The 144,179-nt window shown below is 45.1% G+C and overlaps 1 long non-coding RNA gene, 1 other non-coding gene and 1 pseudogene across 2 annotated transcripts; 1 reads left to right on the top strand and 2 right to left on the bottom strand.

Moving 5' to 3' along the window:
• Positions 1-23,504: 23,504 nt before the first annotated feature.
• Positions 23,505-23,578, bottom strand: trnan-guu (transfer RNA asparagine (anticodon GUU)). Its single transcript has one exon. It is a non-coding gene; the product is annotated as a tRNA-Asn (tRNA).
• Positions 23,579-67,057: 43,479 nt separating this feature from the next.
• LOC134345910 (zinc-binding protein A33-like) lies at positions 67,058-89,206 on the bottom strand (annotated as a pseudogene).
• A 627-nt stretch (positions 89,207-89,833) lies between these two features.
• LOC134345909 (uncharacterized) lies at positions 89,834-134,377 on the top strand. The gene is made up of 4 exons (XR_010017789.1): positions 89,834-90,945; positions 95,302-95,878; positions 128,553-128,700; positions 132,966-134,377. It is a non-coding gene; the product is annotated as an uncharacterized LOC134345909 (long non-coding RNA).
• The last annotated feature ends 9,802 nt before the right edge of the window (positions 134,378-144,179 follow it).

Here is a 144,179-nt window from a genome sequence, read left to right as displayed (position 1 = left end):
TCGACTGCACCTCTTCCTAGAGATGCTGCCTGGCCTGCTGCGTTCACCAGCAACTTTTATATGTGTAGCAAGGACAGAATATTGGTTGACTGTCTGCTACCCGTTGGTGACTGTAGTGTTCCGCAGCGGGATGTGTATGGACTAATTCCTTTCACGTTCTATATCACGGATTTGGACGATGGATTGGTTCGCGTTGTGGACTGATTTTCAGAGAATACGAGGACAGGTTGAGGGAAAGGTTATCCTGATGGAGTAGTGAGTAGGCAGAAGGACTTGCAGAGATTGCACAAGCAGACAAAGAGGTAGCAGATGGAATATTATGTAAGGAGATGTATGGTCATGTACTTTGGTGGAACGAACAAGGTGCACATTGTTTTATAAACGAATATTGGAGGTGCAAGGGGACTTGGGAGTCAATGTGCAGGTATCGCTAAAGTTCACATTACAGGTTGCTTCGCTTGTAACGAAGACAAATGCAATGTTTGCATTTAAGTGGAGAAGACTGGAAGCTGAAAGCAGGGATTTAATGGTCATGGTAAAAGTGTTTGCTCAGACTGCCCTGAGTATTGGCGGCATTTGGACCTCTTATCTAAGAAGAGATATGGTGATATTGACAAGAATCCAGAGGCGTTTCACGAAAATGATTTTTGAAATGAAATGGTAAACGTTCGAGGAGAATTTGATGGCTCTGTGCCTTTAGTCGCTGTTGATTAGGAAAATGAAGGGAGATGGGAGGTCTCAATGAATTGTATCGAATATTGATAGGCGTAGATAGAGTGGATCTGGAGAGCAGCTGTCACTTAAAGTGCGAGTTGACGTCCATAGGACAACGGCTCATAACTGAAGGATGCCGATTTAGGAAAGAGGTTTCTTTAATCGGGTGTCGGTGATTCCGTAGAACCCCTTAAAACAGATGGATGTGGAGGTCAAGTTATTGAATTTATTCAAAGCGGATATTAATAGTTCTTTGTCAGAGCTTCGAAGGTTACTGGAAGAAGGCAGGCAATGAGGCTCAGAGAAATAATAAAGCAGGGTTAAATGGCTTAGAAGCCTCTTTGGTCGAAGTGACCTAATTCGGTCACGATGTCTTATCATCTTATCATGTGTGCTCTTTAAATATAGTGGATATGTCAGTGAATCTGCTGGAGTTAAATGTAATCACTATGATTAAGAGACCTTAGGGAAATAAATAAATACTGTTCACGTAAATTGTACAAAAAAAGCTATATCTGAAAACAAATGAACAATGGACTAAAATAAATGAACAGCGGACGTCTGCGCCGAGGCGCAAAGTGCTGTTATTACATCGCGTGTGACTACATAGTCAGAATTGCAAAGAGTGTTGATCTTTAGAATGAACACCTGATTGGAGAAACACTAGAAAATGTGCCAAAAAGGCATTCGAATTCATAACTCCGCTGCGACTCGTTGTCTCTCAATCGACACTTGACACATCATGGCGTCTGTTTAAAGGCTACAGTTCTTGCATGGAGCAGAATCGAACAATTTACTAATAAGCTTTCTAGAGCATCACCTGATACTTTAAGTTGGCTACGAGTACAGTCTCTCAGAAAGGAACGGCTTTCTGAGCGTATGACGAAGGACTCATATATCACCTCCCACCAAGAAGTCCTCACTGGCAAAGCAGCTGAAAACCCGCGGAATTCCCTACCACACTCTGCATAATCACGAATCTGATCCGGACAACGCACCACACCCACCAATACAGTTTAAATATTGTAAAACCTCCGACAAGATTACAGATCTAGCAGTTCTCTATGTATAACTACATCCCTGTATCCCTGTGTTTATTTACTCCGCTGCCTCTGTCTCCCCGTAACCCTTTATCCTTGTATTACTGAGTCTCTGGAACCCCGTGACTCTGTCCCTCTATGTCCCTATGTACTTGTTGCAGTTTATCCCGGCATCCCTGTATCCCGGTAAAGTTATATCGCTGCAATCCAGTATCCCTGTATCCCTGTATTTCTTTACTGCTCTGCCTCTGTCCTCCTGTAACCCTTTATCCTCGTATTTCTGTGTCTCCCGATCCCCGTACCTCTGTATTCCTGTGCCTGTGTATTCCGGCATCCTTGTATTCCTGTATACCTGTGTCTGCGTATCCCGGCATTACTGTGTTCCTAAATCCCTATGCCTCTCTAATTCTATCCCTGTATCACTGTCCGTCTTTATTTCTGTGTCTCTGATCCTCGGTATCTCTGTAAATCTCAATCTTTTTTATCGTTGTACCTGCATCCCTGTATCTCAGTGTTTCTTTATCTCTGCATCACTGTATCCCTCTGTCTCTACATTCCTGTACCCCTGTATCCTTGTGTCTGTACATCTCTCTGTCCCTGTTTCTCTGTATCTATATCTTAGTCTCGTTATCTTTCCGTCTCCCTCTATCTCAGTATCTCTATATCGGTGGCAAAGAAAGCAAATTTAATGTTAGCATTCATTTCGAGAGGGCATATAAGGCATTGACTTTGGTTACACTGTAGTGCGAGTATTACAAGCATTCCTATTGCCCTTATTCGAGAGATAGGCTTGCATTAGAGTTTCCAGAGGAGGTGCAAGAAACATATTGCACAGGCTATATTTGTTTCTGTTTCCGATACATGGAACAGTCCTTGTTTTAGACAATTTCAGAATCCCTCTCTCAACATTAGTTACTTTTTGGAGCTGATTGCACTCACACAGAATATGAAAATGTTATTATTTTTGCTACAAGTTTCTGCACTATTTTCATATTCACGTGGTTATTTTCTTTTTTGCCATCTCCATCTCCATTTCAGTGGGCAGGTTAGCAACCATTATAATTCCACTGCCTTCCAAAGCTGTTCAACTACATCTCCTCACACACTGATCGTTGAGATCTCTATTCAATTCTTCAAGTTTCTGCATCATATCAACTCTGGCAATGAGTGTCCCCACACCTTTGAGATATTGCTGTCTTTCACCTTAATTATTGTTGACGTGGTCCTCAGCTGCGTCTCCTGTGCATCCCGCAGTTGTACAAGGCCTTGGTGAGAACACACCTGGAGTATTGTGTGCAGTTGTGGTCCCCTAATCTGAGGAAAGACATCCTTGCCATAGACGGAGTACAAAGAAGGTTCACCAGATTGATTCCTGGGATGGCAGGACTTTCATATGAAGAAAGACTGGATGAACTGGGCTTGTACTCGTTGGAATTTAGAACATTGTGGGGGGGGGGGTCTGATTGAAGCGTATAAAATCCTAAAGGGATTGAACAGGCTAGATGCAGGAAGATTGTTCCCGATGTTGGGGAAGTCCAGAACGAGGGGTCACAGTTTGAGGATAAAGGGGAAGCCTTTTAGGACCGAGATTAGGAAAAACCTCTTCACACAGAGAGTGGTGAATCTGTGGAATTCTCTGCCACAGTAAACAGTTGAGGCAAGTTCATTGGCTATATTTAAGAGGGAGTTAGATATGGCCCTTGTGGCTAAAGGGATCGGGGGTATGGAGGGAAGGTTGGTACAGGGTTCTGAGTTGGATGATCAGCCATGATCATAATAAATGGCGGTGCAGGCCTGAAGGGCCGCATGGCGTATTCCTGCACCTATTTTTTATGTTTCTATGTTTCTATGTTTTCAAGTTGGTAACGACTAATCCTTCCTCAGAAAGAAACGTCGTTCTCAGCGTATGCCTTACATCACAACACCGACCAAACAGGTCGCACACTCAAAATTGCTCAAAACCCGCGCAATACCCGACAGCACTCTGTATAATCAAGAATCGGATCCCGCCAACATACCATACCTATTGCGGATTTCCGACACGATTACAAATTTAACATTCCTCTCTGCCAGATCTAAAATATAGAGAGACTTTGAGGAAAGAGAAGCAGAACAAATTGTGTAAAGATAGTAAGGCAGAAGGGCTGAAATGTATGTACCTCAATGCAAGAAGCATCAGGAACAAAGGTGATGAACTGTGAGCTTGGATACATACATGGAATTATGATGTACTGGCCATTACAGAGACGTGGCTGGCACCAGGCCAGGAATGGGTTCTCAATATTCCTGGATTTCAGAGCTATGAAAGGGATAGAGAGGTGGGGGGGAAAGGGGGGGATTGGTGGCATTACTGGTCAGGGATGCTAGTACAGCTACAGAAAGGGCAGAATCCTCTTTTGAGTCAGTATGGGTGGAAGTCAGGAACAGGAAGCTAGCAGTTATTCTATTGGGGGTATTCTATAGGCCCCCTGGTAGCAGCAGAGATACAGATTGGGAGGCAAATTTTGGAAAGGTGCAAAAATAACAGGGTTGTTATCATGGGTGACTTTAACTTCCCTACTATTGATTGGCACCTGATTAGTTCCAAGGGTTTAGATGGGGCAGAGTTTGTTAAGCGTGTCCAGGATGGATTCCTGTCACAGTATGTGGACAGGCCGACCAGGGAGAATGCCATACTAGATCTAGGTAATGAACCGGGTCAGGTCACAGATTTCTCAATGAGTGAGCGTCTGAGGGGACAGTGACCACCGCTCAATGGCCTTTAGCATTATCATGGAAAAGCATAGAATCAGACAGGACAGGAATTTTTTTTTAATTGGGGAAGGGCAAATTATGAGGCTATAAGGCTAGAACTTGCGGACGTGAATTTGGATGATGTTTTTGCAGGGTAATGTACTATGAACATGTGGTCGATGTTTAGAGATCTGTTGCAGGATGTTAGGGATAAACTTGTCCCGGTGAGGGAGATAAAGAATGGTAGGGTGAAGGAACCATGGGTGACAAGTGAGGTGGAAAATCTAGTCAGGTGGAAGAAGGCAGCATACATGAGGTTTAGGAAGCAAGGATCAGATTTGTCTATTGAGGAATATAGGGAAGCAAGAAAGAAGCTTAAGAAGAGGCTGAGAAGAGCAAGAAGGGGGCATGAGAAGGCCTTGGCGAGAAGGATAAAGGAACCCCCCAAGGCATTCTTCAATTATGTGAAGAACAAAACAATGACAGGAGTGAAGGTAGGACCGATTAGAGATAAAGGTGGGAAGATGTGCCTGGAGGCTGTGGAAGTGAGCGAAGTCCTCAATGAATACTTCTCTTCGGTATTCACCAATGAGACGGAACTTGATGATGGTGAGTGTGTCGGCTCGCCCACGCAGCAAGCGAACCGGCTTCAACAGTCGCCGGCGAACCCGCAGCCAGCGGCAACCGAGAGGAATCTGAGTGCGGGGCAGAACTCAACCCGGAGTGTGACGTCGCTTCCGCCCCGCAAAGAGCGGGGGTTGCTGGGAGCGGGTACTTAAGAGCGCCGATTCAAACAGCCAACGGTTCAATCGGACCCTGCTCGAGTCAGTGTCTTGCTTTCACTCGTAGCGTATCAGCGCTGCTATATTGGTGACCCCGACGGTCCAAACGGGATTTGGACCAAAGATGTTCGACTCTTCATCTGTTCACGCAGTTTCGCTAAAACTGCCAACTTTCTGGACGCTGCGACCACGCGAGTGGTTTGACCAAGCACAAGCCCAGTTCCAGATTCGGCAGATATCTTCGGATTCCACTGTTTACTATTATGTGGTGAGCTCCCTTGACCAGGAGACAGCTGCACAGGTTGGGGATTTCATACAGTCACCCCCCGAGGAAAGCAAATATGCAGCATTCAAAGCGCTGCTCATAGAGACCTTTGGCCTATCCCGCCGTGAACGGGCCGCGGGGTGACAGCATATGGACGGCCTGGGCGACCGCGCACCATCAGCCCTGATGAACGACATGCTAGCACTGGTAGACGGCCATAAGCCTTGCTTGCTGTTTGAACAGATCTTCTTGGAGCAAATGCCAGAAGATATCCGCCTCCTGCTAGCAGATGAAGACTTCAGAGACCCACGCGGCGTGGCTACCTGCGCGGACTTGCTTTGGCGCGCCAAACAAAATGGCGGAACGACCGTCGGAATTACTGCTGCGGCACGGCCGAAAGCCCAGCCCTCCCACACCCCAGCAGCGGAGCACCGAACACCCACACCAAGGGACGGCACCGCTTCTGAGTCTTGGTGTTTTTATCATCAAAGGTGGGTTCCGGGGCCCGCCGCTGCCGAACGCCATGCTCGTTCCAGGGAATACGCCAGGACCAGCTGTCGCTGATGGCTGCGGCGGCTGGTCACCGTGATAGCCTCTTCTACGTTTGGGATAAGCTCTCCGGGCGAAGATTCCTGGTGGACACTGGTGCGGAAATCAGTGTCCTACCCGCCTCGAGCCACGACACCAGAACTATAAGAACAGGACCGGAACTTTCAGCAGCCAACAGCAGCACCATCCGCACCGAAGGCACAAGAACCTTGCAGTTCGGTTCCAGCGGCTTTACATGGACATTTACGCTGGCCGCAGTATCACAGCCATTGCTGGGTGCGGACTTCCTCCGCGCGCACTGCGTGATCGTGGAGTTGAAGGAACGAAGATTGGTCGATGCGAAGACGTTCCAGACTTTCTCCCCCGGTGAGTCCAGGTTCCCGGAAACGCACCTGGACTCCGTCACTCATTAGGAAAACGAGTTCGCTAGAGTGTTATCGGAGTTCACATCTATCATCACGTCGCAGTTTTCCTCAACAAACCCCAAGCACGGCGTGATGCACCACATCCCCACACAGAGCTCTCCCCTTCATGCCCGGGCCCGCAAGCTTCCGCCCGACAAGCTCCGCCTCGCGAAGGAGAAATTCAAGAAGATGAAGGAGATGGGGATTGTGCGGCGTTCCGACAGCCCGTGGGCCTCCACAATCCATACTCTGCCGAAGTCTGCGGGAGGGTAGAGACCGTGCGGCGACTATCGGACGCTGAACGACGCCACCACGTCTGATCGCTATCCGGTACTGCACATCGAGGACTTCACGGCCAACCTGCACGGGGCGCACATCTTTTCGAAGATTGACCTGGTCCGAGTGTACCATCAGATCCCAGTCCAAACGGAGGATGTACCCAAGACGGCCCTCAGTACCCCCTTTGGCCTGTTCGAGTTCCTCAGGATGCCGTTCGGGCTAAAAACAAAACGCGCAGCAGACCTTCCAGCGCCTGATGGACGCAGTCCTGCGAGATCTGGACTTTCTGTTCATCTACCTGGATGACATACTTTCCGCCAGCCGTTCCCGCCAGGAACAGCTAGCACATTCACGCCTGCTCTACCGCCGCCTAAGTGACTACGGCCTGGCTATCAACCCGGCCAAGTGCCAGTTCGGCCTGTCCGCCATCGCCTTCTTGGGACACCGGATCGACCGCCATGGAGCAGTGCCCCTGCCGGCAAAAGTTGCGGCCATCCGCCAATTCACCAGGCCCAGCACTATTAAAGGCTTGCAGGAATTTGTTGGGATGGTTAACTTTTACCAGCGTTTCCTGCCCTCGGCGGCCCGGATCATGCGGCCCCTTTTTCGCTTGATGTCCGGCAAAGGCAAAGAGGTCACCTGGGCAGAGGAGGCGCAGGCGGCTTTCGAACAAGCCAAGAACGTGCTAGCAAACGCCACGCTGCTGGTCCACCCCCGGATCGACGTCCCCACTGCCCTCACTGTGGATGCCTCCGACGCGGTAGTTGGCGGCGTGCTCGAGCAGCTCATCGAAGGTCAGTGGAAGCCGCTCGGCTTCTTCAGCCGGCACCTACGACCCCCGGAACTTAAGTACAGCGCTTTCGACAGGGAGCTGCTGGCCCTGTACCTTGCCATCCGGCACTTCAGGTACTTCCTGGAGCGGAGAGAGTTCACGGTCTTCACAGACCACAAGCCCCTCACTTTGCGTTGCCAAAGTGTCGGACCCGTGGTCGGCCGCCAAAAACGCCATCTGTCGTACATCTCGGAGTTTACCACCACGATCAAGCACATCTCCAGGAAGAACAACGTGGTGGCAGACACGCTGTCACGAACCTCCGTCCAATCAGTGCACTCTCTGTCTCCGGGGATGGATTATCCGGCGTTAGCTAAGACGCAACGGCTGGACGGAGAGATGCCGGCGTACCGAACCGCAGTCTCAGGACTCCGCCTTGAAGACATACCCACTGGGGCCGAAGGTAATGAGCTCCTTTGCGATGTGTCCACCGAGCAACCTCAGCCCATTGTCCCGACCGCTTGGAGGAGCCGCGTTTTTGACACCTTGCACGGTTTAGCCCACCCTTCCATCCGGGCGACCATCCGGCCGATCGCAGACTAGTTTTTGTGGCACGGACTATGCGAGCAGGTCGGTCACTGGGCCAGGACATGCACGCACTGTCAAACATCCAACACCCAGAGGCACATGTGGGCCCCACTGCAACCCTTCCAGCCGACACATAGGAGGCTCGAACATGTCCATGTGGACATCGACAGCCCGCTGCTGGTTTCGAGAGGAGCGAGATACCTGTTCACCATGGTAGACAGGTTCCCGAGGTGGACGAAAGCTATCTCACACGCTGACACGGCCACGGAGACATGCGCCAGAGCCCTGATTACCACCTGGGTGGCACGGTTCGGACTCCCAGCCCACGTCATTTCAGACAGGGGTGGGCAGTTCACATCGGCTTTGTGGTCTGCACTGGCACAACTCCTCGGAACCCAGTTCCACCAAACGACTGCTTACCACCCGCAGTCCAACGGCCTGGTGGAACGTTTCCCACAGGCACTTGGAGCCAGCCCTGATGGAACGCCTCCGAGGGCCAGATTGGGGGACGAACTCCCCTGGGTGCTGCTTGGTATCCGCACGGCGCCCACGGAGGACCTGGCCGCATCATCTGCCGAACTGGTTTACGGTGCCCCGCTCATAGTTCCCGGTGAGTTTGTGCCAGCATCCCGTGGCCAGGAGGACACACCTACGGTGGTCCTAACTAAACTCTGGGAGTGGCTTGGAACACTTGCTCCAGTCCCGACGTCCCATCACGGAACAACACCCTCTTTCGTGCCCAGGGACCTACAACAGAGCAAGTATGTTTTCGTTCACGGAGGCATGCACAGACCGCCCCCTGCAGTGACCACACGAAGGACCCTACAAGGTGGTGCGCCATAATGGAGCGACCTGCGTTCTCGACATCGGCGGTCGGGACAAGACTTTTTCCATTGACCATCTCAAACCGCTGGATCTGAACCTTAAACGCCCAGTTGCCGTACCACACCCACAACGTCGAGTCCGGCCACAGAAAAGAACTGAGAGTGTGCAGGCTGCGGACTCTGTACCTCCTGTCGCCGGTTCTCGGGGGGGGGGGTGTCGGGGCGGGGGGGGGGGGTGATATAGCAGGTCGCCCACGCAGCAAGCGCACCGGCTCCAGCAGTCGCCGGCAAACCCGCAGCCAGCGGCAACCGGGAGGAATCTGAGTGCGGGGCAGATCTCAGCCCGGAAGCCAACGTGGCTTCAGCCCCTCAGAGAGCGGGGGTTGCTGGGAACGGGTACTAAAGCGCGCGCCGATTCAAATAGTAAACGGTTGGTCAGTGTCTTGTTTTCACTCGTAGCGTATCAGCGCGACTACATGAGGACAATATGAGTGAGGTTGATGTTCTGGACATGTTGATATTCAGGGAGAGGAGGTGTTGGAGTTGTTAAAATACATTAGGACGGGTAAGTCCCCGGGACCTGACGGAATATTCCCCAGGCTGCTCCATGAGGCGAGAGAAGAGATTGCTGAGCCTCTGGCTAGGATCTTTATGTCCTCGTTGTCCACGGGAATGGTACCGGAGGATTGGAGGGAGGCGAATGTTGTCCCCTTGTTCAAAAAAGGTAGTAGGGATACTCCGGGTAATTATAGACCAGTGACCCTGACGTCTGTGCTGGTAAAGCTGTTGGAATAGATTCTTAGAGATAGGATCTATGGGCATTTAGAGAATCATGGTCTGATCAGGGACAGTCAGCATGGCTCTGTGAAAGGCAGATCATGTCTAACAAGCCTGATAGAGTTATTTGAGGAGGTGACCAGGCATATAGATGAGGGTAGTGTAGTGGATGTGATCTATATGGATTTTAGTAAGGCACTTGACAAGGTTCCACATGGTAAGCGTATTCAAAAAGTCAGAAGGCATGGGATCCAGGGAAGTTTGGCCAGGTGGATTCAGAATTTGCTTGCCTGCAGAAGGCAGAGGGTCATGGTGTAGGGAGTACATTCGGATTGGAGAATTGTGACTACTGGTGTCCAACAAGGATCTGTTCTGGGACCTCTAATTTTTGTGATTTTTATTAACGACCTGGATGTGGGGGTAGAAGGGTGGGTTGGAAAGTTTGCAGACGACACAAAGGTTGGTGGTGTTGTGAATAGTGTAGAGGATTGTCGAAGATTGCAGAGAGACATTGATAGGATGCAGAAGTGGTCTGAGAAGTGGCAGATGGAGTTCAACCCGGAGAAGTGTGAGGTGGTACACTTTTGAAGGACAAACTCCAAGGCAGAGTACAGAGTAAATGGTAGGATACTTGGCAGTGTGGTGGAGCAGAAGGATCGGGGGATACATTTTCACAGATTCCCGAAAGTTGTCTCACAGTTGGATAGTGTAGTTAAGAAAGCTTATGTCGTGTTAGCTTTCATAAGTCGAGGGATAGAGTTTAAGAGTCGTGATGTAATGATGCAGCTCTATAAAACTCTGATTCGGCCATATTTGGAGTACTGTGACCATTTTTGGTCGCCTCACTATAGGAAGGATGTGGAAGCATTGGAAAGGGTACAGAGGAGATTTACCAGGATGTTGCCTGGTTAAGACAGTATGCATTATGATCAGAGATTAAGGGAGCTAGGGCTTTACTCTTTGGAGAGAAGGAGGATGAGAGGAGACATGATAGTGGTGTACAAGATAATAAGAGGAATAGATAGCGTGGATAGCCAGCGCCTCTTCCCCAGGGCACCACTGCTCAATACAAGAGGACATGGCTTTAAGGTAAGGGGTGGGAAGTTCAAGGGGGATATTAGAGGAAGGTTTTTTTTTTACTCAGAGAGTGGTTAATGCGTGGAATACACTGCCTGAGTCAGTGGTGGATGCAGATACACCTGTGAAGTTTAAGAGACTACTAGACAGGTATATGGAGGAATTTAAGGTGGGGGCTTATATGGGAGGCAGGCCTTGAGGGTCGGCACAACATTAGATTAGATTAGATTAGATTATGAAGACACGCAGTCCTCTTTTATTGTCATTTATTACTACTTGCATTAAGAAATGATACAATATTTCCTCCGCTGTGATATCACAAAACACAGGACAGACCAATACTAAAAAAACTGACAAAACCACATAATTATAACAACAACAGTGCAACAATACCATAACTTGATGAAGAAGTCCATGAGCACAGTAAAAAGTTCAAAGTCTCTCAAATGACCCACATCTCACGCAGACGGGAGAAGGAAGAAAAACTTTCCCTGCCATGCCCGACCGCAATCCATCTCTGAGTCATCTGAAAACTTCAAGCCTCCGAATCAACTCTCCGACACCGAGTACTGAGCGCGATCTCTGCCCGAACGATTCGACTTCAATCTCGGTCGCCAACAGCAGGCAAAACGGGGGATTTGAGACCTTCCCTCCGGAAGATTCCCGACCCCGCAGTAACGACAGTAACGAAGGAGCGTTTGAGAAATTTCTCCAGATGTTCCTCTGTGCTTTCACGTCCGTCTCCATCAAATCAGAATTGTCCACGGCCCCTATTTAACGAATACGTTATCATTTTTCACCGGAGAGCTGCGCACGCACGGCGCGCTGCTCTCTCTCCTCCCAACATTGTGGGCCAAAGGGCCTGAAATGTGTTGTACTATTCTGTCTTCTATGTTCTATGTTCCACAACTGTATCCCTGTATCCTTGTTTCTCTCTGACCCGTATCCCTGTATCCCTGTCTCTCTCTATATTGCTATTTCTCTGTGACTTCGTATCTTACTATCCCTATGTGGCTGTGTTTGTCTATTCGACTATGTCTGTATCACTGTGCTTCTGTATCCTTCTCCCTTTAAATCCCTGTTTTACATCACTGTATCCTGTATCGCTTTATCCTTCTGTATCTGTTTCCCTTTTGTCTGTATCCCTAGGTCTCTGTATCCCCATATCCCTTTATCCCTATAACAGAGGGCTCTGGATTCGTATGCCTCAATTCCTGTGTCTTTGGGTCGCTGTGACTCTGCATCCCTGTGTTTCTGTATCTCTGCATCCCTGTTTGACTTTGCCCCGTCTCTGAATTTCTCTCTCTTCGTACCCTTGTATTCTCTCTTGTCCTTCTGTTGCTGCATCCCTGAATCTTTGTATTCATTTATCAATGTATCCCTGTATCCTTGTATCTCTGTATCCTTCCATCTCTTCATCACGGGTCCCCGTTTCTCTCTTTCCCGGTATGTCTATATAACGGTTTGTCTATCTCACCGTCTCTCGGTCTGCCTTTCCGACTGTCTACCTAAGTATCTCTATATCGGTGGTAATGAAAGCAAATGCAATGTTAGCATTCATTTCGAGAGGGTGTATAAGGCATTGACTTTGGTTAGACTGTAGTTCGAGTATTGTAAGTAATTTCATGGCCCTTATCTGAGAGATGCAGTATCCAGATGATGTTCAAGCAATTTTTCCGGAATTATTCCGTATGTGGAGCGTTTAATTGCTCTGCGCTGGTATATGCTGGACTTTAGAGGGATCGTGGGGAATGAGAGATCTCCCAGAAACATATTAGATTGCAAAAGAGCTACACTGAGATAATCTGGATATCCTGATTTCTTCAGTGTGGGAATCGATATCCAGAAGACAAAGCGTCAGAATATAGGGATGTCTATTTCGAACAGAAACTTCTATAACAAGATGATGATGAATATGTGGAGTTCCTTATAATGGATATTTGTTAAGGCTATGTCATTGTTTATATCTAAAGAGGGCCTTGATAGATTTAGTTATTTCTCCACAGGTGAAGTGTCGCCTCACCTGGAAGGACTGTCTGGGGCCCTGAACGGTAGTGAGGGAGGAAGTTTAAGGGCATGTGTAGCACTTGTTCCGCTTACAACGATAAGTGCTAAGAGGGAGATCGGTGGGGAGGGATGGGGGGGACGAATTGACAAGGGAGTCGCGTAGGGAGCGATCACTGCGGAAAGCAGATGGAAGCGGGAGGGAAAGATGTGCTTAGTGGTGGGATCCCGTTGGAGGTGGCGGAAGTTACGGAGAATTATATGTTGAACCCGGAGGCTGGTGGGGTGGTAGGTGAAGACAAGAGGAACCCTATTCCTAGTGGCGTGGCGGGAGGATGGGGTGAGAGCAGAATTGCGTGAAATGGGAGAGATGCATTTGAGAGCAGAGTTGATGGTGGAGGAAGAGAAGCCACTTTCTTTAAAAAAAAAAGGAGGACATCTCCCTCGTCCTGGAATGAAAAGTCACATCCTGAGAGCAGATGCGATGGAGACGGAGGAATTGCATTTTTGCAAGAGATAGGGTGAGAAGAGGAATAGTCCAGATAGCTGCGAGAGTCTGTCGACTTATAGTAGACATCGGTAGATAAGCTGTCTCCAGAGACAGAGACAGAAAGATCTAGAAGGGGAGGGATATTTCGAAAATGTGCCAGGTAAACTTGAGGGCAGGGTAGAAGTTGGAGGCAAAGTTAATGAAGTCAATGTGCTCAGCATGCGTGCAGGAAGCAGCGCCAATGCAGTCGTCGATGTAGCGAAGGAAAAGTGGGGGACAGTTTGGAGCATGGATTGTTCCACAAAGCCAACAAAGAGGCAGGCATAGCTGGGACCCATGCAGGTGCCCATGGCTACATCTTTAGTTTGGAGGAAGTGGGAGGAGCCAAAGGAGAAATTATTAAGAGTAAGGACTAATTCCGCTAGACGGAGCAGAATGGTGGTAGAGGGGAACTGGTTAGGTCTAGAATCCAAAAAGTAGCGGAGAGCTTTGAGACCTTACTGGAGGGGGATAAAAGTATATAGGGACTGGACATCCATGATGAAAATAAAGCAGTGATGGCCAAGGAACTTAAAATCATCGAAAAATTTCAAAGCATGAGAAGTGTCAGGAATATAGGTAGGAAGGGATTGAACAAGGGGGGATAAAACAGTGGCGAGGTATGCAGAAATGAGTTCGGTGGGGCAGGCCATGCACCTGTTCTGCAGTAGTCCCCACTAATCCAAAATACCCGGCATGCTGTATCCATCACTATTCTGAATCTACCAGATTTCTTTCCCACCTACACTCATCCATTAGCCACAGCATATAATACCACAATAAAATCTATTTTTTTTAAGAATCAACACTTCACTAGATGCCTCATCTCCCACATTCCCCGCTTTCACATCTCTCCATGGTCTTCCTCCATCTGAATCCACGGAAGTGTCTGTTTTACCCTAACATCCACCAGATGCAGAAAATTCAAATCTCGTAGCTTCAGCAGAGAAAACGTTATTCACTATTTTCACTTTCTGAACTTCTTGAGACTTTTGTAAAACTGGGCAACCTAAATGAGCAGATTTCTGTACACGTGCACCGTTGTAGCATCTTGCCTCAGCACCAACGTCACAATCCCCATATTCATGTTTACATCTGTAATTTGCACATTGCAATTCCCCCTGCAAGAAGAAGGAACATATCCCACCTTTGACATTTAAAACAATGCAACGGTGGAGGGCCGTACTGTCTGACCGAATAACAAATGCAACCTAAATGGACTTTTGACGGTTGCAATTCATCAAAAAAGCATAACAGAAGAGGCAAATACTTTCCCTTCTCTCAAAGTCTGTAATCACTTAGCCAAAGCTATCTTACCCCCTCTCAGGTCATCCAACTATCCTCCACACACACACACACACACACACACACACACACACACACACACACACACTCTAGCAGTGAAATGCTCCCCATGCCACTGGCTGCAACACAAGCCCAAAGCATGACGATCCACCCCCGTGCTTAACAGTTGTAGAGGTGTTCTTTTCATGAAATTATTCATTCTTTTTTCTCCATACATACCTTTGCTCATTGCGGCCAAAGCGTTGTATTTTACCTTGACCAGTCAACAAAAGTTCTATCTAAAATGCATCAGGCTTGGTTAGATGTTCCTTTGCAAACTTCTGACGCTAACCTTTGTGGTGAGGAGGCAGGAAAGGTTTTTTTCTGACCGACTCTTCCATGAGGGTCATATTTGTTCAGGTGTTGCTGCACAGTAGAACAGTGCACCTACCAATCCAGAATCTGATACATCTTCCTGAAGGTCTTTTACAGTTAGACGTGGGTTTTGATTTGCCTTTCTAGCGATCCCACGAGCAGTTCTCTCGGAACGTTTTCTTGGTGTTCCAGACCTCAACTTGACCTCCACCGTTCCTGTTAACTGCCATTTCTTAATTACATTACGAACTGAGGAAACAGCTACATGAAAACGCTTTGATATCTTCTTATAGTCTTCTTCGGCTTTGTCGGTATCATTTATTTTAATTTTCAGAGGGCGAGGCAGCTGCTTAGAGGAGCCCATGGCTGCTGATTGTTGGGACAAGGTTGGAGGAGTCAGGGTATTTATAAAGCTTTGAAATTAAATCACCTGGCCTTTCCCAACGATGACTGTGAACAAGCTATAGCCCTAACTAAGAACTAAGTTCTGAGTTGGATGATCAGCCATGATCATAATAAATGGCGGTGCAGGCTCGAAGGGCCGAATGGCCTACTCCTGCACCTATTTTTCTAAAAGTAAAAGTGGCAGGCCAACAAATCCAGGGCAAGCATTAAAAAGGGCCACTTTTCAACATAATTGTATAAGGGCTAAGAGAGTTGTAAAAGAGCGCCTGAAGGCTTTATGTGTCAATGCAAGGAGCATTCGTAATAAGGTGGATGAATTGAAAGTGCAGATTGTTATTAATGATTATGATATAGTTGAGATCACAGAGACATGGCTCCAGGGTGACCAGGGATGGGAACTCAACGTTCAGGGATATTCAATATTCAGGAGGGACAGACATGAAGGAAGGGCAGGTGGGGTGGCGTTGCTGGTTAAAGAAGAGATTAACGCAAGAGAAAGGAAGGACATAAGCCAGGAAGATGTGGAATCGATATGGGTAGAGCTGCGTAACACTAAGGGGCAGAAGACGCTGGTGGGAGTTGTGTACAGGCCACCTAACAGTAGTAGTGAGGTCGGAGATGGTATTAAACAGGAAATTAGAAATGTGTGCAATAAAGGAACAGCAGTTATAATGGGTGACTTCAATCTACATGTAGATTGGGTGAACCAAATTGGTAAAGGTGCTGAGGAAGAGGATTTCTTGGAACGCATGCGGGATGGTTTTTTGAACCAACATGTCGAGGAACCAACTAGAGAACAGGCTATTCTGGACTGGGTTTTGAGCAATGAGGAAGGGTTAATTAGCGATCTTGTCGTGAGAGGCCCCTTGGGTAAGAGTGACCATAATATGGTGGAATTCTTCATTAGGATGGAGAGTGACATAGTTAATTCAGAAACAAAGGTTCTGAACTTAAAGAGGGGTAACTTTGAAGATATGAGACGGGAATTAGCTAAGATAGACTAGCAAATGACACTTAAAGGATTGACGGTGGATATGCAATGGCAAGCATTTAAAGGTTGCATGGATGAACTACAACAATTGTTCATCCCAGTTTGGCAAAAGAATAAATCAAGGAAGGTAGTGCACCTGTGGCTGACAAGAGAAATTAGGGATAGTATCAATTCCAAAGAAGAAGCATACAAATTAGCCAGAGAAAGTGGCTCACCTGAGGACTGGGAGAAATTCAGAGTTCAGCAGAGGAGGACAAAGGGCTTAATTAGGAAAGGGAAAAAAGATTATGAGAGAAAACTGGCATGGAACATAAAAACGGACTGTAAAAGCTTTTATAGATATGTAAAAAGGAAAAAACTGGTAAAGACAAATGTAGGTTCCTTGCAGACAGAAACAGGTGAATTGATTATGGGGAGCAAGGACATGGCACACCAATTGAATAATTACTTTGGTTCTGTCTTCACTAAGGAGGACATAAATTATATTCCAGAAATAGTAGGGGACAGATGGTCCAGTGAGATGGAGGAACTGAACGAAATACATGTTAGTAGGGAAGTGGTGTTAGGTAAATTGAAGGGATTGAAGGCAGATAAATCCCCAGGGCCAGATGGTCTGCATCCTAGAGTGCTTAAGGAAGTAGCCCAAGAAATAGTGGATGCATTAGTGATAATTTTTCAAAACTCGTTAGATTCTGGACTAGTTCCTGAGGATTGGAGGGTGGCTAATGTAACTCCACTTTTTAAAAAAGGAGGGAGAGAGAAACCGGGGAATTATAGACCGGTTAGCCTAACGTCGGTGGTGGGGAAACTGCTGAAGTCAGTTCTCAAGGATGTGATAACAGCACATTTGGAAAGCGGTGAAATGATCGGACAAAGTCAGCATGGATTTGTGAAAGGAAAATCATGTCTGACGAATCTCATAGAATTTTTTGAGGATGTAACCAATAGAGTGGATAGGGGAGAACCAGTGGATGTTGTATATTTGGATTTTCAAAAGGCTTTTGACAAGGTCCCACACAGGAGATTAGTGTGCAAACTTAAAGCACACGGTATTGGGGGTAAGGTATTGGTGTGGGTGGAGAATTGGTTAGCAGACAGGAAGCAAAGAGTGGGAATAAATGGGACCTTTTCAGAATGGCAGGCGGTGACTAGTGGGGTACCGCAAGGCTCAGTGCTGGGACCCCAGTTGTTTACAATATATATTAATGACTTGGATGAGGGAATTAAATGCAGCATCTCCAAGTTTGCGGATGACACGAAGCTGGGTGGCAGTGTTAGCTGTGAGACGGATGCTAAGAGGATGCAGTGTGACTTGGATAGGTTGGGTGAGTGGGCAAATTCATGGCAGATGCAATTTAATGTGGATAAATGTGAAGTTATCCACTTTGGTGGCAAAAATAGGAAAACAGATTATTATCTGAATGGTGGCCGATTAGGAAAAGGGGAGGTGCAACGAGACCTGGGTGTCATTATACACCAGTCATTGAAAGTGGGCATGCAGGTACAGCAGGCGGTGAAAAAGGCGAATGGTATGCTGGCATTTATAGCGAGAGGATTCGAGTACAGGAGCAGGGAGGTACTACTGCAGTTGTACAAGGCCTTGGTGAGACCACACCTGGAGTATTGTGTGCAGTTTTGGTCCCCTAATCTGAGGAAAGACATCTTTGCCATAGAGGGAGTACAAAGAAGGTTCACCAGATTGATTCCTGGGATGGCAGGACTTTCATATGAAGAAAGACTGGATGAACTGGGCTTGTACTCGTTGGAATTTAGAAGATTGAGGGGGGATCTGATTGAAACATATAAGATCCTAAAGGGATTGGACAGGCTAGATGCAGGAAGATCGTTCCCGATGTTGGGGAAGTCCAGAACGAGGGGCCACAGTTTGAGGATAGAGGGGAAGCCTTTTAGGACCGAGATTAGGAAAGACTTCTTCACACAGAGAGTGGTGAATCTGTGGAATTCTCTGCCACAGGAAACAGTTGAGGCCAGTTCATTGGCTATATTTAAGAGGGAGTTAGATATGGCCCTTGTGGCTATGGGGGTCAGGGGGTACGGAGGGAAGGCTGGTACAGGGTTCTGAGTTGGATGATCAGCCATGATCATAATAAATGGCGGTGCAGGATCGAAGGGCCGAATGGCCTACTCCTGCACCTATTTTCTATGTTTCTATGTTTCTAACAAGCTAATTAAGTTCTGAGACCTTGGTAAAAGTTATTTGAGAGCTCAAATCTCTAGTGGTGCCCAAACTTTTGCATGGTGCTCCTTTCATTTTATTCACTCTAAAATTGTACGAAACAAAAATAATTAAAAAAATCTTGCTTAAAATGTTGAAAGGTACGTTTCATTTTTAACTTCATGACTTTTGGAGTTCAGTTCATCTTCTAATCATTAAACTACTCATAGTCAGAGAAATTTTGACCAGGAGTGCCCAAACTTTTGCATGTCACTGTATTTCCCGCCAAATCGATTCCATACTTAACTCCCCATCTGCCCCATATGAATTTCACATCATCGGCACCCCTCAGTCACACCTTAGATGTTGCAAACCGCCAGCCAGCCACTGTTACTGTCACCCCAACACTCTGCAGGTGTCTCCTGTGCTACCCCACCCCCCATTATGCGTCCAAACCACAACCGTGACCAGTCGCCTTCTAGGACCCAGTTCCGACGGCCGGGCAGAGGTTTCCCCTGGATTTCTCCGCTCCACCACCTCAATTTACCGCTTTGGGCCAGGAGCCTTTCCATTCTCGGCTGCTTTAAGGTCGCTGCTGCAGCTGGGTGAGGGAATGGGACAGCGCATGTCTTCAGCTGGACACTGTCAATCAGGCCTAAGGGCGGGGCCTTTCAGGCATGCGTTCGACTGTCGATACAGTGCGAACCTCAGCCGGACCTTCCCCCAATTAACTTTATGAGGGTCTGAGCGGAGGTTCTGGGGACTGACTGCAGGAGGACGGGGTGGCTTCAAATCCGGAGTTAAACATATGTCCACTTGGATCGCTCTCTGCAAAGTGCTTCAGGTGTCTCTTTGCCTGTCTTCTGCACACAGTCACGCAGACGTACTAAGGGAGACGGCACGATTGCATTGAACGTGCGGGAGTTGATATCTTAAAGGAACAGCCGCGGTTTAATATATTCGGAGTGACGGAGTGTAGCTCCGAAGGGCGCTTAGATACAGACTCGCTGAGGGAAGGTCTCGGGAAATAGTTTGAACCGAACGTCTCTTTCTCTTGGGAAACTCTCACGTTCTGAGCACATTGCAGACTTGATCCATAGTCTCAATGACCAAGAACTGATCACTTCAATATCGTTTTTTTTAGTCATTTTACATTTGAAGCAGGAAACGGTCTCCCCATCGAGGAACTGAAGCCCGGTCTCCCACGTGGCGGGCGGGGATACTAACCACTAAACTAACGAAGAATATGCAAAGATATGGAATCTGTCACACTGATTTCAGGGTACAGGAGAGCTCACAGAGTCAAGCTGACGTTTGTTTGTTGAGTGTGGATCGGGCGCTTTTTATTCAACCCCTTCCTACTGTTTGACTGGAGGGGTCTCGGGATCCTTTAGCGATTCAGTCCCTTACTGTGTTCAATGATTGAGCAAAGGAAGGGATCCCATCAGTGTGGGGTTTGAAAGGACAATTTTAAGCAGAATTTGTTTGATGCGCGAGGCAGGACCCCATCAGTAGCTCTTCGACTCGCTCGGGGTCTGCTCTAACTCAATCTGATTCCTGGACTATACTCACCGTGTGTTGTATAGCTCCGACTTGTTGGAAGATGGCGACATAAATTTACCGGAATAGGACCTGCAGCATAGTGAGGAATGATCCGAAAGAAAGCATCTCCTTGACTGGTCGAGTCACATGGAAGCATGGGAAACGCTTAACTACTCGAATCTCTTACAACATCATGGAGCGATGGTGGTAAATACGATGTTCCTACATAGGTATATCGATATGTATGTGTGGAGCGATATGGAGAGAGGGACAAAGAGAACATCGCAGATGATAGCGAGCCAATCAACACACACAAAATGCTCGAGGCACTCAGCAGGTCAGGCAGCATCTATGGAAAAGAGTACAGTCGGCGTTTCGGGCAGAGTAGCTTCATTAGGACTGGAGAAAAATCAGAGTTAGAAGGTGAGAGGAGTGGAGGAAGAAACAGAAGGTGGTACGTGAAACGGGCGGGTGGGGGGGCGGGGGGCAGGGGTGAAGTAAAGATCTGGAACGTTGATTGCGAGGAGGAGATATTACCAGAAGTTCAAGAAATTGATGTTCATGCCATCAGGTTGGAGGCTACCCAGACGAAGAAAATGTGTTGCTCTTCCACCCTGAGTGTGGCCTCATCGCGACAGTAGAGGAGGCTATGGTCTGCCATGTCAAAAATAGAATGAGAAGTTGAATTAAAATGGGTAGCCACTTAGAGCCTTATGCCTTATGCCCAAGGCCTGAGTCGACGTAGTAGTAGCAGCCACTGGGAGATATTGCTTTTTCTGGTGGACGTAGTGCAGGTGTTCATCGAAGCGGTCTCCCATTCTGTGTCAGGTCCCACCAATATGCAGCAGGCCACAACGGTAGATGATCCCAAAAGACTCACAGGTAAAGTGTCGACTTACCTGGAAGAACTGCTTGGGACCCACAAAGGTACTGAGGGAGGATGTGTAGGGGCAGGTGTAGCACTTGTTTCACTTGCAAGGATAAGTGTCATGCGACAGATCAGTGGGGAGGGACGAACACATACAGGATTCATGTAGAGAGCGATCCCTGCAGAACGCAGAAAGTAGAGGGGGGAGGGAAAGGTGTGTCTGGTGGTGGGATCCCGCCGGATATGGCAAATTACAGAGAATCCTGTGCTGGAGTCGGAGGCTGGGGGGAGGTAGATGAGGACAAGAGAAAGCTTCTGCCTGGTGGAGGGAGCGAGGATGGAGTGGAGGCATACGTACTCAAAATGGAAGAGATTCTATTGAGGGCAGCTTTGATGGTGGAGGAAGGGAAGCCCTTTCTTTGAAAAAAAATACAATATCTCCTTTGTTCTTTAACGAAACGCCTCACCCTGAGAGCAGATGCGGCGGGGACGGAGAAGTTGAGAGAAGGGATGACATTTTTACAAGTAATGGGATGAGGAGAGGTTCAGTCCAGGTAGCAGTCAGAGTCTCTGTGTTCAAAATAGATATCAGTAGACAAGCTGTCTTCAGAGACAGAGACCGAGAGATCGAGAAATGGGTGGGAGGTATTCTATATGGGCAGATACATTTTCGGGCTGGGTGGAAGTTGGTGGCAAAGCTGATGAAGTGGATGAGCTCCGCATGGGTGCAGAAAACAGCAGAAATGTTGTCGGTTATGTAGCGTAGGAAAAGTTAGGGAGCGATGCTGATGTAGGCTAGAAGATAGATTGTTCCACATAGCCGACAAACAGACAGGCATAGCTGGGACTCATGTCAGTGCCTATGACTACACCTTTTGTTTGAAGGAAATGGGAGGAGTCGAAGGATAAATTATTAAGTAGAGACAAGTTCCGCCAGATAGAAGTTGATGGTGGTATAGAAGATCTGGTTGGGTCTGGTATCCAGATGGAAGCGGAGAGCTTTGAGGCCTTCCTGGTAGGGGGTGCACGTCCATAGTGAGAATAATATGACAGGGTCCCTATGTGGGATGAAACCAATTAGACTGCAACTGAATGATCGAGGACTCAAAATTAAACTAAATCAAAACCATAACATTAGACCCGGCAATTCCGTTAGTTCCAAGGATGTATCCCAAGGAAACGTACGTTTAATGGTCAAGGAGAAGTGGATCTTACATTCTCCTGACAAAAAGATATCATGTTCTTTCTTTTAATTCCTCTATCCTGCTGAATGTATAGGACAGCACATACTACAGCTCATGGATAAATTCAACTCCCCTGTTATGTCTTTTCAATGGTGCGCGAGTAGAATAAAATGGACCCCTGACCTCGCAATCTGCCCCGTTACGATGCTGCACCTAATTATTTACCCGCACTGTGCCTTCCCTCATGCTGTTACAGTTTATTCCGCATTCTGTTATTGCTTTAAATTGTGCTCTCTCAATACACCGTGTGAAAGAGAAGCTTTACACTCTATCTCGTGTCACATACTCCGTGGGCATCTTGTGACTGTCTTATGACCATGATGTAATTGAGTATCTTGTGAGCATGACGTAATGGTCTTGTGATGGTGGGATGATGTCATTTTCCCGCCGGTATCACGTGATGACATGTTCTCAACAGATATATAAAGGGGAACCCTGTTGTGACGCAGTTTCAGTTTAGTTCGTCAGGTACTCGGTTATGCTGCGTATTCGTCTCATGACGCAGTTTAGTTTTAAAATGGAGTTTTACTTTCTATTTTAAGGTGCAAAGATTGCTGCTGGCAGTTTCGCCAATCGCTGCCACTTTTGGGTGTTGCACCTAGGATTTTTCCTTTACAGTAGCATTGGAGAGTGAGGACTTTACTAAAGTACGAGAACCGGAAGGATCGAATAAATTTGGAGTCGTTCGGCGGTTTAATAAAGGATCGACCTTATTGAATATTCGTTCTGAAATGGTGAGCTGTATCTGAGATACCTCCTGCATGAGCAGGGAAGTTTGTGCATTGTTCACTCGCAAGGGAAATGTCAGTTCCGTTTTATTTCCTTCGTCATGAAGCCTTTGGAGAATCAGCAGTAACGACACGTCTTCTAAGAAATCCCTCTCCAGAGAAGTCGCTCCTTATTGACTGTGTAAGTCACTTGGACTTTCGAATTTCCCATTTTAAGACTGTGTTCGAATTTAGCACTTTAAGAATTGTTTTCGAATTTACCCTTTTAAGAACTGTTCCAGAGTTGCCGTATAGTAGTTAACTTCCGGTTAAGTTAGTCGTTTGAATACCTTTCGCCATTGTTGAACAGCGTTTTATAAATGTTTATGTTTGTTTATAAAACTTGACTCAATTCTATATTCATTGTTGCTGATGCCGTAACACACGGTACGTGACAAAAGCAATTTTAATTCCAATGAAGGTGATGCGCCAGTAGCAGGGAACGCCGGTGTCCCGACATCACACCGTTTCCCAACTGGCAACGTAACGCACCGCAAAAGCTGCTGGATCACCAGCGTCCCTGGGTGGGCTCGAACCACCAACATTTCGGTTAACAGCCGAACGCGCTCAGCGATTGCGCCACAGAGACAAGCAGGCAAAATCTAAATGGTCCATTCCAACTTTGGAAGATGGGGACTGGTAATCGATAGTATGTCGCGGCTTTTCACAATCGGCATAACTGGTTTGCAGCAGAGGGTAACGAACGACACAAAACAGAAAACGTTGGAACCACATACTTGTCAGAATTAGAAGCGAAAATTCCAATAGATTGCCAGTGCATCGCCAAAAAAAAAAATCGACCACGAGTACCCACTCCTGATGGAAGGATATTTTACATGGGACGTCATCACTGTGTCCCGGGACGGTTGAGGACAGCACCGATCCCGGGGTCAGAGAAACAGGACCGTTCCTGAACTAAAACCTGAAACTGCCGGAAATACTCCGCAGATTAGGCAGCGTCTGTGGAGGGAGAAACAGAGTTTACGTTTCAGCTCGATGGCCTTTCACAGCTCCGAGCTCGCAGTTAGACGGAAGGCGTCTCTCGGAGCCTTTGCAGGGTGGCCTGAGCTGGGTGAAGACAACGATATGACTCGCCCTCCCCTTTCTGACTCATTGAACTGTCAACCTCAATTCGAGCGCAACAACAGCTTTGTTTAACATTTAAAATGTTGCAGGGGCAGATGAAGCAAATATTTCTTGAAACATTGTTCTCTATCACCGCGTGTTACGCCGAATAACTCTGAGATACAGAGCTGCTGAGGGGAGATTCACAAAGCTAAACAGAAAGTCCCTTCCTCTCCGCAGATTCTTCCTTTACGGGGTCACTGCAGATCGACTGTTCCACATCCCCAAAGAACCGATAACTTCTAACCCTAACTCGGATTTAACCCCTTTAAACCTTTTCAATTTACTTCGAAAATTCGAGTTGCAATTACATTTAATACGGAAGTAGCAAAAACATTTTTCTGTCGAGGAAATTAACCCACGTTCTCCCCGTGACAGACGGGGATACTAACCACTGAACTAACGAAAATCCAATGCGAAAGAGCGATCTGACACTGGGATGTCCGAGCACACGATACTTCGAAGAGCCAACGATGTTTGTTCGTTGACTGTGGCACCGGCGCTTTTAACACATACACTTCTTCGTGTGCGACAGGAGAGGCCTCGGAATCGCTCCAATTAAGCCGTTCATTGTGTAAACTCCTAATCCGGCCTGATCGTGTGCTGAGGGGGAAAAGCATTCATCAACAGGATTTAACTGATGCAAGGGAATATTTCGTAGATTTTCCACTTTGCCCACACTGGAAAGTCTGGCTCTATTTCTACTCCCTAGATATAGGCAGGCACTGACGTCCGCAGTGTCAGTACTGAGGATTAAAAAGGGAGGTGCAGGGGCGTTTGCAGGACAGCTTTGAATCTGTGGACAGAACTGAATTCAGGATTCATCTTCGAGTCTCAGCGGGTACGCCACAGTTGTCACTGACTTCATTAAAACCTGTTTGGATGAGTGTGTGCCTACGAAACCATATTGTACACACCGGAATCAAAGGCAGTGGATAAACCAGAAATGCCCATCTTCGACCGTTACACACATGTAATGTAAACACTCTTGTCATTTCTCCTTCCCTTATTCAACTGAAGGCTGGTGGATTTCCTTGTATCTCTGCATAATGTGAAAGGTCGCGTTTTTAAAACGCACTGATAAGTGATAAATTTAGCAGAAGATCGTTTCGAGCCATCGACCTCGGGGTTATGAGCCTATCACGGTTCCTCTGCGCCTTTCTGCAACACAGAGTCATTGGAACTGCTGTGCAATGAATGTTGTGCTCATATGTTACGGGCTTATACCGTATTTCAATGACGGAAATGAAAGTTAAGCGTAGAGTAATTTCTTTTTCGGCTTTCGGCCCATTTATCAAAGTTCAGTGTAAATGCCGGGGATTGCACCCGGGACTTCATACATGCAAAGCATGCGCTCCCCCAGTGAGCTATATCCCCAATGTCAAACTAATGATGAAATCTTCCATCTGACCCGAGAATATCACAGAAGGAGAAATCGGCTACGTGCCCCATCGAGTCTGCTCCGCCGTTTGATCATGGCTGATCCATTTTCCCCTCCTCAGCCCCAGTTCCCAGACTTCTCCCATTCCCTATGATGCCGTGTCCAACCAAGAACATATCAAGCTCTGCATTAAATATTACTGCCCTCCGCAGATGTCTGTGGTGATACATTCCACAAATTAACCTGCGTCAGCATCTCTGTTTTAAATGGACGCCCATCTACCCGAGACTATGACCCACCGCAGGAAATACCTTTTCCACATCTACTGTGCCTAAGCCTTTCAACTTTCGAAAGGTTTCAATGATATCCCTCCTCCTTCTTCCAAATTCCAGTGTGTACAGACCCAGAAAAGTTCCTCATACGATAACCCTTTCATTTCCGGAGCCATCCTTGCAAACCTCCTCTCCATCCTCTCCAATGCCAGCACATCTTTTCTAAGATGAAGAGCCCAAGACTGTTCACAATACTTTCCCTTCAGGAAACCATACTTACTTTGCCCAGACTTTCTTCTGTGTCACCAAGTACTTCATAACCTCGTCTTAGTAGCAAATCGCAAAGACTCGACGTTGAAAGATAGAAAACTGAAGTCGGAGTTGGCGATTCGGCCTTTCGAGACGGTTCCAACATTCACTGCAGTGGACAGGATCTGAAAGTGCACAGAGACAATCTAATGGATTTCCAGTTCATCACTTTAACCACTCGGCCACGATTACCATGTTCTCCACATGCGAAAGGGACTGAAGGGATCCAGAGACTGAGAAACAGATTTGCTCCTGGACCAAGCTTAAATTGCTCGATATACTCAGCAGGTACGTCAGCATCTGAGAAGGGAGAAGCGGAGTTCGTATTTTGCTCAGTGACCTTTCACCCTGAAATCCATGCAGACATTTTGACGTAGAATAACTCAATTATAGCAGCACAGGTTTCATTCACAGTGTGACCTCAAACCCCAAGATCCCCATGTTGTCCTCAGCAGCAGCACAATGCTGCCTGCCGTTTTTCTGCTGTCCTGGAGAAAGCAGAGCCGGGATTCCTTCCTGAGGCTCTGATCTACGTGTGCTGAGGGAACTCCCACTGGGCTCACAATTACGGAACTCCAGGGCATTGGCCCGGCGCCCTGGTACTGATCGATATAGAAAGTCTGCAAGGTAGCAGGGCGGGTGTCCGGACATGTTTCATTCTTGTTCTCCTTTCTGATCCATCCGACTACCTGACTCGGCCGCTTCCGAGGGCAGTCAACAGATAACAATTTTTGTGTGGAATAGACTCACAACCAGTGGAAAACGGGTGAGGACGGCGGATTGTATTGTTCCAGCATTCAAGAATCCGACAAAAGACTGATGTAAACAATAAATAGTGGGGAATAGGAACTCAGAGAGCATGTTCAAAGTCCAAAGTAATGTCATTATCAATGTACACATACATACATATATATATATATCACCATGTACTGCTCTGGGCTTCATGTACTTGCTGAACTTCAAAGTAGATCTGATCAATACAGCATTATCAATGAACGAAAAGCCAGCAACAAACAGAATAAGAAAATTAATACATTAATAATACCTAACTAAATAGAGACAGAAAAAAATGACAATTATGTATTTGACTGTATATGTGTGGACTGGGCCTGTAAGCCCCGGCATTGCCTAGCGGAAGCCGTGCGCCTGGATGGTCGTTGGGGATCTCCGTGGGTGTTCAGAGATTAAGGGAGCCGAAGGGCCTGTACTGTGCTGTACTATTCTGTGTTCTATGTTCTGGGTTCTATGTGGGTGGTCGGTCTGGACTATAAACATGCATATTGCGCGTCGTTGTATTTTACTGATATTCTTTATGCGCTTGTTGACTTGTATGTGTGAGGACTGGGCTTCAAGCCTCGGTGTCGCGGGGGGAAGGGGGAGAGTTGATCTTCGAGACAATTTTATTCCTTGAATGTGTTCTTTTGGTCTATTGGTAATCTGTTTTACCACCTGATGCACTCGAATAGCACCGAGTACTCGTGCACATATTATGGCGAGAACATGATTATACCAGGATTTGCGCGGAGAAGCTTCACCCGGACATTGCTTTGGCGCTCGGGATCAGGATTTTCACTCTGGATAAAATTTGCTCTCAGGCTGATGTTTTTCATTCTAGCCCATCCCCTTATCTCAATCCTTCCGTCTCCACCCCATCTGCTCTCAGAATGTAGCTCTTTCATTCAAAAAACAAAGGAGATGTCCTCCTTTTTCAAAGAAGCTCCTTCTTCCACCATTACCAACGCTGCCCTTAAATGCATCTCTGCCATTTAATGCACATCTGCTCTTACCAGATACTCCCGCCCCATACCATGGATAGTTTTCCTCTTGTCCCCACATACCACCCCACCAGCCTCCGCGTCCAGCACATAATTCTCTGTAACTTCTGCCATATCCAATTGTATCTCACCACCAAGCACATTTTTCTCCCAACTACTAACATTTGTCCCACTCCACAGGTACTCTTCCCAGTACTTAACCTTGCAAGTGGGACATGTAATTACTTTATTACTTCATTACATTATTACTTTAATGTCACCAAACAATTGATACAAGAACGTACAATAATCACATTTGATTCTACGCTTCGCGCTCCCTGGAATACAAACCGATAGTAAATATGATAAAAATTTATATTATATATCGTAAATAGAAAATAGAAAAGGGAAAGTAAGGTAGTGCAAAAAAAGCGAGAGGCAGGTCCGGATTTTTGGAGGCTACGGCCCAGATCCGGGTCAGGATCCATTCAGCAGTCTTATCACAGCTGGAAAGAAGCTGTTCCCAAATCTGGCCGTACAAGTCTTCAAGCTCCTGAGCCTTCTCCCGGAGGGAAGAGGAACGAAAAGTGTGTTGGCTGGGTGGGTCGTGTCCTTGATTATCCTGGCAGCACTGCTCCGACAGCGTGCGGTGTAAAGTGAGTCCACAGACGGAAGATTGGTTGGCGTGATGTGCTGCGCTGTGTTCACGATCTTCTGCAGCTTCTATCGGTCTTGGACAGGACAATTTCCATACCAGGTTGTGATGCACCCTAGAAGAATGCTTTCTAAGAAGCACCTATAAAATTATTGAGGGTTTTAGAGGACAGGCCAAATTTCTTTAGCTTTCTCGGGAAGTAGAGGCGCTGGTGGACCTTCTTGGCAGTGGACTCTGCTTGGTTAGAGCAAGTCAGGTCATTTGTGATATTGACCCCGAGGAACTGCGCACCACTGATCTAGATGGGGTTGTGCGGTCCGCTACTCCTGAATTCAACAACCAGTTCCTTCGTCTTGCTGACAGTGAGGGATAGGTTATTGTCTTCGCACCATGCCACCAGGTTCTTAACTTCTTCTCTGTACTCAAACTCATCATTTTCCGAGATACGGCCTACAATTGTGGTGTCATCAGCTAACGTATATATTGAGTATACCCCTCCTCAGAACACGTTAGTACTGATTTTATCGGACGTAATGAGTTCATGAAATCAGGAATGATCCAAGTCAAGCCATAGCAGTGTCTTAGCAGATAGAATTCACATTACGAGAACTGGTATGAACTGTTGTGAGAAAATATATGTGAAAGTATAGTGCACTAATCAACGTAAATGAGCATCTTCACAACTCAGTGGTTCTGTGGAATCGGACAGGAGGAGTGTTGGGCGTTTAATGCATGTCCAGTCACATACGCTGGTAGTGCCGGACGGACTCGGAGATGGGTTGGAAGGTCGTTGCCGATTGAAGAAAATACTACAGACTATGAAAATGGAATCAAAAATCACGGTGATGGAAATGGACAAAAAGAAAAAGCCCTGTTAACTACTCCGCAAACAGCATTATCTTTACACAGCTACCGCCTGATCAATTTAATATTCAGTATATTCTGTTTATGTCAGTGTTAGGTGTTCATCTGTGGGTGTCATCCTTCAGCAAAGATGGAAAGGCGTTAGGGAGTGAACGAAAAAGATCTACTGGAATAATTATCAAGTGTGATATTTTAGTAATCGGACAGCTTGTTGAAACCGAGCTTTCTGCCTCGGAATCGAACGAGTTGCAAGGGGTTCTGGTGAATATTAAAATTTTCAAATGAAATCGAAGCTGATGAAATCATACGCGAACACTACACTTGAAGATTGCGGTGAATTGAAAGTCTTTGATGAAGCAGCTGCAGATGTTTGTGACCAAGGGACAGTTGTGAGGCATTCTTACAGAGATGTCCTGGCCCAGCAAGGCATTCTTACAGAGATGTCCTGTCATAACTGCTATCCATTGTGAGGGAAACGACTGCCATCAATAGTATGTCTTCCATAAGGCTCAGCGAAAGTAGTTCCGTCTGAGGAAGACTGGGCTGCGAGAGAGGATCACATTGGCCAATAGAATGACAATAGGAAATTCCGGGTCGGATTTAGTGAAGATGAAGGATGCTAACAGTTCGGCAGGTGACTGAAGATGGGATCAAAGATCATTTCACAAATATCGTACTCCTGCTATGGCCAAATCGACTCTTTGTAGAGGTGATCATTTTCCACTCCTCCACGTGTTCATAAATTCAATTGAAGAATGAGAAAAAAATATCCTCAGTCTATTCCCAGTTTCCCAATAGATTCTCAGTTTATAGCAGGAGAATTTCAGCACTATTTGATGTCCTTTATTAATGTTTATGTAGCATATTAAAGGACTGAACGGTGCAAATACTTACCTACTGTTTCACCATTTTCTCTTCGTGTCAAAACTTGGAGATGCTGCATTTAATTCCCTCATCCAAGTCATTAATATATATTGTAAACAACTGGGGTCCCAGCACTGAGCCTTGCGGTACCCCACTAGTCACCGCCTGCCATTCTGAAAAGGTCCCGTTTATTCCCACTCTTTGCTTCCTGTCTGCTAACCAATTCTCCACCCACACCAATACCTTACCCCCAATACCGTGTGCTTTAAGTTTGCACACTAATCTCCTGTGTGGGACCTTTTCAAAAGCCTTTTGAAAATCCAAATATACCACATCCACTGGTTCTCCCCTATCCACTCTACTAGTTACATCCTCAAAAAATTCCATGAGATTCGTCAGACATGATTTTCCTTTCACAAATCCATGCTGACTTTGTCCGATCATTTCACCGCTTTCCAAATGTGCTGTTATCACATCCTTGATAACTGACTCCAGCAGTTTCCCCACCACCGACGTTAAGCTAACCGGTCTATAATTCCCCGGTTTCTCTCTCCCTCCTTTTTTAAAAAGTGGGGTTACATTAGTCACCCTCCAATCCTCAGGAACTAGTCCAGAATCTAATGAGTTTTGAAAAATTATCATTAATGCATCCACTATTTCTTGGGCTACTTCCTTAAGCACTCTAGAATGCAGACCATCTAGCCCTGGGGATTTATCTGCCTTCATCCCCTTCCATTTACCTAACACCACTTCCCTACTAACATGTATTTCACTCAGTTCCTCCATCTCACTGGACCCTCTGTCCCTTACTATTTCTGGAAGATTATTTATGTCCTCCTTAGTGAAGACAGAACCAAAGTAATTTTTCAATTGGTCTGCCATGTCCTTGCTCCCCATAATCAATTCACCTGTTTCTGTCTGCAGGGGACCTACATTTGTCTTTACCAGTCTTTTCCTTTTTACATATCTATAAAAGCTTTAACAGTCCGTTTTTATGTTCTCTGCCAGTTTTCTCTCATAATCTTTTTTCCCCTTCCTAATTAAGCCCTTTGTCCTCCTCTGCTGAACTCTGAATTTCTCCCAGTCCTCAGGTGAGCCACTTTCTCTGGCTAATTTGTATGCTACTTCTTTGGAATTGATACTATCCCTAATTTCTCTTGTCAGCCACGGGTGCACTACCTTCCTTGATTTATTCTTTTGCCAAACTGGGATGAACAATTGTTGTAGTTCATCCATGCAACCTTTAAATTCTTGCCATTGCATATCCACCGTCAATCCTTTAAGTGTCATTTGCCAGTCTATCTTAGCTAATTCACGTCTCATACCTTCAAAGTTACCCCTCTTTAAGTTCAGAACCTTTGTTTCTGAATTAACTATCTCACTCTCCATATTAATGAAGAATTCCACCATATTATGGTCACTCTTACCCAAGGGGCCTCTCACGACAAGATTGCTAATTAACCCTTCCTCATTGCTCAATACCCAGTCCAGAATAGCCTGCTCTCTAGTTGGCTCCTCGACTTGTTGGTTCAAAAAACCATCCCGCATACATTCCAAGAAATCCTCTTCCTCAGCACCTTTAACAATTTGGTTCACCCAGTCTACATGTAGATTGAAGTCACCCATTATAACTGCTGTTCCTTTATTGCACACATTTCTAATTTCCTGTTTAATACCATCTCCGACCTCACTACTACTGTTAGGTGGCCTGTACACAACTCCCACCAGCGTCTTCTGCCCCTTAGTGTTACGCAGCTCTACCCATATCGATTCCACATCTTCCCGGTTTATGTCCTTCCTTTCTATTGCGTTAATCTCTTCTTTAACCAGCAACGCCACCCCACCTCCCATTCCTTCATGTCTATCCCTCCTGAATATTGAATATCCCTGAACGTTGAGCTCCCATCCCTGGTCACCCTGGAGCCATGTCTCTGTGATCCCAACTATATCATAATCATTAATAACAATCTGCACTTTCAATTCATCCACCTTATTACGAATGCTCCTTGCATTGACACATAAAGCCTTCAGGCGCTCTTTTACAACTCTCTTAGCCCTTGTACAATTATGTTGAAAAGTGGCCCTTTTTAATGCTTGCCCTGGATTTGTCGGCCTGCCACTTTTACTTTTCTCCTTTGTACTTTTTGCTTCTACGCTCACTTTACACCCCTCTGTCTCTCTGCACTGGTTCCCATCCCTCTGTTGTGAACTAACCTCCTCACGCCTAGCCACTTTAATTTGATTCCCATCCCCCAACCATTCTAGTTTAAAGTCACCTCAGTAGCCCCCGCTAATCTCCCTGTCAGGATATTGGTCCCCCTAGGATTCAAGTGTAACCCGTCCTTTTTGTACAGGTCACGCCTCTCCGGCATTACAGTATCTCTACCCCAGGAGTCACTATTGTTGCCCAAGAATTTTAATATATTTGTCTCCAATCGGTCCAATATTTACATCAGAAAAACAGAAACGAAATGCTAGAGAAACTCAGCAGGCCAGACAGCATCTGAGGAAAAGTGTACAGTCGACCTTTCGGGCCTACTGTGTTCCTCCAGCATTTTGTGGGTGTTGCTTGGATTTCCTGCAAATGCAGTATTTCTCTTGTCTGTGATTTACATCAGAGACTGGCATTAAATTTAAGTGTTTGTTCATGTGACCGTAACTAACAAAGTTATTCGGGGGTATAACAGTATCTCTAGAGACTGATCCTCTGTATATATCAGAGCCGCTTTGAACACATCAGCGCAAAGTGAATTCAGGAGCAACAGAAATCTCAGATTCTCGCTGAAATGGTGTATCCGGTCATCTGGCGGATAGAAGACGTTTACTATCCTTTTATTTCAGCCTTTGGAATTCCCGGTAAGACGCAGTGTCAGCTTCTGTGGGTGGGAAATGAAGTTTAATTCCACTGTTGTGATTGCCCTGTCGCTGCTTTCCACTGTCATCTGTCCAGTCTCAGTGTTCTGTATTTCAGGAATGGAGTGTAAACACCGGGTTTGTAGATTCTGGGATCTGATTCTAAATACAACCAGTTGGAAGAATACAGCACATCAAACAACTTCAATGGAACTGAACAGGTCAGGCAGCATTCGCCCAGCTGTTTGTGATCAATAATGGGATGTTCGGGTCTCTTTGTTTTTGGTCTTGTAGCAGATGCACTGCATTTGCAAATATTGTGTTTATACAGCCCGCGGAGATCATATCAATTAATTGTCTGCATTTGTACGTGAGCGATTTTCCGAGTTAGATGCAACAATCAAACTGTGGACTAGTAGTAACACTTTAGCAAATGTGAGGAGTTCTACGTTGTAAAATAAAACTGTTGTGGACATTTAATAAACATGTGCGATATTACTGTATATAAAGCAGTTCGTGGACAACACAATAAACTCAATACTGAGCCAATTGACGCAACCGACGCGGTGCTTCATAGTTATCAATACTGTGAAATGTATTCAATTATATCTACACCTGGCGCAGTTATAGACATCTGACTTCGGCACCGAGTTTACACCTGGATATTGAATTCCTCTCCCCTGCTTCCCTGTGATGGACTCAGTGGGAGGTGTCATACCTGTATGTGAAGTTGTGTCAGACTGCGCTGTATCTGTTGGAAGCAGTCGGTATTCTGCTGTAAAGTCAGTGAAGTGGCAAATGCTGGAATTGGAAACAAACTCGTGGAATGCTGGAAGCACTAATCCACATGCAGCTTGAAAAGAAAGAGAAACCAGTTAACACTCGTCTGAGGGGTCTCCCCGCAAACAGTTCTGAGGAGAGGTACTTTAACTGCTTTCCCACATTTTCCGTTTCACTTGGATGAGCGTTTCCAGCATTTCCTGTTTTTGTTCCGTCCTTCGGCTGTTCTGTCGCTTACACTGATCGCCAAGGAATTTGATGATTGTCTTATGGAGGAATCCCGCAATCAGCGTCCGGATGTATTCATTTCATCCAGACGAGACGCGGAAGGAGCCGGTAAAAATGTTCCATCCAGTATTGACAATGAGTTAGTACATACCCAGTTTTAGATTTCCGCTGCCACCACATTTCGGGCATGGTAAGGATTACGTATTTAGATCATATTGACTATTTTACTGTGTAAACTCTTCATCTGTCTCTGCCAGCTCTGTGCCCTCTCTCGACCCTTCCACTCCTCAATGCAACGATAAAATTGAAGTATTACAGGATCCTCTCAAACTGCTTCCTCTCAGCATTTTCTCAACTTGCTGATCCCTTTCTCTCCTCCAGCGAACTTGGTGGCAATTGTGATCCTGTCCCAGGGAAGGTGCGGTCTCTCCAAATGTGTCACTCGCTACCTGGTGGGAATGGCAGCGGCCGATCTCCTGGTCGTTATCTCCGATCCGCTGCTGAGGTGGACGACTACAATCTATTTTCCCCGATCATTCCTGCGAATTACTCCTGTGTGCAGACTCGGTCTGTGGTTGGTTTTTGCGATCACGGCGGCCTCAGTCTGGCTGACTGTCGCTTTCACCGTCGATCGATTTGTGGCTATTTGCTGTGAGAAGCTGAAAACAAAATATTGCACCGAGAGAACGGCGGCTGTGGTTATCGGGACAGTGAGTGTGCTGGCCTGTTTGGAGACCGTCCCCTGGGCCTTTGCATACGGGCCTCGAGAAATAACTGATGGTGTTCCCTGGGATTGTGTTTATACACCGAGCTACAAAAACTCTCCCGCATGGTTGATATTTACGATATTTCATCGCATTTTCGTTCCTTGTGCCCCATTCACTCTGATGTTGCTGTTCAATATTATGATTGTCAGGCGGATTCTAGAGGCCAGTAGAGTTCGCAGATGGTTCCGGGGACAAAAGGGTGCAGACAATGACAAGGACCGGGAGATGGAGAACCGACGCAAATCCATCGTTTTACTCTTCAGCATAACCGCAAGTTTCATATTGTTGTGGGGAACATACGTGGTATTTTTTTATCTATAAACGGATTTCAATGAGCTATGTTGATTCTGTCACGGATCCCCGTTACATCACAGACCACACAGCAGAAATGCTGCAGGTTCTCAGTTCATGCACCAACACGTGTATTTACGCCCTGACTCAGAACAAATTCCGAGAGGAACTAATGCATGCGGCGAAATACCCACTGAATCGGATTTTGAAACTCATGAAACGTTAAAATAAATGCTGTAAAGTATTACAGTTCAGCTGCCTTCATGCTCCCTATTCTATCCCCTCACTTGTGGGAAATGGAAACAACGTGATGAACAGAGTTAGAAAACAAACACGAGAAAATCTGCAGAATGCTTAAAATACAAAACAACACTCAGAAAATCAGATCCTGATGACGGTCATCAGGACAATGTGGCCCTAAAGCATCGACTCTTTACTCTTTTCCACACACAAAATGCTGGAGGAACTCAGCAGGCCAGGCAGCATCTGTGGAAAATAGTAAACTGTCGACGTTTCGGGGCGAGACCCTCCATCAGAGTCCAGTCAACTGTTTACTCTTTTCCCGTTTTGTGTGTGTTGCCTTAGATTTACAAAACAGCTGTTTAAAGCTGATCCCGACGGCATCACTGACCTCACCATCCCAGAGAAATCCCCTTTTCACCTCACGTCCGGCCCTGTTAAATTGAAGCTTGCGGCAAACCGGTTTCCCCTGCTTCCCGGTTCTGACAAAACTGCCTGATTTTGGAGTATATTTCCGTCTGTAGCAACCACTTCTGCTCCCTCATAACCCCTCCATCCTTCACCCTCTTTTTCCCTTCTCTACCAGTAGGTTCTCCCTTCTCACTCCGTATTGAACTCTCTCCCTGTAAGAGAATTTTAACCTCCCTTACAATGGAAGGCAAAGTGCGGTTACGTTCACCTGTAGCTCCGTGAGAGACGGAGAAAGTGAGCGCGAGCAGGAGACAACGCGAGGGAGAGGGTGCGAGGCAGAAGGGTGCGAGGGAGAGGGTGCGAGCGAGGGTGACAGTGTAGATTTTGTGTTTCCCCTCCAACAGTGCGATCGGCTTGCTTAGTGGACGGTAAGTATTATTTTGATTTCTGTACGGCTACTACTGTAGACGATTGTTTTTCTTTCTGTATTAAAGTCATATGACTTTAATAAATTGCTTTGTTTTAACACCTGTGTAGTCTCCTTTGTTTGCAAGTTCACATGTAAATACCCTGAGCTGAATCAAACAAGAACATTGAATTATTTTTTTAAAATCATTACAAAGAGGCTATCAGATAAACTCATAAATATACAGAAAATAGGAGGATATAAATCAAATGGGGGGGGGTTTAGTGGGGGGCAGAGACAGGAGTACCTGTGGTAAAAGTGAGATTGCAGGACGGTGCGTTACCACTATCGTGCCAGGCCAAGGATGTCTCTGAGAAGGCACAGGTCATTCTGAAAGGGCAGGGTGAGCAGCCATAAGTCGTTTTCCTTATCAGAACAACAGAGAGCCAAGGTTCTGCAAAGAGAATTTAGGGAGTTCAGCATAAAGTTAAGGAGTAGGAACTTTGGGGTGGTGATGTCAGGATTAAATCCGGTGTCACATGCTTGTGAGGAAAGAGCTGGTAAGGTAATACAATTAAATGTGTGGCTAACAATCTAGGGAAGGAGGGAGAGCGTCAGGTACATAGGAATCCATGCTGATCGGCCTATTTTATCATGTGCCTCCAAGAACCCAGAAATCGCATCTTTAATCATGGACTCCAACACTTAAAATGACTGAAAGAAGGCTAACTAACCTATAATTTCCTCTCTTTTGCCTATCCATTCGTAAACAGTGGAGGGACATTTGTCATTTTCCAATCCTCTGGAAGAATTCCACAATATAGTGGTTCTCAGACGATCATTATCAACGTATCTCCAATCTCTTCAGCTAACAGATGACTTATCTACCTGCAAAGTGTTCAGCTTTCCAAGTAGCTTCTCAGTAGTACTAGCAATTCACACTTCCGCTCTCTGACACACTTGACTTTCAGGCAATGATCGGATATCCACTCTTGCCTCTCTTGTACTCCTTATACTGCAGATGTGAAAAAGAAAACTGTTTTGTTACTGGCTAGCTGTCCCTGATATGTCATCATTTCTATCCCTACTGCTTTGTTTTAGTTGCATTCCGGATTAAGATGGCTGAGAGTGCTGTGAAGCGACAGATCCCGAGAGCAAAGGGATGGAACGACACGAGATTTGGAAAGTTGAAGTGTCGGACCAGATGTGAAAGAATATAGTGTTGTGGCTGGAGACCAGGGCCGGGACAGTTCAGCTCACTGCTCCGTGAGGTTTCCTCATCTCTGTGCTGGCCAGCAACTAAAGGGCTCCTGAATCGGCTGCACTGATGACTGGTTTCATAGATGCGGACTTATTATCGAGAACTTCAGTTCCTAATGTTATTTGCTTAATTTTATTGTTTGTACGATCTGCTTTTTATGCACAATGGGTGTTTGACGGTCTTCGCTCTTTGATGGGTTCTATTGTGTTTCTTAGTTTTGGGGCTGCCTGTACAGTATATATACTTAGAAAATAAATGTACTCTGAACTTTTGAACTTTGATTCTGTTCGTTTTTAAAAGCTTTTTAAAAGGTTTTTAAAAAGCCAATGCAAAAGTTGCCCTCGCAAACTGGGGGACATGTTTTTAAAAGATATTAGTTAGGCCGTGGCTAAAATACTGGCACACTTCAAGATGAATGTGATTGCACTGGAGAGAGTCGCAAGGGTGCAACAGGGATGGGTGATTGAATTTAGAGATTGGGTACAGGTAGAGGAGCAGTCAGTGTGTTTTGTTAGTCACAGAGTAGGCAGCATAAGGTTTAAGTTGAGAGGGGAAATATTTAAAGGATATAAGAGGGAGAATTCTTTAACACAGAGTGACAAATATTCAGAATGGACTCCCAGGAAGTAGTAGAAAGGAGGACAAATAGATCAATTGAAAGACACTTATCTGGGAACAGGACAGGAGTAGGATCAGAAGGATAAGGGTCAAATTCAGGCAAATGGGTCCAGCTCAGATAGGCATGCATGACCTGGGCAAAATCGTATGCTGCTGTGCTCAGTAACTCTGACTGTAGAAAAAGGTAAGATGTTTCAGAGGTAAGATGTTTCAGCTGAACAGTGAGAAGCTTAGAGAAGTTTCGATAACGAATTTGTTCTTCACCCAGAGGAACGTTATAAGTTGGAACACACCCACGGAGGAGGTGGTGTAGACAGCTGTTTACAGAGCATCTCGATGAGCACTTGAATCAACAAGGCATGAGAAACAACTTCAATTCCCATAACTCTAGTGCTATCCAATTTTTAACAAAAGTAGCCTCTCTTCCTCTGTTACCAATTTTCCAATCACATTCTACATCAACATAACCTTGTATTTTAACACGTAGACCAGATGTCAATCAGATTTCCTGTATACATATACAGTAGCATCAGGTTTATTTAGTAAATCTTCAATAAGTTTCTTAAATTCTACACCGTTAGCTAGCAAAGTTCCAGCATTTTATTGTAGGATTACAAAAAACATTAACAACCTTTCTTTGAAGTCAGAATATCAGTTACCCCCTTGTCAAGCAGCATTGACTACTTCAAGTGTTCAGTATTTTATCTCGAGGTGTTTCTCTGCCGCTTTTAAATGATTTTATTTTTTTCTCCAACGTTTAGTCTGTGCTGTACAATTTACCACATCGTCCATGAAAGTGACAAGCTTAATCTACGAATCCTTTGTTATAAAATCATGCACTTCACAAATTGATTGAATCTATATGTATTCTGGATACAAAATGGTCACATTGGCACCATCGTCTGTACTTTCTGAAAAGCCTCTGAATATGAAATGTCCATTTCCAGATGAACACACTGAATATACAGGACGCCCTGAATACACAAAGCTATGATCCCCTTCACAATGACCGAAAGACTTCTCCACAATTAAGATAATAATGTCCCTCACCACATTTTACCCCTGCACAAAGCTGCTACATGACCAAAACCTTTGGTGCTGAAAACATCTCACGGAATTGAACCATATAACCGATCAATTAACCCAAGTCACCAATAAACTACAAGACATTGGCCTCAATAACTCCCTGCGCAACTGGATCTGGGAATTCCTCGCTTGCAGACACCAGTCAGTTCACATTGGCAGCCACATGTCCTCGACGATACTTATCAGCACAAGGGCACCACAAGGCTGTGTGCTTGGTCCCCTGCTCTGCTTCCTTTACACTTCTGTTGTGTGGCGAAGTACAGCTCAAGTGCCATATACCAGTTTGCTAATGACCAGTTGTGTTGGCCACATCAAAGGTGGCGATGAATCGGCATTAGGAGGGAGAATGACAATCTGGCGGAGTGGTTTAACCAATAAACCAATTTCCCCAGGGATTAATAAAGTATGACTATGACTATGATTAAGGTTTCATAACAACAACCCCTCACAATGTCAGTAAGACCAAGGAGGTGATATAGATTTCAAGAGAAGAAAACCAGAGGCGCATAAGCCAGTCCTCATCAGAGAGTCAGAGATGTAGAGGGTCAGCAACTTTAAATTTCTAGAAGTTATTATTTCGGAGGACCAGCCCTTGGCCCAGCATGCGAGGCAATCTTTCTGACTTGGACAATTTCTCCCTGTTTGAACGCGTCAGGTGACCTTTCACAGTATATGTCACCATCTCCATTTGCAAAAATCTCCCCCTGCAAAACAGACAATTTGCAACGTGTAACGATAACTTCGTTTCCCTCTGGGAGTCCTTTTACAGTGTTTGCCTCTCCCTCTGGTGCCACAGCACCGCTGATCATTCTGGTCATCAGTTACACCCGGGGTACAGGTCTGTTGTTCAGGTTGCACAAGACTTGGAGTGGTACAGTCAGCCACCCCTGTATGTTGTGGGTTGGTGTTCATGGTCGAACCCGCTTCTTCCAGAGCCCTTTGATTTACTTAATCAGCCATGATGCCTCGGGGTAAGAGGATCTGTGATTCACCTTCATTGGCAACCTCGTCTTTCACTCGGCTTATTTGAGAAATGAAATAAATTTTCAGGTTATATTTCTCAGCAGGTCCCCCGACAACTGATTAACCAGCAATCCCTTCAGAGTAAGATCCTGATTAGTCTATGTACAGGGAATTGCCATTAATAGACCTGAAAATGCGTCACCCATTCGAGAGCAAGCGTTTCAATCGATGCTACTGTGACAGGTGTCCGTTGCAATCGGCCTGCCATATCCGGGCAGGGCCAGCCCCCTATCTAATGTGGGCAGCTGGTTTCTCCGGAAAGCTTTCCCTTGACCTGTTGCTGCAAAGTGTTTTCTGTGACTGAGTTAAATGCAGCAGCTTTCCTGCACGCCAGATTTCCAGCAAAAAAAATAGGTGTGGTGTTCGCTTCGTACTGTCCATACGGCACTCCCACCGTAAAGGGAGGGAGGGGATGATTCTGGGATAGGACGTTCAATGATCTCTGTATAACTCTCCGGGCAGTATGTGGGAGACACGTTTATGCAACTTGCTGACTCGCTCCGGGCTCTCACTTGCTCAGTCTGCAAGTTTTCTTTCGCAATAGGGGCTTGCTGGGCCCTTCCCAACTTGTTTGCTGAGCCCTCCGAGAGCACCCACGTCATAGTGGGTCGTTTGTGTCTCGCCGTCAATTCACTTCCCTCTGTAACAGCTTCTGTCTCCACTGAAGTCACTGTGACCAGGACGGCAGCAGCTAACGAGAGGCGAGTTCATTCAGCTGCCAATATCACCTGTCATTCTCCAGCAGTCGGATGATCTTTTCACTGGCCAAAGAGGGCTGTTGGGCTTTGCGGTTAAATATCGGATCACGCCTTGTTTTGATAGTCCCATTATCGTGTCGGAGACTCCGAGCGTCCTCCCGGTATCCGATATCGACTCACGCTGACCTTGGGACTGGGTAGTGTATTGTAAGATACTTTTCTAACCATACTAAAACAGATAGCTCAGTGTTCAGAGTTGGAGTGAGTAATGTTATCCCCTCTGTTTCAAGAGTCTGATGATTGAAGGTTCGAAGTTTCAAAGGTGCAAAGGTCCAATTTAAAGTCACAGAAATTGAGACAATATACACAATAGACAATATTTGAAGGAGTAGGCCATTCGGCCCTTCGAGCCAGCACCACCATACTCCGTGATCATGGCTGATCATCCACAATCAGTACCCCGTTCCCCCCTTCTCCCCATATCCCTTGACTCTATCCAACTCTTTCTTGAAAGCATTAGAGAATTGTCCTCCATTGCCCTCTGAGGCAGAGCATTCCACAGATCCACAACTTGCTATGTGAAAAAGATTTTCCTCAACTCCGTTCTAAATGGCCTACCCCTTATTCTTGAACTGTGGTCTCTGGTTCTGGACTCCCCCAGCATCGTGAACATGTTTCTTGCCTCTAGCGTGTCCAATCCCTTAATAATCTTATATGTTTCAATCAGATCCCCTCTCATCCTTCTAAATTCCAGTGGATACAAGCCCAGTCACTCCAATCTTTCAACTTATGACAGTCCCGGCATCCCGGAAATTAACCTTGTGAACCTGCGCTGCACTCCTTCAATAGCAAGAAAGTCCTTCCTCAAATTTGGAGACCAAAACTGCACACAATACTCCAGGTGGGGTCTCACCAGGGCCCTGTACAACTGCAGAAGGACCTCTTTGCACCTATACTCAACTCCCCTTGTTATGAAGGCCAACATGCCATTAACATTCTTCACTGCCTGCTGTACCTGTACGCTTACTTTCAGTGACTGATGAACAAGGACACCTAGATCTCGTTGTACTTCCCTTTTTCCCAAATTGACACCATTCAGATAGTAATCTGCCATCCTGTTCTTGCCACCAAAGTGGATAACCTCACATTTATCCACATTAAACTGCATCTGCCCACTCACCCAGCCTGTCCAAGTCGCCCTGCATTCTCATAGCATCCTTTTCACATTTCACACTGCCACCTAGCTTTGTGTCATATGTAAATTTGCTAATGCTACTATTAACCCCTTCATGTAAATCATTAATATATATTTTAAATAGCTGCGGTCCCAGCACCGAGCCTTGCAGTACCCTACTAGTCACTGTCTGCTATTCTGAAAAGGACCCATTAATCCCTACTCTTTGTTTCTTGTCTGCCAACCAGTTGTCTATCCATGTCAGTACCCTCCCCCCAATACCATGTGCTCTAATTTTGCCCACTAACCTCCTATGTGGGACCTTATCAAAGGCTTTCAGAAAGTCCAGGTACACTACATCCACTGGCTCTCCCTTGTCCATTTTCATAGTTACATCCTCAAAACATTCCAGAAGATTAATCAAGCATGATTTTCCCTTCGTAAATCCATGCTGACTTGAACCAATCCTGTTACTGTTATCCAAATGTGCCACTATTTCATCTTCTATAATTGACTCCAGCATCTGCTCCACCACTGTTGTCAGGCTAACTGGTCTATAATTCCCTGCTTTCTCTCTCTCTCTTTTTTTAAAAATGTGGGATAACATTGCTACCCTCCAATCCACAGGAACTGATTCTGAATATATAGAAAATTGGAAAATGATTACCAATGCATCCACGATTTCTAGAGCCACCTCCTTAAGTACCCTGGGATGCAGACCATCAGGCCCTGAGGATTTATCAGCCTTCAGTCCCATCAGTCTACCCAACACCATTTCCTGCCGAATGTGAATTACCTTCAGTTCCTCTGTAAGCCTAAGTCCTCTGGCCACTATTTACACCTGGGAAATTGTTTGTGTCTTCCCTAGTGAAAACAGATCTAAAGTTCCTGTTCAACTCTTCTGCCATTTCCTTGTTCCCCTTAATAATTTCACCCGTTTCTCTCTTCAAGGGCACAACTTTGTTCTGACCTATTTTTTTTTCTTCTTTACATACCTTAAGAAGCTTTTACTATCCTGCTTTATATTTTTGGCTAGCATACCTTCGTACCTCATCTTTTCTCCCCGTATTGCCTTTTTAGTTATCATCTGTTGCTCTTTAAAAGTTTCCCAATCCTCTGGCTTCCCGCTCATCTTTGCTATGTTATACGTCTCTTTTATTTTTATATTGTCCTTGACTTTCTTTGTCAGCCACGGTCGCCCCTTTCTCCCCTTAGAATCTTTATTCCTCTTTGGAGTGAACTGATCCTGCACCTTCCATATTATTCCCAGAAATACCTGCCATTGTTGTTCCACTGTCAGCCCTGCTAGGGTATCTTTCCAGTCAACTTTGGACAGCTCCTCCTTCATGGCTCCATAGTCCCCTTTGTTCAACTGTAATACTGACACTTCCGATCTTCCCTTCTCCTTCTCAAATTGTAGATTAAAACTTACCATATTATGGTCAGTACCTCCTAATGGCTCCTTTACCTCGAGTTCCCTTATCAAATCTGGCTTTTACACAACACTAAATCCAGAATCGCCTTCTCCCTGGTAGGCTCCAGTACAAGCTGCTCTGAGAATCCATCTCTGAGGCACTCCACAAACTCCCTTTCTTGGGATGCAGTACCAACCTGATTTTCCCAGTCGACCTGGATGTTGAAATCCCCCATAGCAACTGTAACATTACCTTTGAGACATGCCAATTTTAACTCTTCATTCAAATTGCATCATATTTCCAGGCTACTGTTTGGGGGCCTGTAGATGACTCCCATTAGGGTTTTTTTGGCCTTACAATTTCTCAGTTCTATCCATACTGACTCTACATCTCTCGATTCGGTGTCACCCCTCACAAGGGACTGAATTTCATTCCTCACCAACAAAGCCACCCCACCCCCTCTGCCCATCAGTCTGTCTTTTCGATAGGACGTATACCCCTTGAATATCCATTTCCCAGCCCTGGTCCGCTTACAGCCATGTCTCTGTTATTCCTACAATATCATACTCGCCAATTTCCAACTCAGCCTCCAGCTCATCTACTTTATTTCTTACACTTTGTGCATTCATATATAATACTTTTAATTAATTACTCCCCTCGCCTTTTACATCCTTTTCTTCGCAAGCATCCACGAAAACAGAGAAGTGCCCCAAAGAGTGAACGACAGTTAAACAGGAGAACCCCAAAGCCCCCCCCAGCTCCCCCTCCGGCACGTGAGCGGCAGCGAGCAACGATTCCATCCTCCCCACACGAGCAAAAAAAAAGACACATCGGTAATAAATTTTCCTGAAGGTTATTTGTGCTTACATTAAAATAAATCGAGTTTAGTCCATCAGATCTTCCTCACTCCCTGCCTTGTCCTGTCTGTCTTATCTACTGATCCCACTCATTTTATTATGTTTTATTTTAATTTGCATCACCTTTCCCATCTGCCGCACAGCTGCTCTGGATCGCAACACAGTTCAAATGATTCAGGAGTCAGAAGCGTGCGAAGTTGCCATTACTCAGGAAAACTTGGAAGTTTGAAAGATCTAAAGGTAGATAAGTCAACTGGACCAGATGGTGTATCCTCCAAGATTCAGAAATATATTGTGGAGACATCAGTATGATTTTTCAAGTATCACAAGATTGTGCAATGCTTCCGAAGACTGGAAAATTTGCAAATTTCACTCCATTCTTCAAAAACGGAGAGGTGCAGCAAAAAGGAAACTCTAAGCCAGTTAGTCTGGACTCAGTGGTGGGCAAGATGTTGGAATTGTTTGTTAAGGATGTGGTTTTCAGCATACATGATAATATAGGCCATAGCCCGAATGATTTCCTCAATGGAAAATCTGGCCTGACAACTCTATTGAGATTCTTTGAAGAAATAACAAGCAGAATAGAGAAAGGAGAATTCGTGAATGTTGTCTACTTGAATTTTGAGAAGGCTATTGAGAAGGCCCGCACATGTGTCTGCTTAACAAACTCCAAATCCACGATGTTAGAAAATAGAAGCATGGAACGAGCATTGGCTGATTTGGCAGGAGACAAAGTGTGGGAATACAAGGAGACTTTTCTGTTTGGCCGCCTGTGACTACTGGTGTTCTGCAGGGGTCTGTGTTTGGACTGCTTCTTTTTACATATCAAAGACTTGCATGACAGAATTGATGAGTTTGCAGACAGCAGGAGGATAGGTGGAAGGGCAGGTAATGTTGAGGGATGCTGCAGAAGGGTAAACCAGATTAGGAGAATGGCGGAAGAAGTAACAGAATATAGTGTTGGGAAGTGTAATAAAATTGTGTTTGGTAGAAGGAATAGATGGAGAGAAAATTAAACAGCATGAGTTGTAAAGGCACTTGAGAGTCCTCAGTGCAGGATTCCAAAAAGCTAACTTGCAGATTGAGTTGATGGTGAGGAAGTCAAATGCAATGATAGCATTCACTAGTAAGGCCTTATTGGAGTATTGTGAACAGTTTGGGGCTCCTTATCCAAGAAAGGATGTGCTGACATTATAGGGGCTTCAGAGAAGTTTCACGAGAATGTTGCCGGTAATGAAAGGGTTACCATATGAGAACCGGTTGATGACTCTGTGCTGGTACTCACTGGCATTCAGAAGAATAAGGCTGTGGTGATCTATCTGAAGCATATAAAATGTTGAAAGGCCTCGAAGGAGTGGATCTGGGGAAGATGTTTCCTATGTGGGGGGTGTGGAGTCGGAGACCAGACAGCACAGCCTCAGAATGGCAGGGGTGAGGGGTCATCCATTCAGAACAGTGATTAGGAGTAACTCTTCAGTGAGAGAGATGGCTTGGATGGGACAGAAATTATTCAATGTGTCGCAGAAAATCTTCTCCAACAATATATTGATGGCCCTACTACAGAGTGAAGAACACTGGATCTCCTGTTGGAACATGCAACTGAGCACGAGACATAAATGTCACTAGGGAACAATTCAGAAACAATGACCATGATTAGTTGCAAAATACAATGAATTCTGGTTAATTAGGCAAGAATTAATTAATAAATTGGGAAGCTGCTTACTTGGAACAACAGATGAAGAACAAAGTCAAATCAGGAAAATACATGGGCTTCATTTTATTTATATGGGACCATATGCCAGAGACTGTGTTGAGTAGTTTCCAACTACCAGTCATGTACAAGTTGTGTGTCTGTTAGATACTACACTGAGCTTAGAGCTAACAGTTTTAAAGTAGTGTCACTCACAACACACTGGAGGAACTCGGCAGGTCGGGCAGCATCCGTGGAAACGATCAGTCAACGTTTCGGGCCAGAACCCTTCGTGAAGGTTGGAGATGCCAGAAATGGCTGGGATGAAAAATCAAACCACTTCACTGTTTTAGCAGGTGGTAATACGAATAATTTGAAGATGTTGACAATCATATTGAATACTGAATATTACAATGAAAATGAAGATATTCATGCTTCAATCATTGAAAACATTGTTTGAAGGCTTGTCCATTATCTCTGCAAGCTGTCTGCGCTGTTATATAGAAACATAGAAACATAGAAAATAGGTGCAGGAGTAGGCCATTCGGCCCTTTGAGCCTGCACCACCATTCAGTATGATCATGGCTGATCATCCAACTCAGAACCCTGTACCAGCCTTCCCTCCATACCCCCTGATCCCTTTAGCCACAAGGTCCATATCTCTCACTCTCAGCTATTAGGAGCGACAGTTTTATGGTACAGTAGTAGTATTGGTAGTGTTCTAATTTGTTTTGTATTTCATTTAAATACGTAGTTTGTTACTCGGTTAAATAGTAGTTTTTTTTTTCTTTTTTACACCTTTTTAACTATCTCTGCAAAGATTCGGTTAATTGGGCCAAAATGTACCGGTCCTAATGTGGCCCAGTTAACTGGAATCTATTGTGCTGGTTCACATTTTAAAATTATAAATTAGAGCAGGTCAATCTTAAAGTCTGTAGACAGCAACTTGCAAAGGTTGACTAGTAGATGCCGATTGCAGGTTAAGGGATGTCTAGAAAGTAGGAGTCTTCTACAAATCAGAGTGGGAGAGGTCAAGGGCCAATAATCCTATTAGAGTGCAGGTTCTTGCTGGCTGGATTAGGGAATCCTAGTTAATGAGACTCTGGTCAGAAAAAGGAGCTGACGGGTCAGGTGTAGGCAGCTATGATCACGTGAATCCCATGAGAAGTATACAGATGTACGAGTACATATGAGTACAACAATGCAATAGAGATGACTGTTATAAAAACCAGTGTTACTCAAGAAGTTCTTCAGGAGGGCAAAGACAAGCACATTCAAACAGAGAAAGCATTCTGCGAGGCTCTAGATTCAAATAGAAGAAGGGAGGTCTGCAATGATTCTGTTTTAATAGAAGGCAATGACATTCAAAATGGACAATGGGGCAGATGTCACAGTTATCCCTGAATGCCTGTTCACAAAATTGGCAAAGAAAAACAGGCATTAAGTAAAACCAAGCAAAGAAAGTACTTATGGGCCGAGGGAAAGATAAGCTTAATGTGAAAGGAATGTTTACTGTTTCCATCCATGAAAATGAGGAACAGTTAAATGACGATGTCTATGTTGTTCAGAATCTCTTCCCACCATGACTGGGATGAGAATACATTGAGAATCTGAATCTTATTGCGTGGTTGGCTTCCCTAAACAATGCTCTGTGGCAGCGGAAGTGCTCAGCGTTGTTCATTGAAAGAAGAGTACCTTATCCAGCTGAGGCCTGGAGTGACTGGCCTCAGACCATAGTGATGTCTTTGACCATAGTGAGGCAAATAGCAGACTCATTGAGGAACAAAGTCAAACCTGAACTTGAGAGAATGGAGACGTTGAACCTCATAACTAGATTCCGTACTGACTGGTGTGCGAGCATTGTTCCTGTTCCCAAGTCAGATGGCACACTGAGGATCTATGTTGATAAAACAAAACTGAATAACGCATTGAGATGGGAGAAGTTTGTTCTGCCCTCTTTTGAGCAAACATTGGGTATGCTGATTCCAGCAAAGTTCTTATCAAACTAGTTGCAAACTCAGGGTCCTCACAGATCCATTGAGACCCCGAGTCACGGAAGCTCACAAACTTTGTCATACCATATTGACACTGTGCTTCAAAAGACTCCCATTGGCATCTCATCAGCTCCTGCACTCTTTAAGGTGAGGATGAACTAAATTTTGGAGAGACTGGAAGGAGTAGCCTGCCACATGGATGATAAACTCATCTTTCAAGGCTCATGTGAGGAACATGTCAAAAAAGCGGCAGCTGCCTTTGAGAAACTGAAACATCTGGATTTCCCCCAAACAGAAAAAAAAAATGCAAATTTGTACAGTTTGTGGTGAAGTTCTTTTGCCACCAGCTGTCCTCAGGGGGAGTGCAACCAGATTCAGAGAACCTGGCAAGACTTCAGAATATGGAACAACCTACGTATGTGTTAGAGATATGGAGTTTTCTTGGCATGATAAACCAGCTGGGAAAATTCAGTCCAGATGTGTCAATGAAAAATTCATGACATGGCCTCCTCTCTCAGAGAAACATTTGGACCTGAGGCACACCAGAGGAAAAGTCATTCTCATCACTTAAAGTAGAACTTATCTCACCACCAACATTTGCGTTCTTTGATCTCAACAAGGTAACCAAGTTCTCAGCAGATCCCTCTTCCTTTGGCCTTAGGGGACAGCTCATGCAAAACTGCAATGCTGTATGGAAACTGGTGGCATCTACATCAGGAGCACTGCCTCCTACTGAGCAGTGTTATTCCCAAATCAAAAAGCAGATGCTGACTCTCGTCTGGCCTTGTGAATGATTCAGCTGCTACTTGATAGACACTAAATTCCTACTTGAAAAAAGACCATAACCTACTGTCAGCCTCCTCAGCTGGTAATAATTGGATGATGTAACACCACGTATGCAAAGATTCAGAATGAGGTTTATGTAATACAGTTATGACATGTAACGTGTAACATGTCTCCAGCAAATCCTTCACAAATGTCAGACTCTCTGTCATGGATGCCATGCAAAAAAGAGTGGAAGGAAGCTAAATCTGCCCTCATGGAAGATACCGACATCTACTTAGCTCAGGTACGTGAAAGATTTCCTGCATCACAGATCATATACCATGATTATTTTCCATCAGAACATAACGAGGTGAAATTAGGAGAAACAGGATCACGTGAATCCCACAAAGTCCGCAAAACATGGTGAAAGAAATAGAGCGGCCAGATCCTTACAATGAGAATGCCCCTATTCAAGAATCGTCATCCACTCCAACATTTCCAGCAACCTATATGAGATACGGTTGTTCATCTCTTCCACCACAGATATATACTCTGTAGCCTAACAGCCCAAAACAAATGATGGAAGATGCAGAATAATTCTCTGTTTGCCCGAGTATTCAGGTAGTCTACCCTGACCTCTATAACATTTAGTGTATTTTTAAAAAAGAGTTCTAATGTTACAGGCATTTCACAATATGCGGCTCTTCTGCAAATATGGAATTGCTGGAATAGAAGTCGAAATATAGAGTGAATGATAATTAAAACAAGCACAAAACACAGTTATAATGTAAGCTATACTTTTTTAATTTTTATGTAAGTTACACGCATATGGACGGTATGGGTAAAGTGAACTGAATCACTCAATTTCCCTGACTATAATTTCAATACAGTTCTATAGACAAGAAGGGCATACTTTGTTTTGCTTTATCCTGTCAAGAAGAGGAGATGCTGTGGTAGTTAATGGGTTAATCCTATCCACTCAGTTAGGCACTCCCACATAGGAGGAATTCATATATTGTTATCAATAAAGTTCAGTCTCCCTCATCATTTAACACAACAGCTCATTCTCAACTGTGCGGATGGATGGCCGTGCAGTCAATGAAATGCTCCAATGCAACTGGAAATTTCTGTTAATTTAAAGTGCTATGTAACAAATTTCTGCTCAGAGCAATGGTTGGTCCGCGGCACTGGAAGTACAAAATTAGAGGAAGTGTTCATCCACTCCACTTGCTTCCCTGGCACTCTAGTTCAGACCCCTGTAACTCTAGTCTAAACGCTTACTCTGAGTAGCACTAGGAAACTAGGAAGCTTATGGGGTGTTAGCTTTCATAAGTCAAGGGATAGAGTTTCAGAGTCGCGAGATAATGATGCAGCTCTATAAAACTCTGGTTAGGCCACACTTGGAGTACTGTGTCCAGTTCTGGTCACCTCACTATAGGAAGGATGTGGAAGCATTGGAAAGGGTACAGGGGAGATTTACCAGGATGCTGCCTGGTTTAGAGAGTATGCATTATGATCGGAGATTAAGGGGGCTAGGGCTTTACACATTGGAGAGGAGGAGGATAAGAGGAGACATGATAGAGGTATACAATATAATAAGAGGAGTAGATAGAGCGGATAGCCAGCGCCTCTTCCCCAGGACACCACTGCTCAATACAAGAGGACATGGCTTTAAGGTAAGGGGTGGGAAGTTCAAGGGGGATATTAGAGGAAGGTTTTTTACTCAGAGAGTGGTTGGTGCGTGGAATACACTGTCTGAGTCAGTGGTGGAGGCAGATACGCTAGTGAAATTTAAGAGGCCACTAGACAGGTAGATGGAGGAATTTAAGGTGGGGACTTATATGGGAGGCAGGGTTTGAGAGTCGACACACCAATGTGGGCCGAAGGGCCTCTACTGTGCTTACATAGTACATATGTTCTATGTTCTATGTTATGAAACCTTCCCACATGGATATTGGTCCCCTCCAGTTCAGGAACAAACTGTCCTCTTTGTACAGGTCTTGCCTGTTCTGGAGAAAAGCCAAAGCCAGCAGAGGCGCAGCAGTGAAGGAGAAGGTGCAGGGATTGGCTGAAAGGGAGCGGTTGTTTTAAAAGCCGGTGGTAAGCAGCCAGCAACACAGACCTTCAAGGTCGGCGGAGGTGCGGCAGGTGAAACTAATTACTCAAATTAACAGCTAATATATGTAAGGCTTGCTCGAAGGGAGCGGCCTTCTCGAGGGAAGTGCCTTTTGAGAAAAGTGCAAATCTTCAGCTCGAGAGTCTTCGGCGAGGAGGCTGAGAGAGGAGCCTATGCTACAGTTGGAGAGGGGGAGAAGTGGTGAAGAAATGACCGCCAGGCTGATTCAGTGTGCTGCGTGCATGATGTAGGAGGTCAGGGACACTGATGGTGCCTCTGGCTCCTACAACTGTGGAAAATGTGTTCAGATTCAGCTTCTGAAGGATCATGTTGCAGCACTGGAGAGGCAACTGGATGACCTCAGGTTCATCCAGAAAAACGAGAGTTTTCTGGACGGTACCTTCAGCGAGGTCGTTACACCGAGGATACAGGAAGAGAGAAGGGGGGCGACGATGAGGAAGGAAAGACCATAAGACGATTAGACAAAGGAGCAGAAGTCGGCCATTCGGCCCATGGAGTCTGCTCTGCCATTTTATTATGAGCTGATCCATTCTCCCATTTAGTCCCACTCCCCCACCTTTTCACCATAACGTTTGATGCCCTGGCTACTCAGATACCTATCACTCTCTGCCTTAAATACAGCCAATGTCTTGGCCTCCACTGCTGCCCGTGGCAACAAATACCATAGATTCACCACCCTCTGACTAAAAAAATAAAAAAATTTCTTCGCATTTTTGTTCTGAATGGGCGCCCTTCAATCCTTAAGTCATGCCCTCTCGTACTAGACTCCCCCATCATGGGAAACAACTTTGCCACATCCACTCTGTCCATGCCTTTCAACATTCGAAATGTTTCTATGAGGTCTCCCCTCATTCTTCTAAACTCCAAGGAATACAGTACAAGAGAGGACAAACGTTCCTCATATTTTAACCGTCCCATTCCTGGAATCATTCTAGTGAATCTTCTCTGTACCCTCTCCAACATCAGCACATCCTTTCTTAAATAAGGAGACCAAAACTGCCCACAGTACTCCAAGTGAGGTCTCACCAGCGCCTTATAGAGCCTCAACATCACATCCCTGCTCCTATACTCTATTCCTCTAGAAATGAATACCAACATTTCATTCACCTTCTTCACTACCAACTCAACCTGAAGGTTAACCTTAAGAGTATCCTGTACGAGGACTCCCAAGTCCCGTTGCATCTCAGAACTTTGAAATCTTTCCCCATTTAAATAATAGTCTGCCCGTTCATTTCTTCTGTCAGAGTGCCTAACCATACACTTTCCAACATTGTATTTCACTTGCCACTTCTTTGTCCATTCTTCCAATCTATCCAAGTCTCTCTGCAGACTCTGTTTCCTCAGCACTACCGACCCCTCCACCTATCTTCGTATCATCAGCAAACTTAGCCACAAAGCCATCTATTCCATAATCCAAATCGTTGATGTACAATCGACTCCAACAACTTCCCAACCACCGATGTCAAGCTAACAGGTCTTTAATTTCCTTTTTGCTTCCTTGCCCCCTTCTTAAATAGCGGAGTGACATTTGCAATCTTCCAGTCCTCTGGAACCATGCCAGAATCTATCGACTTTTGAAAGATCATCGCTAATGCCTCGGCAATCTCCACAGCTACTTCCTTCAGAACACGAGGGTGCATTCCATCTGGTCCAGGAGATTTATCTACCTTTAGCCTATTCAACTTCCTGAGTACTTTCTCTGTCGTAATTGTGACTGCGCACTCTACCAGTGAAATGTGCCCATTCCACTTGCTGCAACACAAGCCCAAAGCATGATCGATCCACCTCCCGCCACCCCGCTTAACAGTTGGAGAGGTGTTCCTTTCATGAAATTTTGCACCCTTTTTTCTCCAAACATACCTTTGCTCATTGCAGCCAAAACATTATCTTTTAAATTCATCAGTCCACAGGACCTGTTTCCAAAAATGCATAAGGCTTGTTTAGATGTTCCTTTGCAAACATGATGCTGAATTTTGTGGTGAGGATGCAGGAAAGGTTTTCTTCTGATGCTTCTTCCATGAAGGTCATATTTGTGCAGGTGTCGCTGCACAGTAGAGCATTGTACCACCACTCCAGAGTCTGCTGTATCTTCCTGAAGGTCTTTTGCAGTAAAATGGGGGTTTTGATTTGCCTTTCTAGCAATCCTACAAGCAGTTCTCGCGGTAAGTTTTCTTGGTCTTCCAGACCTCAACTTGATCTCCACCGTTCCTGTTAACTGTCATTTCTTAATTACATTACGAACTGAGGAAACGGCTACCTGAAAACGCTTTGCTATCTTCTTGTAGCCTTTTCCTGCTTTGTGGGCATCGTTTATTTTAATTTTCAGAGTGCTAGGCGGCTGCTGAGAGGAGCCCATGGCTGCTGACTGTTGCGGCAAGGTTTGAGGAGTCAGGGTATTTATAAATCTTTGAAATTTGCATCACCTGGCCTTTCCTAATGATGACTGTGAACAAGCCATAGCCCTAACAAGCTAATTAAGGTCTGAGACCTTGGTAAAAGTTATCTGAGAGCTCAAATCTCTTGGGGTTCCCAAACTTTTGCATGGTGCTCCTTTCCTTTTTTCACTCTGAAATTGTACAAAACAAAAATAATACACTAATCTTGCTTAAAATGTTGAAAAGAATGTTTCATCTTTAACTTTATGACTTTTGGAGATCAGTTCATCTTCTACTCACTTAACTATTCACAGTAACAGAAATTCTGACTGGGGTGCCCAAACTTTTGTGTGCTATTGTATAGGATGCCATTGGTAATTAATAAGGTCAAACAGTTGGCATATTGATGGGACCTAAGCTTTCAGTGGCAAAATAACACAAGTCATGTGTTTAATAAACAAAATTAATAGACCTGCACTTGATTTCAAATCGTATGAGCAAACACTTGAAGACATGTCAGTGGTAAGATTTCCAGGCACGTGGATGGTCAATAAGCTGATATGGAAGCACCATATCAGTAAAATAATTGATAAATATAAAGGAGCAATAAATGTTCTCAGGTGTCTTTGTGGGTATTCTTTGGGTGCTACACAAAAATCTCTGTTGACCATTTATATTTGTTTAAATGGTCTCGATTATGACTCTGTGGCTTATGTATCAGCTTCATCTTCAACTTTAAAATGTTTGGATGTGGTAGAAGCACAGGCTTTAAGATTCTGTTACGGTGCAGTGAGGTCGTCTCCTGTTTCAGGTTTACTGATTGATATTGCGAAGATTGAATTTGATGTTAACATATTTGATTAATTTGAAGGAGCAAAGAAATGATCATCCTCTTAAAGGTGTGTTGGAGGACTGTCGGGAAGATCACAAGAAAAGTGTTTTAGTTTTGGGTGCTTGGGTTCTTATTCTGCTGGAATTCTGTGTTCATTGAATTATGCAATATGTCCCACTGTAGCTTTCTTAGTAACCCCAACTTGTTTTTACAAATGCTTTTATTGATTTTGGGATACACGATTTAATAAAGTCTCAGGATATGGTTATGCCTGAGAATCTGTTAGTTCATTGGTATATTAAGGAAATTTATTGTGATATGTTAACCATTTTACAGAAGGATCAAAATATAATTTAATTGGGATTGTTGGTGTGACGATTTTAGTGTCCAAATTTTCGGTAACAATAAGGAAACGACATTGACCGTTTTCTGGGGAACAGCATCCTCGATGCACTTTCAGATGAAGCACGTGACCCCATCGTGAACTCCGTCACATCCTCATCATGGGAGACAGTCCAACTGATGTCACCAAGCAGTCTTGTAGCATGAAAGCCGATTGATCGGACCAACAGTGGACGGATCACCTATGGCCGCCTCCTGTTTCAGCTTTTGCCTGTACATCGGCAGAAGCAGGATCAAAGAGTGATCTGATTCTTCAAATGTGGTCGGAGGAGCACGTTGTAATCGTTGCAGATGGGTCGAGTGTACTCGCTCCCCGAGTGCTCACCTGGATGTGCTGGCAAAACTTCGGAGGGACTTCAGTCAGTGATGATGGATTAAAGTCACGGCAACAATGAAGGCAGCCTCTGGGTGTGCAGTCTTCAGCGTGTTGAAGGTTTCGTACAGTTCCTTGGGAGCCAGGTCAGTTTCAGCCTGTGGCGGAATGTACAGTGTGTTGATGTTAACAGCCGTGAACTCCCTAGGCAGCCAGTAGGGTCTAAACAGCTGTTCCAGATCTGGGGAACAAAGGATTTGAGCACATGCATATTCTGGCGGTTGCACCAAGAATTGTTGACCATGAAGCATACCATTCCTCCTTTACTCTTCCCAGTGAGGTCTTTCGACCTGTCCACACGGAACAGGGAGAACCCAAAGGGTTCGATGGCATGGTACGATGTCTCCTCCGTCAACCAGGTCTCCACGAAGCACAAAAAGTTATATTCTTTTGTTTCCCACTGGTAAGAAATTCTGGCTGTCAGTTCACACAGCTTGTTGTCCAGGACCAGGTTCTAATCACGCTAGGAATATGGGTTTGTTGGATTATGCAATACGTCCCACTGTTGCGTTCTTGGTAACCCACATTATTGTTCTCAATGCCTTTAGTTGATTTTAGGATACACAATTTAATAAAGTCTAAGGATTCCGTTATGCTTGAGAATCTGTCAATTCGTCAGTATAAAATGGAAAACTATTATGATACGTTAAACATTGCTGCAGAAGAATCAAAAGGTGACTTAACTGAGACATTGCTGTGGCTGTTTTTTTTTCTGCATGAATTACAGGTAACTATAAAGAAACAACATGTATCACTATAGATAGCAGAATTTGTTTCCATCGTATTAAGCTTACAGTGGGTGGTGGAAATTTGTTCATGTAAAGTTGTAACTTGTTCAGATGCCTTTTTGGTTTTGATGAGTCTTAAAACAGGTCGTTCTTGCAGTGGGACAGATTTACTGATGGAAACTCATCAAACATTATTCCTTACGCAGAGTATTGGTTTATATTCACAACAAAGTTGCTGGTGAACGCAGCAGGCCAGGCAGCATCTCTAGGAAGAGGTACAGTCGACATTTCGGGCCGAGACCCTTCGTCAGGACTAACTGAAGGAAAGGTTAGTAAGAGATTTGAAAGAAAACAGACAAAAATAGAATTAGATAGAATTTCCAAACTAATTAAAGATCTAGATAATACTTATGCAGTTTCTCCTAATGTTGATTTATTTAAACAAAGGGTTGAACTTAAATCTCAATATAATTTACTATTAACTTATCCGATTGAAAGAAATTTGCTTAAATTAAAAAGTCAATTTTATATGTCTGGAGATAAAAGTAACAAGCTATTAGCATCTCAATTTAAAGCAGTTAGAGCTAAAAGACGAATTTTAAAAATTCGTAAAAGAGATAGTAGTTTACCTTGTAATTATGAAGATATTAATAAAAACTTTCAAGACTATTATAGTGAACTCTATAAGTCTCAGTTTCCAGCTGACCCTTCTAATATGTACGCCTTTTTACAAAAGATTGATTTTCCTAGAATATCTGTTGAAGATCAGCAAATTCTTGATGTTCCTTTTACTGAAAGAGAAATTCAGAAAGCTATTCTTTCAATGCAATCTGGTAAAGCTCCTGGGTTGGATGGTTTTACTGTAGGATTTTATTAAAAATTTGAACATTTGCTTACTCCTTATATGTTGGAAATGCTTAAAGATTCTTTTATGTTAGAAGAGTTATCTTCCACATTTTATGAAGCTTCTATTTCTTTAATCCTTAAGAAAGATAAAGATCCTACTGATTGTGCTTCATATAGACCTATTTCATTATTAAATGTGGATGCCAAAATTCTTTCAAAAATAATGGCTAATTGGATGGAGAATATACCAGCTAAAATTATTTCTCAGGATCAAACAGGTTTTATAAAAGGCCGTTATTCCTTTTCTAATACTCGGAGACTGTTAAATATTATATACTCATCCCTCTCTAAGACTCCCCAATGTGTTGTTTCTCTTGACGCTGAAAAGGCATTTGATAGAGTTGAATGGAAATATCTATTTAAAGTTTTAGAGAAATTTAGCTTTGGTACTAATTTTAATAAATGGATTAGATTGATATATAAAAGCCCTATTGCCACTGTTATCACTAATAATTGTAGATCCCCCTTTTTCCAACTTCCTCGGGGTACAAGACAAGGATGTCCATTAAGTCCTCTGTTATTTAACTTGATGTTGGAACCCTTGGCTATTGCACTTCGTGAAGCTAAAAATATTCAAGGAATTTCTATAAACGGGACTATTCATAAGATCTCCCTTTATGCAGATGATCTTTTGGTTTATATTTCGAATCCCGAAGAATCTATTCCAATCTTATTGAAGTTATTAAATGAATTTGGATTGTTTTCAGGATATAAATTAAACCTGCATAAAAGTGAATTTAAAAACGCAAACAACAGGAATTCTGCAGATGCTGGAAATTCAAGCAACACACATAAAAGTTGCTGGTGAACGCAGCAGGCCAGGCAGCATCTCTAGGAAGAGGTGCAGTCGACGTTTCAGGCCGAGACCCTTCATCAGGACTAACTGAAGGAAGAGTGAGTAAGGGATTTGAAAGTTGGAGGGGGAGGGGGAGATCCAAAAAAACGAAGTGAATTATTTCCTTTAAATGATTCCGCTTCTATATATGATAACATTCCTTTAAAAGTTACGGCTTCTTTTAAATATTTAGGTATTACCATTACTAAAAATTATGGAGACCTTTATAGAGCTAATTTAGTTCCCTTAGTGGATTTTATGAAGCAATTCTTTTTCTGGATGGAATCCACTTACACTTTCCTTAGTAGGTCGAATTCATGCAGTTAAAATGATGATTTTACCAAAATTTTTATATGTATTTCAAAACATTCTTATTTTTCTAACTAAGAAGTTTTTTGATCAAGTTGACTCTATTATTTCATCTTTTGTTTGGAATAATAAAAGACCAAGAATTGGAAAATGTCATTTACAAAAATTGAAAAAGGATGGAGGACTTACTTTGCCTAATTTAAGAATGTACTATTGGGCGGTTAATATATGTTATGCGTGTTCTTGGTTATATTGGACCGATAAAAAGGAATGACCATCTTGGGTTGACTCGGAATTGAAAACTGTGAAACAATTTCATTTAGCTTCATTATTAGGAGCTCCTTTCCCTGTACAATTAGCAAAAATTTCTATTTTAAATATAAATCCTATGATTAATCAATCATTATGAATTTGGTATCAGTTTCGTAAGTTTTTTAATCTTAAAAAAATTAACCTTTTCAGTTTAATTTATTGAAACTATTTATTTAGACCTTCACTTAATGATCCTACCTTTTCTCTTTGGACGAATAAAGGAATTTTTTCCTTTATGGACTTGTTTCAAGGAGGTCGATTGATGTCCTTTGAGAAATTAGTAACTAAATACTCTCTCTCATATTCACATTTTTTGCAATATCTTCAGGTCAGACATTTTTTACAAGAATATTTAAGTAATTTTCCATATATACAAGATTCTGACCTGTTAGACATTATTTTAAAAATGAACCCTTTAATGAAAGGCTTTATTGGGAAATGTTATAATTTACTATTACAACAGGACAATTATCCTTTACTTAAGATCAAGCAAGATTGGGAAAGAGAGCTTAATATGATCTTGATAACAGAGGATTGGTTGCGAAATTTGAAGCTGGTTAACTCTTCTTCGATTTGTGCCAGTCATTCTCTAATTCAATTTAAAATTGCACATCGTTATTATTTGACGAAGGAGAGATCGTCTAAAATATTTCCAAATGTAAATAGTCAGTGTGATAGATGCAAAACTGAGATAGCTATATTGACACGTATGTTTTGGTCGTGTTCTGTATTGAAACAATTTTGGAAATCTATTTTTTTCTATGATCTCTAAAGCTTTAAAAATCAATTTACAACCTAATAAATTGACAGTTTTGTTTGGTATAATTCCTCAACATATTCACGGTCTTTCTATATCAGACCAATACATAATTGCATTTGTTACATTATTGGCTAGAAGGGCTATTTTATTAAAATGGAAAGATGGTTCTGCTCCCACTTTGATACAATGGTTCTCTCAGGTGATGTTACGTCTTAGTTTGGAAAAAATTAAAAGTTGAACTTTTCATCCTATATTTGACTTTGAGAAAAGGTGGGGTTCTTTTGCCCGTTATTATCATTTGACTTGAGTTAATTAAGATGGTCCTTTTCTGATGCTTGGTTATATGAATTTGGTTGGCGGTTTGATGTCTTTTTTTATGGAAGCTTGTATGACGTATAGCTCCAGGTTTGTGCTTCAAATGTTTTTTTTTCCCCCTTTTTTTTAGTTATTAGGGGTTTTTCTCTGTTTTAGTTAGTAGGGGTTCTTTTTCCCTTCTTTCCTTTTTTCCATAAAAAAAGCTTTAATACTTTGTTTTTTGATTATTATGGATATACTGTTCACCCTGGTTGATAGGTTAACTTTTACTCTACATATGGATATGTTATCTTGATTATTTTGATGTATTTTTCTCTGTTGTTGATTTTCAATAATAATTCATAAAAAGGTTTAAGAAGAAAGAGAGAGATGTCAGGGGTAAGTTTTTTATGCAGAAACTGGTGATTGTGCGGAATGGACTGCCGACAATGGTGGTGGAGGCGGATACGATAGGGTCTTTTAACAGACTTTTGGATAGGTACACGGAGCTTAGAAAAAAGAGGGCAATGGGTAACCCAAGTAATTTCTAAGGTAAGACATGTTCGCCACAACTTTGTGGGCTAAAGTGCCTGTATTGTGCTGCAGGTTTTCTATGTTTCTGTGTTTCAATCGGCAAAGCCACATGCACCCCTAAATCCGTAAACACCCGCAGATTCCCTGACAAATCGAGGAATATGGGCACATCCCCAAATTAGTGCGTACTCCAAATCTGTGCTTACACCTACAAATTAGACTATCACAGAGTGGGAATCATTTCAGACTCTTTACAAAACAGCTGCCTCCACCTGAAAAATAGCAAGAACAAAGTTTAAATTCCAAACACACGTCCACATGCATATTCCTCATACTGTGGCGACCCGCTTTCTAGCACACATGAACCGGCTCACAACAGCACGCGCAGGCAGAGGGCCGGCCCCAAAAGGGGCGCCAGTCCATCTTCACCAGCAGGGGAAAATCCCGCGCGTGGAAAGAGTCTGGGAATATGCATTCCCCACAGCAGTCCTGCCCCAGGGAGGGCAGGAACGGGAAGGCTTTAAAGCAGGCCGCGAAGTTTGAATAAATCTCTTTCATCGAAACTCTAACTCACCGACTCCGTGTGGATATTCTAGCGCTGTGTGTAGCACACCACTACAATTGGTGACCCCGACGGCCCAAACGATATTTGGGCCAGAGATGACCGACGCTGCATCTGTTCACGCAGTTTCGTTAAAACTGCCAAGCTTCTGGACGCTGCGACTCCAGTTATGGTTCGAACAAGCAGAAGCTCAATTCCACATTCGGCAGATAATCTCAGAGTCCACTCGCTACTACTACGTGCTGAGCTCCCTCGACCAGGAGACTGCTGCCAAGTTGTGGAGTTTATACAGTCGCCCCCGGAAGACGGCAAATACACAGCATTCAAAGCCCTGCTCATAAGGACTTTCGGACTCTCGCGGCGCGAACGAGCACGCCGCTTAATGCACCTGGATGGTTTGGGAGACAGGCCGCCGTCAGCATTAATGAACGAGATGCTGGCCCTGGCTGAAGGACACAAACCCTGCCTCATGTTTGAGCAGGCGTTCCTAGACCAACTGCCCGAGGACATATGCCTGCTGCTGTCCGACGCAGATTTCAGCAACCCCCGGGAGGTGGCGGCCCGAGCAGATGTGCTGTGGAATGCCAGGAAAGAGAGAGGGGCATCCGTCGCACAGATCACCAAGCCGCGTGCCCAACCACAGACCAGACCAGGCCCGGCAGCAGAGCCTACAAAACCCGGAGACGGGAGTGAGGAGCCCAACGAACAATGGTGTTTCTGCCACCAGCGGTGGGGCACGGAGGCCCGCCACTGCAGACCACCCTGCAAATTCCCGGGAAACGCCAGGACCAGCCGCCGCTGATGGCTACGGCAGCTGGCCATCAGGACAGCCTCCTGTACGTCTGGGACAAGCAGTCGGGACGCCGCTTTTTGGTCGACACCGGAGCGGAGATCAGCATCTTACCTCCAACGAGTTAAGATACCCGCAACAGAGAACCCGGACCCACCCTGAGGGCCGCAAATGGTAGCACAATACGAACCTACGGCACCCGCACGCTGCGGCTACGGTTCAGCTCCAGCCGGTTCACGTGGGACTTCACACTGGCCGCCGTGGCCCAACCACTCCTGGGGGCGGATATTCTACGAGCCCACAGCCTGCTGGTTGGCCTGCAAGGGAAGCGATTAGTCCACGCCAAGACTTTTCAAACGTTCTCCCTGGGTGAACCACAGTTGCCAGCCCCACACCTGGACTCCATCACGCTGTCCGACAATGAATTCACCAGGGTCCTGGCGGATTTCCCATCAGTTCTGACACCGCAGTTGATGGCAGCCATGCCCAGACACGGAGTACAGCACCACATCCCGACCCAAGGACCACCCCTCCACGCCCATGCTCGAAGGCTTCCCCCAGACAAGCTCCGACTGGCGAAGGAGGAGTTCAAGAAGATGGAGGAATTGGGGATCATGCGACGGTCCGACAGCCCATGGGCCTCCCCCCTTCACATGGTGCCCAAGACAATGGGGGGCTGGAGACCATGCGGTGACTACCGCAGACTGAACGAAGCTACAACGCCAGACCGCTACCCTGTGCCACACATTCAAGACTTCGCAGCAAACCTACAGGGCGCAAGGATCTTTTCCAAGGTAGACCTCGTCCGGGGATACCATCAAATCCCGGTACATCCGGACGACATCCCCAAAACAGCACTCATCACCCCGTTTGGACTTTTCGAATTCCTCCGAATGCCGTTTGGTCTAAATAATGCCGCACAGACCTTCCAGCGGCTAATGGACGCGGTGGGACGCGACCTGGACTTTGCATTCATCTATTTGGACGATATCCTCATAGCCAGCAGTAGTCGGCAGGAGCATCTGTCCCACCTCCGCCAGCTCTACTCCCACCTGAGCGAATTCGGCCTTACAATCAACCCAGCCAAATGCCAGTTCGGACTCGACACCATCGACTTCCTGGGCCACAGGATTACTAAAGACGGGGCAACCCCGCTGCCCGCCAAGGCAGACGCGGTCCGCAACTTCCCCCGACCCAACACAATCAAAGGCCTGCAGGAATTCGTGGGTATGGTGAATTTCTAGCACCGTTTCCTCCCCTCAGCAGCCCGAACCATGCGACCCCTGTTCACTCTAATGTCAGGTAAGGGCAAGGACATTACCTGGAACGAAGAGGCCGCAACCGCTTTCGTTAAAACCAAAGAAGCCCTGGCAAACGCCGCGATGCTAGTGCACCCCAGAACGGACATTCCTACTGCCCTCACGGTGGACGCATCCAATGCAGCGGTAGGTGGAGTGCTGGAACAACTCATCGAGGGTCGCTGGCAACCCCTGGCGTTCTTCAGCAAACACCTACGACCACCTGAACTCAAATACAGTGCTTTCGACTGGGAACTATTGGCACTATACCTGGCAATCCGGCATTTCAGGTACATCTTAGAAGGTAGGCCCTTCACCGCGTTCACGGACCACAAACCGCTTACTTTTGCGTTCATGAAGGTGTCCGACCCCTGGTCGTCCCGCCAGCAGCGACATCTGTCCTACATCTCCGAGTACACGACCGACATCCGGCATGTCTCTGGAAAGGACAACGTCATGGCGGATGCACTATCCAGACCTACCATACAGGCCCTGTCCCAGCGGGTGGACTATGCAGCGCTGGCAGAGGCACAGCAGGCAGACACTGAGATCCCCAGTTACAGGACTGCAGTCTCCGGGTTGCAGCTCCAAGACCTCCCCATAGGCCCAGGTGAGAGGACCCTACTATGTGACGTAGCTACTGGCCAACCCCGCCCCGTCGTCCCAGCAGCCTGGCGCCAGCGGGTTTTCGAGTCCATTCACAACTTAGCGCACCCCTCCATCAGGACAACCGTCTGGCTGGTCGCCAACAGGTTCGTGTGGCATGGACTGCGTAAACAGGTCAGTGAATGGGCCAAAACGTGCATGCAGTGCCAAACGGCCCAGGTGCAGCGGCACACCAAGGCTCCGCCACAGCGGTTCGAACCCACCCGCCGGAGGTTCGACCACATCCATGTGGATATCGTGGGGCCCCTGCCAGTGTCACGAGGAGCGCGGTACCTCCTATCTATGATAGACCGGTTCACCAGATGGCCAGAGGCAGTCCCGCTCACCGACACCACCTCCGAATCCTGCGCCCGAGCACTGATCGCAACCTGGGTAGCCCGCTTTGGGGTACCGGCCCACATTACCTCCAACAGGGGCGCCCAGTTCACCTCCAGCCTGTGGTCGGCTATGGCCAACCTTTTAGCATCTCAGCTACACCACACAACTGCCTACCACCCACAGTCGAACGGACTAGTGGAGCGCTTCCACCGTCACCTGAAATCGGCTCTCATGGCCCGCCTGGAGGGGCCTAACTGGGTGGACGAGCTTCCCTGGGTCCTGCACGAAATCCGCACGGCGCACCCCTGGTCATCCCAGGAGAGTTCATACCAGCCCCAAGGGGCCAAGAGCAGCAGTCCTGGACAGACTACGTGAGAGGCTCGATAACCTGGCCCCCATCCCCACTTCACAGCATGGACAGAGCCCGACCTGCGTACCCAAAGACCTGCAGAACTGTAAGTTTCTTTTTGTACGACGGGGCGGACACCGGGCACCACTACAGCGGCCTTACGAGGGGCCGTTTAAGGTGATCAGGAACAACGGGTCCACGTTCGTGCTGGACATTGGGGGGAGAGAGGAGGTTTTCACGGTGGACCGACTCAAACCAGCCCATGTGGACTTGGCACAGCCGGTCCAGGCTCAGGCATCGCGGCGCAGGGGCAGACCTCCCAAACAGAGGCCGCTCCAGACTGTGGACATTGGGGGAGATATCGCCGGTTCTGGGGAGGGGTTATGTGGCGACCCATTTTCTGGCACACATGAACTGGCTCACAACAGCGCGTGCAGGCAGAGGGCCGGCCCCAAAAGGGGCGCCAGGCCATCTTCACCAGCAGGGGGGAAATCCCGCGCGTGGAAAGGTTCTGGGAATATGCATTCCCCACAGCAATCCCGCCCCAGGGAGGGCGGGAACGGGAAGGCTTTAAAGCAGGCCGCAAAGTTTGAATAAATCTCTTTTCATCACAACTCTAACTCACCGACTCCGTGTGGTTATTCTAGCGCTGTGTGTAGCACACCGCTACAATATAATCATTGACATCCCTTAAATCTGTGCACCTCACCAAACCCATCCTCATCCCCGTGTCAGTGCGTGCACCAAAATCTACCAACACCTCTATATTCGCTGACAAACCCCTATGTCTGCGCAAATCCCTGTGCACCCCATATTCACCAAAATGTTCCTGAATCAGCGCAATCCTCAAATCCGTGTGCACCCCGAAATCCGTGCTCACCTGAATCTGCCACCAGGCACAAATCCACTGGCATACCCAGATCTGTGCGCACCCCAAACCTGCTGACTCCCCCACATGCACATTAGATTATCTCAGAGCAAGAATCATTTCAAACATTTCTCAAATTATCTGCCTCCAATTTAAAAAAAATAGCAAGAACAGAGGGCGAAGTTCAGGTTGCATTTATTATTAAACTATGTATCAATGAAACAACCTCAAAACACATCAAAATCCACCAGGATTCCCATATCTGCAAATCTGTGTGCACTCCCAAATCTGTGCACGTCCGCAAACACACATGCAAGCGCCAACTCAGCGTTCACCCCCAAATCTGTGTGCATCGCCAAATCCACGAGCACCCCCAAACCTGCCGACAGCCCCAAATCCATTCACATACCCCGATCTGTGCGAGCCCCAAAACTACCAACACCCTGAAATCCACCCACATAACCAGATCTGTGCGCACCCTAAACCCGCTAACATCCCCACATGCACAGTAGGTTATCACAGAGCAAGAATCATTTCGAACACTTCATAAAATTGCTGCCTCCACCTCAAATCAAATAGCAAGAACAAAGTTCAAATTTCGAAGTGCATTTGTTCTTAAAGTATCCATAAATAAAACAGCCTTGAGTTTCATTACACCCCCAAATCCGCGTACATCTCCCAAATCCGCCGAGACACCCAAATCTGTGTGCAGCCGTAAATTCACCGACACTCCAAAATCCGTGTGCAACCCATATTCACCAACATACCCTGAAACCTTCGCACATCCGCAAATCAACGGGCAACCCCACTTCCATGTGCACCCCAAACCCGCTGACATCCCCACAAGCACATTCGATTATCCCAGAGCAAGAATCATTTCAAACAGTTCACAAAATAGGTGCCTCCATCTTAAAAAGGTTCAAACTGCAAACTGTATTCATTTTTTAAGTATTTCTGTATGTCTGCATCTCTGTGTGTTTATATACGTCCTGGTATGCGTCTGTCCGTCTTTTCATGTGTCTGTGTTTTTGTGTCAGGGACCAGCTCGCAGACGGCGCTCGGTCTTTGTCGTGACCGTGTAGCTACTGAGAACACACGGCCATCCTGTAAACCCCACACTCCCCTCCCCCGCCTATTCTGTAGCACACAAATAGGTAACGATATGGCCTCTCGGAAACCACAAGCATTTATCTTCTGAGAGAACATTGTTGCTTTCCAAACAACGAAGAACTGTACAACATTTATAATTCGCTGTGCGTGTCAACCGTCATCACAGTGCGGGGTCGGGGTGGGGGGGGGTGTTGCGGACGGGTGGGTGCCGGGGAAACGAGCTACAGAAAAGGGGGAATTGGGGAGAAGGCGAGCGGCAGGAGAAATGTTCGGCAGAACGGGAGAAAGAGACAATAATGGAGAGAAGAAGGGCACTGTGTGTTTAGGGTAGGGTGGAGTGTGTGGAGGAAAGAGTGGGGCAGTGGGGAAGAGAACGGATGAAGAGTGGAGGACGAAAAGAGAGAGACTGAGGCTATATAAGTATAGTTACTCTCTCTCTCTCTCTCTCTCTCTCTCCCTCTCTCGCTCTCTCTCTCTCTCTCTCGCTCGCTCTCTCGCTCTCTCTCTCTCTCGCTCTCTCTCTCGCTCTCTCTCTCTCTCTCTCTCGCTCTCTCCACACTCCCCTCCCCCGGCTATTCTGTAGCTCTGTAGCACACAATACGGGAACAAGCGGGCCACTCCCGGAAGCCGCGTGTTTTTTTATTTTCTGAGAGCACATTGCAGCTTTCCAAACAACGAAGAATTGCACATCAGACAATTCACTGGGCGTGTCAACCGTCATCACAGAGCCGGGAGGGGTGGGGACGGGAGTGTGGCGGGGAAAGCGAGCTGCAGTAAAGGAGGAATTGGAAATAGGGCGAGAGGCAGCGAAAGGGGAGAGAGAGACAATAAGGGAAAGTAGAACGGGAGTGAGTGAGTAGGGTAGAGTCGAATGTGTGGAGGAAAGACTGTGGCAGTGGGGAAGGGAACGAATGAAGAGTGAAGAGTGAGGGGAGAGGAGAAACAGAAAGAAGGAGACGGTGAGGGATGGGGAAGAGGAGGTGGGGAGAGTGGGAAAGGGTGAAAATGGGGGCAGCAGAGCGAGAACAGTTTGAGGAGGAACAAACAATTTTTGGGAAGCAGGGTGAAGGCCAATGGAATGATGGAGGGAGCACGTTTGAGTGTGTGTGTGTGTGTGTACCCCTCTGTGTGCATGTGGGTGTCTGTGTCTCTTTGCTCTTCAACAACTTTAAAATCCCTGCCCTGATCGCCTCACTTTGACCATGGATGTCCAGTACCTATTCACTTCTGTCCCCAGCAGGAAACCCTTAAAACACATTGCATTCTCCCTGACAACAGACCAGATCAGTTCCCCTTCACCTACACTTTACTTAGAGTCAGAGAGCACTATAACAAAGAAACGAACCCTTTTGCCCATTTAGTCCGCACCGAATTGTTATTCTGCTGAGTCCCAAAACTGCATCTGGACCATGGCGCTCAATATCCCTCCCATCCATGTACTGATCCAAACTTCTCTGCAATGAAATCCATAACTTCCACTGACAGCTCTTCCCACACCCTCACCACCCTCTGAATGAAAGAATTCCTGTTGTAACATGGATGAAATTACTGGAGAGACAGAGTCACTGGTAGATACAAAGCAGCTTCTTTATTCGACACAACAAGGTACAACAGGCATCTACAGACGGAGACACTTTCAACAGAAAGGCCTGCTAGCTCAATGTGGGCTCGATGTTTATATACTAAACACAAAGGCAGTTGCTACTTAAAAGGTTACAGACAATGCATAGACAATACTTCCTCTTGAAGCTACATACAAAATATCACACCATCCTTTCCTTCCAACGCCAACATGTCTGGGTTGGCATCCACAGCTTTTAGGAATGTAATTTAAGTCTACGATACATTTATTTGGCATTTCCTGTGCTAACATAGAAGACAATTAATATTTATAATGTATAGATAAAACTGTCTTCGAAACTACAGCACCTGGTCAAACTACAGCGCCAGAGTATCTGGTATTCACACCTTTTTAGGAAGCCCATTGTGGTGGACTCAATCCACAGTCCTTTGTCAAACAGTTAAAATAGAAGTCTGGTGGCCAAAGTCATTTAAGTGTTAACAAATCATCTACCCCCCAAAAAAATCCACTCCAACAATTCCCACTCAGGTTCCTCTTAGATATTTCACCTTTCACCCTTAAACTGTGATCTCTTGTTCCCATCTCACCCAACCTCAGAAGAAAAACCCTGCCTGCATTTCCCATCAACAACACTGATAATTTTGTCTACATCTGCAAAATCTCCCTTCATTTCCAACACTAGAGGGAATGAAGAACTTACCTTTTTCTAAAGTTCGAATCCTCAAGTTCCAGCAGACCGATTGTCAATTTTCTCTGCACACTTTCAATTTTGTTGATAATTTTCTTTCAGGAAGGTAACAAAAACTGCACACAATACTCCAGATTAGGCCTCAACAACATCTTATAGAACTTCAACATAACATCCCATCTCCTGTACTCAATACTTTGATTTATGAAGTCTAATGTGCCAGAAGCTCTCATTTCAACACTATCTACCTGTGACACCACTTTCAAGTAATTATGAATCTGTGTTCCCAGATCCCTCTGATCTACCGACTCCTCAGGATCCGACTTCTCACTGTGTCTTCATGCATCCCCAAATTAGTGCACACCTGGAATCCAATCCTTTGAATATGGAATAATGTTTGATGAGTTTCCAGCAGTAAATCTGACCTGCTGCGAAAATGACCTGTTTTAAGACTCTTGAAAACTGAAAGGGAATCTGAACAAATTACAAACTTACATGGACAAATTTCCTCCACCCACTCTAAGCACAAATAATTGGTAAGCGATTCTGTTGTAAATCCTGATAAATGGTTGGAAGGCAGTTTCTTTGTTGTTACCTATAATTCACGCATAACACAGCCACACCAACATTCCCAGTTAAACTATATTTTGATCCTTCTGTAAAAATGGTTAAACTATCTCAATAGCTTTTTTAATATATAATGAATCAAGAAATTCTGAGGCATAGCAGAATCGTTAGGCTTTACTATATCGTGTATCCTAAAATCAGCTAAAGGTATTGCAAGAAACAAGTTGGGGTAACCAAGAAAGCAACTATAGGACATTTTGCAAAACCCAACGAACCCATTTTTCAAGCGTGATAAGAACCCAGGCACCCAAAACTAAAAACACTCGTCTTGTGAAGTTCCCAACAGTCCTCCAACACACCTTGAACAGATTAATCATTTCTTCCCTCTTAAATTAATCCAATATCTTAACATTAAATTCAACCTCCACAATTTCAAACAGTGAAGCTGAAACAAGAGACAACCTTAGTGCACCACAACACAATCTTGAAGCCTATGCTTGTATCGCATCCAAATACTGTATTATAAGGTTGAAGATGAAGCTGATCTATAAACCACACAAGCATAATCAAGAACAGATCCAATTAAACAAATGAAATTGCTCAATAAATATTTTTATGTAACATCCCAGAATAACCATAGAGATAACTGAGAGTATTTAATGTTTCTTTGTATTTATCAATTATTTTCTGATCCAGTCCTTCCATATCAGTTTATTACCCACCCACATGCCTACAAATCTTACCACTGACACCGTTTAAGGAGTTTGACCATATAATTTCCAATCAAGAGCAGGTCCATTAATTCCATTTGTAAAACACACAACTTGTCTTCTAGCTACTGAAAGCTTAAATCCCATCTATTTGCCGACTGTTCAACCTTATTAATTGTGAATGCATCCTATATACAGTAAAATTGAAATTTCTACCTCTAATCCATAAAGCTCCATCATAAACACAAAATAATCTGCAGATGCTGGGATCAAAGCAACAGTCACAACACGCTGGAGGAACTCAGCAGGTTGGGCAGCATCAGTGGAAATGATGAGTCGATGTTTCGGGCCAGAACCCTTCATCAGGATTGAAGAGGGAATGGGTAGAGGCCCTATAAGGAAGGTGGGGGGAGGGTGGGAAGGAGAAGGCCAGTAGGTTCAGCTGAAAAACCAGTAATTTGAAACACAAAGGGGTGGAGGAGGGAAAGCAGGGAGGTGATAGGCAGGAAAACAATGGGTAGTAGAAGGAGGCGGAATCATGAGGGAGGTGATAGGCAGCTGGGGGAGAGTTCAAATTCAAAATCACATCGTGATTAGTTAATGTGAACATCAGTCAACCTTCCTGCCTTTCTGAGCTTGAGTTTGAATTTATATTGGGGATAGGAAGACACTTGTAGGAGCTGAGGTATTTGATAAAGCAAACTGGGAGAAATGTAAGTTTTTATGTGATGATCCATCAGTCTCCGAGTGACATTATTAAGGATAAAAGGGCGCAGGTCGTGGTGAGGAAGATGGTGATTTACTGGAGGTCATATTGATATAATATTTGAAAGGATATTTAACTTGGAGATGTTTGGGGTATGATTTAGAAAATGGGGAGATTTGAAACGATCTTAATATTTCAGTATTGATTAATGAGGGCAAACTGATTGTTACTGAAACATGGAAGGTTGTGTTGCTGGCTGCGTCATGTTGTGCAAGTCATAATCAAGATAATTTAAGTGAAGAAGTTAATCAATGTAGGGGTATGTTTTTCAGTGAATACCCAGAGGTGTTGGAAGTCAGCCGAAGCAATGATAGTATCATTGATGCAGAGTTTTCTTTGCAGAAATTTATAAAGTCTATTATTAATGCAAGTCGGGCGTCCCTAGGAAAAGGTGATATATGTAATTGTAATTCTCTCTTGTGAAAATATTAAATTTTTAAATCGTGTTTAGAGATGAGGTCATCTTCCTCCCTCATGGAGAATGCAGCACTTGTGCCTGTTCTGAAACCTGGCAGATCCCCAACTGATCTTTCTAGTTATAGGCTTATATCATCAATGTCTTATTTATGTAAACTGACGGAATGTATGGTAATCGAGCGCTTGAGCTATATTTTGGAAAGAGGGGTGATATAGTGTTTTATTAAGAGTGGATTTCGGAAGGGTAGAATTACATTGGATTCAGTTTTAGGCTTGGAAAATGATTATAAAAAAGCACAGTTAAATAAAGATGTTGTTACAGCAGTATTTCTAATATTGTAAATGCATATGATATGTTATGGAAGGAAGGACTTTTGATTAAATTTTGGAAATTAGGAGTGAGGGGATATTGCATAATTTATCTGAGTTTTTATTTGGACGGTTTGTGCAGGTACGGGTGGGCACATCATGTTTGTGTTTCGATGAGACAGAGAATGGGGCTCCTCAGGGCAGTATTTGTAGCCCTTCATTATTTAATATTATGATTAATGATATTTTCTCTGAGATGGGTACTCCGGTGCGTAAGTCACTATATTGAGATGATGTAGCTTTCTAGATTAGAGGTAGTATTTCCATTTTACTGTAAATAGGATGCAGTTTACAATTAATAGATCAAACAGTGGGCAAATAGATGAAGATTTTAAGTTTTCAGTCATTAAAACATGTTATCTGTTTTACTAACAGGATTAATAGACCTGCACTTGATTTGAAATTATATAGTCAATCTCCTGAAAATATGTCAGTGGTAAGATTTCCAGGTAAATAGATGGATAATAAGCTGACATGGAAGCACCATATCAGTAAAATAATTGATAAATGTAAGGGAGCATTAATTACCCTCAGTCATCTGTGTGGGTATTCGTGGAGTGCAACATGAAAATCTTTGTTGAAGCAGAATTCTTTGCCATAATTTTAGGGTTACAGTGGGTGGAAGAAATTGGTCCTTGCAAGCTTGTAATTTGTTTAGAATCCTTTTCGGTTTTGATGAGCCTTAAAACAGGTCATTCTAGCAGTAGGTCAGATTGACTGTTGGAAACTCATCAAACAATATTTCATATACAGAGTTTGGTTTATATGTCTGCATATGGGCCCTGCACATCGCACTGTTGAGGGAAATGATGGGGTTGACTGTTTCGCGACAAAAACTGTTTAAAATTCAACTGTAGAGATATGGACTTTCCATTTCACAAATCAGAAGCTAAGGGGTTGGTACGGTGAAGAATTAGGGACTTATGACAAGGCTTGTAGGATATTGGATATAAGGACAGACACCTTTACAGAATACATAAACCAGCTGGGTTTTTAGAAGAAGGACTTAAAACAAGAAGGGAAGGAATGATGTTGACATGACTTAGAAATGCCCTCACTATGCTTAATTGTGCCTTGTATCTAATTGGAAAACTTCATTCTGTATCGTGTATATTTTGTCATTCTGAAACTGTGAAACACATACTATTTCAGTGTGAAGCAGATTTGGCTGAAAAAAAAATCAAATGCAGTCTTCAGTACAATCTTCGGGGGTTTGATAGTTTTCAGATAAAAACTTTATTAAGTTATGGGACTAACTTTAAGTTAATTCACAGTATTGGACGGGCAAAGGCATATAACAATGGCAACGTCACAATTGTATCGGGGGACATCAATATGCAAAGGGTTGGGAAAATCAGGTTATTGTTAGATCACAATAGGGCATTTGTTGAATGCCTACAAGACGGCTTTTTAAAGCAGTTTGTGTTTGGGCCTACTTGCCGGATAGGCCATCTTGGATTGGGTGCTCTGTAATAACCCTGATCTTATTCGGGAGTTTAAAGTAAAGGAATCCCTAGGAGGCATATAATTGAATTCATACTGCACTTTGAGACAGAGAGCCCTAAGTCACATGCATCAATCTCTCAATGGAATAAAGGGAATTACAGAGGCATGAGAGAGGAATTTGCCCAGGTGAATTAGAGGAGGATACTGTGGAGATGACAGCTGAACAGCAGTGGCTGACATATCTGGGAATAGTTTACAAGGTGCAAGAGAGACAAGTCCCACCAAAGAATTTCTCAAATGGTAGTGGTAGGAATCTGAGGCTGACAAAGGAAGTTAAGGATTGTGTGTTACCTAAGGAAATGGCATATAAGGTAGCAAAGGTGAGTGGGATGTTGGATTATTGGGATGCTCTTAAAAGCCAACAAAAAACAACGAAAAAAGCCATAAGAATGGTAAAAATGAAATATGAGGGCAAACTAGCCAATAATATAAATCAGGATACGAAAAGTTTAGTTTTCAGTTACATGAAGAGTGAAAGAGAGTTGATATTGGACCACTGGAAAATGATGTTGGTGAAGTAGTGATGGGGGACAAAGAAATGGCAGATGAACTTAATGAACACTTAGCATCAATCTTCAATTTCTTTTCCAGTCAGCTTCGCCCCCACTTGTCCTACTTCACCCGTCCCATTGCCGGTGGACTTTAGGACCCGGGGGAGCCCGCGGCTGCTGCTGAATCCGCAGTGTTTCTGTTCTGTTGTCGGATGCAGTGAATGAATTAAAATTAACAGATCAATAAATCTCATATCGTGATTATTTCACTCTCAGCACATTTATATTTATAGGGACTTGACTCCTGATGCCGGTCCCGGGACCTGACCCGTTTACAGACCCGGAGCGGAACCGGAGCAAATTCTCAGCCACTGGTTTTCATCCCAAGGCGCAAAGAAAGGATAAAGTTTCCCCCTGAATTTATTCCCAGTAAAGGTGTGGAGATGGGACTTGGTCTCCGCGTTGTAAAATGAAACCGTCCCGGACTCGTAACTGAGATAAACTCCCACCCTCCCAGGGATGGGACCGGCAGGGAGACGGGGTTCAGGGGAGGTGTGAACGTTCATCATGTCACAAACCCGATGTATCACGTTATAAAACCGCTCGATGATCCAGAATCCGGTCTCCGGACTCAGTCTGTCCCCTTCCTTCCTGTCCACAGACTCTGCGGCGACTCCCAGACACCAGAGGCGATTCCCCGCCACCTCCACCTCCCAGTAATGTCTCCCCGATGTGAATCCCTGCGATCCCAGCACACAAGCCCGGTTTGTGAATCTCTTCCAGGTGTCAGGGAGATTCCTCCGGGTCCCAGTCCACCTCACACTCTTCCGGTCCTCAGACACCTCGAGCTGCGGATGCGCTGTTTCCACATCCAGGGTTGCAGAGACTGGGGGGAGAAACAGAGAATTAGAGAGTGCCCGGGGATTGGGGGGAGACTCGGGCAACGTGGCCCTGGTGATCGGGGGGAGACTCGGGCAACGCGGCCCTGGTGATCGGGGGGGAGACTCGGGCAACGCGGCCCTGGTGATCGGGGGGAGACTCAGGCAATGCAGCCCTGGTGATCGGGGGGAGACTCGGACAGCGCGGCCCTGGTGATCGGGGGTAGACTCGGGCAACGCGGCCCTGGTGATCGGGGGGAGACTCAGGCAACGCGGCCCTGGTGATCGGGGGGAGACTCGGACAGCGCGTCCCTGGTGATCGGGGGGGAGTCTCGGGCAACGCGGCCCTGGTGATCGGGGGGGAGACTCGGGCAACGCGGCCCTGGTGATCGGGGGGAGACTCAGGCAACGCGGCCCTGGTGATCGGGGGTAGACTTGGACAGCGTGAACCCAGGACGGGGGAGATTTGGGCAGCACGGCCCCGTGACCAGTGGGCCTCAGGCGCTGTCGGGAGGCTGACACGAACCTTTCCCATGGTTTGAACGACAAAAGCAGATTGACAACTAATGTCTCCCCAAGCGTTTTCCGCTGGACGGAGAGCAGAGATTTTCCGATCAAACAGACACAAAATGCTGCAAGAACCCAGCGGGTCAGGCGACAGGTGTGGAGAGAGGTAGAGAGTCTACAATTCCGGTCGACATCTTCCCTCAAGAACAGAAATAAACGGGGGGATGGACAGCAGAAACAAGTGCAGGAAAGGGGTGTTTAAACAGGAGGTCACAAAGGCTCCTCGGCCCAACTTGCCCACTTGCCCATTATTCCTTTCCACCTTTCTTATCCACGTACCCACCAAGATCTATTTTAAAACATTGTCACTGCATCCATCTCTACAGTTGATCAAGGGCCCGGTGTAAACAGAGATAACCCTCTTCCCTGTCCACTATACCATGAATGTTAGTGTCACCCACAAAGTTCTACTTTGTCACCTACAATCTCATCCAAATCATTAATATGAATGTCAAACACACGTGGGCCCAGCACCGACCTCTGCAGGTCACAGGCCTCCAGTCCTCTGTGTTTAAGAGACACTTGGACAGACACTTCAGTAGACAAAGCACAGAAGGAAACTGACCACTGATCTAATGCCGGCCAATGGGATGACTGTAGATGGGTAAATAGGTCAGCACAGAGATGATGGGTGGAAGGGCACATTTCTGTGCTGTACGGTGATAGCTCTGTGAACTGAATGGCTAAGAACCCCCAAACCCCCTCCCCCTCCACAGGTTCTGAGAATCCCAAAGACAGTAGCCCCTGACCGTTGACTCCTCAGAGAGGGGAAACAACCTCCCTGCATCCTGCCTGTTGACCTCTGAAAGAATTTTGTGTTTCCCTGCGATCTCATCCTATTCTTCTGAACAGAGAGGAGAGAACATAGAATAGTACAGCACAGGAACAGGCCCTTCATTCAATGTTACCATTCATTTGTGAGTGTGAAGTGTGGAGTGGGGGGAGGGTGAAGGTTTGAGACAGTAAAGGAGTTGATAATGAGAACCAGCGGGGAGAGACGAATGGCAGATTGAACCAGAACCAGGTGGGGGAGGGGTGGAAAGCCTGTGGGTGAACTGTGTGCGTAGATGTAACGAGAAAACTTGGAGGGGGACAAAGATGGAGATAAGGATCTCTTTCTGCTCTTTCCCACAACCCCATCATCCACAGCCCCTCATTAGGACAGGGGGTGAATTTGCAGTGACCCTTAAGCAAAACAGGTCCTGATGAAGGGTTTCAGCCCGAACCATCTACAGTTTACTCTTCTCCATAGATGCTTCCTGCCCTGCTGAGTTCCTCCAGCATTTTGTGTGTGTTGCTCCACTTTAAACATTGTCAGTGATTTGGCCACCACAGCTGCCTGAGGCAGATTCACCATCCTGTGACTAAAGGAATTCCCTCTCATCTCTGTTCTAAATGGACATCCCTACAGTCAGAGGCTGTGCCTTCTGTTCTTGACATCCTCACAACATCAACTCTCTCCAGATAGGTATCAGAGAGATCAGGCCGAGACCCTTCATCAGGACCTGTGTAGTTTGGACTACCAGCATCTGCAGATTTTCTCATGTTTGATTTTTAAAGCAGAAGTTGATAGGTAAACTTCTTGATTAGTCAGGGCATCAAAAGTTATGGAGAGGAGGTGGGAGAATAGGGTTGAGAGGGATAATAAATCAGTCATTCTTCTAAATTCCCATGAGTACAGATCCAGAACCATCAAACACTCCTCATATGTTAACTCTTTCATTCCTGGAATCATTCTTGTGAACCTCCTGGACCCTTTCCAATGCCAGCACATCTTTTGCGATACACTGGACCCAAAACTGCCCACAATACTCCAAGTGTGGTCTGAGTAATGCCTTTTCAAACCTCAGAATTACATCCTTGCTCTTGTACTCTCATCCTCTGAAAATGAAAGCAAACATTGAGCTTACCTATCTTACCACTGACACAAGCTGCATGCTAACCTTCAGGGAATCCTGCACAAGGACACCCAAGTCCCTTTGCACCTCGGGTAGCATGGCCCCGGTACCAGGACAAGGGGAGACACTCCAATGCCAGCATATCTTTTCTTTGATGAGCAGCTCACAATACTCAAGGTACCAGTGCCGAATGATGCCTGAGTATCACATCCCTGCTGTTGTATTCTAAACCTCTTAAATTCAATGCCTACATTGCATTTGCCTTCCTCGTCACCGACTGTACCTACAGGTTAACTATTCAGGTGTTCTGCAGAAGAACTTCCAAGCCCATTTGCATCTCAGACTTTTGGATTTACTCCCCATTAATAAAAAAATAATCTGCACATTATTTCTGCTACCAAAGTGCATGACCATGAATTTTACAGCATTGTATATCATTTGCCACTTTCTTGCCCATTCCTCATCCAAGTCCTTGTGCAGCCTACCTGTTTCCTCAACACTACCGGCCCCTCCACCAATCTTTGTTTCGTCTGCAAACTTGGCAACAAAGCCATCTATTCTGTCAGCTAAACCTTGATATACAGCATAAAAAGACGCTGTCCCAATGCCAACCCCTGAGAAACACCAATAGTCACTGGCAGCCAACCAGAAAGGGATCCTTTTACTTTCATTCACTGTTTCCTATCAATCAGCCAATGTTCTAACCATGCCAATAACTTTTCCGTCATAATATGAACTCTTAACTTGGTAAGCACCTTCATGTGTGACACCTTGGCCTTCTAAAAGTCCAAATGTACAACTGTCATAAGGTGGTGGCTAGGAATGGACCCAAGTGCAAGAGACAGACACTGAAGTACTAGGGACCAGACTAGGATACAGGGTGAGGGCAAGGACGTGGACACGCAAACCGGGAACCCGGAACAGGACTGGACAAGAGAGCTAGGAGCCCGGGCTTGGACTCCGAGCCAGAGACTGGACAAGGACCCAGTACCTGGCTCTTGCCTCTGGCTCGGACCCCAGAACTGGGCAAGGATGAGGCTTGGCTGGCAGGCAGGACAAGGCTAGAGTCTTAGAGACTAGAGGCGAGGCTTGGCAGGAGTCTGGAAACTTGAGGCGAGGCTTGGCAGGAGGCAGGAGGCTGGAGGCTAGTCCTGGGCAGGGCGCAGATCACCACCCGACGGAGGCAAGGGACAGGAAGGGACAGAACCAACCATAGGCAACGGCAAGACGGCCTGGCTTATCCGACGGAGGCAAGGGTTAGGAAGGGAGCTAGGTACAGGGTGGCTCCAGGATCAGACAGCAAGACAAGGCAAGGCTTCAGGCAATGCAAGGCAAGACAGAACTTCAGGCGAGGCGAGAGTTACCGGCAAGACAAGGCAGGGCTTCACAGAAAGCAGAAGGCAGGGGAAGGGATACAAGGAGTAAGAACAAGAACAATCCACTCTCATCTCTATTTTATTTCTTTTCAATGCTCAAAAAAAATTGATATCGTTTCCTGGCTTGTTTTGCAAAGACGGGCGTATAAAAAGCGCCAGAAGGATTATTGGAGATGTGAGTCACCCCAACCACAAACTGTACCAGTTGCTACCATACAGGAAATGGTACTGTAGCATAAAAACCAGGACCAACAGGGTCCGGGGAGATCTTCTTCCACCAGGCCATCAGACTGCTTAACTCATGCCGAGACAACTGTATTTCTATGTCATATTGACCAGCATGTTATACATATCATTTATCATAAATTACTATAAATTACACATTTAGACAAAGACGTAATGTAAAGATTTTTACTCCGCATGTACATGAAGGATGTAAGTGACAAAGTCAATTCAATTCAATTCATTTCAATTTTATATTTCATTTCTCCTCTCCCAATAATTCTTTTAGTTGCTCCCTGTAGGTATTTAAAAGCTACATCAGAAGGCATGGGATCCAGGGAAGTTTGGCCAGATGGATTCAGAATTGGCTTGCCTGCAGAAGGCAGAGGGCCATGGTGGAGGGAGAACATTCGGATTGGAGGGTTGTAACTAGTGGTGTCCCACAAGGATCTGTTCTGGGACCTCTACTTTTTGTGATTTTTATTAACGACCTGGATGTGGGGGTAGAAGGGTGGGTTGGCAAGTTTGCACACGACACAAAGGTTGGTGGTGTTGTAGGTAGTGTACAGGATTGTCGAAGATTGCAGAGAGACATTGATAGGGTGCAGAAGTGGGCTGAGAAGTGGCAGATGGAGTTCAACCCGGAGAAGTGTGAGGTGGTACACTTTGGAAGGACAAACTCCAAGGCAGAGTACAAAGTAAATGGCAGGATACTTGGTAGTGTGGAGGAGCAGAGGGATCTGGGGGTACATGTCCACAGATCCCTGAAAGTTGCCTCACACGTAGATAGGGTAGTGAAGAAAGCTTATGGGGCATTAGCTTTCATAAGTCGAGGGATAGAGTTTAAGAGTCGCGAGGTTATGATGCAGTTGTATAAAACTCTGGTTAGGCCACACTTGGAGTACTGTGTCCAGTTCTGCTCGCCTCAGTATAGGAAGGATATGGAAGCATTGGAAAGGGTACAGAGGAGATTTACCAGGATGCTGCCTGGTTTAGGGAGTATGCATTATGATCAGAGATTAAGGGAGCTAGGGCTTTACTCTTTGGCGAGAAGGAGGATGAGAGAAGATGTGATAGAGGTATACAAGATAATAAGAGGAATAGATAGAGTAGATAGCCAGCACCTCTTCCCCAGGGCACCACTGCTCAATACAAGAGGACATGGCTTTAAGGTAAGGGGTGGGAAGTTCAAGGGGGATATTAGAGGAAAGTTTTTTACTCAGAGAGTGGTTGGTGCGTGGAATGCACTGCCTGAGTCAGTGGTGGAGGCAGATACACTAGTGAAATTTAAGAGACTACTAGACAGGTATATGAAGGAATTTAAGGTGGGGGGTTATATGGGGGGCAGGGTTTGAGGGTCGGCACAACATTGTGGGCCAAAGGGCCTGTACTATGCTGTACTATTCTATGTTTTATGTTCTATGTTCCCAATCCTCTGTCTTCCTGCTAATTTTTGCTTTGTTGTTTGCACTCTCTTTTGCTTTTAATTTAGCTTGTCTTCCCTTGTCAGGCACGGTTGTACTATTTTGCCATTTGAATATTTTGGAATACATCTATCCTTCACCTTCCTCATTTTCTTTGAAACAGTCACAATTTCTGCTCTGCTGTCATCCCTGCCAGCATCTTCTTCAAATTTCCTTTGGCCAACTCCTCTCTCAGACCACTGTAATTTCTTTAACTCTGAAATACTACAACATCAGACCTTACTTTTATCTTATCAAATTTCAAATTGAACTCTGTCATGTTGTGAGCACTGCCTCCTGAGGGTTCTTTTACCCAATTGCCTCTGGTTCAATACATAACACCCAATCCAGTAGAGCTGATCTCCTAGTAGGCTCAACAACAAACTGCCATCACATGGCATTCAACAAATTCACTCTTTTGAGATTCATTACCAACCTAATTTTCCCATTTGACCTGCATGTTGAAATTTCCCATGACTATTATAGCTTTACATCGGCCTTTTCTATTTTCAGTTGTAACCTGTGGCCCACTTTCCGCCTACTGTTGAGATGCCTGTAACTGACTGCCATCAGTCTCATCTTTACATTTGCAGTTCCTTAACTCAAACCACAAGGATTCAACATCTTCCAAATCCTACATCATGTCCTTTTACTGATTTACCAGCAGAGCCACGCCACCCCCTCTGCCTACCTTCCGATACCACCAATACATTCAGCTCCAACTACAACCATCCTTCAGCCACGATTCAGTGATGCCCACAACACCATACCTGGCAATCTGTAATCAAGCATCAAGATCATCCTCTTTAATTCTTATACTCCATGCACTGAGATTTAATACTTTGTATACTGTATTTGCAACCATTTTTATTCTGCATCCTAATGCACTGATACTCACCCTGCTGGCTGCAATTTTGTTCTCTCATCTGTCCGCCCTTTCTGACCGTCTGACTGCATGTTATTTTGCATTTTTACCATCAGTCCTATCCCTTCACTCCAGTTCCCAATCCCCGACACCACCAAATTAGTTTAAACCCTCCCCATCAGCTCTTTCAAACCTCGCTGTGAGAATATTGTTCTCCCACAGGTCCAGGTGCAAAACGTCCCTTCTGAGCAGGTCATACCTCCACCAGAAGAGATCCCAATGATCTAAATAGAAACCATAGAAACCATAGAAACTACAGCACAGAAACAGACCTTTTGGCCCTTCTTGGCTGTGCTGAACCATTTTCTGCCTAGTCCCACTGACCTGCACACCGACCATATCCCTCCATACACCTCCCATCCATGTATCTGTCCAATTTATTCCTAAATGTTAAAAAAGAACCCGCATTTACCACCTCGTCTGGCAGCTCATTCCATACTCCCACCACTCTCTGTGTGAAGAAGCCCCCACTAATGTTCCCTTTAAACTTTTCCCCCCTCACCCTTAACCCATGTCCTCTGTTTTTTTCTCCCCTTGCCTCAGTGGAAAAAGCCTGCTTGCATTCACTCTATCTATACCCATCATAATTTTATATACCTCTATCAAATCTCCCCTCATTCTTCTACGCTCCAGGGAATAAAGTCTTAACCTATTCAACCTTTCTCTGTAACTGAGTTTCTCAAGTCCCGGCAACATCCTTGTAAACCTTCTCTGCACTCTTTCAACCTTATTTATATCCTTCCTGTAATTTGGTGACCAAAACTGAACACAATACTCCAGATTCGGCCTCACCAATGCCTTATACAACCTCATCATAACATTCCAGCTCTTATACTCAATACTTTGATTAATAAAGGCCAATGTACCAAAAGCTCTCTTTATGACCCTATCTGCCTGTGACGCCACTTTTAGGGAATTTTGTATCTGTATTCCCAGATCCCCCTGTTCCACTGCACTCCTCAGTGCCATACCATTAACCCTGTATGTTCTACCTTGGTTTGTCCTTCCAACGTGCAATACCTCACACTTGTCAGTATTAAACTCCATCTGCCATTTTTCAGCCCATTTTTCCAGCTGGTCCAAGTCCCTCTGCAGGCTCTGAAAACCTTCCTCACTGTCTACTACACCTCCAATCTTTGTATCATCAGCAAATTTGCTGATCCAATTTACCACATTATCATCCAGATCATTGATATAGATGACAAATAACAATGGACCCAGCACTGATCCCTGTGGCGCACCACTAGTCACAGGCCTCCACTCGGAGAAGCAATTCTCTACTACCACTCTTTGGCTTCTTCCATTGAGCCAATGTCTAATCCAATTTACCACCTCTCCATGTATACCTAGCGACTGAATTTTCCTAACTAACCTCCCATGCGGGACCTTGTCAAAGGCCTTACTGAAGTCCATGTAGACAATATCCACTGCCTTCCCTTCATCCACTTTCCTGGTAACCTCCTCGAAAAACTCCAATAGATTGGTCAAACATGACCTACCACGCACAAAGCCATGTTGACTCTCCCTAATAAGTCCCTATCTATCCAAATGCTTGTAGATTCTGTCTCTTAGTACTCCCTCCAATAACTTACCTACTACCGACGTTAAACTTACTGGCCTATAATTTCCCGGATTACTTTTTGATCTTTTTTTAAACAACGGAACAACATGAGCCACTCTCCAATCCTCCGGCACCTCACCTGTAGACAGCGACATTTTAAATATTTCTGCCAGGGCCCCTGCAATTTCAACACTAGTCTCCTTCAAGGTCCGAGGGAACACCCTGTCAGGTCCCAGGAATTTATCCACTTTAATTTTCCTCAAGACAGCAAGCACCTCCTCCTTTTCGATCTGTACAGTTTCCATGATCTCACTACTTATTCCCTTAATTCCATAGACTTCATGCCAGTTTCCTTAGTAAATACAGACGCAAAAAGCCTATTTAAGATCTCCCCCATTTCCTTTGGTTCCGCACACAGCCGACCACTCTGATCTTCAAGAGGACCAATTTTATCCCTTACAATCCTTTTGCTCTTAATATACCTGTAAAAGCTCTTTGGATTATCCTTCACTCTGACTGCCAAGGCAACCTCATGTCTTGTTTTAGCCCTCCTGATTTCTTTCTTAAGTATTTTCTTGCACTTCTTCTACTCCTCAAGCACCTTATTTACTCCCTGCTTCCTATACCTGAAGTCCTGTCTTCTCAACTATCTTTAATCTGCCAAATTGTCCTGCTTCTCCCCTCACCAGCATGTGGCACAGGCAGCAATCCAGAAATTACAACCCTGGAGGTACTACTCTGAGATTTCTACCAAGCTCTCCAAATTCTATTTTCAGGACCTCTTTGCTTTGACTTCCAATGTTATTGGTCCCACAATATACCAAGATATCTGGCTCTTTTCTCTCCCTCTCTAAAATGATGCAGACATGATCTAAGTCGTCCCTGACCCTGGCACCTCGGAGGCAACATGCCATTCGGGTGTCCCATTCACATCCACAGATTTCCCTGTCTGCTCCCCTGATGATTGAGTCCCCTATCTCTACCAGTCCCCTCTTCTGCCTCTCACAACAGTGAGAGCTGCTGATCCAGAAGACCTGCGACAATCAGAGTCTGCACTCACAGGCTCATGAAGGACTTGTGTATTTTTCTGGCAATCACAGTCACCACAATGATACCCACTTTTATTCCCTACAATATCATCAGATCAGTATTAATTTCCCAATCCTGTGGTAAGATTCAAACTCATGTCTTGGCATGTTAGTGCAGTGTGCCTGGGATCAGGACACAGTGGTTCATTTGCCAGTCCGTGTATTGGTTGTATCGTGACTCTGTGCTGGTGTGTTCAGGGGACTGACATCTCCAGCTGACCGTGTGACAGTGATGCCTCCCAGTCGGTGGGGTTGATGTGGAATACATTTCAGTTCCCTTTCAGCCCAGTACTACAGTCAACCTTTAACTCAAATTGGAACTAAATTGAGTCTCATAAACAAGAAGAAATGAATCTTTGTAAGTTTTACCTCGATTAATGGCAGCAAGTGTTTCTCTCAGCACTGGGTTCAACAAATAGGGGTGATCGAACTTTTCAACTGGTAGGGCCTCATCTGTCACTGACAAATCCTGGACATTGTCACCAATTCTGTAAATATTGAACTGCTGGTTATAAACTGCTATTTTGAACTATTTTACAAATCCATACAGGGTTTCAGTAAAGAGCATGTCCTACCTCCTCTTCCGACGAGCTTCCTCCTGAAATAAATAAAAACACAAATCCAATTAGAGTTGGACTTACTGTCCACATCCTGAATTCCATCCAAATCATTACAAGGTGTTGAAAATTCCCACTCCTGCAGTCACTCACACACACGAACAATATAGCACCACGGGGTAAATTACATGGAAAGTCTCTGAAAGTTAGACCATTACTGAGAGAATGAAATTTACAGGAAAGAGAGGACAGGCTGTGCTTTTTTTATCTGGATATGACATCAGCGTGATAAGATGGAGGAATTGAAGATCAGTGATGGATTTAATTGTGTGCAGGTGGACAAAGTATCTCTATCTATGGGGAGATGAAACTCCAGTTGGATTTTAATAAACCCCTTAAGAAATTTGGTGAGGAGAATGTGGAACTCACTGCACAGGAGTGGTTGCAGCAGAACAACAGAGACGAAATGTAATGGGGAAGCTGGATAAACACAGGATGCACCATGGAGTTGGGAGACTGTTGCCGGGTGTGGTGAGTAGGAGGGAGGAGGATTGTGAAGCAGAGAAATTGATAGAAGATGATGGACTGAATTCCCTGGTTATGATGGAAAATGGGATATAATTCCCTGTGAAACTTATCTGAAAAAGTAAAGAAACAGTGAAAGATTCCCTAATCTGATGGAAACCATATAGAGAGGGTAGGTTTGATGTGTGTGTCACATTCTTTGTTCTCACTGATTGACAGAGAGTCCCTCACACCCACCGCACCAGACACACTCACAGCCTGTGACTGGAATTGGTGTTAATGGGAGTTTTAGAGGAATATTTAATGTGGTAATTAAGGACAGAACCCGCAGCTCTGTGTTATGATCTGAGTAAATCAATTCTGTGTTGTGTGTTTATTATGGTAACTAGTCACGTAAGTGGGAACGTGGTAAAAGCAAAGGGAATAAGTTACATATTCGTGCTTTGTTTTGGGCAGTTTTGAGCTGGGGACGGATAGATGTCATATCATTTGTTCACCGCTTCATTGCTGCTTAATTACGATTAGTTACGCTTAAGTTTCTTTGCTTCAAGGTTGTATCTTGCTGATAAAGGATTGAATGCATATCTTCGACATTTTTGAAAGTCATTATTGGAGTGATTGGAGGGCGCGTCATGCAAGTACAACAATCTACGCAAGGTCACCAGCCGCTGACCTTCATTGGCTGCTGTACTGTGTTGATTTCAAATATACCACTGTTCATTCAGTGCCCTTTGACAAAAACAGATTTAAATACATTCCCTCACCTTGAGAAATATCACACTGTCTTTTTGATCCATCTGTTCCTTTAACTTTGAGATTTCTTCCTGAATAGTCCTTATATTCTCTTGAATCTCCCGAAGATTTTTCTCCATTGGATTTAGAATCCTCGCCACTTCCGTCCTGAGATCCCTGAGTAAACTCTGCTCTTTCTCAGTGATAAACCGGCGCAGTTCAGAAAACTGGGATGTGATGTTGGACTGAAGGCTGTGTGACTGTTCCTGTCGAATGAAAGGTGAAAATTAATTTATTGTATTGTTGTGTTGTATTTTTTCATGACATTAAGGTGAAAATTTGGTCCATTAAAGTCCATGCTAGTGCTGAGACATTCGCTTCAACCACATTCCCTCACGTTTTCCTGAAATCTATTCTCCCTCATTGACCCATTAACTCCCACCTGATTCACATACACAATTTCCAACCTTCAGAGAGTTAATAGAACATACAACATAGAAGAGTACAGTACAGTACAGGCCCTTTGGCCCACATTGTTGTGCCGACCCTCAAACTCTGCCTCCCATATAACCCCCAAAACTTAAGTTCTTCCGTATATCTGTCCAGTAGTCTCTTAAACTTCACTAGTGTATCTGCCTCCACCACTGACTCAGGCAGTGTATTCCATGCACCAACCACTCTCTGAGTAAAAAACCTTCCTCTAATATCCCCCTTGAACTTCCCACCCCTTACCTTAAAGCCATGTCCTCTTGTATTGAGCAGTGGTGCCCTGGGGAAGAGGCGTTGGCTATGCACTCTATCTATTCCTCTTATTATCTTGTACACCTCTATCATGTCTCCTCTCATCCTCCTTCTCTCCAAAGAGTAAAGCCCTAGCTCCCTTAATCTCTGATCATAATCCATACTCTCTAAATCAGGCAGCATTCTTGTAAATCTCCTCTGTACCCTATCCAATGCTTCCACATCCTTCCTATAGTGAGGTGACCAGAACTAGACACAATACTCCAAGTGTGGCCTAACCAGAGTTTTATAGAGCTGCATCATTACCTCGCAACTCTTAAACTCTATCCCTTGACTTATGAAAGCTAACACCCCATAAGCTTTCTTAACTACCCTATCTACCTGTGAGGCAACTTTCAGGGATTTGTGGACAAGTACTCCCAGATCCCTCTGCTCTTCCACACTACCAAGTATCCCGCCATTTACTTTGTACTCTGCCTTGGAGTTTGTCCTTCCAAAGTGGACCACCTCACACTTCTCCAGGTTCAACTCCATCTGCCACTTCTCAGCCCACTTCCGCAACCTATCAATGTCTCTCTGCAATCTTCGACAATCCTCCACATTATCTACAATACCACCAACCTTTGTGTCATCTGAAAACTTGCCAACCCACCCTTCTACCCCCACATCCAGGTCATTAATAAAAAATCACAAAAAGTAGAGGTCCCAGAACAGATCATTGTGGAACACCACTAGTCACAATCCTGCAATCTGAATGTACTCCCTCCACCACGACCCTCTGCCTTCTGCAGGCAAGCCAATTCTGAAACCGCCTGGCCAAACTTCCCTGGATCCCATGCCTTCTGACTTTCTGAATAAGCCTACCATGTGGAACCTTGTCAAATGCCTTACTAAAATCCATATATATCACATCCACTGCACTAGCCTCATCTATATGCCTGGTCACCTCCTCAAAGAACTCTATCAGGTTTGTGAGACACGATCTGCCCTTCACAAAGCCATGCTGACTGTCCCTGATCAGACCATGATTCTCTAAATGCCCATAGATCCCATCTCTAAGAATCTTATCCAATGGCTTTCCCACCACAGACTTAAGGCTCACTGGTCTATAATTACCCAGTCTATCCCTACTACCTTTTTTGAACAAGGTGACAACATTCGCCTCCCTCCAATCCTCCGGTACCATTCCCGTAGACAACGAGGACATAAAGATCCTAGCCAAAGTCTCAGCAATCTCTTCCCTCGCCTTGTGGAGCAGCCTGGGGAATATTCCGTCAGGTCCCGGGGACTTATCCGTCCTAATGTATTTTAATAACTCCAACACCTCCTCTCCCTGAATGTCAACATGCTCCAGAACATCAACCTCACTCATATTGTCCTCACCATCATCAAGTTCCCTCTCATTGGTGAATACGGAAGAGAAGTCTTCATTGAGGACCTCGCTCACTTCCACAGCCTCCAGGCACATCTTCCCACCTTTATCTCTAATCGGCCCTAACTTCACTCCTGTCATCCTTTTGTTCTTCACATAATTGAAGAATGCCTTGGGGTTTTCCTTTACCCTACTCGCCAATGCCTTCTCATGCCCCCTTCTTGCTCTTCTCAGCCCCTTCTTAAGCTCCTTTCTTGCTTCCCTATATTCCTCAATAGACCCATCTGATCCTTGCTTCCTGAACCTCATGTATGCTGCCTTCTTCCACCTGACTAGATTTTCCACCTCACTTGTCACCCATGATTCCGTCACCCTGCCATTCTTTATGTTCCTCACCGGGACAAGTTTATCCCTTACATCCCGCAAGAGATCTGTAAACATCGACCACGTGTCCATAGTACATTTCCCTGCAAAAACATCATCCCAATTCACACCCGCAAGTTCTAGCCTTATAGCCTCATAACTTGCCTTTCCCCAATTAAAAATTTTCTGGTCCTCTCTGATTCTATCCTTTTCCATGATAATGCTGAACGCCAGGGAGTGGTGGTCACTGTCCCCCAGATGCTCACCCACTGAGAGATCGGTGACCTGGCCCAGTTCGTTACCTAATACTGGATCTAGTATGGCATTCCCCCTAGTCGGCTTGTCCACATACTGTGACAGGAATCCGTCCTGGACACACTTAACAAACTCTGCCCCATGCAAACCCTTGGAACTAATCAGGTGCCAATCAATATTAGGGAAGTTAAAGTCACCCATGATAACAACCCTGTTATTTTTGCACCATTCCAAAATCTGCTGCCCAATCTGCTCCTCGGTATTTCTGCTGCTACCAGGGGGCCTATAGAATACTCCCAATAGAGTAACTGCTCCCTTCCTGTTCCTGACTTCCACCCACACTGACTCAAAAGAGGATCCTGCTACATTATCCACCCTTTCTTTAGCTGTAATAGTATCCCCGACCAGTAATGCCACCCCTCCTCCCCTGTTCCCCCCCTCTCTATCTCTTTTAAAGCACTGAAATCCAGGAATATTGGGAATCCATTCCTGCCCTGGTGCCAGCCAAGTCTCTGTAATGGCCACTACATCATAATTCCATGTATGTATCCAAGCTCTCAGTTCATCACCTTTGCAATTAACCATTCATCCAGCATGTCTTTGGGATGTGTCTGAAACTGTCGTGGTCACAGAGAAACATGCAAACTCCACACAGACAGCACCAGAGTTCAGTATCGGACCCAGGTCACTGGATCTTCAATACTCTGCTATTCTGCATTAATGGGAGCAGCAAAACTAAACAGTAATATCAGAAATTCCACTCAGGAAGCCTCACCCGAACTCCAGAAATCTTCTCTTTCTGTTGCTGTTCCTTTTTCAGGAAGTCTGATTTCTTTTTTGTGAGAGAGTCTAAGGAAGATTTTAGCTGATCCTGGAAGTCAGGGTGCAAAGGAAATTGAAAGAAAAAACAACAATGAAAGAAACAAGTGATCAAACCCGATTATCGCACAAAATGCCGGAGGAATTCAGCGAGTCAGGCAGCATCTGTGCAGGGGGAATGAACAGTCGACGTTTAGGGATGAGACCCTTCATTAGGACTGGAAATGAATGGGGCAGAAGCCAGAATAAAAAGGTTGGGGATGGGAACCAGCTGGCAGGTGACGGGTGAGACAACGTGAGGGGAACGTGGGGGACGGTGATGAAGTAAGAGGCTGAGAGGGGACAGGTGGAAGTGGTAAAGAGCTGGAGAAGAAAGAATCTGATACGAGAGGACAATGGAGGAAACGGGGGGATTTGGGGCTGTTTGGGGTCATGAATGGTGACGAGGGAGGAAGTGGTGTATCACTTGTCCCGTTTGCAGGTATCGGTGTCGGGGAGATCAGTGGGGAGGAGCAAGTGGATAAGGGAATTACGTCGAGAGCGTAGAGTCGTAGTGGTGGAAGGTGGGAGTGGGCTTCTGGAGGGAAGATGTGCTTCGTGGTAGAATCCCATTAGAGATCGCGAAAGGTGGGTGAATGATGTGTTGTTTATGGAGGCTCGTGTCGTGGACAATGAAGGATGGGCTGAGTATCAAATTCGGATTAGTTTTACCTCGTAGAGTGTAACAGCTTCTTTAATCGGCAGGAAGCGGTGCTCTCTGTGTCTCGGCGTATCTCTACAGATCAGACACATGAGTGTCTTGTCCGTTTCACAAAACAGCTTCAGTTCCTCCTCATGGTCCTCGCAGTGACGTTTCATTTCCTTACCTTTCCGATTCACTTTTCTGTTTCGAGCTTTTTCAGCCAGATTTACTAAGGCCCGATTGACCCTGAGGGTGCGGTCAGCAAACACCGCTCTACAGTCCGGGCAGGAGTTTCTCTCCTCCCTATCCCAACACAGTGTGATACAAGAGCGACAGAAGTTGTGCCCACACTCCAGGATAACCGGATCGGTGAAGAATTCCAGGCAGATGGAACAAATTACCTCCTCGGTCCAACTCTCGGCCGGTCTTTTCGAAGCCATGTTAACTCCCAGCACTTCCTGATTCGCAATGTTTTCACTTTCGGGGAGCTGCGGATCCCCTGCAGTACCGCGAGTGTCCACTACACGCGCTGCAGACTCGGGCAATGAACATTATGTCGCTGCGTCTGTTCAGCGGGAAAGAATTGTGGCAGTTTCCATGTCAGTGTGGATACAGAAACTCATTCAACAGGTCGGAACAGAAATGAAAACTCGACAATGGACTGCCTAAGCCCGGCTGCCATAGGAGGAGGGTCGGGCATGGGTCTAGTCATAGTCATAGTCATACTTTATTGATCACGGGGGAAATTGGTTTTCGTTACAGTTGCACCATAAATAATAAATAGTAATAAAACCATAAATAGTTAAATAGTAATATGTAAATTATGCCAGTAAATTATGAAATAAGTCCAGGACCAGCCTGTTGGCTCAGGGTGTCTGACCCTCCAAGGGAGGAGTTGTAAAGTTTGATGGCCACAGGCAGGAATGACTTCCTATGACGCTCTGTGTTGCATCTCGGTGGAATGAGTCTCTGGCTGAATGTACCCCTGTGCCCACCCAGTTCATTATGTAGTGGATGGGAGACATTGTCCAAGATGGCATGCAACTTGGACAGCATCCTCTTTTCAGACACCACCGTGAGAGAGTCCAGTTCCATCCCCACAACATCACTGGCCTTACGAATAAGTTTGTTGATTCTGTTGGTGTCTGCTACCCTCAGCCTGCTGCCCCAGCACACAACAGCAAACATGACAGCACTGGCCACCACAGACTCGTAGAACATCCTCAGCATCGTCCGGCAGATGTTAAAGGACCTCAGTCTCCTCAGGAAATAGAGACGGCTCTGACCCTTCTTGTAGACAGCCTCAGTGTTCTTTGACCAGTCCAGTTTATTGTCAATTCGTATCCCCGGGTATTTGTAATCTTCCACCATGTCCACACTGACCCCCTGGATGGAAACAGGGGTCACCAGTACCTTAGCTCTCCTCAGGTCTACCACCAGCTCCTTAGTCTTTTTCACATTAAGCTGCAGATAATTCTGCTCACACCATGTGACAACCCCATTCCGTAAAAGCCCAGTGCAACAGAAACATCAACTAAATCTCCAACAGTGGCGGCCCTAAGGTGGTGCTAGCTGGGGCTATAGCCCCAGCAGAAATTGCAATAGCACCAGCGTAGCACCACCAAGAAATTAACTGAAATTTCACATGCAAATTGAACTGCTTTGTTTTCTCTATATAGTTTTGAATACAGCTTGTTTCTCCAGTTGATCTAGTGAAACAGAGCCCCCAATTACCATAGCACCCACGCAGCAATAAAGTTATAAACTCTGTCAGATCCATTCTATACTTTGTTCATTGTCAGCGTCTCATCGTTGCTGTCCTCAGATCAGTTAAGCTGATCTAAGATCACGTAAGGTGGTGATGTCACTCACTTTCACTCACGCGAGAGATTGATAGTATACATCCAGTCGCAGATCCATGGTCTTGTGAGACTAACGGATCACACACACACACACACACACACACACACACGGTGCTTTTACAAGCTAGCGTGGGCCTACCACGTGCATTATTTTGGCGGCGTGAAAAATGGATCGATTTTTAGTGAGAAAACGACCTCACTTAGAGGAATCAGTGGTGTCTCAGCCGGAGCCTGTCTTAATTGAAAGTGACATGCAGAAAGAAGTAAGTGGGGATGAGGACGACAGCAGTTCATCGAAGGAGTGTGAGGGCAAGGTAGAGGAACAAGAAATGGAGCGGGATTCGGAAGACGGGGTAGAGGGAGACGGCGTAGGAAGGCTTTGTCTCAAGAGGCTTCGGCGAGCAGAGGCTGAGGACGAGCTTCACTCCGAATGAGGTAAGGCCGGGTAAGTTCCTTTAAAAGGAGAACGGTCTGCAGCGGTATTTTATTTGAAGCAAGGAAGGCGGCAAGGCTGTAGCGTATTGGCTAGGTTATGACAACTGAGATAGGCCCCGTGGTTTCTTCCTCCTGCAGCATGTGGGAAATCAGGGATACTTCCAGTGTCCCTGACGACTATGTGTGCAGGAAATGTGTCCAGCTGCAGCTTCTGGCAGACCACATTGAGCAGCTGGAGCTGTGACTGGATTCACACTGGAGCATCCGCGATGCTGAGAAAGTCGTGAATAGCACGTTCAGTGAGTTGGCCACACCACAGATACACAGGCAGAAAGGGAATGGGTGGCCACTAGACAGCGTAGCAGTAGGCAGGTAGTACAGGAGTCCCCTGAGGTCATCTCCCTCCTAAACAGATATACTGTTTTGGATACTGTTGGGAGAGATATCTCATCAGGGGAAGGCAGCAGCAACCGAGTTCATGGCACCATGGGTGGCTCTGCGGCACAGGAGGGAAGGAAAGGGAGTGGGAGAGCTATAGTGATAGGGGATTCGATTGTAAGGGGAACAGATAGGCGTTTCTGCGGCTGCAAACGAGACTCCAGGAGGGTATGTTGCCTCCCTGGTACAAGGGTCAAGGATGTCTCTGAGTGGCTGCAGGACATTCTGGAGTGGGAGTATGAACAGCCAGTGGTCGTGGTGCACATAGTCACCAAGATATAGGTAAAAAAACAGGATGAGGTTCTACAAGGTGAATATGGGGAGTTAGGAGATAAACTAAAATGTAGGACCACAAAGGTAATAATCTCTGGATTACTACCAGTGCCCTGTGCTAGTCAGAGTAGAAATAAGAGGATATTTCAGAGGAATATGTGGCTTGAAAAATGGTACAAGGGGGAGGAATTCAAATTTCTGGGGCATTGGAACCAGTTCTGGAGGAGGTGGGACTGGTACAAACAGGACGGTCTACACCTGGGCTGGACTGGAACCAATGTCCTAGAGGGAGCGTTTGATACTGTTGTTCAGGAGGATTTAAACTAATATGGCAGGGGGATGGGAACAAGAGCAGAGAGACAGAGGGGTGTAAAATAAGGGTAGAAGCAAAAAGTAGTAAGGTGAAAAGTAAAAGTGGCAGGCCGGCAAATCCAGGGCAAAAATCAAAAAGGGGCACTTTTCAACATAATTGTTAAGGGGTAAGACTATTGTAAAAGCAAGCCTGAAGGCTTTGTGTGTCAATGCAAGGAGCATTTGTAACAAGGTGGATTAATTGAAAGTGCAGATAGTTATTAATGAATATGATATAGTTGGGATCACAGAGACATGGCTCCAGGGTGACCAAGGATGGGAGCTCAACATTCAGGGATATTCAATATTCAGGAGGGATAGACATGAAAGAAAAGGAGGTGGGGTGGCATTGCTGGTTAGAGAGGAGATTAACGCAATAGAAAGGAAGGACATTAGCCGGGCGGATGTGGAATCGATATGGATAGAACTGCATAACACTAAGGGGCAGAAAACGCTGGTGGGAGTTGTGTACAGGCCACCTAACAGTAGTACTGAGGTTGGGGATGGCATTAAACAGGAAGTTAGAAATGCGTGCAAATGGGTGACTTCAATCTACATATAGATTGAGTGAACCAAATTGGTAAGGGTGCTGATGAAGAGGATTTCTTGGAATGTATGCGGGATAGTTTTCTGAACCAACATGTTGAGGAACCAACTACAGAGCAGGCCATACTGGACTGGGTATTGAGCAATGAGGAAGGGTTAGTTAGCAATCTTGTCATGCGAGGTCCCTTGGGTAAGAGTGACCATAATATGGTGGAATTTTTCATTAAGATGGAGAGTAATACAGTTAATTCAGAAACAAAGGTTCTGAACTTAACGAAGGGTAACTTTGAACGTATGAGACGTGAATTAGCTAAGATAGACTGGCAAATGATACTTAAAGGGTTGACAGTGGATATGCAATGGCAAGAATTTAAAGATCACATGGATGAACTACAACAATTGTTCATCCCAGTTTGGCAAAAGAATAAACCAGGGAAGGTAGTGCACCTGTGGCTGACAAGGGAAATTAGGAATAGTATCAATTCCAAATGAGAAACATACAAATTAGCCAGAAAAAGCAGCACACCTGAGGACTGGGAGAAATTCAGAGTCCAGCAGAGGAGGACAAAGGGCTTAATTAGAAAAAGGAAAAAAGATTATGAGAGAAATCTGGCAGGGAACATAAAAACTGACTGTAAAAGCTTTTATAGATATGTGAAAAGAAAAAGGTTGGTTAAGGCAAATGTAGGTCCCTTACAGTCAGAAACAGGTGAATTGATCATGGGGAACAAGGACATGGCAGACCAATTGAATAACTGTTTTGGTTCTCTCTTCACTAAGAGGACGTAAAATAATCTTCTGGAAATAGTAGGGGACCGAGGGTCTAGTAAGATGGAGGAACTGAGGGAAATACATGTTAGTAGGGAAGTGGTGTTAGGTAAATTGAAGGGATTGAAGGCAGATAAATCCCCTGGGCCAGATGGTCTGCATCCCAGAGTGTTTAAGGAAGTAGCCCAAGAAATAGTGGATGCATTAGTGATAATTTTTCAAAACTCTTTAGATTCTGGATTAGTTACTGAGGATTGGAGGGTGGCTAATGTAACCCTGCTTTTTAAAAAAGGAGGGGGAGAGAAACCGGGGAATTATAGACCGGTTAGCCTAACATCAGTGGTGGGGAAAATGCTAGAGTCAGTTATCAAAGATGTGATAACAGCACATTTGGAAAGCGGTGAAATCATTGGACAAAGTCAGCATGGATTTGTGAAAGGAAAATCATGTCTGACAAATCTCATAGAATATTTTGAGGATGTAACTAGTAGAGCAGATAAGGGAGAACCAGTGGATGTGGTATATTTGAATTTTCAAAAGGCTTTTGATAGGGTTCCACACAGGAGATTAGTGTGCAAACTTAAAGCGCACGGTATTGGGGGTATGGTATTGATGTGGATAGAGAATTGGTTGGCAGACAGGAAACCAAGAGTGGGAATAAACGGGACCTTTTCAGAATGGCAGGCAGTGACTAGTGGGGTACCGTAAGGCTCAGTGCTGGGACCCCAGTTGTTTACAATATGTATTAATTACTTAGACGAGGGAATTAAATGCAGCATCTCCGAGTTTGCGGATGACACGAAGCTGGGCAGCAGTGTTAGCTGTGAGGAGGATGCTAAGAGGATGCAGGGTGACATCGATAGATTAGGTGAGTGGACAAATTCATGGCAGATGCAATTTAATGTGGATAAATGTGAGGTTATCCACTTTGGTGGCAAAAACAGGAAAACAGATTATTATCTGAATGGTGGCTGATTAGGAAAAGGGGAGGTGCAACGAGACCTGGATGTCATTATACACCAGTCATTGAAAGTGGGCATGCAGGTACAGCAGGCGGTGAAAAAGGCGAATGGTATGCTGGCATTCATAGCAAAAGGATTCGAGTACAGGAGCAGGGAGGTACTACTGCAGTTGTACAAGGCCTTGGTGAGACCACACCTGGAGTATTGTGTGCAGTTTTGGTCCCGTAATCTGAGGAAAGACATTCTTGTCATAGAGGGGGTACAAAGAAGGTTCACTAGATTGATTCTTGGGATGGCAGGACTTTCATATTCATAGTCATAGTCATACTTTATTGATCCTGGGGGAAATTGGTTTTAATGAAAGACTGGATCGACTAGGTTTATACTGTCTGGAATTTAGAAGATTGAGGGGGGATCTGATTGAAACGTATAAAATCCTAAAGGGATTGGACAGGCTAGATGCAAGAAGATTGTTCCCGATGTTGGGGAAGTCCAGAACGAGGGGTCACAGTTTGAGGATAAAGGGGAAGCCTTTTAGGACTGAGATGAGGAAAAACTTCTTCACACAGAGAGTGGTGAATCTGTGGAATTCTCTGCCACAGGAAACAGTTGAGGCCAGTTCATTGGCTATATTTAAGAGGGAGTTAGATATGGCCTTTGTGGCTAAAGGGATCAGAGAGTATGGAGGGAAGGTTGGTATGGGGTTCTGAGTTGGATGATCAGCCATGATCATACTGAATGGTGGTGCAGGCTCGAAGGGCCGAATGGCCTACTCCTGCACCTATTTTCTATGTTTCTATGTTTCTAAAATGTGGATGAAGCTGCTCTTAGTGCTAATGGGAATACTGTTAGCGATATTAGCCAGTAGCCTGAGGAAGGACCCCGTCGGCCAGCTTTGAAAAATTACCCTTCCCTGCTCGCAACAGTTTGGCAATCAGCAAAAGAGTTTTATTCGCGGCTGCTTTGTCTGGTTGGAATATTCGATCATGAAAGATATTACATTCTGCTTCGCATGCAGACATTTCCTGTGTGGAGGACATGGGTTCCATTCTGAGTCTACCTTCACTGTCACCGGTTACCATAACTGGCGGAAAGCTACAACAGCTTTCAAAACCCACCATGTAAGTGCAGCTGAGAAGTTTGCTATGGAGGCATGGGCCGAATTCAGATTGAGAAAACAAGACTGTTCAAGATTGGGAAAAATGCTTGACAGAGGACATGCAAAGATTGTCCAAGAAAATCGTGAGTATATGAGAGCAGTGGTCGAGTCTCTAGCAAGGACAGACAGTGAATGACACAGTGGAATTTCTAGCTCCAATGAGACCCTACCGCGATGCATTCATAGATTTATACAAACTAATCTACATATCACTGACTCTACCTGTGACATCGGCCTCTTGCAAATGGAGTTTCTCTTGCCTCAGACGCATCAAAAACTACCTAAGGAATAGCAGCAGCGATGCTCGGAACAGCAACTTGGCCCTGTTGGCCATAAACAGCCGGAGGAGCAAAGCACTTGACACCCAGAAAATCAGTGATGCTTTCACCACCAATCACAACAACAGACGGATTGTGCTTCTCTGAAAACATCAATGGTGAGTGCAGTTGATATTTAAAAAATTTGGGCCAAGACTAATGCTGATTATTATTATTATTTTATGGTGGATACCCCATAGTCCTCATGTTTCCTGCAAATCCTAAACTATTACATTTACTGCTATTAAGCCTACTGGTTTTGCTTAGACTTCCAAGCGGTGATTCTGTTGATTTTTGTTTTAAATTCAGTAGCTGAATTAATTGAGGTATTGCATGGTCAGAGTATGATTCGTCCAACTCCCCTGGTAAAGCCTTGCATCTGTTGTTTGCCTTATTTGACTTTAATAACGGTGCATCTTTTGGCATTGTCTGTCTATGTAATGCCAATAGCAGTGGACATTGTGGGTTAGTGTTGTGTTTTTCAGTTGAAAAGCACGCATTTGATGCTGATTGCGGGATTGGTGTGTGATTCACGTTGTGCGCTGTGGGTCGGATGCTCTGTTGGTTTGTTTGTTTATGCTGTGTGTAGCCCAGGTTGTCTTCGATGCTGTTGACACTGTCACAGTTCACTTCTATATTAGATCTACCAATTGCTGTTGCTTGTGAATCAACAGAGGCATTTATAGTAGGCACATAATGCTTGAAACTGACTTTTGAACGCCTCGTGTCTGGCCTTACAGTACATCCCTCAGCACCATCACTGAATAATTCAGCCCTACTGTAGCAACAGCAAGAAATAAATCTCTGGCACCGCCACTGATCTCCAAAGGCCTCATCCCTGGGATCGGAAGGACCTTCCCCTGGAAAATGATTGAAGTCGTGTGGAGAAAGGGAAAGCCACAGGGCCGATCAGATCACGGCCCTGGGCAGAGGAAGCGGGCGAGCTGCAGTTGGCAGCCTGTGCCCCGGTAGGTGTGATGGGCTAAAGAAGAAGCAGAACAGAAATAAAGCCGGAGATAAGAGCCTGGTTCAGTCTAAAGCAGGAATGAAAGAGGCAAGTTATGACAAGAGAGGCACAAGAGACTGCAGATGTTGGTATCTCGAGTGAGAAACATGATGCTGGAGGAACTGAGCAGGTCAGGCAGCATCTGTGGAGAGAAATATACAGTCGACTTTCCCGCTCGAGATCCTTCATCTGGACCATCTGTTTCTGAAAGGTCGATTGTCCACTTCCCTTCACAGATGCTGCCTGGCCCGCTCAGTTCCCCCAGCCACTCAATTTTGTTTTTCTCCAGGTTTAAGAGAGACAGACTGGGGTGTAAAACCGGGGTTAAGTAAATATTGAAGCCGCCAATATATCAGTTCATGCCATGAAACTGAGGATGTGGAGAGAATATGGTGCTGTGCAGAGACAGATGCAGTGTTGATGACCGAGCTGTGGCTGCAAGAAAAAACACAGGACTGGACATTTTACGTCATAGGGTGGAAAGCACCTTTTTTCGGGTGAAGTCCTGATTTCCACCGTCCTTCCTGTGAAGAAACCTCCGGACTTCAGCCACGTCTGTCCCGACTCCAGTGGTAGGCCCGGTCTCCCTCACGCCGGACACAGGCCAGAAGTTTATTTTTTAATCAACATAAACTTTGTTCGCAATAACAATATTCACAAGGAGAAAAGAAGCAACATCTTTAGCCAGTGAATTTACATTCGTTGTCAGTGCAGTGTTTAGTGTCATTTTACATACGTTAAGACCAATAGGACTGTTGTCGCTCATGTGCCCCCCGGGATGGTTCACTACGACAATAACAGAGAGGCTTCCTCAGCCAACCCGGCCCCTCCCTGTCCAGTAGTAGAGGAACCCCATAGTTTCAATGGTGTCCCTGCAGCCTGGAATGTGCCAGTCAGCAGCATTCCTGTACGATAGGGGGTCCCAACTGTTTTTATGCCATGAATCAATGGTAATGGTTTTATACCATTAACCGTGGGGCGCAGGTTGGGAACGGACATCTCGATGTCATGGCAGACCAACAAGTTTCGGGCGTCTTTCCGCGAGTTGATGATCTTCCAGCAGCACTTGCTGTCCGTTATCCTCTGTGTCCTGGGAACAGCCCAAAGATCAGTGATCCTTCTGTCACGCAGCTGCTGTGGCACAGGCCCTTGCATCTTTCTCCACATATCCTCGCCAGTCCACAGTGTGGAAAGAGATGAGTGACCGGATCGTTTCCACTGCAGTAATCTCGGGGCAGTGCGCCGTCGGAGTGATCTCCGGGTATACAGCAAGGATCAGACCAGGAGGGCCGCTCTTGCCGCCAGCCAGGTAAGGCCTTGGTCCTGTTGGTGAGATCTGGTGATGAGGCATTCTGCCAGATGGTCTGGACTGTCTGCTCAGAGAACAACTCCACTGTGTCCATCCAGTCCGTCTCCTGCAGTAACTGCAGGACATTCCACGCTGACCACTGTCTGATGTTCCTGTGGTCAAAGCTGCTGGTCTGAAAGACCTGTAACAAATTTCATTAATGCAAGGTTCACATCGAGAGCACAATATACAAAGTAGTTCATCGCCCTCTTGATGAACCGAAACAAGGTATTGGATTCGGCCCAGTACATCACGGGTGTAGCCCTCCAAACCATTGAGCACATCTACATGAACCGCTGTCGTAGCAAAGCAGCATCCATCATCAGAGATGCTCACCACCCAGGCCAGGCTCTTTTCTCGCTGCTGCAATCAGGTGGAAGGTACAAGAGCCTCAGGACTCGGACCAGGTTCAGGAACAGTTACTACACCTCAACCATCAGACTACTCCTGAACAATACGGGATAAATACACTCACTTGCCCATCCATTGAGATGTTCCCACAACCAATGATCACATTTCCTTGGTATTTTCCCTCTCTTTTTGCACTACATTTTAAATTGAATTTTATACATACTTATTGTAATTTATGGTTTTCATTACTATGTACTGCAATGTACTGCTGTCACAAAACAACAAATTTCACCACATATGCCGGTGATATTAAACCTGATTCTGATACACAAACACACATCGCTGGGCTCAGACACACAATACTCCCACATTCCTCCCTTTGTGACTCCCTGCTTGCTCCGTGGCCCCCGGTATGAAGCTCAAACTGTTCAAACACCTGCCCTTTAAATTCATGGCTGAGGGTGTGTTGTATCTGTTCACTGTTTTCATTCTACATTAAATGAAGAACATTGAATAGGAAGGAAGGCTTGAATACAAGAATAAAGATCTCCTCTGAAGGTATATAATAAGAAATATTCTAAGGGGAGTAAGGGGCAACCGTGGATGACAAAGGAAGTCAATGACGGTATAAAAATAAAAGAGAGGAAGTATAACATAGCAAGGATGAGTCGAAAGCCAGAGAATTGGGAGACTTTTAAAGAGCAACAGAAGATAACTAAACAGGCAATACGGGGGGAAAAGATGAGGTACGAAGGTAAGCTAGCCAAGAATATAAAGGAGGGTAGTAAAAGCTTCTTTAGGTACATGAAGAGCAAAAAATTAGTTAAGACCAAAGTTGGGCCCTTGAAGACAGAAACGGGTGAAATTATTATGGGGAAGAAGGAAGTGGCAGACGAGCTGAACAGGTACTTTGGATCTGTCTTCACCAGGGAAGACACAAACAATCTCCCAGATGTAATAGTGGCCAGAGGACTTAGGGTAACAGAGGAACTGAAGGAAATTTGCATCAGGCACAAAATGGTGTTGGGTAAACTGATGGGACTGAAGGCTGATAAATCCCCAGGGCCTGATGGTCTGCATCCCAGGGTACTTAAGGAGGTGGCTCCAGAAATTGTTGACGCATTGGTAATTATTTTCCAATGTTCTATAGATTCAGGATCAGTTCCTGTGGATTAGAGGGTAGCTAATGTTATCCCACTTTTTAAGAAAGGAGGGAGAGAGAAAACAGGCAATTATAGACCAGTTACTCTGACATCAGTGATGGGGAAGATGCTGGAGTCAATTATAAAAGATGAAATAGCGGCATATTTGGATAGCAGTAGCAGGATAGGTCCGAGTCAGCATGGATTTACGAAGAGGAAATCATGCTTGACTAATCTTCTGGAATTTTTTTTGAATGTAACTATGAAAATGGACATGGGAAAGCCAGTGGATGTAATGTACCTGGACTTTCAGAAAGCCTTTGATAACGTCCCATATAGGAGGTTAGTGTGCAAAATTAGAGCAAATGGTATTGGGGATAGGGTACTGACATGGATAGAAAATTGGTTGGCAGACAGGAAACAAAGAGTAGGGATTAATGGATCCTTTTCAGAATGGCAGGCAGTGACCAGTGGGGTACTGCAGGGTTCAGTGCTGGGACCGCAGCTATTTACAATATATATTAATGATTTAGATGAAGGGATTAAAAGTAACATTAGCAAATTTGCAGATGACACAAAGCTGGGAGGCAGTGTGAAATTTGAGGAGGATGGTATGAGAATGCAGGGTGACTTGGACAGGTTGGGTGAGTGGGCAGTTGCATGGCAGATGCAGTTTAATGTGGATAAATGTGAGGTTATCCACTTTGGTGGTAAGAACAGGAAGGCAGATTACTATCTGAATGGTGCCAAGTTAGGAAAAGGGGAAGTGCAACGAGATCTAAGTGTCCTTGTTCATCAGTCAATGAAAGTAAGCATGCAGGTACAGCAGGCAGTGAAGAAAGCTAATGGCATGTTGGCCTTCATAACAAGGGAAGTTGAGTATAGGTGCAAAGAGGTCCTTCTGCAGTTGTACAGGGCCCTGGTGAGACCACACCTGGAGTATTGTGTGCAGTTTTGGTCTCCAAATTTGAAGAAGGACATTCTTGCTATTGAGAGAGTGCAGTGCAGGTTCACGAGGTTAATTCCCAGGATGGCGGGACTGTCATATGTTGAAATATTGAAGTGACTGGGGTTGTATACACTGGAATTTAGAAGGATGAGAGAGATCTGATTGAAACATATAAGATTATTAAGAGATTGGACACGCTGGAGGCAGGAAACATGTTCCCGATGTTGGGGGAGTCCAGAACCAGAGGCCACAGTTTAAGAATAAGGGGTAGACAATTTAGAATGGAGTTGAGGAAAAACTTTTTCACCCAGAGAGTTGTGGATCTGTGGAATGCTCTGCCTCAGAAGGCTGTGGAGGCCAATTCTCTGGATTCTTTCAAAAAAGAGTTAGATAGAGCTCTTAAGGATAGCGGAGTGATGGGATATCGGGAGAAGGCAGGAGAAGTGTACTGATTGTGGATGATCAGCCATGATCACAGTGAATGGTGGTGCTGGCTCGAAGGGCTGAATGGCCTACTCCTGCACCTATGGTCGATTGTATATGTGTCACAACCACGAATTCTGCAGCACAGTAGATATGGCAATTGTGCTCGTGTATTTGCACATATCAGGTAATTATTATTTCATCGTGATAGTGTTTAACTACATTCTTGTCGTCGTAGTGCTTGTGGAAACTTGGACAGAGCACAGCAAAGCTTTGCTGCTGTTTTGCATTAGGCCTTCCCTGAGCCATTGGACTTTCAAAATCAACTGACTCTGAAGACTAGCGGTATTCGTTTAATTTTCAGCCGCTGTGTAGGCTACTTTCCATTTTGAGAGTTTTAGTTAACGGCTCTGTTTGACCGAGCATTTATTCTTTAGTTTTCCCTTTTTTGAATTAAACTCTGTGAACTATCGACATGTTTCAGTGTGTATCATCCACACTCGGCCGTGTCCGAAGCGTGGGGACAGCAAGCTTTTGACAGAGAGTAGTGGGTGCTTGGAATGCGTTATCTGGGGTGGGGGTAGAGGCAGAAATGTAGATTTTTAAGAGAGATTTGGATAAGAACATGAATATGAAGGAAATGGGAGGATGCAGAGAGAAGATATTAGTACACTTGACTATTTGATTACTAATTTAATTGGTTCGACACAACTTTATGAACTGAAGGACGTGTTTTAAAACGGTATGTTCCATGTGAATCAGCCATGATTGAACGGCAGGGCACATTCTGCGCCAAAAGGCCTAACTCTTATGTCTCGTGGTCTTCGTGTTGTATTATCCCAATGCTATACAGTCCTTGTGGTGAAGGTACACGCAAAACGTAAATGGGAAGAGAGTTCCAAGATATAGACCTGATGACAGCAATAGAACTGTGACTATTTTTTCAAAGTCCGAATTCTAGAGGACTAATAGATAATTCTTTAAAAAATAAAATTCTTCAGGACTAACATGTGGGTGTAGGAATATAATTTACCTGCCTGTAAAACCTGGTTACAAGATTGAACAATGTTTGTGAAGAAAATCAAAGTTCAAAGTACATTTATTATTGATGTACAACGCTGAGATTCGCCTTCCCACTGACAACCATGGAGGAAAGAATGTGTTCAAAGTAAACATCTAACACCCAACGGACTAAAAAACAAAAACACATCAAATCCAACTCCTGCCTGCAGAGAAGGATGAATATAAAAGGGAATGAACATAGACAGCATATTCAGTAAAAAGTTGTACAACTAGGAAACAAGAATAAGGAGCTGGCTACTTATGTCTGAGAAAACACACTTCTTTCATCAGTGGAATTTCTTAACTTCTTCTAGATCCTTTAGAACAGGGTTTCCCAAACTTTTCTAATGCCATTGGCCAACACCATTCAGCGTGGGCTCTGTGGACTCTAGGCTGAGAACCGTATTTAGATACTTGATAACAGATTAATTTGGTACAGCAGGAAGATGGATCAAGAAGGTCACCTGTTCTCTTATTGAATAGCTGTGCAAGCTCACTGGGTAGGGGAGACTAGAAAAAGAGGGCACGACTTCAGGATTGAAGGACGTCCATTTAGAATAGAGATGGAGAATAATTACTTTAAGTCAGAGGGTGGTAAATCTGTAGATTTTGTTGCCACAAACAGCTGTGGAGGCCAATTCATTTGGTGCATTTAAGGCTGAGATAGATAGGTTCTTGATTAGGCAGGGCATCAGAGGATATGAGGTGAAGGCATGGGAGGGGGGATGACTGAAAGAATTGGATCAGCCCGTGATTGAATGGTGGAGCAGACTTAATGGGCTGAATGGCCTATTTCTGCTCCTATATCTTATGGTCTTATGGTTGAATAGCCTGTCGTGTTCCTATCTCTCATGTACTGTACCTGTATTCTTATTTCTAATCAGGTATCCTTTGATATCTCTCTGGAATCCAAGAGCTGCCCAGGAGCCTGGAACAGAAATAGCTTTACAGTTAAACCAAATGGTTTCAAAGATTTCATGGGTTCTTTGCCCATTCAGAAATCTGATAGTAGTGGGAATGACGCTGTTCCTGAAATGTCTTCAGGGTCCGGTGCACCCTCCTTGATGATAGCAATGAGATGAAGGCATATCCTGGGTGATCGGGGTCCTTAATCATGGATGCAACTTTTTTGTGGCATCATCTTTTGATCGTGTCCTGGATGCTGTGGAGTCTAGTGCCCACGAAGAAGCTGGATGAGTTTACAACATTCTGCAGCATTTTCCGATCCTGTACAGTGGCCTCTCCACACCAGGCAGTGATGGAACCGGTTAGAATGCTCTTCACAGTACATCTGTAGAAATTTGCAAGTGTCTGTAGTGACAGACCGATTCCCCTCAGTCTCCGAATGAAATATCGCCGATGTTGTGTAGCTGCATCAATATGTTGGGCCCAGAATAGTTCCTCAGAGATGTTGACAGGCAGGAAATGGAAACTGCTCACCCTTTTCACTTCTGATCCCACGGTGAGGACTGGTGTGTGTTCCCTCGACTTCCCCTTCCTGAATCCACAATCAATTTCTTTGTCTTAATGATGTTGAGTGCAAGATTGTTACTGCGACACCACTCAACTTGCTGATCTATCTCACTCCTGTCCTCCTCCTCGTCACCATCTGAAATATGAGCTCAATATTCAGCCATGCCTTGATTTCTCCTCGTCATCCTTTATTCTTTGATATTTTCGACTCTGCAGGGAGCACTCTCTGGATGATCATTCTGTTCTCGAAAGTGGAAAAAGTCTGGTTTGTGAGGAGTGAGATATGATCCATGTAGAATTCAGAGTAGTCAGTGGTAACAAGCAACACCGACGCACCTCAAGAATGCATGCTTAGCCTGCTGCTTTACTCTCGCTGCACCCACGATTATGTGGCTAAGCGCAACTCAAGCACCATATAATAAAGTTCCCAAAAACACAATGTATTGTTGGCAAAGTTTCAGATGGTGACAGGATGGTGTACAGGAACAAGATACATCAGTTGGTTGACTGATAGAACAACAGAAAACATTGCAGTCAACGTCAGCAGGACCAATGAGTTGATTGTAGACTTAAGGAAGGGGAAGCCAAGGGAACACAGAACAGGCTTTGTCAAGAGATCTGTAGTGGAAAGGGTTAGCCACTTCAAGTTCCTGAGATTTCAATATCTCTAAAGGTCTAACCTGGGCCTAACATTTTGATGCAGTTACAAAGAGCGCATGACAGTGGTTATACTTCATTTGGAGTTTGAGGGGAATTGGAATGTGACTAAAGCACTCACACGTTTTCATATGTACCGTGAAGAATATTCCAACTAGTTGCATCACTGTCTGGTATGGAGGGGCCACTGTACAGGATTGGCAAAAGATGCAGGTTATCATTTTAAACTCTGTCAGCTCCATGAGGAGCACCAGCCTTCCCTGCATTGAGAGCATGTTCAAAAGACAATGAATCAAAAAGACGACATCATCATCAAAGACCTTCAACACCCTCTTCTCAGTGCTGCCATCAAGGAGATTGAAGACAGGCACTCAACACTTCAGAAGAGGTCCTGCCCCTCCGTCGTCAGATTTCTCAATGGGCAATCAACATATGAACACTACCTCACTACTTTTCTTTTGGAACATAGAACATAGAATAGTACAGCCCAGTACAGGCCCTTCGGCCCACAATGTTGTGCCGACCCTCAAACCCTGCCTCCCATATAACCCCCCACCTTAAATTCCTCCATATACCTGTCTAGTAGTCTCTTTTTTTGCTGTCTATTTGCACCACTTATTTAATTTAATTGTGTATATATAAATATGTGTGTGTATACACACACAGTATCTATATATTTCTAACAGCAATTTACAGTTCTTATTATTATGTATTGTAGTATACTGCTGCTGCAAGAACACTAATAAAATGGCATAAACCGGTGAAATAAACATGATTCTGATTCCAAATGAAGAGTGCTTGATGTAAAAGAGGGGCAGGAAAACTATATTGCAAATTCAGTCTGCAGTTAGTGAACTAGAAGGTATAAAGTAGTCCCAAGTTTGAATAACTTGTACAGGCAAACTAAAATGAGAAAGTAGAATGAGTTTCATAGGTCAGGACAAGAATTTTAAAGGTGGAGGCAGCAGGGATTAGTTACAAACAGAAGCCAATGAGTAGGACACTCACAAGGAATGTTCGGCATGTTTTGACATGCTAAGATACTGTGTGAGTCAAAATTCAGGGAGCTGCTCCAGTATATTGGAGATATTTACAACAGGATTCACATCCAGTTAATGTACCATATTATGGCAGTTTTACTCTGTTTCTGAAATTTTAGATTTAGATTAGATTATGAGGACACGCAGTCCTCTTTTATTGTCATTTGGTAATGCATGCATTAAGAAATGATACAATATTTTTCCAGAATGATATCACAGAAACACATGACAAACCGACTGAAGAAACTGACAAAAACCACATAATTATAACATATAGTTACAACAGTGCAAAGCAATACCATAATTTGATAAGAACAGACCATGGCACAGTAAAAGTCTCAAAGTCTCTCGAAAGTCCCATCATCTCACGCAGACAGTGAACCTCCAGCGCCGCCAACTTGCCGATGTAGCATCCCGGAAGCATCCGACCACAGTCCGTCTCCGAGTCCGTCCGAAAACCCCGAGCCTCCGACCAGCTCTCCGACACCGAGCACCATCTCTGCCGAATGCTTCGACCCCGGCCCGGCAACAGGCAATAGGCAAAGCCGAGGATTTGGGGCCTTCGTCTCCGGAGATTCTTGATCGCACAGTAGCAGCGGCAGTGAAGTGGGCATTTCAGAAGTTTCTCCAGGTGTTCCTCTGCGCTTCTCAAGTCTGTCTCCATCAAATCAGGATTGTGCACGGCCCCTAGTTAACACATACGATATTCATTCAGAACGGCTGCGTGCACTGCGTCATGTCGCCATCTTCTCCCTCCCTCAATAGATCCAAATTTCAGAAGTGCGAATTTAAAGGGATAACTTCCCTGGCAAATGAATTTAAAGATGATAATGTAAAAGTCATTTTAATGCGTAATAGTTTGGTATGATGGCAAGCCTAATATTATTTATTCATTTTATTCCTTTCAGAGTACTTTGTACTGTTCATCCCCTCAGGGATCAGTACTGGGTCCAATGTTGTTTGTCATATACATTAATGATCTGGATGATGGGGTGGTAAATTGGATGAGTAAGTATGCAAATGATACTAAGATAGGTGGAGTTGTGGATAATGAAGTAGGTTTTCAAAACTTGCAAAGAGATTTAGGCCAGTTAGAAGAGTGGACTGAAAGATGGCAGATGGAGTGTAATTCTGATAAATGTGAGGTGCTACATTTTGGTAAGACTAATCAAAACAGGACATACATGGAAAATGGCAGGACATTGAAGAATGCAGTAGAACAGAGGAATCTAGGAATAATGGTGCATAGTTCCCTGAAGGTGGAATCTCATGTGGATAGGGTGGTGAAGAAAGCTTTTGGTATGCTGGCCTTTATAAATCAGAGCATTGAGTATAGGAGTTGGGATGTAATGTTGAAATTGTACAAGGCATTGGTAAGGCCAAATTTGGAGTATTATGTACAATTCTGGTCACTGAATTACAGGAAAGATGTCAATAAAATAGAGAGAGTACAGAGAAGATTTACTAGAATGTTACCTAGGTTTCATCACCTAAGTTACAGAGAAAGGTTGATCAAGTTGGGTCTTTATTCTTTGGAGCGTAGAAGGTTGAGGGGGGACTTGATAGAGGTATTTAAAATTATGAGGGGGATAGATAGAGTTGATGTGGATAGGCTTTTTCCATTGAGAGTGGGGAAGATTCAAACAAGAAGACATGAGTTGAGAGTTAAAGGGCAAAAGTTTAGGGGTAACATGAAGGGGAATTTCTTTACTCAGAGAGTGGTAGCTGTGTGGAACGAGCTTCCAGCAGAAGTGGTTGAGGCAGGTTGGATGCTGTCACTCAAAGTTAAATTGGACAGCTATATGGACAGGAAAGGAATGGAGGGTTATGGGCTGAGTACAGGTCAGTGGGACTAGCTGAGAGTAAGAGTTCGGCACAGACTAGAAGGGCCCAGATGGCCTGTTTCCGTGCTGTAATTGTTATATGGTTATTGTGTTGGCCAAATCCACCGACCATATTTTTCAGTCAATCCAACAGAAGTGCAACTTGGTGCTGATAGACATCCAAGGATGAACTGGGACATATTCGAGGTGATGTAAACTGGAGTCATTGGGTGTTTCGGGTCTTGCAGCATTAGACACCCTCATGCAGGCCACCGGGCCAGGATTGATCAGACCCGAGTTTGTGTCCCAGGCACATCGGTTCACAGCTCACACTCCTTGATCCACAGCCATTTGGAGGATCATTCTGCAGCCTCTGTGATGGTCCTGATGGCTCATCTCTTTGCAGCCCCCGTAATGCCAATGACAGTATGTTCTGCGCTGTCTAAACCGGATGGTTTATGGGGATATATTTACCACTGGACGAGACATGCCCAGGCATCATCCCCGATGAAGATGGCAGAGTTTCTAATCAAAACATTAGTTAAAGTCAATACCTGTACACATCTGGAATCAGGAGAGGAATTCATTAGCTTATTCATGAATTCATCACTATCGAGATAATTTCCTTTATCGTATAAAAGTGGTAGATTTTTCAGAAGTGGTCTCTTTAATTTCTTTGCCTAGGACTTCGGAGCATTAATGGCAAGCCTAATATTATTTATTCTGGTGATGGGGATGTGTAAATATGCATATGTTGTTTGTATATTACAAATGTAGATACAGATACATAATTCTGTTTATTTTGTAATATGATTGTCACTATATTGTTAGGTGCATCATATTCTAATATGTGTGGTTTTGAGTTAACTTTGTGGCTAATTAAAAATGGTGTGTCCTGTGCCCAACAACTTGGGCTTGTCGATCTTGCATGAACGTGAGAAGTGATTTCAGCCATTCTTTTTCCATTGAAGTGCTGAAAGGGAAGGTGAGGTGGGGAGCCTTCACTCAGGTAGTGAGAGTGTGGAATGAGCTGCCAGCGCAAGTGGTGGATGTGGTTTCGATTTCAACATTTCACAGTAATCTGCACAGGTACATGGAGGGGAGGAGCGTGGAGAGTTACGGGGGGTCGATGGGTCAAGGCAGAATGGCAGTTTAGCACTGGATAGATGGGCTGAGTGGCCTGTTTGGGTTCTATGATTCTATGCTCATGGTCAGTAGCAGCTCTCTAACAGTGGGTCCTGCAGTTCTGCCCTCTCATGGTGATTTGCCCAAGGTATCGGATATGAATCAGTGACCAACATGTAGCAGCGATTCGACTATTTTCATTTGATTTTTACATTGTGTTTCCGTCATTTAAACATGTTGTGTGGCTCCTCCATCAGGATGGTAGGATTTCTGCAGATGATCAGTCCTCCACCCTGAGTGTGGCCAGCCTCACAGGTAACAACAATCCAGCTCCTTATCCCAGACGATATTGTCCACAGCATCACTGTCCAGACAGGATCCTCCAATGTCTTCACATTCAGAAGTGTAGGAACCTGCCGAAGGAGAAGAAGGGTTAATGCGGAGGTTCCCGTCTACCGTGAAGCACAAATTCGGACGTGCTGGAATCTGCCAAGGGAGAAGGAGGGTTAATGTAGAACTGGCTCGTCTGCAGTGAGGGACGTTGACACTCCAGCAGCCTTTCCCTGACCGTCTCAAGTTCCAGTTTGAGTGATCCAGCCGTACACCAGCATACAGCTAAAAGAAACAATACTCTTGTAAGTTTCCTATGCACAGCCCCCCTTAAAACTTCCACATCTATTTTCATTTCCTTTTTACTTTGTGTTTCCGCCATTTAAACATGGCGTGTGGCTCCTCCATCACGATGGTAGGATGTCTGCTGATGATCAGTCCTCTACCCTGAGTGTGGCCAGTCTCACAGGGAGCAACAAACGAGCTCCTTATCACAGAAGATATTGTCCACAACGTCACCGTACGGACACGGCCCTATGTTACAGAATCCCCCAATGTCTTCACACTCAGGAGTGTTGGAAGCTGCCGAGGGAGAAGGAGGGTTAATGTAGAGCTGGCCCGTCTACGGTGAGGCCTGTTACATTCCAGCAGCCTTTCCCTGAGCGCTTCAAGTTCAAGTTCCAGTTTGCCATGATTCAGCCGAACACCAGCATACAGCTAAAACAAAACAATATCCTGGTAAATTTCCTACGCACCCGCTGTAAAAACATCCATGTCTTTCCTATCAGGAGGAGACCAGAACGGACACAAGATTCTCAGACATGAGGAAATCTGCAGATGCTGGAAATTCAAGCAACACACACACAAAAAAAATGCTGGTGGAACACAGCAGGCCAGGTAGCATCTATAGGAAGGGGTACAGTTGACGTTTCAGGCCAGGATCGTTCGCGACAAAGGGACCCGGCCTGAAACGTTGACTGTACCTCTTCCTATAGATGCTGCCTGGCCTGCTGTGTTCCACAAAACTCTCAGTCCCGTCCAACTAGACTTTTAGAGAGCGATAATATGATCTCCCAGCTCTTCAGATAAATGCCCCACTAATAAAGGGCAACACACCATATGCATTCGTAAACACCCTTCCAGCTTCATTGTAAAGATATGATTGTGCAGACAATGGGGAAATATCCCTCCAGTGTTTGTCGATCCCGTACTGGAGATTCTGCATCACTTCACCCTGCCACTTAATTTTGGCCCACGACTTCATTATCCAGGTCACCCGCTTGCCTATATTGGGATCTTCCTCCTTGTGAAACCCAGTTTAAAGTTTAAATTACCAGTATGTTCAGGTGGTGGGGTTATTAGTTATGGACTGGCAGGGCCTCCACAGTTTCGCCCTATGCTGTGGCATTCTCAAGGGACTCTGCTGGCAGGCTCCGTTTAAAGATGGGCTACTGTGTCTCCCCCTCCTGGAGCGATCTGCCCTACCCCCAGCAGACCTCAGCATTGTTTTCCAAAATCTGTATGCATTGGCTGCAAGTACTTACTGTTGCTAGAATCCCGGCCTGCTGTGTTTACTTTGTCTGCTCGAGTTATTGTAAGGGGAAACAAGAGACAATCTGCAGATGCTGGAAATCAAAGCAACACCCACAAAATGCGGCAGGAACAGCAGACCACGCAGCATCTGTGGGTAAAAAAGTACAGTCGACGTTTCGGGCCGAGACTTCAGCAGGACTGGGGATTTGGTGAGGGTATTTCTAAGCTGTAAACCCTTTCAGGACACCGTTCAGAAATACAATTGGACAGGAGTTTGTGAGGCTGACAGTTTCTTGATTGGTCAATGTGTGAAAGATTATAGAAACATAGAAAATCTACAGCATAATACAGGCCCTTCAGCCCACAAAGCTGTGCCAAACATGTCCTACCTTAGAAATTACCTAGGCTTTACCCATAGCCCTCGATTTTTATAAGCTCCATGCACCTATCTAGGAGTTTCTTAAAAGACCCTATCATTTCTGCCTCCACCACTGGAGGCACCTCAAGCACCTTAAAACTATGCCCTCTCATGTTAGCCATTTCAGCCCTGGAAGAAAGCCTCTACCTATCCACACGATCAATGCCTCTCATTATCTTGTACACCTCGATCAGGTCACCTCTCATCCTCCGTCACTCCAAGGGGAAATGGCCGAGTTCACTCAACGTGTTCTCATAAGGCATGCTCCCCAATCCAGGCAACATCCTTGTAGATCTCCTCTGCACCCTTTCTATGGTTTCCACGTCCTTCCTGTAGTGAGGCGACCAGAACTGAGCACAGTACTCCAAGTGGGGTCTGACCAGGGTCCTATATAGCTGTAACATTACCTCTTGGCTCTTAAACTCAAAACCACGATTGATGAAGGCCAATACACCGTATGCTTTCTTAACCACAGAGTCAACCTGCGCAGCTGCTTTGTATGTCCTATGGACTTGGACACCAAGATCCCTCTGATCCTCCACACTGCCAAGAGTCTTACCATTAATACTATGTTCTGTCATCATATTTGACCTACCAAAATGAACCACCTCACACTTACCTGGGTTGAAATCCATCTGCCACTTCTCAGCCCAGTTTTGCATCCTATCAATGTCCCACTGTAACCTCTGACAGCCCTCCACACTATTCACAACACCCCCAACCTTTGTGTCATCAGCAAACTTACTAACCCATCCCTCCACTTCCTCATCCAGGTCATTTATAAAAATCACGAAGAGTAAGGGTCCCAGAACAGATCCCTGAGGCACACCACTGGTCACCGACCTCCATGCAGAATATGACCCGTCTACAAACACTCTTTGCCTTCTGTTTGCAAGCCAGTTCTGGATCCACAAAGCAATGTCCCCTTGGATCCCATGCCTCCTTACTTTCTCAATAAGCCTTGTATGGGGTACCTTATCAAATGCCTTGCTGAAATCCATATACCGTACACTACATCTACCGCTCTTCCTTCATCAATGTGTTTAGTCACATTCTCAAAAAATTCAATCAGGCTCGTAAGGCACGACCTGCCTTTGACAAAGCCATGCTGACTATTCCTCATCATATTATGCCTCTCCAAATGTTCATAAATCCTGCCTCTCAGGATTTTCTCCATCAACTTACCAACCACTGAAGTAAGACTCACTGGTCTATAATTTCCTGGGCTATCCATACTCCCTTTCTTGAATAAGGGAACAACATCTGCAATCCTCCAATCCTCCAATCCTCCAATCCTCCGGAATTGCAAAGATCATCACCAAAGGCTCGGCAATCTCTTCCCTCACTTCCCACAGTAGCTTGGGATACATCTCGCCCGGTCCTGGTGACTTATCCAACTTGATGCTTTCCAAAAGCTCCAGATTTAATATCTACATGTTCAAGCTTTTCAGTGGGGAGCAGGCAGGAGAATGTCGTGGCGAGTGATAATAAATCAGCCATGATGGAAGGGCTGAATAGAAGCGCGGGATCAAATAGACTAATTCTGTTCCTATGTCTTATGGTCTTGTGGTCTAAATGACTTTGGAATTAATTACCTAACCAACTTTCTTTGAGACACAGGCATGGGGAACTGGAATTGCAGACTGTAAGGAATGGTGTTGGTGGAAAACAGGGAGCCTGTGAAGTACTCATAGAATTTTTTGAGGATGTAACTAGTAGAGTGGATAGGGGAGAACCAGTGGATGTGGTATATTTGGATATTCAAAAGGCTTTTGACAAGGTCCCACACAGGAGATTATTGTGCAAACTTAAAGCACACGGTATTGGGGGTAAGGTATTGATGTGGATAGAGAATTGGTTAGCAGACAGGAAGCAAAGAGTGGGAATAAACGGGACCTTTTCAAAATGGCAGGCAGTGACTAGTGGGGTACCGCAAGGCTCAGTGCTGGGACCCCAGTTGTTTACAATATATATTAATAACTTGGATGAGGGAATTAAATGCAGCATCTCCAAGTTTGCGGATGACACGAAGCTGGGCGGCAGTGTTAGCTGTGAGGAGGATGCTAAGAGGATGCAGGGTGACTTGGATAGGTTGGGTGAGTGGGCAAATTCATGGCAGATGCAATTTAATGTGGATAAATGTGAAGTTATCCACTTTGGTGGCAAAAATAGGAAAACAGATTATTATCTGAATGGTGGCCGATTAGGAAAAGGGGAGGTGCAACGAGACCTGGGTGTCATTATACACCAGTCATTGAAAGTGGGCATGCAGGTACAGCAGGCGGTGAAAAAGGCGAATGGTATGCTGGCATTTATAGCGAGAGGATTCGAGTACAGGAGCAGGGAGGTACTACTGCAGTTGTACAAGGCCTTGGTGAGACCACACCTGGAGTATTGTGTGCAGTTTTGGTCCCCTAATCTGAGGAAAGACATCCTTGCCATAGAGGGAGTACAAAGAAGGTTCACCAGATTGATTCCTGGGATGGCAGGACTTTCATATGAAGAAAGACTGGATGAACTGGGCTTGTACTCGTTGGAATTTAGGAGATTGAGGGGGGATCTGATTGAAACGTATAAAATCCTAAAGGGATTGGACAGGCTAGATGCAGGAAGATTGTTCCCGATGTTGGGGAAGTCCAGAACGAGGGGTCACAGTTTGGGGATAAAGGGGAAGCCTTTTAGGACTGAGATTAGGAAAAACTTCTTCACACAGAGAGTGGTGAATCTGTGGAATTCTCTGCCACAGGAAACAGTGAGGCCGGTTCATTGGCTATATTTAAGAGGGAATTAGATATGGCCCTTGTGGCTACGGGGATCAGGGGGTATGGAGGGAAGGCTGGTGCAGGGTTCTGAGTTGGATGATCAGCCATGATCATAATAAATGGCGGTGCAGGCTCAAAGGGCTGAATAGCCTACTCCTGCACCTATTTTCTATGTTTCTATGTTACTGTGGGATTGGGAAGGGTCCCTCATGCAGACCATAGTGCATCAGGAGAGCAGTGAAAGCAGATCTACCCGCGTATGAAGTTTGTACAGCTTTTCATTCCCAGTTGACAAAATTACCAGTAAATCTCCATTTTGATCACAGAAGAATTCATGAAGTAACAGACTCGGTCCTGATGATTGAATAAAATAATTATGCAGCGGTCTAACAGCAAAACCAATTCTCTATGACAACAACCGGTGCACACTGTAATACCATTGGTGAAGTTCCTGAAACTTGGGTGTTGTCACTGCTGCAATCCATGTCTCTACTTCTACGTTTTGCCTTCAGTTTCCCTTCACATTAGCATCTTTTATTTGAGCACTGCAGCACAAAACAGGCCATTCAGACCATCTAGACTTTGCTGCGCTACTTTTCTGCCTTGTCCCACCAACCTCTACTGGACCATACCCCTCCCACACATGTAGTCGTCCAAACCTCTCAGCCATGTTGAAATTGAACTTCTGCTGGCAGCTCATTCCACACACCCACCCTACTCCCCGTGAAGATGTTCCCTTAAATATTTCACCTTTCAACCTTAACCTATCATCTCTGCTTGTAGTCTTACCGAAGCTCAGTGGAAAATTTTACTCACCCTATCTATACACCTCACAAACAATACGCGTCTATCAAATCTCCTCTCATTCTTCAACCTGAAATTAACCCATTCAATCTTTCCCTATAACAAAGGTCTTCAGGTATCAGTAACAGCTTTGTGAACATCGGGATTGAGTTCTTTAGGATGTGACAAGATGTATTGATGAAGTGAGAGCAGTGGATGTGGTGTATATGGACATTAGCAAGGCATTTGATAAGGATCCTCGCAAGCTCAATTAGAGAGTCAGGATGTATGGGATGCAGGCAGACAAGGCCGTGTAGACATAGAATTGGCTTGTCCATAGGAGGTAGATAGGTGGTTGCAGATAGAGAGTATTCTGCCTGGAGGTCAGTGACATGTGGTGTTCTGCAGGGATCTGCACTGATTCATTGCTCTTGATGACTTTATAATGGCATAATGCACACAAAATGCTGGAGGAACTCGGCAGATTAAGAAGCACCTAAGGAGGTGAATAATGAGATGGCGGTTATGGTCAAGACCCTCCTTGCGGACTGGAAATGAAGGGGCAGAAGCAAAAATGAGAATGGTGTGGGAAGGAAAAGAGTACAAGCGGGCAGGTAATAGGTGAGGGGAAAGGCGAGTGGGTGGATGAAGGGAAGTGAAGTAAGAAGCTGGGGTGATAGGGAGATAAACGACTGAAGAAGGAATCTGATAGGAGAGGAATGTGTGCCGTGGGAGAATGGTAAAGAGGAAGGGGAAGAATCGTAAAGAGTAAAGATGTGAGGAGAAGGCAGGAGGTGACAGTGGAGCCAGAATGCGAGAAGGGTGGGGGGGGGTGAAATTCCTGGATGTAGGAGAAATCAGTGTTCATGCTGTCAGGTTGGAGGCAAGCCAGCTGGAGTATGATGTTACTCCTCCAACCAGGGAGTATTCTCATCTGGGCTGTCGGGGAGGCCATGGACAGGCATGTTGGAATGGGAATGGGGAGTGGAATTACAATGGGTAACCAACAGGAGATGCTGTCCTTAAGACCATAAGACATAGGAGCAGAATTAGGCCATTCAGCCCATAGAGACTGCTCTACCATTCCATCATGGCTGATCCTGGATCTCACTCAACCCCAGACACCTGCTTCTCGCCATTTCCTTTGACGCCCTGACCAGTCAAGAAACTATTGATTTCTGCTTCAAATCTAACGATGGACTTAGACTCCACGACATTCCACAGAACATTCCACAGATTCACTACCCTCCAGGTAAAACCTTTTGAGGCTGTGTCCTCTAGTTCTGGACATCTGCACCATAGGAAATATACTCCCACATCCACGTCATTTAATCTTTCAACATTCATTATGTTTCAATGAGATCCCCACCGTATACTTCTAAGTTGCAGTGAGCACATGCTCAAAGCTGCCAAAATGCTAATCATGTGTTAACCCCTTCATTCCCAAAATCCCCGAATCAACCTCACACTTCTCCGGGTTGAACTCCATCTGCCACTTCTCAGCCCACTTCTGCATCCTATCAATGTCTCTCTGCAATCTTTGACAATCCTCTACACTATCTACACCACCACCAACCTTTGTGTCATCTGCAAACTTGCCAACCCATCCTTCTACCCCGACATCCAGGTCGTTAATAAAAATCACAAAACATAGAGGCCCCAGAACTGATCCTTGTGGGACACCACCAGTCACAACCCTTCAATCCGAATGTACTCCCTCCACCACAACCTTCTGCAGGCAAGCCAAATCTGAATCCACCTGGCCAAACTTCCCTTGACCCAATTCCTTCTGACTTTCTGAATAAGCCTACCGTGTGGAACCTTGTCAAATGCCTTACTAAAATCCATGTAGATCACATCCACTGCATTACCCTCGTCTATGTGCCTGGTCACCTCCTCAAAGAACTCTATCAGGCTTGTTAAACACGATCTGCACTTCACAAAGCCATGCTGACAGTCCCTTATCAGACCATAATTCTCTAAATGCCCATAGATCCTATCTCTAAGAATCTTTTCCAACAGCTTTCCCACCACAGACACCAGGCTCACTGGTCTACAATTACCCTGACTATCCCTACTACCTTTTTTGATCAAGGGGACAACACAGAAAGCCGTTGATTAGACAATCAAGATTTGAATAGCTCAGATTCAGCAGAAAGCAGCTGATTGGGCAGTCGAGGTCCGGTGGCCAAACATTTTGAAAAGATCAAACAGATAAATAGAAGAATAGCTCAAGCGAAGTGGCCTGTGAGTGAGCGGGCCAGTGAAGGAGTGGAGCTTTGAGGCTTTGACTCAAGAGGCTTCGACGAGAAGAGGCGGAAGACAAGCTAGCTCGCAGTTAGTTTTTACAATGTCTCCTGAGACGGTGATGTGCCTCTTATGTGAGATGTGGCAGTCTTGGGGGAACTCCCCTCTCCCGCAGAGTCACATCTGCCAGAAGTGCATACGGCTGGGCGATCTGGAAGACCGTGTAAGGAATCTGGAGCAGCAGCTGGATGACCTTCGACTCATAAGGGAGAATGAGGCAGTCATAGATGAGAGCTACAGGGAGGTAGTCACACCTAGGCTGTCGGAAGCAGGTTGTTGGGTGACAGTCAGAGGGGCGGAAGCGAAGGTGAGCAGACAGGTAGTGCAGAGCACCCCTGTAGCCAGTCCCCTGAATAATAAGTTTACCATCCTGGATACTGTAGGCAGGGACGACCGACCAGGTGTGAGCCATGGTGGCAGGGCCTCCAGTGAGTCTGACCCTGTGGTGCAAAAGGGTAGGACGGAGAAGAGGAGAGCTGTCGTCATTGGATACTCTATAGTCAGGGGAGCAGACAGGAGATTTTGTGGATGTGAGAAGGACACCCGCATGGTTTGTTGCCTCCCGGGTGCCAGGGTCCGGGATGTCTCCAACCGGGTGCACGACATCCTGGTACGAGAGGGAAAGCAACCAGAAGTCGTGAGACATGTTGGAACCAATGACATAGGCAGGAAGAGGGATGAGGTCCTGAAGTGTGAGATTCGGGAACTAGGCAGAAGGCTGAAGAACAGGACCTCAAGGGTGGCTGGATTGCTGCCAGTGCTACGTGACAGTGATGGTAAGAATTGGAGGAGATGGCAGTTGAATGCGTGGCTGAGGAGTTGGTGCAGGGAGCAGGGTTTTAGATTTTTAGATCATTGGGATCTCTTCTGGGGAAGGTAGGACCTGTACAGATTGGATGGGTTGCACCTGAACTCGAGGGGGAGAAATATCCTTGCAGGTAGGTTTGCTAGCATGGTTCAGGAGGGTTTAAACTAATTTGCGAGGGGGATGGGACCCAGAGCGATAGAGCAGTGAAAGAAGTGCATGGAGTAAAGCCAGATCGAACATACAGAGAGGCTTTGAGGAAAGAGAAGAGGAATAAACGGTGTAAAGACAGTAAGGTAGAAGGGCTGAAATGTGTGTACCTCAATGCAAGAAGCATCAGGAACAAAGGTCATGAACTGAGAGCTTGGATACATACATGGAATTATGATGTAGTGGCCATTACAGAGACTTGGCTGGCACCAGGGCAGGAATGGATTCTAAATATTCCTAGATTTCAGTGCTTTAAAAGGGATAGAGAGGGCGGAAAAAGGGGAGGAGGGGTAGCGTTACTGGTCAGGGATACTATTACAGCTACAGAAAGAGTGGGTAATGTAGCAGGATCCTCTTTTGAGTTAATATGGGTGGAAGTCAGGAACAGGAAGGGAACAGTTATTCTATTGGGGGTATTCTACAGGCCCCCTGGTAGCAGCAGAGATACAGATTGGGAGGCAGATTTTGGAAAGGTGCAAAAATAACAGGGTTGTTATCATGGGTGACTTTAACTTCCCTAATATTGATTGGCACCTGATTACTTCCAGGGGTTTAGATGGGGCAGAGTTTGTTAAGTATGTCCAGGATGGATTCATGTCACAGTATGCGGACAGGCCGACCAGGGGGAATGCCATACTAGATCTCGTACTAGGTAATGAACCGGGTCAGGTCACAGATCTCTCAGTAGGTGAGCATCTGGGGAACAGTGACCACTGCTCCCTGGCCTTTCGCATTATCATGGAAAACGATAGAATCAGAGAGGATAGGAAAATTTTTAATTGGGGAAAGGCAAATTATGAGGCGATAAGGCTAGAACTTGCGGGTGTGAATTGGGATGATGTTTTTGCAGGGAAATGTACTATGGACATGTGGTCGATGTTTAGAGATCTCTTGCGGGATGTTAGGAATAAATTTGTCCTGGTGAGGAAGATAAAGAATGGTAGGGTGAAGGAACCATGGGTGACAAGTGAGGTGGAAGATTTAGTCAGGTGGAAGAAGGCAGCATACATGAGGTTTAGGAAGCAAGGATCAGATGGGTCTATTGAGGAATATAGGGAAGCAAGAAAGGAGCTTAAGAAGGGGCTGAGAAGAGCAAGAAGGGGGCATGAGAAGGCCTTGGTGAGTAGGGTAAAGGAAAACCCCAAGGCATTCTTCAATTATGTGAAGAAAAAAAGGATGACAGGAGTGAAGGTAGGACCGATTAGAGATAAAGGTGGGAAGATGTGCCTGGAGGCTGTGTAACTGAGCGAGGTCCTCAATGAATACTTCTCTTCAGTATTCAGCAATGAGAGGGAACTTGATGATGGTGAGGACAATATGAGTGAGGTTGATGTTCTGGAGCATGTTGATATTAAGGGAGAGGAAGTGTTGGAGTTGTTAAAATACATTGACAGATAAGTCCCCGGGGCCTGACGGAATATTCCCCAGGCTGCTCCACGATGCGAGAGAAGAGATTGCTGAGCCTCTGGCTAGAATCTTTATGTCCTCGTTGTCCATGGGAATGGTACCAGAGGATTGGAGGGAGGCGAATGTTGTCCCCTTGTTCAAAGAAGGTAGTAGGGAAGTCCGGTTAATTATAGACCAGTGAGCATTACGTCTGTGGTGGGAAAGCTGTTGGAAAAGATTCTTAGAGATAGGATCTATAGACATTTAGAGAATCATGGTCTGATCAGGAACAGTCAGCATGGCTTTGTGAAGGGCAGATCGTGTCTAACAAGCCTGATAGAGTTCTTTGAGGAGGTGACCAGGCATATAGATGAGGGTAGTGTAGTGGATGTGATCTATATGGATTTTAATAAGGCATTTGACAAGGTTCCACACGGTAGGCTTATTCAGAAAGTTAGAAGGCATGGGATCCAGGGAAGTTTGGCCAGGTGGATTCAGAATTGACTTGCCTGCAGAAGGCAGAGGGTGGTGGTGGAGGGAGTACATTCAGATTGGAGGATTGTGATGAGTGCTGTCCCACAAGGATCTGTTCTGGGACCTCTACTTTTCGTGATTTTTATTAACGACCTGGATGTGGGGGTAGAAGGGTGGGTTGTCAAGTTTGCAGATGACACAAAGGTTGGTGGTGTTGTAGATAGTGTAGAGGATTGTCAAAGATTGCAGAGAGACATTGATAGGATGCAGAAGTGGGCTGAGAAGTGGCAGATGGAGTTCAACCCGGAGAAGTGTGAGGTGGTACACTTTGGAAGGACAAACTCCAAGGCAGAGTACAAAGTAAATGGCAGGATACTTGGCAGTGTGGAGGAGCAGAGGGATCTCGGGGTACATGTCCACAGATCCCTGAAAGTTGCCTCACAGGTGGATAGGGTAGTTAAGAAAGCTTACGGGATGTTAGCTTTCATAAGTCGAGGGATAGAGTTTAAGAGTCGCGATGTAATGATGCAGCTCTATAAAACTCTGGTTAGGCCACACTTGGAGTACTGTGTCCATTTCTGGTCACCTCACTATAGGAAGGATGTTGAAGCATTGGAAAGGGTACAGAGGAGATTTACCAGGATGCTGCCTGGTTTAGAAAGTATGCATTATGGTCAGATTTTAAGGGAGCTCGGGCTTTACTCTTTGGAGGGAAGGAGGATGAGAGGAGACATGACAGAGGTGTACAAGATAATAAGAGGAATAGATAGAGTGGATAGCCAGCGCCTCTTCCCCAGGGCACCACTGCTCAATACAAGAGGACATGGCTTTAAGGTAAGGGGTGGGAAGTTCAAAGGGGATATTAGAGGAAGATTTTTTACTCAGAGAGTGGTTGGTGCGTGGAATGCACTGCCTGAGTCAGTGGTGGAGGCAGATACACTAGTGAAGTTTAAGAGACTACTAGACAGGTATATGGAGGAATTTAAGGTGGGGGCTTATATGGGAGGCAGGGTTTGAGGGTCGGCACAACATTGTGGGCCGAAGGGCCTGAACTGTGCTGTACTAGTCTATGTTCTATGTTCTATGTGCCACTCTCTTATCCTCCAGTACTATTCCCAAGGACAACGAGGACATAAAGATCCTAGCCAGAGGCTCTGTTGTCTCTTCCCTTGCCTCGTGGAGCAGCCTGGGGAATATTCCATCAGGCACCGGGGACTTATCCATCCTAATGTATTTTAACAACTGCAACACCAACTCTCCCTCAATATCAACATGCCACAGAAATTCAACCTGACTCATATTGTCCTCACCGTCATCAAGCTCCCTCTCATTGGTGAATACTGAAGAGAAGTATTCATTGAGGACCTCGCTCACTTCCACAGCCTCCAGGCACATCTTCCCACCTTTATCTCTAATTGGTCCTACCTTCACTCCTGTCATCCTTTTGTTCTTCACATAATTGAAGAATGCCTTGGGGTTTTCCTTTACCCTACTCGCCAAGGCCTTCTCATGCCCCCTTCTTGCTCTTCTCAGCCCCTTCTTAAGCTACTTTCTTGCTACCGTATATTGCTCAATAGACCCATCTGATCCCTGCTTCCTAAACCTCATGTACGCTGCCTTCTTCCACCTGACTGGATTTTCCACCTCACTTGTCACCCATGGTTCCTTCACCCTACCATTCTTTATCTTCCTCACTGGGACAAATTTATCCCTTACAACCCGCAAGAGATCTCTAAACATCGACCGTATGTCCATAGTACATTTCCCTGCAAAAACATCATCCCAATTCACACCCACAAATTCCCCTTCTCCAATTAAAAATGTTCCTGTCCTCTCTGATTCTATCCTTTTCCATGATAATGCTAAAGGCCAGGGAGCGGTGGTCACTGTCCCCCAGATGCTCACCCACTGAGAGATCTGTGACCTGACCCGGTTCATTAACTAATACCAGATCTAGTATGGCATTCCCCCTAGTCGGTCTGTCAACATAGTGTGACAGGAATCCATCCTGGACACACTTAACAAACTCTGCCCCATGCAAACCCTTGGAACTAATCAGGTGCCAATCAATATTAGGGAAGTTAAAGTCACCCATGATAACAACCCTGTTATTTTTGCACCTTTCCAAAATCTGCCTCCCAATCTGCTCCTCTGTATCTCTGCTGCTACCAGGGGGCCAATAGAATACCCCCAGTAGAGTAACTGCTCCCTTCCTGTTCCTGACTTCCACCCATACTGACTCAAAAGAGGATCCTGCTACATTACCCACCCTTTCTGTAGCTGTAATAGTATCCCTGACCAGTAATGCCACCCTTCCTCCCCTTTTTCCGCCCTCTCTATCCCTTTTAAAGCACTGAAATCTAGGAATATTGAGAACCTATTCCTGCCCTGGTGCCAGCCAAGTCTCTGTAATGGCCACTACATCATAATTCCATGTATGTATCCAAGCTCTCAGTTCATGACTTTTGTTCCTGATGCTTCTTGCATTGAGGTACAAACATTTCAGCCCGTCTACCTTACTGTCTTTACACCGTTTATTCTGCTTCTCTTTCCTCAAAGCCTCTCTGTATGTTAGATCTGGCTTTACTCCATGCACTTCTTTCACTGCTCTATCGCTCTGGGTCCCATCCCCCTCGCAAATTAGTTTAAACCCTCCTGAGCCATGCTAGCAGAGTGATGGGCCAGAAGATCTGTTTCTGTAGTCTTGAGTCTGTAACCAGCTCTGAAGGGACAGGAACGGCATGGTGGTGGACTGAAAGATCTGTTTCTGTGGTGTTGTGTCTTTGACTGTTTCTAACAGGAACAGCACGGCAGGGTGATGGCCAAAGGATCTGTTTCTCTGCTCAGTTGTCTATCACTGACTGTAAAGTGCCACAAGCAGGAGACTGTTGTGCTGAATGGCCTGTTGCTGTGTGGTGGTGTCCCTGTCTCACTCTAATGGGACAGGAACAGCAGGATGATGGGCTGAATGGCCTGTTGCTGTGTGGTGGTGTCCCTGCCTCACTTTAATTGGACAGGAACGGCAGGATGATGGGCTGAATGGCCTGTTGCTGTGTGGTGTTGTCCCTGTCTCGCTCTAATGGGACAGGAACGACAGGATGATTGGCCGAAGAGCCTTTTTCTTTGTAATAGTGTCTGGGACTGACTAACAGAAGAGGAACATTGGGATGATAGGGTGACAGGTCTTTTCCTCTACTGTAATGTCTGTGACTGACTCTAACGGGACGGGTCAGCCAGGATGACGTGCTGAAGAGCTTATTTGTTTGCAATCCTGTCTGGGACTGATTAACGGGAGAGGACCATCCAGGATGACGGGCCTAAGGGTCTGGTTATGTCTGCGACTCACTCTAATGGGACAGAAACGGTGGAATCATGGACCGAGCGGTTTGTTTCTGTGCTGTAGTGTCTGTGACTGACTCTAGATGAACAGGTCCTGCAGGATGACGGGCCTAGAGCCTTTATCTTTGCAGTCAGTCTGGGGCTGACTCTAAAGGGACAGGAACGTCGGGCTGATGAGCTGTTGGGTCTTGTCCTCTCGGGCCGTGTCTGTGACAGATTCTAACTGGATAAGAATGGCATGGAGATGGGCTGAAGGGATGGTTTCTGTGCTATCATGTCTGTGATTCACTCCAGCAGGACAGGAATGGCAGGATGATGGGCTGAATGGCCTGTTGCTGTGTGGTGGTGTCCCTGCCTCACTCTAATTGGACAGGAACAGCAGGATGATGGGCTGAATGGCCTGTTGCTGTGCTGTCGTGTCCGTGACTGACTCTGGCAGAACAGGTGCAGCCGGACGATGTGCCCGAGATCCTTTTTATTTGCTGTGGTGTCTCTGTCTGTGTCTGCCAGGAGAGGAACACTGTGATAATGGGCCGAAGGGGTGTTCCTGTGCTGTAGTGTCTGTGACTAACTCTAATGGGCCAAGAACAGCAGAATGATGGCCCGAGCAGATTGTTTTTGTGCTGCAGTTTCTGTCATTGACTCTGACGGGACAGGAATGGCAGGTTGATTTGCTGAAGGGCCTGCTTCTCTGCTGTGATGTCCCAGATACACTCTACTGGACAAGAACGGAACAGTGATGGACCGAAGGGACTGTTTCCGTGCTGGCGAGTCTGTGACGGACTAATGGAAGAGAAACGTTAGGATAATGGGCTGAAGAGTCTGTTTCTGTACAGCCGTGTCTGTGAAGGACCCTGTCGAGACGGGAGGCCAGGTCGTTGGGTGTACTTAAGGCAGAGATTGATAGGTTCTTAATTGGACATGGCATCAAAGGTAACAGGGAGAAGACCGGGAGCTGGGGTTGAGGGGGAGATAACAAACAACGATCAGTCATGATTGAATGGCGGAGCAGTCTCGGTGGACCAGATGGCCTAATTCAGTCTTATGGTCTTATGGCATAACAGCGTGAGGGTCTGAAGTGGTTGTGTCTGTGACGAACTCTAATGGGAGAGGAATAGCAGGATGACGGGCCGAAGGGTCTGTTGCTACGCTGTGGTGTCTGTTCCTCGCTCTAACATGACAGGAACGGCAGGGTGACGGGCCAAAGGCTCTGCATCCGTGTTGCCGCGTCTGTGCCCCACTCTTACGGAACAGGATTGGCAGAATGACGGGCCGAAGGGTCTGTTTCTGTCACTCACTCCAGCAGGGCAGGATCTGCAGGATGAAGGGCGAAAGGACCGGAAGTGTCGCTGTTTCTGCGGACCAATCACTGTTCAGCCTTTCAGGATGATTGGCATCACTGTTAACCCCTCCCACTGAGACAGCCGAACTGCGCAGGTTCGTCTCATTTCACTTTGCAACTCCGAGTAGAGCTTTTGGGTGCGGGCACAATTTTGATTTCTGCATTTTACCCCGTTCAGTCAATGCAGAGATCTGTTTCTCTACTGATTTATTATCTTTTTCATACTGCTCCTTTGGCATGTTATCCGTTCTTTTTCTGAATCAGCGAGTTCGCTTTTCAAGGTATTAGCACTGAGACTGCCAACAAAATAGTTTCAATATGTGATCAAATAAATTGATGTGTTTTTTCATAATCGAATGTCCTAGAGGTCGAGCGGGGGGCGGGGGTGGGGGGAATGGGGTTGCGGGGGGCGGGGGTGGTGGTGCTACCTCCCTGAAATGAGTTTTTGTAGGGTGGGATGTCTGCATCCTTCCGTATTTCTTTACAAATGGTGTCAAGTTCATCTGTATCACTTAAGTAAGCACTTAAAATTCCCGTTAACGTTTCCCTCTCAGCTTTGGTCATTTATTGGTTTCGATCGTAAGGAGTATTCCTCACGTTCAGATGTCAGAAATCTCCCAAAACTGACATCCCCGCGGTGAGTATAATATCAGGTTACAAGCAAAGTAACATCCATCCGTCCGAAACATCCGGGCAGGTTGGGGAGAGAGGGCTGTTAGGTGGATTTAAAATAATTTGTCTGCAGGATCGGAACCGGAGGGTGGTATGTATCAAGAGGCTCTAAAATAGGTACATGAATGTGCAGGGAATGGACAAGCGAGGATATTATATTGGCAGATGGCATTAGTTTGGTAGGGCATTAAATGATAAATGACATGTTTCTGGAATGTATTGTTCCGTGTTCGATGTTCATTGCAATGTTGTTCCACCCTTGGACTGGATACAGCAAATCCGGCTCATTATGTCAGTTCTTGAGAAGTCGTCATCAACATCCACACCCTTAGAGCAACAAACCAAGATTCGATTTCTTGTAGCTATTTAGAAGAGAAAAATGCATGCCACCTAGTCTTGAAGATGACTATATCTTGAAGATGAGGTTGCTGGTTTACGAACAGAGGCAATGCAATGCGTAGTGAGACACCTCACAAGGACAGGAAACCTTGGCTGACAAGGGACATTAAGCACTGTATTTAAAAAAATCAGGGAAAGGGCATTTTCAGTTATATAAAGAGTAAGAAGAAGTTGAGTGTTGACATTGAATCACTGGAAAATTACAAGGGACAAAGAAGTGGTGAATTCCATGGATTCACCACACTGGCTAAAGAAATTCCTCCTCATTTTCATTCCAAAGGAATGTTGCTCTATTCGGAGGCTGTCTCCTCTGATCGTAGGCAGCCACACTACAAATGTCCTCTCTACATCCACTTTAGGCCTTTTAATATTCAGTAGGATTCAATTAGCAAGCCTTCATTCTTCTAAATTCCAGTGGGTACCGGTCCAGCGTCATCAGACGCTTTTCATATACGTAAGCCTTTCATTCTCGAATCAGTTTTGTGAAGCTCCTTTGAACCCTCCCCAACATCCGCATATCCTTTCCTGTGTAACAGGCCCAAAACTACTTGTAATGCTCCAAGTGAGGCCTCACCCTTAACATTACATACTTGCTTTTATATTCTAGTCCTCTGGAAATGAATGACAACAATGTATTGGCCTTCCTCACCACTGACTCAAATTGCAAATAAACCTTTAGGGAGTTCTGTACAAGGACACACAGGTCCTTTCAACCCATTGACTTTTGAATTTTCTTACTGATTGGAAGAATCGTCTATACTTATTATTTCTTCCACCAAAATGTATGACCATAGACCTTTTGCCACAGTCTTCCATCGACACGGCGTTGCCCATTCTCCTAATCTATCAAATCCCTCTGTAGTGCCCTGCTTCCTCAACACTACCTGACCCGCCACCTACTTTGTGTTGTCCACAATCTTGGCCACTAAGGCATTAAACCTATCGCAGAAATCATTGACATGTAACATAAAAAGAAACGGTCCCAACACTGACCCCTGAGGAACACCACTAGCCACCGTTATTGCAGAAAATGCTCCATTATTCCCACTCTGTCCGCTGGCAATCAGCCAATGCTTTATCCGTGCTCATGTCAATCTACTCACACACTGCACTCTTATTTTGTTTAGCACCCTCACCTTGTCAAAGTCCGTCTGAAAATCCAAGTACACAACATCTACCAGTATTACTTTATCCGTCTTGTTTTTAGTTCCTCAACGAATTCCAACAGATTTTCCCTTTGAGGGACCTGTGCAGACTTTGGCCTATTTTCTCAGGTCCCTCCAAGTACCTTAAGACCTCATCCTTTCTAATCGATTCTGACATCTTCCCAGCCAGTGAGCTGAAGCTACTGATTTCTTCCCTTCTTGAAGAGTGGAGTGACCTTTGCAATTTTAGGCTTTCAGAAAGTGTTGGAAAAGTGGTGGATAGAGCCCAGTCGATCACAGGCAAACCTCTAAACACCATTGAATACATTTACATGGAGCACTGCCACCAGAAAGCAGCGTCTATCATAAAGGACGTCCACCATTCAGGATGTGCCCTCTTCTCACCACGACGTCAGGGAGAGGGATCCTGCACCTTTCTGGTCTGACATCACCGGGTTCAGGAACAGTTGTTTCCCTGCAGCCATCAGTGTGGATAATTTAAATCACCAATAAATCTAAAATGATTCCACAACCTACAGACTCACTTTCAAGGAGTCTACAATTCAATGTCATCATCATATTTTTTTTATTTGCAAACTTTATTTTTCCTAACATTCGTGGTTTCTCCATCTTCCTGCGTAGTTTTTAATGAATTCTATTCTGTTTTTTCTCTTCTAAATAGCTGCGAGAAATTGAATCTCCATGCGGTATGTGGTAATGTATGCATGTTTTAATCATAAATTTAGCTGGAACTGTCAAGAAAGAATTGTAGGTTTTATTTATTGCTCTAAGGGTGTGGATGTTGATGATGACTTCTCAGGAACTGACATAATCAGCCGGATTTGCTGTATCCAGTCCAAGGGTGGAACAACATTCCGATGAACATCAAACACTGAACAATACATTCCAGAAACACGTCATTAATTTATCATTTAATGCCCCACCAAACTAATGCCACCTGCCAATATAATATCCTCGCTTGTCCATTCCCTGCACATTCATGTACCTATTTTAGAGCCTCTTCATTTCATGCACCCACCCCAATGTGTCAACAAAGCCTTGCCCTGCACATCTTCTTTCAACTTAACCCCATTCAGTGTAAATGCATGCCACCTAGTCTTTGATCTTTCCATCCTGGCATAACAATACCAATTGCCTATTCTATCGATAACTCTGTAACCTCACAAACATTTGTTAAATCTTCCTTCAGCCTCCGCAGCTCCAGAGAAAACAACACACGTTTGTCTAATCTCCATTGGGTCTCAGCAATTGCTACACCTGCCCATTCACCTCCTCACGTACCGATATTCAAGGTCCCGAACAGTGCACCCAGATGAGCTGACACTTCACTTGTGAGTTTGTCAAGGTCACCGACAGTATCCACCCTCCTCTGCAATAGCGACGCCTGACACTGATTGGGGGACTGCTTTGTTGAGTACCTTTGTTCTAACCATCACGACAGATGATTCTGGTTTTACGAGGATGATTCCAGGAATGAAGGGGTTAACATACAAGGAGTGTTTGGCAGCTTTTGGCCTGTACTCACTGGAATTTAGAAAAATGCAGGGGCTAAATGACCTAATTCTGCTCCTTGTCTTATTCCTCTGTCTTAGGCAAGTTGGAATGGGAATAGTGAGTGGAGTAGCAATCAGAAAGATGGAGTGCATGAAGGGCCCAGCAAAATCTACCTGTACACTTTTCCATGATGTAGACGGGTGGAACAGAGCCTGAGGGGTTGCATTCTGAACTTTATGGCATCCCAAACAGCTTTCGAACAAGATTTCAATTTGTCTATCTATTCCTGGCCATAGCACTTAACTTCGGGTCATCTTGACTGCACCCAGGTGTCTTTCCTGGAGATTTTCTGGAGTTTTTCTGTCTTTCCTGGAGTTCAGAGGGAACCAGATCACGTGATCAACACATCAGAGTTCCTTAACATACCGAGAGTTGGTCTCATCTCAGTGAGAGCTTTGGAAACATAGGGTTACCTATGAGCTGGCCATCCTTGCATGGTGATTTCATAGACTTCAGACAATGTTGGGTCATTCCTTGTTTCTGTTTGTGTTTCTGAATGTGATACTGGGAGCTGATCCACCAATGAAGTCCCAAAACATCGACTGTACTCTTTACCATAGATGCTGCCTGGCCTACTGAGTTGCTCCTGCATTTTGTGTGTATTGGTTTGATTTGCAGCATCTGCAGATTCTCATTTGTTTGTGAATTGTTTTAGCTGTTTTTGTTTGTAAAGAATGAATCTCTGTTGGACTATTTTCAATGTTAATATACTGATCACTTTCTTACACCAGGGGTTCTGAACCAAAATCAATATTAAAATTCAGCCTCACCAACACCCTGTCGTATTGTATTTCAAAACCCTGACCACTTACAGGATGGTGCCCTGAAAGGGGTTCAGGTTTAGAAATACCCTAACCAAATCCCTAGTCCAGCCAAAGGTCGGTCCAAAACGTCAACTGTATTTTTTTCCACAGATGCTGCTTGGCCTGCTGAGCTCCTCCAGCATGTTGGAACATCTGCAGATTCTCTTTCGCAGTACCTCGAGCAGGATAAGCAAACACTGCAGGCCGGTATCCTAGCGACAGTAAGGGATTGCAGCCAAAGCAGACAACCAGCAAACAGGTTTGCTAAAATAATGCCGAGGTCTGTTGTGGGGGGGGGGGCACAGCAGCCCAACTTTAAACCCGCCTGAGAGCCTAACAGCAGATTCCATTGCGAAAGCCACAGGGCAGGGTGAAACTGTGCAGACTCTCCCAGTCCATGAGTAATAACACCACAACCTGAACATACTGGTAACTTTAAACTTTAAAATGGGTTTCACGAGGAGGAAGATCCCAATATGGCAAGCTGGGGACCTGGATAATAAAGACATGGGCCAAAACAAAGTGGCAGGGTGAAGTGATATTGAATCTCCAGTACAAGATCGACAAACACTGGAGGGAGGTTTCCCCACTGCCTGCACAATCACATCCTTTCAATAAAACTGGAAGGCTGTTTAAGAAGGCATATGCTATGTTGGCCTTCATTAGTTGGGGCAGTTATTTTGATCATGTTGCAGTTCTCTAAAAGTCCGGTTAGATGACGCTGAGAATTTTGTGTTCGGTTCTGGTCTCCAGATAGGAAAGATATTGGAAACTTGGTTCGGAAAAAGAGAGAGATTTACAATAGATATAGGCAGCTTGGAGGAAATGAGGTGCTCGAGGAATATAAAGAATGTAAGAGGAATCTTAAGAAAGAAATTAGAAAAGCTAAAGGAAGATATGAGGTTGCTTTGGCAAGTAAGGTGAAAATAAATCCAAAGAGTTTCTAGTTATATTAATAGCAAAAGGATAGTGAGGGATAAAATTAGTCCCTTAGAGAATCAGAATGGATGGCTATGTGCGGAGCCAAGAGAGATGGAGGAGATTTTGAACAATTTCTTTTCTTCGGTATTCACTAAGGAGAAGGATATTGAGTTGTGTAAGGTAAAGGAAACAAGTAGGGTAGTTATGGAAGCTATGATGATTAAAGAAGAGGAAGTACTGGCACTTTTAAGGAATATACAAGTGGATAAGTCTCCAGGTCCTGACAGGATATTCCCTCGGATCTTGAGGGAAGTTAATGTGGAAGTAGCAAGGGCTCTGACAGAAATATTTCAAATGTCATTAGAAATGGGGATGGTGCCAGAGGATTGGTGTATTGCTCATGTTGTTCCATTGTTTAAAAAGGGTTCTAAGAGTAAACCTAGAAATTATCGGCCTCTGAGTTTGACGTCAGTGGTGGGTAAATTGATGGAAATTATTCTTAGAGATGGTATATATAATTATCTGGATAGACAGGGTCTGATTAGGAACAGTCAACATGGATTTGTGCATGGAAAGTCATGTTTGACAAATCTTATTGAATTTTTTGAAGAGGTTACTAGGAAAGTTGATGAGGGTAAAGCAGTGGATGTTGTCTATATGGACTTCAGTAAGGCCTTTGACAAGGTTCCACAAGGAAGGTTAGTTAGGAATGTTCAATCGTTAGGTATTAATATTGAAGTAGTAAAATGGATTCAGCAGTGGCTGGATGGGAGACGCCAGAGAGTAGTGGTGGATAACTGTGTGTCAGATTGAAGGCCGGTGACTAGTGGTGTGCCTCAGGGATCTGTACTGGGTCCAATGTTGTTTGTCATATATATTAATGAGCTGGATGATGGGATGGTAAATTGGATTAGTAAGTATGCAAATGATACTAAGATAGGTGGAGTTGTGAATAATGAAGTAGGTTTTCAAAACTTGCAAGGAGATTTAGGCCAGTTAGAAGAGTGGACTGAAAGATGGAAGATGGAGTGTAATTCTGGTAAATGTGAGGTGCTACATTTTGGTAGGACTAATCAAAATAGGACATACATGGTAAACGGTAGGGCATTGACGAATGCAGTAGAACAGAGGGATCTAGGAATAATGGTGCGTAGTTCCCTGAAGGTGGAATCTCATATGGATAGGGTGGTGAAGAAAGCTTTTGGTATGCTGGCCTTTATAAATCAGAGCATTGAGTATAGGAGTTGGGATGTAATGTTGAAATTGTACAAGGCATTGGTAAGGCCAAATTTGGAGTATTGTGTACAGTTCTGGTCGCCGAATTATAGGAAAGATGTCAACAAAATGGAGAGAGTACAGAGAAGATTTACTAGAATATTACCTGGGTTTCATCACCTAAGTTACAGAGAAAGGTTGAACAAGTTGGGTCTTTATTCTTTGGAGCGTAGAAGGTTGAGGGGAGACTTGATAGAGGTATTTAAAATTATGAGGGGGATAGATGGAGTTGACGTGGATAGGCTTTTTCCATTGAGAGTGGGGAAGATTCAAACAAGAAGACATGAGTTGAGAGTTAAGGGCAAAAGTTTAGGGGTAACATGAGGGGGAACTTCTTTACTCAGAGAGTGGTAGCTGTGTGGAACGAGCTTCCAGCAGAAGTGGCTGAGGCAAGTTCTATGTTGTTGTTTAAAGTTAAATTGGATAGATATATGGACAGGGAGGGAATGGACACACAGGACACACCATCATTAATTACCCACAAAGTTAGAATATGATAGACCCCACGATATAGATACAACCATGTTACAAAATAGAAAGATAGATCTATCTGTATCCAGTATACAAACATCATACACATCCCCATCACCAGAGACATTGAAGATTCTGCAGTGTATCTTAGGAAAGGCACCACAAAGCCAACCCAAGCGTATCAACCCAGTTTAAAACCCTATATGAAATATACTGGGTAAAACATTGAAATGTATATATTTAGCTGATCAACAACAGAATGAGAAGACAATGTTTCTGTGTGTAAGGGGTGTGTTTCCCGAGTGCTCTCCATCACAAGCCGAATAGCTGAATTCGGTTCCTGTATCTTATGGCCTCCTTTGGTCGTAGACCCCTCAAAGCGCCTGTGAATTTGATAGACTGAAAGACCATGAGATAAAGGAGCAAATTAGGCCATTCAGCCCATCAATTCTTTCCTGCCATCCAATCATGACGGATTTCTTCTTTTGAAATTCTGTTTAATTTCTGATCCTTAGGGTTCTTCCGGAAGTCAAAAATAACACGTGACCTTAATTCAAGATTTCAGTTTATCTCAGAGTACAAACAAACACACAAATACTAAGCAAACTAAACGATGAGCTGAGAATGAATGCCAAGAGGGGAACTAATGCTCAGAAGTGTAAGTCAAAGAAATTAAACACAGCACTCTGAAAACTCTATCATTTTTGTATTAAGATAAAGAAAGTTATCTCGATAATGTTGAATGGATTAATAGGCCAATAAATTCTTCTGCTGCTTTCAGCCAGGTACAGGTATCAAGTTTAACAGAAGTTTTGATTACAAACTCTGCCACCTTCATCGGGGATAATGCCTGGGGATGTCTGGTCCAGTAGTATATATAGCCCCATCAGCCGTCTGGATTAGACATGACCAGGTGACCTCCCTGCTGAAGATGCAGAGTTTGTCATTGAAATGTTGGTTAAAAGCGAGACCTGTACCCGGCTGGAAGCCCAAGAAGACTTTAATTGTCATATACACCAGGAAAGCACTAGATCCTTTGTTTTTAATTAATAGGCTACAAAATGTTAATAAATACATCACATGGGTAATCTGCTAATACATAACCAATGAATACATAACCTTTTGCTGTTCCTTGACTGGGACCCCCTTGTCAGGAATCAAAGTATGTCCTTTTCTAACGTAACATCTACATGAGCATCTCTCAGATCGAGAGCTTCCAGTAATGACATAGGTCGTCCCGTCACCACTTCAAATGGCCTCAGTTTTCTTCTCTTGTCCTATCGTTCGACATTCCTTAGACTCTCTTACAAAAAAGAATTCAGACTTCCTGGAAAAGGAGCAGCAACAGAAAGAGAAGATTTCTGGAGTTCGGGTGAGGCTTCCTGAGCAGAATTTCTGATATTACTGTTTAGTTTTGCTCCCTTTAATGTGGAATAGCAGAGTATCACAGCTCCAGTGACCTGTGTTCGATCCTGACCTCTGGTGCTGTCTGTGTGGAGTTTACATGTTCTCCCTCTTACCACGAGAGTTTCAGACACATCCCAGGGACATGGTTAATTCCAATTAACCCTGTGAAGGTCGGGGAGGGTGTTTATGCATCAGGTGGCAATTAATGGGTCAATGGGCGAGAATGGGTTTCAGGAAAACGTGAAGGGATGGTGTTGACTGGAATGTTCTCAGAACTAGCATGGACTTTAATGGACCGAATGGTCACCTTAAATATATGTGAAGGAATGGCGTTGACGTGAATGCTCTGAGAACTAGCATGGACTCTAATGGACAGAATGGTCACCTTAATGTCATAACGAAATACAACACAGTACGACAGTAAATTACTCTTCACCTTTCATTCAACAGGAACAGTCACTCAGCGTTCAGACCCACATCACATCCCAGTTTGCTGAACTATCACTGAGAAAGAGCAGAGTTTATTCAGGGATCTCAGGAAGGAAGAGGAGAGGATTCTGAATCAAATGGAGAAAAATCGTCTGGAGATTCAAGAGATTAGGTTTATTCAGGAGGAAATCTCAAATTTGAAGGAACAGATGGATCAAAAAGACAGTGTGATATTTCTCAAGGTGAGGGATTATTTCAATTTGTTTCTGTCAAAGAGCGCTAAATAAACGGTGGTATATTCGAAGTAAACAGTGGCCATTTCTAACAAATCAATTGCCGACCTCGCACAGATTGTTATTGTTACAGTCAGTTTTGGGGTAGCTGATCCATTTACACTTAAATGACTCTGGCCACCAGACTTCTATTTGACAAAGTACTGTGGATTCAGTTCACAACAATGCGCTTCCTAAAAAGGTGTGAATACCAGATGCATCCGGCGCCCTAGTTTGACCTGATGCTGTAGTTTCGAGGACAGTATTATCTATACTTTATAAATATTAATTGTCTTCTATGTTCGTAAAATGCCAAATAAATGTACTGTGGATTTAACTTGCATTCCTAAAGGCTGTGGATACCAACCCAGACATGTTGGCGTTGGAAGGGAAGGATAAAGTCAGAAGTTGTGATGTTTGTAGGTAGCTTCAATAGGAAGCATTGTCTATGCATTGTCTATAACTTTTAAGTAACAATTGCCTTTCTGTTTAGCATATAAATATTGAGCCCACACTGGGCTAGCAGACCTTTCTACCAAAAGTGTCTCCGTCCGTATGATGCCTGCTGTACCTTGTTGTGTCGAATACAGAAGCTGCTTTGTATCTACCAGTAACTCTGTCTCTCCAGTGACTTCATCCACGCCACAACAGTTATACTTCTATGACACGCCCCCCAATCATTCCAATAATGACCTTCCAAAATGTCGAAGATATATATTTGATCCTTCATCAGCAACAGATAATCTTAAAACGATAAAATTTCATGGTAATTAATCATAAAGTAAGCAGCAAATGAGTGGGCAACGAAAGATACGACAGCTGTCCATCCCCAGCTCAAAACTGCCCAGTACAAATACGTAACTAATTCCCTTCCCTTTTACCACACCCCACTCACGTGACTAGTTACCATCATAAGCATGCAACACAGAATACAATGTATACAGATGTGTTGCTCCTACACACAGCATTTACAAGTGGCAGTAAACTGTTTTTCTCCAGAGAACTGATACAACTACTCAGGGCTGTTGTTGTCCCAAAACTGGATTTCCACAGCTTCTGTACATCCCAGGACAGAATACAATCTTCTCTGAAATTATTGACTCTGATCACAGCACAGAGGTGCTGAATGTGTCCTTAATTACTACTTTAAATATCCTCTAAAACTCCCATTAACACGCAGTTCCAATCACAGACTGTGAGTGTGTCTAGTGCGGTGGGTGTGACGGTTTCTCTGTCAATCAGTCAGAACAGAAAATATGACCCACACATCAGATTTATCCCTATATTTGGTTTCCATCACATTATGGAAACTTTCACTGTTTCTTTACTTTTTCGGATAAGATTCACATGGGATTATATCCCATTCTCTATAATAAACAGGCCATTCGGTCCATCTTCTCCTATCAATTTCTCTGCTTCATAATACTCTTCCCACCTACTCAACACACGCAGCAACAGTGCCCTGAACTCCATGGTCTTGCGAGTGTTTATCCAGTTTCCCCATTATATTCAATCTCTGCTGTTCCGCTGCAAACACTCCTATGGCAGTGAGTTCCACATCCTCCTCACTAAATTTATCTTGAAATTTATTAACAACCACCTGGCATTTTATCTTTGACCGAAGGTCTCCCCTTAAATAGAAACATAGAAAACCTACAGTACAATACAGGCCCTTTGGCCCACAATGTTGTGCCGAACTTTTATTTACATTAGAAATTACCTCTGGTTACACATAGCACTCTATTTTTCTAAGCTCTATGTACCTATGCAGGAGTCTCTTAAAAGACCCGATCGTATCTGTCTCCACCACCGTCGCCGGCAGCCCATTCCACGCGCTCACCACTCTCTACTGTTACGTACCCCGTAACTGGGTTGCCAAACCAGCAGAAATGGACCACTAGTTGGAGTCTGGTTTAACAGAAACTAATAAAGTTCTATTAAAGAAATAAATAACACAGTACTCTAATTGTAGGGATATAAATGCAACAGGTTAGCAATGATAAAACACACATGTACACAGAACTAGGGTAATAGGAATCAACCAAGCTCTATCGCAGTCTAGGGGTAAAATGATCAGTCTCAAGTGACGCAGAGTTCAGTTCAGCTTAGTACAGTTCGCAGTAATCGCTGTTGTGCCATTGGAGAGAGAGAGAGAGAATGCAAATTTGATTCAGCAGACCTTTGATGTTCACAGGTAGTTTCGGGTGGACCCTTTTATGTCTTCTGTGGTCACCGACTGTGACCCCTCCGTTCCGGATACGATCGTTCTTCTGCGGTGAACCCGGCACCCAGGCAAGGGCGGACACACACACCAGGTTCCCACCGATCGTACCTTTTCACCCTGTGCGTCTATGGTCGGTTCCCGCAACCAGACCTCCAAACTTCCACACTTCCACCAACTTGTGGGGGCACACCACTCTTCCAGGGTCTCGTTATCTCGTGATCTCATGGTGTCTGTCGTGCCTTAGCGAACCTGTTCTTTTTATCCCCCTGCTGGGGTATCGCCTGTCCATCAAACTTCAAACAGTTCAGGTTCAAAGCAACTGGTCTGTCACTATTCTGAATTGTGTCTCTTTTCGTTATCTCTCCCCTCTCTCATTAACATTTTGAACATTTCTCCCTTTTGTCTCCCTTATCTCTTTCATCAGCATCAATCTTCTGATAACTTGGTTTTTCGTCACACCCCTATCCTTCAAAGGATTTTTACTGGGGTAAAAATTATGGGCGTGAATACATTATTAGATACACACTAATATACAGGGTCATCAGCTATTCGGCTAATACAGAGAACTCCAAGTTTTCAACACCTTGACAGACAGTCAGCAATCACATTTTCCATTCCGTTTATATGTTTTATTTTAATATCAAATTCCTGTAAGACCAGGCTCCAACTTAGCAACCTTTTGTTTTTATCCTTCATAGTGGCTAAAAACACTAATGGGTTGTGATCAGTGTAAATTACCAGTGGTTTCCGTGCTGGACAAATATAAAGCTCAAAATGTTGTAATGCCAGTATGATGGCCAGTAACTCTTTCTCCACAGTGGAATAATTTCTCTGATGGATATTAAATTTCTTAGAAAAGTAAGCGACTGGGTGCTCAACCCCCTTTTTGTCTGTCTGCAACAGCACCGCCCCGGCAGCTTCGTCGCTAGCATCTGTTGCTAGGGAGAAGGGTTTTGAAAAGTCAGGTGCATTCAGCACAGGATGGTGACACAGAATCGCCTTCAGACTCTCGAAGGCTTGTTGACAAAGGTCGTTCCACACAAACTTTGCATTCTTTGGCAAGAGCTTAGTAAGAGGGAGGGTAATATCCACAAAATTTTTAAACTTCCTATAGTACCCCACCATCCCCAAGAACCTTCTCAGGGCTCTCTTGTCTGTCGGGATGGGAACTTCAGAGATAGCTGGCACCTTAGCCTGCATCAGTGCCAGCTGCCCCGTCCTACCACATACCCCAGATAAGTGACCTTCGCATGGCCGAACTCACTTTTCGCGCGGTTCACTGTCAGGTTGGCTTCAGACAGCCGTTTAAACAGTTCCTCTACCGCCACAATGTGCTCCTCCCACACGTCACTCCAGACCACTAAATCATCAATATACGCTTCTGCATTCTTTAACCCTTTTATCACTGAATTAATCATCCTCTGGAAGGTCCCTGGGGCGTTTTTCGTGCCAAAATGTAAAACGTTATACTCGTATAACTCGGATGGAGTGACAAATGCTGAGATTTCTCTAGCCTGGTCGGTTAAAGGAACGCACCAGTACCCTTTCAGCAAACCGATCTTTGTGATGTACTTAGCTCTCCCCACTTTATCGATGCAATCGTTTACACTTGGGATGGGGTAAGCATTAGTTTTTGTGATGGCGTTCACCTTTCTGTAATCTGTACAGAATTGTATGCTCCCACCGACTTTCGGGACAACCACACAGGAAGATGCCCATTCCGATTTGGATGACCTAATAATATCTGTGGCTAGCATGTGTTCAATTTCTTTCTCCACTAGCTTGCCCTTCTCCAAGTTCATCCTATAGGGGTGTTGTTTAATAGGCTGGTCTGAGGTGACAACAAGATCATGCACCGTCCCTTTGCATCGCCTCGGGACATCAGGACATACGTCTGCGTGCCGATTAATTAGCTTTATCAGTGGCTCTCTCTGTTCGGGGGTTAGGTGAGAGACCTTATCAGCAAAATTAGCTAAAACAATAGAGTTCTCCAATCGGGTCAGCACCATATTTATCTTTTCAAGATGGGTTTTCCCCGTATCATTCGACACCCCAGTCTCATTAATTTTCGTGATAACACCAACTAGATCTGTTTTCTGATCGTGGTAAGCTTTTAACATGTTAATGTGTACCAACTGTGTGGGTTTACGCCTGTCTGGTGTTTCAATAACATAATTCAAAGGGTCTATCTTTTTAATTACCTTGTACGGACCGTGGAATCTCACCTGGAGCGGGTTGGTTACCACTGGGAACAGAACTAAGACCCGATCACCCACTTGGAACACTTGTTCGCGGGCTCGTCTATCATACCACTGTTTCATGTTTGTTTGGGAGTGTCGCAGATTTTCTTTGTCAAGGTCACAGATCCTTTTAAGCCTCTCATGAAATTTTAAAACATAATCAATCACATTAATTTGGACTGCCAGACTGCATCATTGCTCTTTCAGTAAGGTCAGGGGTCCTCTGGGCCGATGACCGAAGACGAGCTCGAATGGGCTGAACCCCAATGACTCCTGAACCGTGTCCCTCACGGCAAATAGCAAAAGGGGCAAAGCATCATCCCAGCCCCTAGCGTTCTCTTGACAGTAAATTTTAATCATAGTCTTCAATGTTGCGTGGAATCATTCCAACGCCCCTTGGGACTCTGGGTGGTACGCGGATGCCAAAATCTGCTTTGCTCCCATCTCATCTAACATCCGTCGGAATGTGTGAGATGTGAAGACACTCCCCTGATCTGACTGGATTTCCCTGGGCAGCCCCACCATAGTGAAAAATTTCACAAGGGCCTTTACCACTGTGGGAGCCTTTACGCTGGCCAGGGGCACCGCCTCCGGAAACCTGGTGGCGGCGCACATCATAGTCATCACATACTCTCGCCCACTCGCAGTTCTGGGCAGGGGACCGACAAAATGCACAGTTATTCGGGAGAAAGGTTCCCCGAAAGCGGGTATCGGTCGAAGGGGTGCTTTAGGCAGGACCTGATTTGGCTTTCCTACCACCTGACAGGAATGACACCGTCTACAATACTCAATAATATCCTTCCTCATGTTCGGCCAGTAAAACTCTTTCATAATTCTATCGACTGTCTTCCTCACCCCAAAATGTCCACCGAGGGGTATCTTGTGGGCCAGGTTAAAAATCTTGTCCCTATAAATTTTCGGCACTACCACCTGGTGTACCACCCCCCATTCCTCATCTGTGGGCACGGTACTTGGTCTCCACTTCCTCATTAGTACTCCCTCCTTCACATAATAGCCCACTGGCTCCCTTTTTAATTTTGCTTGGGAGAGAGCAGTCTCCGTCAAAACCATCAGCTCCTCGTCTCGTTCCTGTGCCTGTATAAATTCCTTCCTCGCTAATGAGAAGTCTAACTCAACTCCCTTACTTCCTTCCGTTTTACTATGCTCCTTCTTTTCACTTTCTAACCCCTCCTGGTACAAGGCTGGTAAAAACGTCTCAGCTAAATCTACATTCTCTTCGGCAGCCGTCCGGGACATGAGCTGAGTCACTGCGCAAACGGGATAAACCTGTGAGTCTATGGGCGGGGCCTCAATGCTGGCAGGCTGGCTTGTCAATCTTACTGCTGGGTACACCTCTCCGCCGGCGAGGTCATTACCGAGTAGGACCTCCACGTCTTCCATCGGTAGTTCGGGCCTCACCCCGATCGTAACCGGTCCGGAGACCAAGTCGCTTTGTAGGTGTATCTGGTGCAAAGGTACTGCTTCAGTCCCTTCCCCAATGCCTTTTATCACACTGACCTCCCCAGTCTCGGTCTCTGAACTAAAGTCTAAAACACTCCTTAAAATCAGTGACTGACAAGTTCCCCTGTCTCTCCAGATCCACACTGGAACTGGGTTTCACCCCTCCTTCACCGACACCAATCCAGCCGAAATAAACTTCTCGCACCCTTCCTGAACTCTATCAGACCTCTTCTCCCCTAGCGGTTTGTTTGCCGGCTCAATACAGCCCGTCGGAGTCGTCGTTTTTCCTTTCCCCGTCTCCTTCCTTGGGGCAAAGCACCTGGACGCAAAGTGACCGGCTTTCCCACAATTATAGCATACGACCCCAGGAGACTTCCTACCAAACTGCTTCCCGTCTTCCTTATCCTTCTCACTAGTGCCTGGCTTACTTTCTGGCTTTTCCAGCGAACTCTCTCTGCCCTCTCGACTACCCTTGTGGTAGCTTTTACTCAGGGTAAACTTCGCTTTGTGTATCAACGCGAACTCATCTGCTAACTTAGCAGTTGCGGCTAAGGTTTCTGCCTCTTTCTCATCTAGATAGGGCCTCATACCTTCAGGGACACAACTTTTAAACTGCTCAATCATTATTAGCTGTAGCAGTCTGTCATAATCCCCATTGACCCCTTTCGAGGCGCACCAACACTCACAGTACATCTGCATCTCATGGGCAAACTCTAAATACGTGTGGCCCCACTGCTTCCTCACATTCCAGAACCTCTGCCGGTATGCCTCTGGGACAAACTCATAAATCCTGAGTATCATCTCTTTCACCACATCATACCTCTGGGCATCTTCTGCGGACAAGGCCGAGTAAGCTTGTTGGGCTTTTCCTTTAAGTACACTCTGAAGCAAAACAGCCCACTTATCCCTCGGCCAGTCCTGACGCAGCAACTTTTTCAAAATGTAGAAAGTACCGATCAACATCAGCCTCCTCAAATGGGGGAACCAGCCTAACCTCCTGGGTCGCCCTGAACCCTCCACCTTGGTTCGGCATGGGCCCCTGTGTTAGCATCATCCTTAACTTCTCCAGCTCAAATTCCCTTTCCCTCTGTTTTTCTCTCTCGTCATTCTAACTGCCTCTCTTCTTGTTCTAGCTGTTTTACCCGGACCTCGTGCTCGAGTCTCAATTTTTCCATCTGCAGCTGTACTGCTTCTCCACCAGGTCTGCCCATAGATACTACCTCCAGCTCCCCTTGGGGAAACACACCTTTAGATAGATAATGCTCAATGATAGCTCTGTGCATCTCCGCTCTTCTCATTGTCGGCTTCCCCTTAAAAAGATTCAACCATTTGGCAACAGTTGCCAATTCTGATTTCCTGGCATCCTCTAATGTCTCCAAGGTCGGCGCCTTTAGAAATTCCTCAATCTCCATTTCTGCTGTTTGCCCTTTGTTTCTTTCGGGAATTTTAACCCAATTAATTTACCCAGTCCCAAATTTGGCGTTCAAAATCGCGGACGAGATCCCCACTTACGTTACGTACCCCGTAACTGGGTTGCCAAACCAGCAGAAATGGACCACTTAGTTGGAGTCTGGTTTAACAGAAACTAATAAAGTTTTATTAAAGAAATAAGTAACACAGTACTCTAATCGTAGGGATATAAATGCAACAGGTTAGCAATGATAAAACACACATGTACACAGAACTAGGGTAATAGGAATCAACCAAGCTCTATCGCAGTCTAGGGGTAAAATGATCAGTCTCAAGTGACGCAGAGTTCAGTTCAGCTTAGTACAGTTCGCAGAAATCGCTGTTGTGCCGTTGGAGAGAGAGAGAGAGAATGCAAATTTGATTCAGCAGACCTTTGATGTTCACAGGTAGTTTCGGGCGGACCCTTTTATGTCTTCTGTGGTCACTGACTGTGACCCCTCCGTTCTGGATATGACCGTTCTTCTGCGGTGAACCCGGCACCCAGGCAAGGGCGGACACACACCACCGATCGTACCCTTTTCACCCTGTGCATCTATGGTCGGTTCCCGCCACCAGACCTCCAAACTCGCACCAGCTTGGGGTACGAGGGGGAGGTGGGGCATTAGCGGAAGTTAGAGAAGTCGATGTTCATGCCATCAGGTTGGAGGCTACCCAGACGGAATATAAGGTGTTGTTCCTCCAACCTGAGTGTGGCTTCATCTTTACAGTAGAGCAGGCCGTGGATAGACATGTCAGAATGAGAATGGGATGTGGGATTAAAATGTGTGGTCACTGGGAGATCCTGCTTTCTCTGGCGGACTCTTTGCTTTCTCTGGTAGCTTCCAACCTGATGGCAGGTCTGCCCCATAGTCTGGTACTCTCAGTCACTCCGCAGAAACCGGCCTGATCCACAAGGCTCGGGACAGACTTTAACTTTAACTCTATAATCCCAATAGGTTTAGGTGTCTGTAAAGATATACAAATCTTGCCATAAGCCCCTAATTCTGAACCCTACCCTTCGGATCTGCTAAGTGGAAAGTCTAATTGGAACTTTTAACAGCTTTTGTTGCGAAAAAGTCAACCCCATCATCTCCCTCAATAGTGCGATGTGCAGGGCCCATATGCAGACATATAAACCAAACTTTGTATATGAAATACTGTTTGATAAGTTTCCAACAGTCCATCTGACCTACTGCAAGAATGATCTGTTTTACAACTCATCAAAACTGAAAAGCTATCTGAACAAGTTTGCAAGGAACCAATATCCTCCACCCACTGTAAGTCTAAAATGATGGCAAACAATTCTGCTTCATATACCGATAAATGGCTGGTAAGTCATTTTTTTTTAATCATTACTGTACCTGCAATTCAGACACACATGAAAAGAAAACAGCTATGCCAACATCCCCAGTTAAATTGTCTTTAGAACCATCTGTAAAAATGGTTACCGTATGATAATAACTTCCATTAATATACTGATGAACCAACAGACTCTCCGGCAAAACAGAATCTAAATGTGTAACCTAAAATCAACTAAAGTCATTGGGGAAAAACAAGGTGGGGTTACCGAGAAAGCTACAGTGGGACATATTGTATCATCCAATACCCCATATTCTCAGCTTGATAAGAACCCAGCCACCTAAAACAAAAAACATACATCTTGTGATGTTCCCGACAGTCCACTAGCACACCTTTAACAAGATGATCTTTTCTTTGCATCCTCAAATTAATGCAGGTTGTTGACGTCAACTTCACCCTCTGTCAATGTGAGGGCAATTGTCCCAGTTCAACCAGTAAAGCCGAAACAAGAGATGACCTTACTGCACCACAACACAGTCTTAAAGTCTGTGCTTGTATCACACCCAAACATTTTAAAGTTGAAGATGAAGCTGATCTATAAACCACACAGACATAATCAAGAACAGATCAAATTAAACAAACATAAATGGTCAACAAAGATTTTGTGTTGCACCCAAGAATACCCACATAGATGCCTGAGGAGATTTACTGCTCCTTTACATTTTTCAATTATTTTACGGATATGGTGCTTCCATGTCAGCTTATTATCCATCCACTTGCCTGGAAATCTTACCACTGACACTTCCTCAAGAGCTTAAACATATAATTTCAAATCAAGTGTAAGTCTAGTAATCCTGCTTGTAAAACACGTAACATGTTTTAGCCACTGAAAATTCAAATCCTCAACTATTTGCCCGCTATTTTTTTCAAAATTAGGTGCAATGGTGAACAATAGCCAGATCGTAAATGCTGATCAAGTCAACTAGTTCCCAAAGAGAACTGTGATAGGGCCATCAGATGGTTCACTGCTGCTCAGTGATAGAACACACAAAAAAAACACACTTGAGCAGTGTGGAGGATTACCGGAGGCTCGGGAAGAACATGACGGGGCAACGGTACTTCGAGGCAACTCCTGGGCAGGACGCGAGACTCACCCCCATGGAAGCAAGGACAGGAAGGGACAGACCCAACCGCAGGGTAACAGCAATCGGCCTGGCTTACCCGATGGAGGCAAGGGACAGGAAGGGAGCTAGGTCCGGGGTGGCTCCAAGACGCGAGGCAGCCAGTAACCTCAGCGGGCTATGGTACAGCTAAATCCATATCCCGATGACTGCACTAGCCTTCCACCAGTGGGTTGCTCCAAGGGAAAACTGACAAGACAAACCAGCTGCCAACACTTGAACCCAAGGTTACTTATATTCCAAGCTCCAAGATGGGAATCAGGTAGCTATGATTAACCCAACCGAAACAAGGGACAGCTGGAAGACCTGGAGTCCTGAGTCCACGAACTGGACCGTGAACCAGAATGCGGACTTCATGGACTGGACCATGACAGGAACAGCTTAGTCAAGGATGGGGTGATCAGCACAGATGGACAAATTATACCTCCACTACCCAACATTAATTGAAAATGCATCCTATTTACAGTAAAATTGAAATTATTACCTCTAATCTATAACTCAGAATGAGAATCAGGTTTATTATCACCATGTCATGAAATTTGTTAACATAGCAGCAACAGTTCAATGCAATACATAATCTAACAGAGAGAGAGAAAAAAATAAAACATAATAATAAATAAACAAGTAATTCAATTATGTAATTTGAATAGATTATAAAAATGTGCAAAACCAAAAATACTGTATATTAAAAAAGTGAGGAAGTGTCCAAAGCTTCAATGCCCATTTAGGAATCGGATGGCAGAGGGGAAGAAGCTGTTCCTGAATTGCTGAGTGTGTGCCTTCAGGCTTCTGTACCTCCTACCTGATGGTAACAGTGAGAAAAGGGCTTGCCCTGGGTGCTGGAGGTCCTTAATAATAAAGCTACATAACCTGCATATAGTGATTACCCACTAGAGTACCCATCTCAGAGAAAATATCATTAATCATAATATTAAATAATGAAGGGCTAGAAATACTACAAATTCTCTGTCTCACAGAAACACAAACATAACATGCCCACCCGTACCTGCACAGTCTGTCCAAATAAAAACACTCAGAAAAGTTATACAATCTCCCTCTCACTCCTAATTTTCAAAGTTAAATCAAAAGTCCTTCCTTCCACAACATAT

This window comes from Mobula hypostoma, chromosome 4, assembly GCF_963921235.1.
Source record: "Mobula hypostoma chromosome 4, sMobHyp1.1, whole genome shotgun sequence".
Lineage (NCBI taxonomy): Eukaryota > Metazoa > Chordata > Chondrichthyes > Myliobatiformes > Myliobatidae > Mobula > Mobula hypostoma.
The sequence above is the reverse complement of the archived record's forward strand: the minus strand, read 5'-3'. Positions and strand labels throughout refer to the sequence as shown.